This window comes from Macaca mulatta, chromosome 20, assembly GCF_049350105.2.
Source record: "Macaca mulatta isolate MMU2019108-1 chromosome 20, T2T-MMU8v2.0, whole genome shotgun sequence".
NCBI lineage: Eukaryota > Metazoa > Chordata > Mammalia > Primates > Cercopithecidae > Macaca > Macaca mulatta.
The window spans coordinates 22,305,677-22,449,855 of NC_133425.1; the positions used below are offsets into that span (position 1 = coordinate 22,305,677).

General features: G+C 43.1%; 1 protein-coding gene and 1 long non-coding RNA gene across 2 annotated transcripts; one reads left to right on the forward strand and one right to left on the reverse strand.

The window, feature by feature from the left end:
- Positions 1-4,650: 4,650 nt before the first annotated feature.
- LOC144338114 (uncharacterized) lies at positions 4,651-11,358 on the reverse strand. The gene is made up of 3 exons (XR_013411942.1): positions 11,239-11,358; positions 8,832-8,950; positions 4,651-7,201 (listed from the first exon to the last, which is right to left on the reverse strand). It is a non-coding gene; the product is annotated as an uncharacterized LOC144338114 (long non-coding RNA).
- HS3ST2 (heparan sulfate-glucosamine 3-sulfotransferase 2) lies at positions 10,694-117,713 on the forward strand. Its single transcript, XM_001093356.5, has 2 exons — positions 10,694-11,627; positions 116,316-117,713. Exons 1-2 carry the CDS (start codon positions 11,143-11,145, stop codon positions 116,932-116,934), a joined length of 1,104 nt encoding a protein of 367 aa, XP_001093356.3. The 5' UTR covers positions 10,694-11,142; the 3' UTR covers positions 116,935-117,713.
- The last annotated feature ends 26,466 nt before the right edge of the window (positions 117,714-144,179 follow it).

Here is a 144,179-nt window from a genome sequence, read left to right on the forward strand (position 1 = left end):
TCAAAAGTCTCAGCACTTGGAGGCATCAGGTACTGTGGGGAGCAGGAAAGAGGCACAAGGTTGAGCAGTTGGATCCCATATGTGTCCCTTGCCATGCACATAACCAGACAACAGTGCCACTCACTCTGTAGTCACTTATTCTACAGGAAAATTGATTAAGAGGAGCTTCAGACTGGGAGAGTTCAAACATAGTGGTGGGAAAAGTCACAATGTTAGCATGAACCAAGAAGAATTAAGTTAAAATCATCCTCTTATGTAGTATTTATTCATGGATCCCATGCCGGATTCTTCTGATTATTTTTCATTTTCAAATGGGGTCAGTTCTTAGTCTGTTTGTTGCTTAAGAACAGTGTAGGGTCAAGGTGGAGGTGAGTGATCTGTGCAGTTCGCAGTATTCTTTTGGCTTATTGTCCTAAAAAATTTCTTACCACGTTGACAAGTGTTTAGCTTCAGGAATAGATCTTCTATTTGAGTGATATTAGAAGCCATAGAGGGCTTTAAATGGAAGGATTCCTCTTTTTTGAGACTGGACTTTAGGAAGATCTGTTAGAGGACTGTCAGTCAGCATCCGCTCAGGAAAACAGAACAGCTCTGGGTATTTCAAATGGAAAGGATTTAATAGAGGGAATTTGTCCCAAAAGTGATGGAAGGGTTGGAGGAGCAAAAAGGGGAGAATGGAAGTTACTGAAAAACTAATAACTGCAAAAACCATGCCTAGACTGGAGGATCAAAGGAAAGTGGTGTTAACAGAGTCTATGACTGCTACATCGCTGTGATAGTTGAAGCATCTGCTATTGTTACTGCTGCCTTAGGAACCATGGCCACATCCACCTTGCAGGAAGCCAGAAGGTCACACTTCCGCTAACATTGCAGGATCCTGGGGCACCCAAAATTGTCTGAGAGGTAGAGGGTCCATTAAACATGTGGGAGCCAGGACCTATGAATTCTGTGCTGCTGAGGCTATAGGAATGCCCACTTCAACCACCATGCAACACGAGAAGGAAATTATAAGTCTGCACACAGCCACCCCTGCTGTTGCTGCTAATGCTACATGAGATATCTCTAGAAGCAAAATGTGGTTTTTTCCTTCCATCTGTTTTTCAGTCTTCTGCCAGGATCTCCTGTGGGTGAATCTAACTGGAAAACCAGCTGGTCAAAGATTCTGGGAAATGTAGTTTTCAGACTTCCAGCATCTTGCAATTCAAAGGAAAATATGAAAGAGTGGGAACAGAACCCAGGGGAAAGAAATGACTGTCAGTAGCTATTGCAGGAATTTAGATGAGAAAGGATAGTAACTTGGACCAGGCTGTTGACAATGGAGATGGTGAGTCAGTCAAATTCATCCAAGAGGGATATGTTCCAAGACCCCCAGTGGATGGTTGAAACCGTGGATAGTACTGAACTCCATATATACTATGTTTTTTCCTATATACACATACCTATGATAAACTTTATAAATTAGATACAATAAGAGATTAACTTATCTAAAAACACAAACAATAACTAATAATAAAATAGAACAGTTATAACAATATGCCCACATCACTACTCTTGTGCTTTGGGGTGATTATTCAGTAAAATAAAGGTTACTTGAACACAGGCACTGTGATGCTGCAACAGTTGGTCAGTTGGTCTGTTAACCAAGAAGGCTATTAATGATGAACGGGTGGGGTAGCATCTACAGTGTGGCTATATTGAACAAAGGCATGAATCACGTCCCAGGCAGGACAGAGAAGGATAGGGAGAGATTTCATCATGCTCTTCAGAATGCTGTGCAATTTGAAACTTACAAATTGTTTATTTCTGGAATTGTTCACTTAATATTTTCAAACCATGGTTGACTGTGGGTAACTGAAAATGCAGAGAGCGAAATTGCAGATGGGGAGGGACTACTGTATAGACTTTGAGGGGAGAATCAACAGGATTTGCTCACATATCAGGTGTGGAGTATAAGAAAGAAAGGAATCAAGACTAACTTTTCTTGACCTGAGCAAATGAAGATTAGGATTGTCATTTATTTATATGACTAAGACTATGAACAAAGCAGGCTTTAGGGAACTCGTAAGAGTTCAATTTGGGGCATGTTTATTTGAGATGTCCATTAGGCATCCAAGTAGAGATGCTGAGTAGACAGTTGAGGGGAAAAATGTATGCATTTGAGACTCAATAGCATGTAAGTGATATATCAAGCCATGAGACTTGTAATATCACTAAAAGAATGAATGTAAGTAGCAAAGAGATGATGTCTCAAGACTAATCCCTAGGATACTACAAGTTAGGGGTCAGGGAGGCAAAAAGAAATCATCAAAAGAGGCTTCAAAGGAGAAGGAGAGAAGTGATAGAAACACTAGAAGAATGCGGCATCTTGAAATCCTGGTGAACAAAGCATTTCAAGAAGAAAAAACTGTCACCTGTGTCAAATGCGTAGAATGAATGAGGATGAAAAATTGACTTGAGTTCAACAATGTGGAGTTCATTGGTGACCTTGAGAAGAACAGTTGTAGAGGAGAGGGGAGAGGTGGGAGCAAAAGTTGATTGGAATGGGTTCAGGGCAATTGGGACCACTAAAGATCATTCTTTTGAGGAGTTGAGTTGTAAAGGGAAGCATATTAATAGAGCACTAGAAAGGCAGAGGTGAGTTCAAGATGAGGTAGTTTCTTTTCTTTTTAAGATGTCACAAATAACAACATGTATGCTGATGAGAAGGACCCAGTGGAGAGGGGAAATTGATGATAAAGGAGGGAAAGTGAAGGATTTCTGGGGTCATGTCCTAGAGGAGACAAGAGTGGATTTGATATGTGTACAAGTGGAAAAGTTGGCTTTATCTAAAAACACAGACAATAAAATCATACTGATAGGCACTTGCAAAAAGATGGATGGAATTGGGGATGATTATGTTCAGTGATCTCCAGCCACAGAAAGACAAACATCTCATGTTCTCACTGATTTGTGGGATCTAAAAATCAAAACAATTGAACTTATGCACGCAGAGTAGAAGGATGGTTACCAGAGGCTGGGAAGTGTAGTGGGGTGTGCGTGGAGTGGGGGAGGTGGGGATGGTTAATGGGCACAAAAAGGTAGCTGGAAAGAATAAATAAGACCTACTATTTGCTAGCCCAACAAGGTGTCTATACTCAATAATAACTTAATTGTACATTTAAAGATAACTAAAAAAGTGTAACTGGAATTGTTTGAAATACAGAGGATAAATGCTTGAGGGGATGAATACCTCATTCTCCTTGATGTGATTATTACATATTGCATACCTGTATCAAAACCTCTCATGCACCCCATAAATATATACATCTACTATGTACTCATAAAAATAAAAGATAAAAAAAAACAAACCGACCATAAAAAAACATACTAACAAGAGAGAAAATAAAGTATATGAACACAGATGCAGGTAGGTGAGTAGAGGTGGTCATAAAAATTCTCTTCTGGTCTCTTCTACGTTACCAGTAAAGTAAAGGCAAGGCCATTGGCTGATGGGGATAGTGGAGAAAGTGTTAGAGGTTTGCAAAGAGGAGGGAGGGTACTAAGTAGCTATATAGAGCCTGAGAATGAATGGACTAGGAAATATAGTATGATTGCTAGGAAGTGTTAAGGGCCCTCTTGAGAATAGAAATGATGAATTTTAAGTGAGACTAGTCGTCATGCTTGTACATTCGCTGTGTTCGGTTGTGCGGGTGCAGACATTGAGTGGGAAGAAAGTTGATTTTAACCCAAGAAATACAGCACAGTGAGAGATGGTCAACGAGTTGATGGTTATAAGCGAAAAGTTGATTATTGTGCTTATCCATGGAATTTTGACTGAATAAAGAGGGAAGAGAGGACATAAAGGAGGTGATCAATCAACAGAGAATTTGGTCCTTTAAGATAAGTTGTACCATGTCCTCATGGCTAAAATTGTTGTCCTTCAGGCAAAGGGGTGTTTGAAGGTATTATCTGTCTATTTATCCAGGAAGCACTTATTGAACACCTGCCATAAGCTATGTGCGGAGAGGATATTTGGTTTCTTCCTTAGAAACATTTAAAATATCAAGGAGATACATTGGATTCAAAGCAAGAAGGGTCTTAAGTGATTACTGAGAACACAAAGTGATTTTATTTTGTTTTCAATAAAATTTTCAAGTTGGTTGAAAGATATATATCTAATTGAAAAGTACATATCTGTATCAATCAAAATGGCTTAAGCCAAAAAAAATTATTGATGGTTGTAATTGAAAAGTTTTCAGCATGATAATGGCTAATGTTAGCCAGGCTGTGTTCTAAGTGCATGACTATTAATACCCTGTTAAAACCTAGTAGCAGAGCCAAGATTTGAACCCAGGCAGTCTGCTTCCAGAGACTGCACTCCTAACCACTCTGCTTTACTGCCCCTTAAAGAGAGAGCTTTAGGCAAAGCTGGATCCAGGGATTGAAGCATTATTATCAAGACTCAGCTTTTCACTGTCACTCTGCTTACTTCTGTACTGAGTTAATTCACATGCAGGTTAGGTTTTCTCCATTCATAGTAGCTGCAGACTCACACCATCCTTACATCTAGCATTTTCAGTATAAAGTTATTTTCTCTTTCTAAAAGTACTAGGCTCATTATTACCTAAGTCCGTATTTAATGGCATAGAATAGAGTCACACTATTACAAAGTTGAAAAAATCAAAACTTTACAAAACAGTAGGCATGGACTGAACCATAAGCAAACAAACATACAAATACACTTATAATTGGAAGGATGGAAATAAAATATTAGAAATAGTTATTTCTGCATGTTATGATTTAGACGACCTTTTTCTTACCAGTATTTTCATTGTTTCTACACTGAGGATATATTACCTATAGAACAAAAATGTTAAAGGGAAACAAAAAAAATCAGTACAAAACAATAAAGATATGTCCCTATATTGTTCTCTATAGCTAGATATTCTTCCATTTATTCCATCATATACCATTAAGGTCTGTATTTTAGGAAAGTGATAACAATTGTGGTCACCCCTGGTTCAGTAGTGTCATTTTTATCTGCTTCCAGATAAAAGGAAAATTAGAGGAGAGGGTGCATTACTATGTCAGCCCTACTATATTATTGTTCAAGTAAACAGGCTTAGTATCACCTTTGCCATTACAAATAATCCATGCTGGATATATTTGGAAATGAAATGTTAGTTCTTCCTTGTAAGCCCCAACGTGGGTAATAGTGGTCCATCAAAGAAGGGGAAGGGTATAAAGAAACCAAGGGAGAAGTCCCAACATGAATATGCAGCCCAAATTCGAAGAGCCAGACTGAGTCGGAACTTGTCATTTTGTCCCTGCCCCTAAGGAGTTCACAGTTGCATTAAGAAGGCAAGATGGTAAGACTGGGAGAGATAAGATTGTGTGGTTTAAATAATGCAGCATAGGAGATGGAGGTGCTAAACAGTACTGACCCATGGGAATATTATGAGATGAGTAAACCTGATCCTGGATCTCCGCATTAATGCTTTTTTTTGAACTAATGTCCCCCTCCCTCAGCCTGTAACATCTGTAGAAACATGGAAATTCAACCTACCTGAGACTTTCCTTATTTATAAAATAGGGATAATAATAATAATGCCTACTTTATTGGTTTATTGAGAGTATTAAATTAGGTAATGCATCTAAATGCACCAGTCCATGGTGCAGAGTAAATGCTCAATAAATGGTACCTACTATTATTATTGGCAAAAACAGAAGTCACCCACATGGAGAATAACAAAGGGTTTGGAATCTTACAGAGTTCTTAAAATCAACCAGGTCTCTGGTCTTCTAGATTTGAATCCTTTCTACAGGCAGTATCTGGAAGCCCCTTGAGCTTTTATCCTCTGATTTTATCCAAAGAATGAAGCACAACTGAAATTTTCTCTTATTCTCACTCTCAACCTCTTTCCTAAACGTAGCAGATATATGCACATCCTCTGATTCAGATGCAAGCTTTGTACCTCACAGATCCTGCAGACCATGTGGCTCCACTTCAGTGTCCTTCGCCTCATAGGAGTCACCATCTTTGGGACATTTTCTCATATATTTGCAAAACTCTGCTTTAGGGAACAGTTTTGAAGCTTACACACTGAAATAAAACTGAATAACAAGGCTTGATTAGGCCCAAAGACTGAAGGGGAAGAAAATTTCCTTGTTTTATAATTTTAAATTCAAGGTCTTGAATGCAGGGCATTAGCGTGGGAAGGAAGATTCAAGGGAATGCTGATGCAAAAGAAAAATGGACTCAGAAAAAGAAAAGAAAGAGAGTGTAATGTGCTCTGTGGTTACTATTCTATTTGAGCCCAGTTCTCCAGCCTTCTTCTTAATTCTGTGAGCTACCCCAAAGTTCCTTTCCTGTATGAGATATCCCAAATCTCTCTTTTTTTTTTCTTCTTGTAACCCTTACTGATTCATAAACAAGGAGCAATGGCAGTTAAGAATGAGAAGCAAAATAAATAAGACACAAGAAAGGGAGAGAAGTTGAAGAAAGTAACTGGATCCTATGACTGTCTCAAATTTGGAAGGGCTGTAGTCCTGATATGTGCATATCCTTCAAAATAAGCACCCCCACCACTTTTTATTAAAATGGTACCTATTCCTTGCAACTGAGGGAGCAACTCTTTGTTTGTTTGTTGTATTAGTCAGCACTCTTTCAGTTGCAAGTGCTAACAGAAAGATAGCTAATCACTGGAGCTATAAAGTCCAGGGTCCATGCATTCAGCATGGCTAGATTCAGAGGTTCAAAGGATATTATCAGGAATCTAATTCTCCCTCTGTCAGTTCTGCTCTCCTCTTCATTGGCTTCATTGTCAGTTTCTCCACTTTATGGTAGAGATGACCATTGGAAGCTTCAGGCTTATTTTAGATTAATTCATCATCTCAGAAAAAGAAGAGTTTCTCTTTTCCAATAGTTTTAACAAAAGTTGTGTGGTTTATTCTCACTACAAAGATTTGAGTTACTTTCAGTCCTTGAAATATAATTAGAAAGTGATGATGTCAGGTGTCATATGCCTGTCTTTGAACTATGTTCAACCCATACAAACCACATGGGAAAAAAAGATGGAATATTGTTTGTCCAGGATGGTAAGGATTACTAGTTGTCTTCCATAACCATTCTTTAGTTCTTTCTTGATAACAAAATCTCAAAGTGTTAGCCAGGCACATAGCCATCCAGAATCAAGACTACATTTTGAAGCATCTCTTGAAGCTAGAAAGACAAATGATAAAATGCTGTCAAATTGAAAATGAGTGGAAATAATACAGGCAACTTCCAAGAAATGTCCTTAAAGAGGTATTGCATGTCTTTACTTATTTACTGATGATCAGAATGTGAACATGATGGCTGTAGATGAATAAGTCATTGTAGACTATGTGGTGACTTTAGAATGGAGGAAATGCATGGTGGAGTAACAAGATAGAGGGAACCTGGGTCCCAAACACTTTGGGGCTTCCATATGAGTCCTGAATTACCTTCATCTGGACTTTCATGTGATACAAAAATAAACACATACCTTGCTTAAGTGGGTGTTAATTGACAAACTACACAACCCAACATAAACCTACCTGATACCCCTAAAGCAGAATCATGTTTGCTACTATAAACAGATAAAAGTATAGGAGATGGGCAGGTATGTCCACAATCTCACTTCGTAAAAAATTCTATCCGAGTCAGTCATTACTCTGATTGGAAATTTGAAGAGGAAAATCTTCCTGGCTTTCATATATTTGGGTATCCAGGGATATCACAGTTCAAAGATTTAAAATTATTTAAAAATTAAAGCAAGCACAGAATTATGAGAAATCATTATATTCATGTTTTATTTTCTAAGGGAAATAGTACTCATCGTAGCAGAAGACTCCACATTTAACCTTGTAATTTTAACAATGGAATACAAAAATAGCAGGTTCATGATGTGAATAATTGTTCAAAGTATATATAAGAGCTCCTTTCAGGCCAGGCATTATGGCTCATGTCTGCAATTCTAGCACTTTGGGAGGCTGAGGCAGGAGGATCACTTGAACTCAGGAGTTCAAGACCAGCTTGGGCAACACAGTAAGACTTCATCTCTACAAAAAATTTAAAAACTAGCTAGGTGCGGTGGCACATGTCTGTAGTCCTAGCTACTCAGGAGATTGAGGCAGGAGGATCCCTTGAGCCCAGGAAGTGGAGGCTGCAGCATGAGCTGTGATTGCACTACTGCATGCTAGCATGGTCAACAGAGTGAGACACTTCCCCCCATCCAAAAGGAGAAGAACTTTCAGCATATTTGTTTTGACATTTTTATTAACAATTAGAATGATGAATTAATTAAATTGTGATCAACTGTGGAAATTACATGATGCCAAGCGAGTGGTTCATGCTTTGGATAATGGAATCATAAAATTACACAACATCTAAACTTTGAGAGGCTTTTAAGGTGGATCATAACTTCCCATTTTACAGCTGAGGAAACTGAGGCTCAAAGGGGGTCCATTTGCCCAAAGTACACCTGGAATAAAGGGTAAAGCTGGGATATAATCTTTCTACTTTTTCTTTTTGAATAAATGAAAGCTAACTCATGGTTTGACTTCAAATAGACATTTGACAAAAACTGGAGCAGTGAACTGATGAGACAAGATGAAATGTAATCAAGTCAAATCTATAAGGACCTACATATTGGGTCCAAAAAGGCCCACTGTGCAAGCACAGTATGGGGTAGCTGTGCCTTAATCAGCAGCACTTGTAAGAAACATTTAGAGATGTTACTTGGCTGCAAGTTTGAGATATCAGCAGTATGATATAGCTACAATAAAAAGATGATGGAGTTTTAGGTGGCATTACTAGAAATAGAACTTACAAAAGAGAGGTGAGAGTCCTGTTGAACTTTTCAATCCATATCTGAAATTCCTCATGCAGTCCCAGGTGCAAGATTTTGGAAGAGACATAGACAAATTAGCTCACATCCAGGAGAGGAGCCTAGGATAGAATTATATGAATAATGGTCAAAGGAAGTGAGGAAGCTGCAAAGTGCTGTAACTAAGAGCTTGAATCTTGGAGTCAGACTGCCTGGGTTAATCCCAGCTCTGCCAGTTGCTGTGTATATGTTTGTTAAAATCTTCTTTTCACTGCCTGTAAATTAGGAATTACAATAATACCTACCTCCAAAGATAAATGAGGTAATGCATGTCAAGTATTAGTGCATAGCTCATACAAAACAAGCACTCAGTAAATGCTAGCTACTATTAGAATTAAGACAGCAAAGTGATGTGGGGGTAATAGTAACAACTTCATAGGTTGTGGTGAATATTTAATCAGTTAACCCATGCTAGGTGCTTGATAAAAAGTTGGTAGCTATTATTATTATCTGCAGTAGAATTGGTTTAAGGTTTCTAGGGATGGGACTGGTTTGGGGACAAACTATTTTTTGGTTTGGGCTAAGATCCACAGAACCTAATGATCAGTTTACGCCCTGAGGAAGGAAGTCAGTTGTAACCTGATTGGGGTGGGGGTGATGGTGGTCATCTAGACATTCTCTGGGGGGGTGGTGGTGGGGTCACTTTGTGAACGCCCAGACATGGTGAATTGGCATTGGCATTGTTGTTGAAGGACAACTCAGCTGTGTTCTTGCATGGCCATTTAGGCCTGTTCTGATGCAGGGTTCTGATCCAAGGTACCAGCGTGGTACCTCAGGGAAGTACTGGAGATCGTCACTTAAGCCTGTTCTGGACATGGTCACCGAGAACTGTCCTGTGGGCATTCACTTAGGAATCATTCGAAGTGGAATTGCTCCTGGATACGTTCTCCTTGTACTCTGTTTCCTCCTCCTAGTGTCTCTGCGTGAAGAAGCCCTGAGCACTCAGCCCTCGGCGACCCTCCAGTACCCTGGACAGCTCCCCGGGGAGCAGTCTACCGCTAGGCGGCGGCTGCTAAGAGAGGAACCCTCCTGGCGCGGAGTCTGCCGCTCTGGGGCTCGCTCTCCGGGCAGGCCCGGGGAGAGGTGGGGTGATAATGGGTTGGGGTGCGCGCGTGCCTCATAGGTGTGAGACAGAGCAAGCCGCCGGAGTGTGAGTCAGCGTGCGGGGGGCTAAGAAGCTTGGGTGAATAGTCACGGAATCTCACTCACGCTCGGCTCCTCCACCCATCCCATCTACAGCGCGTGTCCCAGTCCTGGGCGTGCGTGCGCTCCGTGTCGGATTCCGGGCTGTGTGTGTCCATTTGGCGAGATGTCGAGAGGGGGGCAGTGTCCCTGTCGGTGTATCTGGGCCCAGGTCAGGGGACTTCTCCTCCCCGTGTGGGGGTGTGTCCGAGCTAGGGCGTGTGTTCTTCTGTGCCTGTGCGTGCGTGTGCGAGTCAGGGTGGTGGGACCGCGCATCAGGGCAGGGTGCCTGCGTCTGCGTCTGGGTCTGTCTGGTCTGGATGTCGACGCGATCTCGACCTGGGTTCGTGTCCCTCGGTGTCGAGAGGCCCGCGTGGTAGGGTTGTCCAGCCTCCCAGAGGAGTACTATGCCTTGACACCTTCGCTTCACCGCCCCAAAGCTGGCCTGGGGCTCTGTAGGGAGTGGCCTGCGTGAGGAGCGCCCGCGTCCTGTGTTTCTGGGAGGGGTAAGAGAGTGGGGGCGCAGGGGGCGGGCCAGGTCCCCGGGCGCGGCGCGGGCTCGGGGGACCCGCGCGGCTGACGTCAGGCGACTCCTTAAATAGAGCCGGCAGCGCGCTCCGCTCGGCATTTCCCGAAGAACCAGATCGCAGCCCGCTCCAGCGCCACCGTTCGGTCCACCTGCCAGCCCGCACAGCCGCGCCGCCACCGAGCGTTTCGTGCGCAGCGCTCCGAGGATCAGGAATGGGGCTTCGGGCGCTGGGCGCGCTCCGAACCCGGCGCACGTAAGAGCCAGGGAGCGCCCGAGCCGCCAGGCTGCCCGGAGTCCCATCGTCTAGGACCGGGAGATGCTGGAAATGCAACCGCCTGTTCCCCGAGGAGCAGCTGCTCCCGGGATCCCGGGGCACGGTGCGCACCCCGGCCAGCAGCGCCCGGAGAAGACGGCGCCCCCAACGCCCGATCCGCGCGACCGGGGCAGCGCCACGCGAGCCCTCTAGGCGACCGCAGGGCCACAGCAGCTCCGCCGCCGGTGCCCCCTCGGAAACCATGACCCCCGGCGCGGGCCCATGGAGCCATGGCCTATAGGGTCCTGGGCCGCGCGGGGCCACCTCAGCCGCGGAGGGCGCGCAGGCTGCTCTTCGCTTTCACGCTCTCGCTCTCCTGCACTTACCTGTGTTACAGCTTCCTGTGCTGCTGCGACGACCTGGGTCGGAGCCGCCTCCTGGGCGCGCCTCGCTGCCTCCGCGGCCCCAGCTCGGGCGGCCAGAAACTTCTCCAGAAGTCCCGCCCCTGTGATCCCTCCGGGCCGACGCCCAGCGAGCCCAGCGCTCCCAGCGCGGCCGCCGCCGCCGTGCCCGCCCCTCGCCTCTCGGGTTCCAACCACTCCGGCTCACCCAAGCTGGGTACCAAGCGACTGCCCCAAGCTCTCATTGTGGGCGTGAAGAAGGGGGGCACCCGGGCCGTGCTGGAGTTTATCCGCGTGCACCCGGACGTGCGGGCCTTGGGCACGGAGCCCCACTTCTTTGACAGGAACTACGGCCGCGGGTTGGATTGGTACAGGTAAGGACCAGGAGCTCAGCTCCGTGCGCCGGGTCTCTGGTCGCTTCCATCGGGAGACTCATCCGTCTCTTGTGTTTTCTTTTTCTTTTAACCCGACTCGTTGTATGGGTTCAGGCTGACACGTCGGGCCATGGGGGACTATAGCAGAATTTACCCAGAACTTCCCAGTGATAATCTAGATGGGCAGTTTCTGGAACTGCAGAGGGCGTTCCCTGTTGTCACTGGAGTCGTTGGAAAAGGATTATCTCCAGTCAAACCTAAGTGCCAGCTGGAGGGCTAACTCCCTCTGTGACCAGCCCTTAGGGTGCTCAAGGAAGGGACGGGCGAGGACCTGTGATGCCTGAACACGGCCCCATCCTGACCCTCTGTAGGTCTTTGCTGGTACCCAGCACCTGAAGGACCCTGAAAAAGGGAAGGCAGTTCAGAGACTCCTTGCAGCAAGGCTCTGTTTGGGAAAGATCCCCAGAGTTCAGGTCAAATGACAGTGCATCTCCAGAGGTCTCCAGTAAGAAAGATGCCTTAGGGAGTCTCAATCTCAAACCCAGGTATTTGCTGCTGTACCGGGGCTGAGATCCCCAGTAGATCTGGCCCTGGGTAGGTGGTCTTGGAGTAGTGGAAAGAGCCCTGGATTCGAGTCTTGGGTCTGTCACTTACTCTTGAGCAAGTTTCTTAAACTCTATCAGCCTTTAGTTTCTCATCCATCCCAAGGGCAGGAAAACAGTTCTTGCCCTGTATACCTTCCAAGGCTTTTCTAAAGTGCCTTAAAGGTGTAAAAAAGACACTTCACGTTAAGTGATACTTCTAAACCAGCAGCCAAAATGTGGAATTTGAAGGTGGGCATGTGGGTGAAGGCTGGCGAGGGTCCTAGGGGCAGCCGGTCATGCATAGACTGTCTATGCTTCCCATGCATGCCAGGAAGGAGAATTATCCCCACTGGGGGTGTCAAGGCACAGACCAAAGCTTCTGTAAGATGGCAGCGTCCACTCCTCAATGCCCATCTGCCTCCCCAGCCCTCTATGGTGCTGAAGTGTAGGATCGGCCCACATTTGGGGATGTAATGTCTGGGCTCCCTGTTAACACATAGGTCACAGAATTCTCACCATTCACCTGACCCTTTGAAGACTTTCTAGAAACATCTGCATAGTAATGACGTTGGGGAGGGGTAACATGGTAGCTGACACAGTAGCTGAGGCTAAATCTGCTATTTTTATCTACAGCTTTAGGCAGTAGAGGTCATATGCATATTGGACAAGGGACAACTTCATTAGAAAGAGGACCCCACTGGACTTATAACAGAGGGCCCTGGATTTACCAAAAGTAGGGGGACCACAGGCCTGATTTAGCACCTTTGCAGGTTAGCCCTGACCCACAATAGTTGTGGTTGTGGGGACAAGGAGTGGGTCATGCACGTCCTTAGCAAGCCAACACATAGTCTGTCCCCATTGCAGCCAAGCAGGGGCTAACCAGCCTGTGGGTGGCCCCAGCACCGTTATGTCTGGTTAATAGGGTAGGGTGGCACAGAGTGGCAGATCTGGCTTCGTGGCAATGCCAATAGCCCGCTGTGCTTTCCAAGCTATGACTCATGGGCATCCCGTCTAGGTGCATGTGGACACTGTCTGAGCCAGACCTCGGGATGGGGGAGGCAAACACATTGAACAGCAGAGCCTGGAGTGGGTCAGCCACGACATTCGAATGCAGGCCAGCATTTCCTCGATGGAAAATCTGAAGATCGTTATGAAACCTTTTGCCAATGTGAAGTGCCTTTTAAGTGCAAAACAGCAAAATTCTGAGCATCTGGCTTTCAGATAGTGTGCCCTCCGATAAATACCTATACCCTGAACCCAGACTCTCCTCCCTCCCCTCTCTTCCTTCCACCACTAAACAGCATACCTCAGGCTTCCATCCCGGAGCCCTTGTCATTCAGGGATGGCTGCTTTTTATTTTTAACCTTGGCATGTGTGATTCTAAGCCAGCTTAACTGTGAACCTTAGAGATGGGAGCCATGCCTTTTTTTTTTTTTTTTTTTTTTTTTTTTTTTTTTTTTTTTTTTAGCACATTTGGATTCTGCTAAAATTCTCAGCTGAGTCTTGGTAGGTTTTATTTAACATCAAGCATGCTGACAGCTCCGCTTCTCTCTCCTCTCCCCCTCTACCACCTTTCTCTACTTTATATTTCTAAAAGATTATGCTAGAGTTCTGATCGTAATTGCCCTCTCCCCATTTGCTCGACCAGGAAAGCTGGGAAGCTCCAGTGTCAGGAAAGGGCTGTGTGGTTTGTGCTTCTTTCAGTTACAAATCCACACCCCTAGAGTCAAGTGTTTAGCTTGTGGGTTGCCATTTCTGTGCAAGGTAATACTACCCCACTTGGATGCTGTTTCCATAACCTGCAGAACATCTTTCTGTATATAAAGAACATTTATGTACATTTCTCTTTATTATGGCCAACTCATATGCATTAACTGCAGAAATCATGGGGATTTCCGGAATCCTTTAAAACCCACGTTCTCACTTTCTTCCTGAAGTCCATGAGCTATGTACGGTGGGTGATAGGATATTCCCCTCTCTGTCCACTGCCTTGTCAGTTCACAACTTCCCATCATAAAGCCAGGGTTCACTGGGCAGACATGGCCAAAGAACCCTTGCGCCCATTGGAGTGGACTGTGCTTTCCAAAGGGGGTGTTGCAAAGTTGCAGGCAGTGTGGATCTTAGTACGATCGGCCCACATCAAAGCCCCTGGTGATAACTTCCTGGTCAGGAGGCTGAAATCCAGATAGTGGAAAAATCAAAAGCTGTACCCTTAACACAAAGAAGGGGCTTCTTTCTGTGGGTAAATGGAGATAAAGCTGAAGGCCGGGTGATGTAGCCAGAGAGACACCATCATTTGGAGACACCAGGAGACAGAGTCTGCACCTTCTTGTCCTCAGCCTGATCCCCTTCTTGGGAACCAGTCCAGTTCAGGCCACCACCAAACCTAGCCTTCTGCAGTGGGTTCTTTCCAATTTGCTGTCTTTCTGCAGTGCCATCTCTGATGCTTACCTCAACTATGTATCTGGCCTGGGTTCTCCCCCACCCACATTTCCTCCCCGAGGTAAGAGCTGCAGGGTGGCCTCTCCTAGCTGCTTGGACAGGTGGGCAAAGCAACACCAGGCTGACGAGGGAACCAGGACAGGACCCACTATTGGAAGACCAGAGGTAGTCACCTAGGTGCTGTATGATTTGAAGAAAGGTGATTCTCCCAAGTCTCAGCTTCCTCATCATAGAATGAGACCTGTAGTAACTATCCTAGAAACTTGTTGTGAAGAATAAATGCAAAACTGTACATGAAATTGCCCTGGAAAAGTCTATGATATATAAAGATAAGGCAGTAATGTTACACTGTTATTGCTACTAATTACTACAACACCCCTGTTATCACTATTAATTCTGTTAGTATTTAAAATATTAGTTTCTGACCCTGCTGCTGTTATTAAATCGGGCTGAAGAATTAATCAATTGCTATAAAGGTAGTTCCATACTTTCCTCTTTATTCTTTCCCTTTCCTTCCCTTTCTCCTTCCTTCCCTCCTCCCCAGTTCCTTCCTTCCTTCCCTCCCTCCCTGTTCCCTTCTCCTTTTCCTCCCTCCCTCCCTTCTTTCCTTCCTTCCTTGTTCCCTCCCTCTCCCCCTCCTTTCCTTCCTCTCTTCCTTCCTCTATTCCTTTTCTCTTTCCTTCCTTCCTTCCATGTTAACAGGAAGTCAGTTCACATATCTGGGTGTCAGTTTGCTCACCTATGAAATGGGAATGATGCCTGAAGTGCTTTGCAACCTTATAAAAATCAAGTAAGACTACGTGAAAATGCTTTTCCAAATCTAAGGTTATCTTTAGGATGCCCTCCATTCTAAGAAAGTTTGGATGTGAAATAGACTCTTCAGGGTCATCTTTTATAAGGAGATATAAGCTTTGCTGTGTGTAGTGGTTTTTAGAGTCATAGGGAAAGCTGAGTTATGTCTTAAGTGTTCTCAATTTTGCTAGTGTTTTGGTATGGCAGGGGAATGTGTGTGGAGGAAGTGTATCTTTTCTAAACGCATTGAAATGCCAACAAGAGCAAGTTAATACGTGATAATTGACTCTGTGTTCTGGTGTCCAAATTTTGATAGATGAGCCTATTCTATAAATTTCAGACTTCACTTCACAACTCTGGTTATTTATTTGTTCAGCATCGATGATGTTCTGGGGATGGCGCAAAGCAAAGAAGACAGAATATTTGCCCCAGAGGCAACAGTCTAAGTAAGAAAGAGAATAAAAGTCACAGAATAAGATCTCCAGTTCATTTTAATCAAGAAATCATGTTCTAATTGCAAAGCCCAGTTCTCTGGAAATGCAAAACCTTAGAAAAAAATAAAATCAAAGGCAGAAAGTAAGGGGCCTCCTGCATGAAGTAGTTAATGCAGACAGTTTTATAGTCTTTTAACAAATTGATCAACACATGAAACAGACTGATCTGTGCTCGCTAGGTATGCACACAGATGAATGTGTGTGCACACCCACACACATGCACCTGCATGCACAATTGCAGCATCTATGCAGACTTAGGCCTTTATACAGAAATTCCCTGTCTTGGTCCAGGCGAACATCATACACTATGATTAAATGAAACCATTGAGTCTATAACCACCCCCCCCCCATTTGTCTTGCAGCACTCTGTCAGCCTTGTAGCATGCTGGAGATATAATATTTAGTGCCAGCAAATGTACAGTTCTTGTCAGGCACGGAGGAACATTCAGAACAGGCAAGGAGAACTGTCATTGCTCAAGGAAGTTTTTTGAAGAGGTGGTTTCCCTTCCCCTTGGAGCTGAGGACTGGCAAGAGGTTGCAATGAAGAACAGGCTTACCCCAAAGCCTTGGTCTATTAGTCCATTTTCACACTGCAAACAAAGACATACCCAAGACTGTGTACTTTATAAAGAAAAAGAGGTTTAATGGACTCACAGTTCCATGTGGTTGAGGAGGCCTCACAATCATGGCAGAAGGTGGAAGTCATGTCTTACATGGCAGCAGGCAAGGGAGAAATGAGAGCCAAGCAAAAAGGGAAACCCCATAAAAAATCATCAGATTTCATCAGACTTATTCACCATCATGAGAACAGTATGGGGGAAACCACCATGATTCAATTATCTCCCTCCCACAACATGTGGGAATTATGGGAGCTACAATTCAAGATGAGATTTGGGTGGGGACACAGCCAAACCCTATCACTTGGTACAGGAGAATTTTAGGTGGAGAAGATGCTCACAGCCCCAGTACTTTCCAGCTACACACATTGTTAAGGCTGTTTTGGATGTGAACATGTGAAAATACCACTGAGAGATTCTGAGAAGCATCTTTAACATCTCCGAAATTAGCATGTATCTTATGATTGATGGTGTCTTAGATTGAGATACAGGATGTTTCCATACTGATTCCCGAAATGCCCTCTGCCTGGAAGACCTGGCTTCCCCAGCTTAACCTGGACTTTCTGGATCTTCCAAAGAGCCAGTGACTAGACCCTGCTTCATCTCTGTAGCCAGCAGGGCTCTCTTCTGATTGGTCCAGGAGCTGAATTCATTTTGTATTTTTGAATGTTACCCATGCCATCTCCCTGAAAGCAACTATCCTGAAATTAGGGAAGGTGTGGGGCTAGTGCTCACAGGAGATAAGATGCGATGGTGGGCATGTCCTTCATGGCCTGCTGTACAGAGGCACTTGCTGTACCTTACACATATCTGGGACACATCCAAAGGGCCCTAACGGATTTGAAGCTGAGTCAATGCCCAACAGGTGCTATTACTTGCATTTATGCTTTGGTAATGCTTTGGTAATGTTCTGTGTATCTGGTGTGCAGGGCTGTAGAATAACTTCCCTCTCTTTGGTTAGACCTCTATGAATCATTCCTGAATGACTGAGTGACAGGGTGGGTGGGGAGGGGGTGGGAGCACACAGTTCCCTATTGATCAGATCCTCTGGAGGACTTGAGGAGAGGTCATCTCTACCTGTGAGGGCTCAGGGCAGGTGATGGGGGGGTGGGGCTTTGGGGGGTAGTGAGTCAGCCTTAAGGGAACTCATAAGTCACGCAGGCAACCTAAACCTGTGGGACTCACTGTCTCCACTGGAGCTAACTCCGGTGCGGGTTAATCCATTCATTTGTCAAATGCTTTCCATTGGCCAGGCTCAGTGCCAGGCTGCTGTAGGCCGGCTCAGCTGCCACTTTGTTCTCCTAATGGGCTGCATGGCTGGGCTGAAGCACTGTGAAGTTCACAAGCAGTTTGACAAGGTGGGTAAAAGCCACCCAGGAGGGGAAATGACCTTGTGCTTCTGAGGTAATTGCTGCCTGTCAAGCTACACTGCTGGGCTGTTGGTTCAATGCTATGCTCCCAGTGGCTTTCTCAGTGGGATAAGGGAACAGGGTGAAGACAGGGGACAGGGGAGTTATTATTAAGTATGCTTTTCCAGGGCACATGAGACAGACGTTTGGGCTTGGGTGATCTGGAGCCCGAGCACCACATGGATTTCCTGGGCATGGGTCCATTGGGTGTCTTCCTAAGCTTTCAAATCAGAGGAGCTGACAATGGCTCCACCTCAGTGCCCATGGCCACCAGCCACCATGAACACTCCCCACGTGAGAAAGCCAGAAGTGTCTGCTCTATCTGGGTGGAGGCTCAAGGACCTCTCACGCTGCCTTCCAAATGGTGGCATAGTTATTTGGGAGGGAGAATTTTTTCAGATTTCAGACATTCTTGTGCCACCTTCATGACATTTGCGGAAGCACAGCACAACCTGTACTATTATTTTCTTAAATTTTTTTTTTGAGAATCAAGCAGTGGCACAATCAAGGCTCGCTGCAGCCTCAATCTCCCAGGCTCAAGTGATCCTCCCACCTCAGCCTCCCAAGTAGCTAGGACTACAGGCATGCACCAACACACCTGGTTACTTTTTAAAATCCTTTGTTAGAGACAGGGTCTTGTTTTGTTGCCCAGGCTGGTCTCAAACTCCAGGGCTCAAGCAATCCTCCTGCCTCGACCTCCCAGAGTGCTGGGATTACAGGTGTCAGCCATCTTGTCTGACCTTCTTAATTTTTTTGCTTAAGATAACCCATTTAAAAATTATAATTTATCACAAAGAACACATTTTCCCCTTCAGTTTATATATTTTAAAATAGACAAGATATTCGACTGGGTGTGGTGGCTCACGCCTGTAATCCCAGCACTTTGGGAGGCCGAGGTGGGTGGATCACCTGAGGTCAGGAGCTCGAGACCAGCCTGGCCAACATGGTGAAACCCCATCTCTACTAAAAATACAAAAATTAGCCGGGCGTGGTGGCGTGTGCCTGTAGTCCCAGCTACTTGGGAGGCTGAGAAAGGAGAATTGCTTGAACCTGGGAGGCAGAGGTTGCAGTGAGCCAAGATAGTGCCACTGTACCCCAGCCTGGGCAGCAGAGCAAGACTCTGTCTCAGAAAAAAAAAAATTTTGTATTGTGCAATTCAAAAGTGACAAAGGGTATTCAGAGAAAATGAATCCCTTTCTTTCCACCTCGTCTTTCAACCAAGAAGTTCCTCTTCCCAGAAGCAACCATAGGTACCTGTTTTTGTGTATCTTTCTAAAGATATGCTATGGATTTGCAAATCTAACGCATACTGTGCAAGTATAGTTAAAGTAAATATTGTTTAAAAGCAACTTTATTTTAAAGCCACCCTAAATGGAAAACCAGCGACACTTGCCATAATTAGAAAGTGATCATAAAAGTAAGTTAGATTGAAAACAAAACAGTGATTGAATTTTTGCTCTCTAGTGTGGCTGGAAAGTTCCAAGCCTACAGTGTTTTCCATCTGTGCTTAAAAAAGGATACTAGGGGACGCTGCTAAGAGCAGTTAAAGAAATACCAATATCAATGTGAGACATTTCTCCTTGATGTAATCAGAAGGAATGAAGGTGAAGAGGAAGAGATAATACATCTCACTGTGTGATGTGGTGGTATTTAGTAGGTCTGTGTAGTACCTAAAATTACCAAGATGAGGCACACAACTGACGTTTTGGGAAATATTGCTGGAATTTGCTGAAAACTCAGCTTAAGTAAATCCAATGATGGGCTGGGTGTGGTGGTAATGCCAGCACTTTTGGAGGCCGAGGCTGGGTAATCGCTTCAGCGCAGGAGTTGGAGACCAGCCTGGGCAATATAGGGAGACCTCATCTCTAAAAAAAAAAAAAACAAAAAAACAAAAAATTAGCCAGGCATGGTGCCATGCACCTGTAGTCCCAGTTACTTGAGAGGCTGACATGGGAGGATCACTTGAGCCCAGGAGTTTGAGGCTGCAATGAACTATAATTGCACCACTGCACTCCAGCTTGGGTGACAGAGCGAGACTCCTTCTCAAAAAAAAACAAAAAACAAAAAACAAAAAAAACCATGACATGAAGCTTACACACAGGGCAGGGTAGGATGTCAATTTTGCTTTCTCAGGCAGTTTAATTTCACTGGATCAAGAGCGGAAGACAATGCAACTTCTTTGTGTGCTTTTAACTGTGTGAAAGAAGACCCACTGCAGAAAATGGTGCCTGGAATTTCCCTTATATTGTTAACAGAGGCAATGTAGAGGGTGTCTATGAAGACAGGGCTTCCCAAACTTGCCTTTAATAGGGCAGATGGTCAATTAAGGAGAGATGGCTTTCTGCCCGCTCAGGGTGCCCCCTAGCCTCAGTGCTTGCTGCTGGGTGAAAGAACCCCAGACCAACCCTGAGGCTGATGGAGAGATGAGTGGGCACTGAAGCAAGGCCTCATGGTGGCACAAGGGCTTTTTCGGAAGCAGTACAAAGACAGATCTTATTGGAGAGAGAGAGAGAGAGAGAGAGAGAGAGAGAAACTGAGATTCCAAGCATGAACTCAAAATGGAGATAAAGTTGCAGAAACTACTATGGAAGGCAGTTTCAGCACAGCTATGAAAAATTCGAACTCTGAGATGAGAAGGAATGTGTTGGAATCTCAGCTCCACCACATGCAAGGTGCGTGTGTGCCAACCAGTGGCTTCTCGGTCTCAGTTCCTCCATCTGCACACTGGGACTAATCGTATTGACTGCCACATAGGGTTGCTGTGAGGATTCAATGAACAATTACACGTAGAAGTGCTTGAAACATCTGTGGCACACGAGAGGTATTAAAAGCCTGTTAGTTGTCATTGTTGACCATTGATTTCTTCATCATACCTTTATTGAGCAGCATGCTGAGGACACAGAGATGAATATAACACAGAGCCTCTGGGCTCTTCACTGTTTGGTGAGGCTACTAGACGTCCATGGAAAGTTTGCACACAAGTCAGATGAGAATAGGTACCATACTAGAGATACACGGAGAGCTATGGTAAGTGGCGTGGAAAGGAGGGAAAATTCATTTAGGGGAATTTGGGAAAGCTTCCTGGAGGAGTTCCACATGAATTTATTGGCCACCTGCTATGTGCCAGGTACTGTGCTAAGCCCTGGAGAAATGAAGATGGGAAAGAATTAATCTCTCCTTTAAAGAGATAAAGATGCAGAGAAATTCAGTAGTCAGACTTACTGAGAGAGAGAGAAAGCTCCCAGCATTTGTGGGGTCATAGAGGAGGGGCCCCCACCCAGGGTGAACAAAAGAGGCTTTCAAGAGAGCTGGTGCCTATGTTTTGGGATGTTTGCATCTGCTGTTCCTCTACAGGGATCATTCTTCCCCCAGAACATCTCAGGTCTGGCTACTTCTCATCATGCAGGTCCCAGCTCCAATGTTACCTCCTCAAAGAGACCATTCTCAGCCACCTAGTCTAGGCTGGCTCACCTCCTGTCCACTCTCTATCTTTCCTCACCATCTTGCTTTATTTACTTCTTTCTTCTCACTGCCATCTGAAATTATTGTGTTCATTTTCTCTTTTACTTACTGTTTCCCCACTAGCCTGAAAACTCCCCCTAGAGACCAGGAACCTTGTCTGTCTTATTCATGGCCGTATCCCTGAAGCTCAGAACGGTGCCTGGCACACAGTGGGTGCTCAATTAATATGCGTTGAGTGAATACTCTTAGCTATGAGGGATGATTAGGAATTGATGAGTCTGTTCTGGAGCTACAGACTGGTCCACCCCTTTGTTAAGCTTGCCACACCTTGTTCTGAAAGAATGTGGAATGTGGATGCTGGTGACTCAGTCATCAATAGGTATTTATTGAGCACCTACTGTGTGCCAGCCACATAGTCACTGGAGAGAGAGGAATGAAAAAAACATACAACAATTTCTGCCTTCATGCTGCTTACTTTCCACGGGGTAAGAAGGAGATAGTTAATAAATAAGTCAGTCAAACATATCTATGTCAGATGGTGGTAAGTGCTATGGAGAAAATACGGGGAGGAGGAGAGAGAGTACTTGGTCTGGGGAGGGTATTGCAATTTTAAACAGAGTGGGTAGGGAAGGCCTAGCAAAGAAGGCAACATTTGAGCGACAATCTGAAGGAGGTGAGGAGGGAAAACATGCTGTGATCTGGGAGAAGTACGTTCTAGCAGAGGAAGCACACATGCAAAGGCCCTGAGGACAGAGGGTGGCTGGTATGATTGAGAAAAACCCAGGGGCCAGTGCATCCAGGTTGGAGTGCCCAAGAAGTGCACCAGGGATGGGAAATAAACTTGGAGAGGTAACAGGGGCCAGATGGTGCAGGACCTTGTAGTGCAGGTCTTTGCAAGGTCTTTGGTGCAGGTCTTTGCAAGAATTTTGCCTTCTACTCTGAGCAAATGCGGGACTATTGGGTAGTGTTGAGTGAAGGCATTATATGATCTGACTTACATTCTACAAGGATTTCTTTGGCTGCTATGCAAGGGAGTAAGGATGGAAGGAGGAAAACTGGTTAGGGGGCTGTTGCAAAAGTGGTTGCAGAGCAGTAGTGGTGAAGAGAGATGGGAGAGGGGACAGATGCTTGATACACTTTGAAGGGACAGTGGCAGGATTTGCTGATGATTGCATGGGGCAAAGTGTGGGAGAGAGGACTCAAGAAAGATGGCATTTGTGATAATGATGGTAGCAGTGTTGCTGCTGAGGATGATGATGATAGCATTTCTTTTTTCTTTTTTCTTTTTTTGAGACAAGGTCTTGCTCTTTTGCCCATGCTGGAGTGCAGTGGCACAGTCATGACTCACGGCAGCCTTGACCCTCCAGACTCAAGCGATCCTCCCACTTCAGCCTCCCTAGTATGAAACTACAGGCATGAGGCACCATGCCTGGCTAATTTTTGTATTTTTTAGGGACAGAGTGTCACCATGTTGCCCAGTCTGGTCTCCAATTCCTGGGCTCAAACAATCCTCCTGCCTTGGCTTCCCTAAGTGCTAGGATTATAGGCGTGAGCCACTGTGCCCAGCCCAAGTTCCTATTAAGGACTTGCTATCTTTCAGGCTCTTCCTTACAAGTGACAGGCTGGAGTCTGAACCAAATATACTTCCCAATACAGTCCCTCACTTGACTGGTCCTGTCTATCTATAGATGTCCCTAAACTAACCAAAGAAAAGAACATTATGTTCTATTGTAGCTTGGAGTCTCCACTCCCAATGAGGAATCTGCCATCTCCCATAGGTAGGAGATAGCAGACTCCTCATTTCTAGAGATCTTTGAGGCCCTTTTTATAAATACAGAGTTCTTAGGTAACCTCTTGAGATCTGTTAAAGGTTAAATTAGCCCTTCTTCAACCCAGAAAAGGCACGTGTCACCCAATGGGAGCCACTCTGTTTCTCATTCTTGTTCCAGCCTCATCAACATGCATGGGGAGGTGGCTGCTGTGGTGACACTGCCAGATTTAGGGGGCTTGTGCGTGTGGCTTCCCTTAAGCAGAATTGAACATGATAACACCTTCCTGCAAGATGGTCAGAATCTGAATCTCTCTGACTTTCCCAAAGCTGCTGAAGCATGGGGAAATGTTCTCTGCCTTGGCAGCCTCTTTGCAGTGAGTTTCTGCTTTGATGGCTTTAATGAAGACATGAAATCATCTAACAGCTTTCATTTTGCTCAGGCGAGGTGGCTTAAAGTGGAGGTAGCATTTCCTAGGATCAATCCCCATTTTCAGAAGTGGTTGGTTAAACTCTCTGAAGTTTATGGCCACTTCTAGCTGAAACACTGTGGGATCTGAATTATTAATTCCGTGAAAAATGAGTTAAGTCATTGCAAAGCTCTGTGGTGGTGCAGTCCCTACTTTAGGCTCCCTTTCCTGTATTTTCTCTAACACAAACTTCTCCATTAACAAGAAATTCTTGGGTAACTTGGCCAAATGTTTGTCTGTCACTCATTTCATGGAGAGGGAAAGAACTTGACTTAATTCAATTGTTCTTTCCTGCCTAGGGTGAAGAAGAGAAATAACCAGAAGTGACTCTGGGAAGTACTCATGTCAGAGCCACTTATAGGTTCTCAAATTTGGTCATCATTCAAATGGCAATTGTGCAAGCAAGGTAGTCTCTAAAACATGAACCTCTGAGCACCTCCTTCTGTCCAGGTGGCTGGTGCCAAGGGAGGTATGTAGAAGGATGGGGAAGCTCTGAGCTGTTCTGAATATGTCGTTGTCAGCTGGGGACAGTGGCCAAGCTGCAGAGAGCTCCTATCCCATGGAGAAGCAGGTGGAAGGAGGGATGGCATCACAAACTCAACATCCTTAGGGATTCTGTGGGCACATAAATGAATGAATGAAGTTGGCTGTGGGTTATGAAGAATAGGTGGGGACTTGTCCCATTTATACAAATCTTGTTTAAATAGGGTATTTGGTCCCATTTAGATAGGATATTGATTATCCCATTTAGAGAGGACAAGCAGTAGTCAGTCCTAAATGATATTTTTGATATCTCTGCATGGCCAGATCTCCCAGTTATGGCTTTTTATTTTTTTAAAGAAAAACTTGAATATAGCATTTTAAAGAAAGTGAACTCTCAATTTAAAATCACATCTGACTGATTCATAACTGTTATAGAACACTTGTGGGTCAAACAGGACATGTCTGTGGGCTGGATGTGACCTACAATCTGCCCTCTTATGATTCTAGGAAGGTGGGTCTTAGAAATAGGTACTAGTGGCTTCTAATCCTGCTTCTGCCATGGCTGTGGGGCAAGTTGCTTCATCTTTCCAAGTTTTGGCTTCTCCTATATAAGATGAGGATATGATGAAGTGTTCCTGCCTTTTAGGTTGTTGTAGTGATTCAATGTGATAAAGTGTTTGATTTTATTATTCCTATCTTGGGTCCTGCTTCCCTGATTGTGTTTGAAGGAGGTGTAATAATCACTAAGCTGATGGCTGTGCTTGGAAGACAAGAGGCACTCACTGTCATCACATGGACCTTGGTCAATATGAGGGGAGCTGAGGTCTTAATAACTGGGCCAATACAGAGGAGAAGAATCTCAAGCCAAGATGACCCATACTTGAGGAAATCCGTTTGGTTATAGAACGAGACCCCAGCCAGCCAGCCAGCAATCTCCACCTCTCTTTATTGTCATTCATGTACATGCCCACAGACTCTCTGTAGGATGTCGAGTTTGTGATGCTTCTCTGTGGGATAGAAGCTCTCTGCAACTTGGTCACTGCCTCCAGCTCCCAATGACACATTCAGAACACCAAACGAAGAGCCTATACACTTCTCTTGGCATCAGCCACCTGAATTGGGTAGAGGTGCTCACAGGTTCTTGTTTTAGAGATCAGCTTGCTTGCACAGAAGGTGAGTACCTCTCTCATTCTATTGGTGTAGATGAAGTCTACCCTGGAGCATGTGGTCTTGCTAACAGGAGGAGGCTAAGAGATGAGTAGGAGTGCACCATAAAGATCAGCTGGGAAGAATTTCTATTCACCCTTGATCAGTACTTTGCATCCGCAGAATGACAGAGGAATATTGGGATGGTGGGACAGAGAGGGATGGAGAATGAATACCTGCCAAGGTGGCCTCAGAGATGATACAATTCCCTTTAAAGTCAAGCAAAGCTTTGATACAAATGGAGGTTTGTTGAGATTGGTTCTTAGTTCAGTGTTGAGAGTCTGGATGCATGAACCCTTGGTGGAAGAGCTGGGAGACCATCCAAACTTTGCCTTGCTTCTGGGGCAACCTGTCTACAAACCTCCCCAATCATGGGGTCATCAATGTCCTTACAACATCTAACACATTGCCTCCCATCCTTCAGTCATTTGTGTGCCATCTTCATGATTTGTTTTTTGGACATATCTACAAATAGTTCCATTTACTTTACATCATATTGAGGTCCACTCATAACTTTTACTCAAATACGTTTACTTAAAATTGAAACTTTATATCACCATCCTAAATGAGTCTCCTTATCTCTTGCCAGAAATAGAATGTAGCCATAAAACGAATGCAGTGAAAACCAAACAATGCAGTGCAATTCCATCCCGATACAGTTGCCTATGCTTTGTTCTATGTGAGGCAACCTATTTCTCTGTTCCAGAGAGAGATCAAGAAAAGTGTTAACGACATTCTAGCACCCAATGAAGACTTTCTCCATGATGGAATAAGAAGACTTGAATAGAATGGAAAAGGAAAGATAATTATCTTCTAATGATGTGATTAGACGACGTTTAAAACCATATCATGTGCCACCTAAATTTGTTTTTAGCCACTAGTGGTACGTATCCCACATGTTGGGAAATGCCCACTAAGATTCTCCCTGCTTTGATGGCACTATATTATTTTATCATGTTTGGTTGTCATGGTCTATCAATAGCCTGGGAGGGTCTGGCTGACATTACAAAGTCTGGGTGGTTTAAAAAGCTGTGATTCCAATTTCAATTGCAAATGGATGGGGCATCATGGGAAAGCAAGTGCAGACGTGAAGAACTGGAGGAAAAGATTCAACTCCACAGTATTTTTAGGTCTCCATTCCTGGATCAGTTTTACATAATTTGTATCTGGACTGTAGGTTTGATAAATTCTGATATCTGCTCTCTAATACGTTACCTGAGGGCTAACCTAATTTTTTTTTTTTTTTTACAATCTCAATTTAAATCACCGATGAGAAGCCTTTGTTTATTATTTCTTAAAAACTGTAACTTGGATGAATCTCAAAGGCATTATGCCAAGTGAAGAAAGGTTATGCACTGTATGTTTCCATTTCTATAACACTCTCAGACACAATGAAAATGACAGAGAACAAATCAGTAGTTCCAAGGGCTTAGGGCAGCACGGAGGGTTGACCACAAGAGGCAGCCAAGCAAGTTTTCTGGGTGTTCTGTAGGGACACCCAAAGGGAACTCTGTACCTGATTGTGGTGGTGGTCACATGTATCTATACATGTGTTAAAATTCATAAAGTGAATGCCAATAAAAAGATGATTTTACTGTATGATAATTTTAAAAGATAACATTTTTTATTTTATTTTTATTTTTTAGACAGAATCTCATTCTGTTGCCCAGACTGGAGTGCAGTGGCACGATCTCAGCTCACTGTAGCCTCGGGCTCTCAGGCTCAAGTGATCCTCCCACCTCAGCTTCCTGGGTAGCTGGGACCACAGGCATGTGCCACCATGCCCAGCTAATCTTTTTTTTTTTTTCAATATTTAGTGGAGATAGGATCTTTCTGTGTTGCCCAAGCTGGTTTCAAACTCATGGGATCAAGCAGTCCTCCCACTTCAGCCTCTCAAAGTGCTGGGATCACAGCATGAGCCACTGTCCCTGATCTGAAGAAAAAATTAAAAAATAAATCTTTATTCAAGAAATATCCCTGATTATAGAACTCAGCAACTGGTGAGCATCCTACACCCCTCAACAGAGTGTGGTTCCTAATGATCAAAGAGATCCAGCCTTCACATTTTGGGAATTCACAAGCTTCCTTAAACTTTCATCCTTATTATGAGTTAGAATGTGGATGTGGACAGTATTCAAGTCTTCCCCATCCCACACCCACATTCCTGAATGATGCTGGGGTCTGAAGTAAAGGCTGGGAAGATTCCACTGTAGTCTGAGGCCAGGGTGGCCAGCATAGATGTCCAGCCTGAAAGGCATAAGATCAGGATACTGGAAGGCAGCTATGGGAAATGCATCTCATAATAGGAGTGAATGCTGGTGGATAAAAAGATCCACCTGAAGGTCCTGGGGAAAGGTGAATGGGATATAAGATGAGGAAAGATGGGCTATGAGCCACAGTGGAAGGGGTATCCCGGGGTTTTCCCCAAACAAGACAGTTCACAATCTACTGACAGCACTGATGACCTCCTGCCCACCAGAAAGCCTGAGGACTGAGTGAGAAGCATCCCTGTTGCTCACCCCACCCACTCTACATCCTGAGCCAACTCAGCAAGGATGAAATCCTTCCTGATGCACCCTCCCCAGCCAGAACACCCCCAGAGCTGGGGGAGAGCATCTACCCTGGACTGTTGATGCCCTCAGTTCCTTCTTCTCAGTACTGTGTAGAGAACCCATGCTTCCCAGAGGCTCGTGTGCTACAAGACCTCACTCCCCAGCCTCTGCTAAAGATGGGCCACCAATGGTGTTGATCTGGAATTGGACATGTATAGAGACTATGTATATGACAGAGAGAGTAGCCATTAAAGCCTGGCTGTACTGCTTGCACTTTATATCCACAAGGCACCCCTGCATTCTTTCATAACCACCATTTTTCACTTGTGCGAGGTTGAGTGGGTTTCTTTTCTTAGGTGACTCAGACACTACCTGTGTGGTTGTCAGTGCACACACTTTAGTGATTGTGCTGAAGCCACCAGGACTGGAGGCAAGAATGTGTGTCTTGCTAACCCATGGATGATAATTAAATTCATGGAAGCAGCAGCAATGACCTAGGAGCATGTATAGCTGGAGAAGAAGGTCAAAGGTAGGGTGTGACCAGGAAATAGATTAACATAATGGGGAGGAGGGGCAGAGGATGGTGTCCCTTCATAAACCATGGTGGGGCAGAGGAGAGGCACATGGGACCTGTTTGGGGAGTCTACTACTCCAAAGGTTCTTCCTCTAGGCCAGCCCATGAGAGAAAGATATTTGTTATTTCCTACCATTTTTCCATGGTTATTGGTCTGTGTGGACTCTTGTAGGGTCAGTTTTAGTTATTTATATTTGCCTATTTCCAAAATAATGACAATCACACTACATATTGAGATGTGTGGGATCTGCTACTATCATCATTGTCTCCAACATATACTTTTATCTTTCCTGATTATAAGAATAATTTACAAATAATTATTTAAATAAGCAAACAAAAAATTAAAGAGACTTTCACATGGCAGAATCCAGCATAGCAGATGAAAGAAAATATATACTCCTATGGGAAGTTCTCAAGATATACTGTTCAGCTAAAAAAAAAAAAAAAAAAAAAAGCAAAGTAAAAAACATTTTATCTTTTGTATAGAGGGGGGAATAGATAATGTATATTTAACTCATTTATGCATAAATAAATTTTGAAAGCATACACAGGAAACTAATAACAGTTTTCTGGGTGTGAAATTGGGTGCATGGAAAAGCAGGGATAGGAGACAGACTTTTCTGTATATCTTTCGCATTTTTTGTGCTGTGTGAATATATCCTTTGAAAAATAAAAATGGAAATTGTGCATTGTGGAAAAATTAAGAAACTGATTAAAGAATTTAAAAATTACCCAAAGTAAAAAAAGAAAAAATTACCCAAAGTGTACCCACAGTTGTAATCATTGTTAGGAGTTTGCTTTTTACCATTTTAGACAAATCATGTGTATACTTAATACACCATTTTATACCGCTATTTATATCAGCATATATAGTGGATATCATACACTTTAGATTCCATTTTATAACTTGCAATTTTATTTAACAATGTGATGCAGATATCTCTCCATGCCAATAAGTATATCTACGGATTCATTTTAAATGCTCAGAATTATTTTAAATAGCATCTAGTTGGATAGATATACTATTATTTATACAACCACTAACCAGATCGTCTGCTGATAGACATTTAGATTGTCCCCACTTTTGCTCCTTAACAATGAAAGGGCAGCAGCAAGTATCATACCCAATGATTTTCCTCAGAATAAATTTATTTCAGAGGAATTTTGGGGTTTGAGGGTAACCATCCTTTAAAAAGTATTCATTTTTTGATACAAATTATGAAGTTTTACCCACCCCTATGGCAATATAGCTGAAGGATTTATACTTCCCTAGCATGAAAGTATGAAAGGGCTTTTTTTCCACATCCTTGTCAACATTGACTATTAGCAACCTATTTATTTACTCTTTGTCAATCTAATGCATGAAAACTATCTTCTTTTAATTTGAATTTAGGGGTAGTTATTTAAAAATATTTATTGCCCATTTGCATTCATTTTCTGAAATTTTTGCTTAATTTTTTCCCTGTTGGATATATTTCTTTCCATTTTTAAAAGAGGGTGTTTAATGATTAATGATGCTTATACTGGATTGACTTTATCTTTTAGTGTTTTATTACTTCAGATGTTTCTAGTGAGCTGATTTTGGCTGGGTTTTACATTTTCATCCAGTGTGATCATCTTCATCTTTCAGTAAGAAAGTCTGAATTTTTTATGTATTCTGATTATCAACGTATTTGAACTTTTCAAATATTCATTTTGCTCATTTTTTTGTTTCTTTTTTCTTCTTCTCCTCACTCTTCAATACTGGATTGGTGGAGCCTTCTCTATTCCCCTCTTTTTCCCTCTGAGGTGGAAGCGATATAGGCTATTTGTGTACTTCTTGTTTGTTTGTTTTCTTCGTTTTTGTATTTTTAATAGTACTCGTTTATCTGACCACACTAAGACTTAACAAAGAGTAACTTAGAGAACAACGACTCCAAACCTCCCTCTTCCCCAGTTCTATACATGTTATGGATGCCAAGTATTTTACTTCAGTTTGTTTTTGTGATTTTAATGCTTATCAAAACAACAATAACATGTCTACATAGTTTAAACAGGTAAATAACATTGTAAGGCTTATCACAAAATAGCAGCCTACTGTCTGACTACCCTGCCTTCTGATTCTTGCTTCACAGAAGCAACAGATTTTCAATTCTTTGGGCTCTCTCTCCACCTCTATGTTCCTCCATATTACTAAATAACCTGCTTATATTGAGAAATCTTACAAATCACAAAAAAGGATAGCCTTGGGAGTTAAAATTGCAGCTGTCAGTTACTCAGGTAAAAGATAAATTTCAAAACCGCAGTTGTATAACATAAAGAAAATACTCATGTCTACAACACTTACTGAAACAAGTCAGATGTAGCCAAAGCTGCACTCAGCAGCAACTTAGCTTCTTTATTAAATGAAGAAAATGAATTGGCTAAGGATTCAACCACAAAAGTGAGTGGAATGTTAAAGATAAAGAAACAAGGAAGTATTTTGGAAAGATGAAAACAGAAATTAATGAATAGAGGGAAACGGAAACATTGATTCTTAAAAAAACAAACCCAAGACTTATTCTTTGAAATAAAAACAATAAAATAGACAAGCATTTATGGTATCTAATTAAGAATAAGAGATAACAAAAATAGACAAAATTAAGAATGAGAAAGAGGATATAACCACAATCTGTGAAGGGCTCAAGTATCTTTATGATACTGAAAAAAGGATTAGATAAAAATCTAACATTTAATCCTCATACAACACTGGTTACATGTTAGAGATATTTTCTTAGCATGATTTTAAAAATAATTTTCAAGCTAATAGAGACATGCCGTCTGTATTAGTCTGTTCTCGCACTACCAATATAGAAGTACCTGAGACTGGGTCATTTAAAAAGAAAAGAGATTTAATTGACTCATAGTTCTGCAGATTATACAGGAAGTATAGCGACTTCTGCTTCTGGGAGGCCTCAGGAGACTTACAACCACGGCAGAAGATGAAGAGGAAGCAGGAGGATGTTACCTTGGATGCTTCACTTAAGCTTTATAACTGTATCTACAATTACATCCTTGTTTACTGGCTCTGGTCCTCTCCTTCCTGTCTCCATTAATTTATACCTTCCTTTAGTTGCGTGTTTTTATTTATCTCTCAATCAGCTGATAGACTTTTATGAGTAACTTTTTTTTTCCAGTTACTGCTTTAACCTGACCGCTGTGCAAGTTTAAGAATATCTTTCTGCTTTTCTCACACATGAGCAATAATTCAGCTGAATTGAAGTGTTTAGGATGGTTCACTGCAACCTCTGCCTCCCAGTTCCAAGTGATTCTCCTGCCTCAGCCTCCCAGGTAGCTGGGATCACAGGCATGCATCACCATATCAGGCTAAATTTTTTTGTATTTATTTATTTTTTATTTTTTAGTAGAGATGGGGTTTCACCATGTTGGCCAGGCTGGTCTTGAACTAGTCTCAAGCGATCCGCCCACCTCAGCCTCCCAAAGTGCTGGAATTACGGGTGTGAGCCACGATGCCCAGCCAAGACAAAATCTTTTTAAAAGCACCTCTGAAATCACGGATCTGTTGTCTTAGGTCATCTGTGTGTGTGTGGCAGAGGACAAGATTGATGTCAGCTAGGATCATTTTTTTCCCTTTGTTGGCAAACTGTTTTGCATTGCTTTCCCTTCCTGGATGCCTATACAGTTTTTTTTCCCATTATTTAAGTAAAAACAGAGGTTCTAGAGTCAGAATGTCCTGAGTTCCACTCCCTGCTCCTCTGCTTAGTAACCTGTGTCCTCTTGGGCAACTTATTTATCTGCTCTACACCTCATTCTCCCATGTGTGAAGTAGGGGTAATAATCATACTGGGATGTTATGAAAAATGAGGAATTAACTGTGTAAAGTGCTTAGAGGAAGGCTGAGCCCATAGCAAGTACTATATAGGAGTTTTCTACTTCAGTATTGCAGTAGTCATCCCTCATCCGGGGGGTGTGTTCCCAGATCCCCAGTGGATGCCTGAAACTGCCAATAATACCAAACACTATATACGTGTGTGTGTGTGTATATCTATATCTATATATGATAAAGTTTAAGGTCCAAATTAGGGACAGTAAGAGTTATGCATAATTAGGCACAGTACTGTTGCTAAGAGATTAACAACAACTAATAATAAAATAGAACACTTATAACTATACTATAATAAAGTTATGTACATGTGGTCTCTCGCAAAATATCTTATTTTACTCTACTTATTCTTTTTGTGATGCCGTGAGATGATCTATAACACACTAGTCAGAATTTAATGTTTTCCAAAAAAAGAATTTAATCTTTTCAACTCTCTGCATGTGCTTTTACATGTATCTACGGTCTGTGGGAAGAGGTACCGGTTTTCCATTTAAGTGTCTAACAAAATTGTACGTAAAAAATAGTTTTATGTAAGTGAAAACAAAGTGAGTGGAATTCAAAGAAAAATATAAAGTAAACAATAGTGCAAGGATGTGGCAGGAACTGTGAGAGTTGCATGTGAATGACTGAATTTGGAGAAAATAGACTTAAAGATCATTTGTCCAGCTCTAGAATCTCTTTGTGCGAAAATCCCTCTGTGCAGTACTCACAGGGATTTTCGCACAAAGAGATTCTAGAGCTAGACAAAGGATCTAGCTCCTGAGCTCAAAGGGGGCTCACAATGCACTATTCCACCGCCCAGGATTTTGAAGGCTCCCTTTTGGATTCCTCTGGAATATGTTTGAAGCTGACCTGCTGAGTATGCCTGGAGTTGCACCTTTCAGGGGCAAGCATGCCTGCCACACTGGATCAAAGAGGCTTTTTTAACAGTTGGTGGAGGCCTCTCTCCTACAGCAGCCACAGAATGAGTCCTTAAAAATCATAGACGACAAATGGCCTCTTTGGCTGCTTTGACATTCTTATTTAGTTCAATCCAGGTGTATGGTAGCTGAATAGTTTGGACCAGAGTCCTGGCTGGGGAGAAAATCGTTATGAAAAGCTATCGATTAGGTGTCCACAGCTGCTGAAACTCAACCGCGGAAGCTCCTGGAGCTGCATTTATGAAAGGGCAGGGGGCATGGAGAAGGGCAAGAATGTGATGGGGCGAGGAGGCAATCTGTTTAAAGGACAATGGTGTGCGAAGGCAAGCAGCCGATGAAAAGTCAGTTCTTCCTTGTGCTAGGTAGCTGGGTAGATCATCCAGTATCTGCTAGGTTGTACCTTACGACCTCTTGAAGCCTGGGAGAGAGTTCAGGGGATGCTGCTGCTTTGCCTTGGATCTCATTACCTTCCTTTTTCACCAGTCCAGGCCATTGCCGCCCTTCACTGCCCAGCAGCAAACACAACCCCATGCTTCCCTGCAGAGTCCAGCCTGCACAGCACAAGCCAACACTGTTTCCCCAATCTGTGAATGGCACTGGGCTGTAATTAACATGGTGCATATCCCTGCATTTCCTCTGACAACCCTGTGAACTCGCTCCTTCGCTGTACTGAACATCCTCAAACACCTGTGCATTACTGCAAAATGAAACATAGCCCTGCTTATGCCTCCAGCTTCTGTGCCTAGAAAAGTGCTTGGCACATAAAAAGATTGATAAATATTTGTCGAATGAATGAATGAGGGTTTGCACCAGATGGATGGGGCAGGACTCAGCAAGGCTCACAGGCACCCACTGAACACACATCAGACTGTAGACTTATAGCTGCAAATGCATGAAAGACTGAAAAGGGCTCAGAAAACCTGGAAGGGGCTCCTGACAAGAACAAAAGTATAAGTGGCAAAGGAGGAGTCGAACAATGCTCCTTCCTGCCTGGAGCTTCAGAATAGTTGTAATTTTGAATGGTCTGTCAATCACACTTGATAAATTAAATCATACCTTACAGCAGCATTTCACAACATTATTTTCTTCTTGGCTTAAAAGCTGCTGCATAGGTAACTCTGAGAGTTATGTGAAATTTTCTTTCCTGGGTAGCAGTAATTTCAGTCTTTTTCTTCAAGTTAGGATATTGTATGGTTTTTATTTTTTGTTTTTTTTTTTTTGTTTTTTTTTGAGATGACATACAGTTTTTTCCCCTTTTACCTAAAGATTCTGATATCATCCACCTGTTACTCTTGCTAGTTAGAATTAATGTCTTGGATGCTTCTTACCAAATTTGTAAATACACACATGCAACATTTTGCAGAGAATGCATCCTGTTTCAGTGGAAGACGAGTGCCTTCAAAACCATGCACTATGAATGTGATCTTTACAAAGAGCTATCTATGCCTTTTCACCTCAGCTTTTTAATGTAAAAATAAATGATCACATTCTGGAAAATAATATAAACTCAACGTTATGCAAAATAAGACCAAAAGTAACCTTTAACCTTACCCAAAAGCAAATTTCAATGATAATGTGGCTGATGTTTAGATTGCACAAGGAGCTGGAATTGTGGTGCAAAGCACATGCCATCTTTGACATCAAATCAATTCTGACTTTTGGTTTTGATGGTGACAGGCACCTGACTTACAAAGGTAAGCAGAAGCAAATCCAGCCAGAGGATTCCATAGGCACCTTTGCCTGGTAAGGGTGGCCAGAGGTCAAAGGGCACAAGATTTCTCCAAGACTTCTTAAGATGAATTCATGCCACATCATTTCCTTCATACTTGTGTCAGGGAAGTCACTTCCAGCCCAGTCTGCATATTCTTTGCTAGATAAAGAAACCTTTGCAATTTACCAACAGGAGCTCACAAAGTAGGAAACTTTTTTTTTTTCTTGAGACAGAGTCTCATTCTGTCGCCCAGGCTGGAGTTAAGTGGCAGAATCTCAGCTCACTGCAACCTCCCATGTTCAAGCGATTCTCTTGCCTCAGCCTCCGCAGTAGTTGGGATTACAGGCATGTGCCACCATGCCCGGTTAATTTTTTGTACTTTTAGTGGAGACGAGGCTTCGCCATGTTGCCCAGGCTGACAAAACAGGGATTCTTTGATGGTGTCAGTGTGCATACAGAGGTGAGTACAGGCTTCTGGCTGCACTGGGAGGCAGCAGCAATTTATCCAGCTACATGCTAGAAAGAATGGGGGAATTATCATTTTCTCCATGACCATCCTCATACTATTAGGAGAAATGCCAGTGGTTCTGGAGTAGGTGATGACATTCTATGGAAGCACTCCCTAAATTTCTCTTTTTTGAGACAGAGTCTCACATTGTCATCTTGGCTGGAGTGCAATGGCACGATCTCAGCTCACTGCAACCTCTGCCTTCTGGGTTCAAGTGATTCTCCTGCCTCAGTCTCCTAAGTAGCTGGGATTATAGGCACCCACCACCATGTCCAGCTAATTTTTCGTATTTTTAGTAGACACAGGGTTTCACTGTGTTGGCCAGGCTGGTCTCGAACCCCTGACCTCGTGATCTGCCCACTTTGGCCTCTCAAAGTGCTGGGATTACAGGCATGAGCCACGGCGCCTGGTCTCACTCCCTGAATTTCTTTTGGCACTACCCGCATTTCTTTCTCTGCTCCTAATCACAAACCAGCTTGACAGCTTCACTGACTTCTTCCCTTCAGCTACTTTGGAAATTGTCTGTTCTACTTATATTCTTTAGTGGTTATTCTTACAATGTTTACTTGACTTAACAGTTCAGAATTCATCAATATTTTACCTTCTCCCTAAATAATACAAGAACCTTAACACACTAATTCCTATCACCACCCCCACCTACCATGCGATTGTCTAGTATTTTAATGACACCGTGTTTGTATCAACCAAAACCATATCATCATTATTGCTTCCTTTTTAAAAAACAAGATTGTAGATTTATCCAGAAGTTTTCCTAATTCCCCTGCTTACTATTGCTTCTTTCACCTACTTTTTCTTATGAGTTCAGTTGCCTGTAGTGGTTTTTTTCACTGGTGAATTCTGTCAATATTTTTTAATGAAAATGCCTCTGTTTTGCCTTCTCTTTCAATTAATCATTTAGCTCAATATGGAATCCTAGGTTGGTGATTATTTTCTTATAGATCCTGGAAGATATAATTCCAGAATCTTCTGAACTTTCCTTTTGTTGTTGAGAAAACTTCTCAGAATCTAAACAACCTTTCTTTTATCTCTGGTCGCTTTTTGCTGTATCTTTGGTGTTCTGTAATTTCTTTTTATTTTATTGTATTTTATTATTTTTTTTTTTTGAGACAGTATCTTGCTCTGTTACCCAAGCTGGAGTGCAGTGGTGCACTCCTGGCTCACTGCAAGCTCCACCTCCCGGGTCCAAGTGATTCTCCTACCTCAGCCTTCCGAGTAGCTGAGACTAAAGGCATGTGCCACCACACCCGGCTAAGTTTTGTATTTTTAGCAGAGACAGGGTTTTACCATTGTTGGCCAAGCTGGTCTCAAACTCCTGACCTCAGATGATCTGCCCACCTCAGCCTCCCAAAATGCTGGGATTGCAGGTGTGGGCCACTGTGTCCAGCTAGAGTATTGTAATCTGGCTGGAGTACTGTAATTTTATTGCAATGTGTCTAAACATGGATTAGTTTATTTATTTATCGTTTTTCAAGAATACAATGTATTGTTATTAACTAGTCGCCATGTTGTACAATAGATCTCAAATGTATTCCTCCTACCTAATTAAAATTTTATATCCTTTGATCAACACCTCCCCACCCACCCCCAGCCTCTGGTAACCATCCTTCTACTTATTTATATTTTTATCAGAGTACATTTTACTTCCACATTCTGAGGATTCACGCCTTTTATCAGTCCCAGAAAATTCTCAGCCATCATCTTTTTGCTTATGTTCTTTTCCATGATCTCTACTTCCTTCTCCCAGAGCCTCCTGTTAGACACACGTTACACCTTTGGATGCATTCCTCCCATCTCTTAACCTTCTCCCTAGCTTATTTTCCTTTAGTCTGTCTGTGTTGAGCTCTAGAGACTTCCTCTGTGATTTTTCATTTGTTTAGAGCATGTATTTTTAACAAGAGAAAGGCTCGATTTGGAAAGGCTAGAGCTTTTGCCAGAACTGGGATTTGTCTGTCCCATCATGCCACATAATGTACTCTTCTTTCATTAGTGTTTCTGGTTTTTTAATCTCTTCAATTGTGTTAAATATACTTATTTTATAGTTTCTTTTAAATTACTCTATTATTTCAAGTTTTGAGGAAGGTGCCATTCTCTTTTTGACATGTTGTGTAGGGAAAAATTTTCTCAAACCATGTTTTTCTTCTACTCTCACACTACAAAAATCATAATCCCAGAATAAGATCACTGTGACTAAATGTATGTGTCTGTGTGTGAACACATTGCCATGTGAGTGCCATGTATCCCAAGTGTAGAAGCCACTGAGTGGATTTACGTTTTGCTTCTGCTGTATTAGGACAAATTTTTGGGTTAATTTCCCATCACCAAGCAGCAGACACCAGCTGGGTGTCCTCTAGTTCAATTCTGACATTATCTACCCAGAGACAGCGTCAGATCCCACGGGTTGAGGACTCAGTCCCCAAGACTGCTCCCCCTTGCCCGCTAGTTGCAAATTCAGGCCTCCAGAACTTCTGACTGATTGGCTTCAAGTTTGACTGGCTTCAAGTTGGGGTTTCCATGACCTCCTCTTTGAGACTGATTAATTTGCTAAAGTGGCTCAAAGAACTCAGGGAAGCGCTTACATCTGCCAGTTTATGAAGAAGGCTCTTTTAAATGATGCAAATAAATAGCCAGATGAAGATATACAAAGGGTGAGGTCTGGAAGGGTCCCCAGTGGGTGAGCTCTGTCTGCTTGGAGGTGGGGTGCATCACTACCTGAGCTCGTGGATGAGCTCTTCTTTGCCTTCCTGTCTGCCTCCATGTGTTTAGCTGTCTGGAAACTCCCTGAATCCTGTTCTGTTGGGTTTTTATGGAAGCTTCAAGATGTCAGCATTCCTTTCTCCAGCGTGTAGGGTGGAGACCCTCTCTGGGGAGGATCTGAAGACCCACAATCAGAAAAGTGGGGAAGATTAGAGTCCTGCCTTGGGGCAGGCGAGAAAGGAAGGCAAGAAAGAGACGCTATTTCCTAAGGCCTAAGGCACCCAACATTATAACAAAAGACTGTAACAAGGGATATGGGAGTTATGAACTGGGAATCTTGGATGAAAACCTACACACACACACACACACACACACACACACACACACGCACATCATAACACCACATATGTCTTCTTACTTTCCATTATGATGAATCATTTCCTGGTATGTTTCATAATTTTTGAATTTTGAGCTCATTTTAGCTGAGTTTCATTTTTCATTTTTTTGCCATGTGAGTGCCATGTGTCCCAGGTGTGGAAGCCTTTGAGTGGCTTTACATTTCACTTCTGCTGCACTGTGACAAACTTTTTGGTTTATTTTTCACTTTGGGATTCCTGCATCACACTAGACACAAGCTCAGGGTTTCAATTTCTCAAGACTTAGTTTTTCTTTCCAGAGCCCTGAGTAGAGACAAAGCTCCTTACAGTTCCCAGGGGCTAGTGGGAAGAGCTTCCCTAGTATTCCTTCCCCAAAGTGGCAACCTCTATAAGATTCTCAACTCTATGCAGTCTCAGTTCCAGGTAACTTCTTCATATAAACTCAGGGCGGCACCTTCAGTCCTTCTGGGAGGGATATGGTTTGGATCTGTGTCCCTACCCAAATCTCATGTTGAATTGTAATCCTCAGTGTTGGAGGAGGGTCCTGGTGGGAGGTGATTGGATCATGGGGGCGGACTTCCCCCTTGCTGTTCTCATGATGGTGAGTGAGTTCTCACGAGATCTGGTTAAGTGTGTGTAGCACCTTGCCCTTCTCTCTCTCTTCCTCCTGCTCCCACTATGTAAGATGTGCTTGCTTCACCTTCACCTTCACCTTCACCTTCACCTTCCACCATGATTGTAAAGCTTCCTGAGGCCTCCCCAGCCATGCTTCCTGTACAGCCTGCAGAACTGTGAGACAGTTAAACCTCTTTTCTTTTCTTTTCTTTTCTTTTCTTTTTCTTTCTTTCTTTCTTTTTTTTTTTTTTTTTTTTGAGATGGAGTCTTGCTCTGTTGCCCAGGCTGGAGTGCAGTGGTGGGATCTCAGCTCACTGCAAGCTTCGCCTCCCAGGTTCATGCCATTCTTTTGCCTCAGCCTCCTGAGTAGCTGGGACTGCAGGTGCCCACCACCATGCCCAGCTAATTTTTTGTATTTTTAGTATAGACAGTGTTTCACTGTGTTAGTCAGGATGGTCTGGATCTCCTGACTTCATGATCCACCTGCCTCGGCCTCCCAAAGTGTTGGGATTACAGGCATGAGCCACTTTGCCTGGCCTAAACCTCTTTTCTTTGTTAATTACCCAATCTCAGGTAGTTCCTTATAGCAATGGGAGAAGAGACTAATACAAGGGGCAGTACAACTTCATCCACTAAGGCTCTATAGGCTACTGTAGCATCATTCCAGCTGCCAATGCTGTCATTATTTCTGCCATTTGGGAATTTCCTTTTTTGTGTGAACTCATCTATTTATTTGTGATTTTTCTTTTTTTTTTTTTTAAGATGGAGTCTCACACTATCGCCCAGGCTGGAGTACAATGGCGTGACCTTGGCTCACTGTAACCTCCCCCTTCCGGGTTCAAGCAATTCTCCTGCTTCAGCCTCCGGAGTAGCTGGGATTACAAGTGCCTGCCACCATGCTCAGCTAATTTTTTGTATTTTTAGTAGAGACAGCATTTCACTATGTTGGCCAGGCTGGTCTGGAACTCCTGACCTCGTGATCTGCCTGCCTCAGCCTCCCAAAGTGCTGGGATTATAGGCGTGAGCCACCACACCCGGCCTATTTGTGATATTTTATCTATCATTTCTATTGATACAAAAGTCCATGTTAGGTCAGGCTACTTTGCCGTTAGGCCTCATGATGTCTCTTTCATCATGGCAACATTTGTTTAGCAACACAAGAAGTAACTTAGTAGGATGCTGAAGGTAAGGCTTTTGTGCTAAAGCAAATGCAACTTCTGGTAAAGTTCCAGTCTTTTCAGATTGAGTTTTCTTCTCATTGACAAGAGATCCTTATTGTCTGATGTTATTACAAGATGGGAAGACAGGAGTTGATACTTCAGATTGGTTGCTGCATTAGGCCAAGAGGCCCAGTCAACACTTGTTAATATATTGTTGTTGGTTATGAGGCTGGGCACGGTGGCTCACGCCTGTAATCCCAACACTTTGGGAGGCCAAGGCTGGTGGATCACCTGAGGTCAGGAGTTCGAGACCAGCCTGACCAACATGGTGAAACCCCATCTCTACTAAAAATACAAAACTAGCCAGGCATGGTGGCGAGTGCCTGTAGTCCCAGCTACTCAGGAGGCTGAGGCAGAATTCTTTGAACCTGGGAGGCAGAGGTTGCAGTGAGCTGAGATCACGCCACTGCTCTCCAGCCTGGGCGACAGAGTAAGACTCGATTTCAAAAAAAAAAAGAAGGATATATATATGTGTGTGTGTGTATGTATATATATGTGTGTGTGTGTGTATATGTATATGTGTGTATATATGTTTTGTGTGTATATATATATGTATATGTGTATATATTATTGTTGACTATGGGCAGTGGTGTGCCCAATAATCTCATTGCAAACCCTTTCTTTGCTCTCACCTCTAATGCCTCTCTTGTTATATTCCTGGTCTTATTTTGTACCTTCATGTAAGCTTAGTGAGAGTCTGGGCCAAGTCATATGAGTGTTTCATATCACCTATGGTGTCAAGCACACAGTGAGATGTTTAAAAATCTGGATGTTTACGTTAACTCCTCTGTAATCAGAGATATTAAAAGTACCACCATTTGAGCTGCCATTTCACACCAATTACACTGGCAACAATTAGAAAAATGCCACGCGTTGGAGTCATGAGAGGTTCAAGGAACTGCCATGTACTACTGATGAGAAGGTGGACTAGGGCAATTCCAAAGAGCAATCTGACATTGCTGTCAAATTAAACATATCAAAACCCAGAGATCCACTCCTAGGCATGTAACTCAAAGATAGTCTCATAAACCTTAATTTTAAAAAAAAGTTCCAGGAAAGTAACTACAGGGAGGTTATGACGGTGGGGAGCTGGAGACGGTCTGGATGTCCATTTCTGGCAGAGTCGGGATACAAAAGTGGGGATACACAGCGTGGAGTTCCTCTACAGTGCTGTGAATCAGTAAATGTGATGAATACAAAACAACACAGATAGATCTTTTTTAACATTTATTTTAGGTCAGGGGTACATGTGCAGGTTTGTTATGTAGGTAAACTCATGCCATGGCGGGGGTTGTTGTACAGATTATTTCATCACCCAGGTACTAAGCCTCGTACCAGATAGTTATTTCTTTCTGATCCTCGCCCCTCTCCCACTCTCCACCCTCAAGTGTGCCCCAGTGTCTGCTGTTCCCCTCTTTGAGTCCGTGTGTTCTCATCATTTAGTTTCCACTTATAAGTGAGAACATATGGTATTTGGGTTTCTGTTCCTGCATTAGTTTGCTAAGAATGATGGCCTTCAGCTCCATCCATGTTCCCACAAAGGACATGATGTCATTTTTGTGGCTGCATAGAATTCCATGGTGTATATATACCACACCTTCTTTACACAGATAGATCTTAAAAGCATAGTGCCTAGTGAAAAATGCAAGACAGGAAGTGAGATATTTAGATAAATATCATTTATGTAAATTTTTAAAAACCCATTTGCAAATTTTTGAAGCCCACGTGCAAATTTTTAAAAATGCAGTGTATATTGCAAAACAATATACATTTTGCAAGATCGTACTGTAGCCAAAAGATATCCATTAGATATGTTTCCTCATGGAGTGCCTATAGGAGAGGGGAATGGAAGAGAAGAATGAGGATAAAACTGAAAACATGAATTTATAAATATATTTTTAAAGGAGCTGTGCAAAGGGTATACCTGATAAGCTATCAAGCCATAGAGTCAGGAGTACAATTAACTCTAAACACCTGATGTTAAAAAAAAAAAAAGAAGAGGGAGAGAGAGAAAGAGGAAGAAGAAGAAGAAAGACGAGAAGGAGGAGGAGGAGAAAGAAAAAAATAAAGAAAAGGGAAGGAAGGAAGGAAAGAAGGGAAGGAAGGAAGGAAGGAAAGAAAGAAGGAAGGAAGGAAGGAAAAAAGAGAGAGAAAGAGAAAGAAAGAGAGAAACAGAGAGAAAGGCAAAGCAAGAAGGAAAGAAGGAAGGAAGGAAGGAGGGAGGGAGGGAAAGAAAGAGTGAGAAAGAAACATTTGTTCAATTAATAGTCTCATTTTCTTCTTCAATTCTTGCCTGATCAGGTCAGCCTCATGTATTTTCTGGAATCCTATAATTCTTATTTTAATGTGTCCTTTTCCTTCAACTGGCTGGTAAGCCCCTTAATTGCTGTTGCTATGTTTCATTTGTTGTTTATTGTTACATGGCTGCAGCGAAATGTAGCTGGAAGAGCCTGGATTTTGGGGTCAGAGGAGCCTCTACCACTTATTGCCTGTTTCACCTTAGGCAGGTCACTTCATCTTCTGAGGCTCAGTTTCCTCACTTGGAAAACAAGGGCAAGAAGACCTCTGATGGCTGTCACAAGGACTAAATGAAATTTGGGCTATTGCCAATACAGTGCCTACAATAGGCACTAGGAAAATGCTAGCTTCCTCTTCTTGATTTTATTTCCTATAATCCCCAGCACATTATAGGTGTTCTGTCAAGATTTTTTGAACAGACATTAACTGATGTTCACCAGAGACTGGAGCAGAAGATGATGGCTTTAGCTCAAGCTGAAAAAGAACTTCCATACAGCATTTTTAAAAAAGCCTCAGGATTGCTTCTGAGTGCAGTTGTGAAATATGCTCCTTTGAATACCTTTAGAAAGGAATTCTCTACCTTCACATACGCCTCCACCACTGCATTCCCTGGCTCTGTTTCTCTACATTCAGTCTTGAGCATCCTGTGACTTCTCACTCACCTTCCTCCCTGCTGGTCTCTTGGAAAAGTGCTCTACATATTCAAGTTGATTTCTCTCTCCCTTTTGTTCTCTGCTGTCTGTTAAAGAGGCCATAACTTAACATGAGGCTCTATGATTATCCCCATGCTGGCTGCCGAGGGAAGGAACCCTGACACCGTACCATGCATGGTGGTGATTTTCTGAAGCCGTTAGATTGTTTGCATTCATCTTACCAGCAGGTTACACCCGCCTTACAATTATCCAGCTGCTTTTATAAAATCTTGCGTTCAATGTGAGAGTCTTTAAAAGCTTTCACATTTAGAACATTTAAAAATCCAGCAGGTTTGGACAATGAAACTGACTCACTGTGCTTTGGGTGGGTGTTTTTACATCTCTATGCCTTGTTTTTCTCATCTAAGAAACGGGAATGATCTTCCATGTGGCATATACACCCAGACGGACTTGAAGCATGTAATGTGCCCTAAATAGCAGGTTTCACAAATGTAGACCAACTCCCTGGCAGTTATGACTCCCGGATCCTCTACAGGAACACACTCGTGCTGTCTCACCATTTCCAGTCAACAGGATCTCACAGATGTATGCACTTACCTCTTTATCCCAATCCTCTCTTTAAAATAAGCCAGCCCACCCAGAGACTAACAGTATAAGGGCAAACAAACCTCTTACTAAAATGTCTGCAATACAGAAATGTTACAGCTCATCTTCTATATATGGAAATACTATCTTTTTTTTTTTTTGGAGGTGGGGGCCTAGTTCTATTCTGAATCTATTTAGGAGGACAGAATAGGCTCAGTTGTGCTGCAGTAACAACCACAGCATATCAATGGCTTAACACAGCAAAAATGTGTTTCTTGCTCAAGCTACATGTCCTACAGGTATCAATGTACTCACTGTGGCCCCTCAGGGACCCAGTTGACAGACACTTCGTCTCAACATAGGCTTCTAAGGTCATCACAGAAAAGGAAAAGGAATGGAGTAATTGTGCACTTGTTCTCAACATGTCTGCCTGGAGGCAGCTTCAGGCAAGGCTTGATTCAGGACACAGACTATACCATTATGCTCCATCTTTCAGATCTGCTTCCTCTGGCTAATCTCTGTTCTTAGCTTCTACTCGATAACCTCACAGCACCTAATTCAGCCAAAGGGACAGGATGATTTTGAATAGTTCTCACACCAGTCCTGGGATTCCCTCTCCCATTACCCCGGTTGGGGTAATATAGCCATCCTGAAGGGAGAACCGTAGCTAGCGGAATACAGTGCATTACCATTACTGGCTAAGTGTAAGGTCCTCCTCGCTTCTGGGGCTGGGTATGGGAGTGGAGTTGCTCCCATACAATAAAATATAGCATTCCCAGCTAAATTTGAATTTCAGATGAATAACAATTTTTTTAGTATAAGTAAGTCCCAAATATTGAATGGGACACACTTATACTAAAAACATTCATTGTTTATCTGACGTTTAAATTTAACTAGGCATCCTGTATTTGTATTCGCTATTAATAAAACGGGTAACCCTTAATGGGAGCCCCTTTCCAAAACACATGTAGGGAAAGGGTGGTTCCCTCCAACGCAATGATATGTAGCATGATCAGAATGAAGGACAGTGGCAGCAACTGTAACTGTTCACTCTAGTAACTATGTCAGGGCTTGAGTGGGTGTAATACTCTCTGTAGGTATACATGTGTGATATCGCCCTAAAAAATAATACCTTATAATAGCATGCCATTGTTCCAGTTATCTGTTGTTATGTAACAAACAACCCTAGCATTTAGTTGCTTGAACCATAATTTATTATTTCTCATGGTTCCATGTGATGACTGGGCTAAGCTGTTCTTATTCACAATCTCTCATATAGGATGGGCACAGTGGCTCATGCCTGTAATCTCAACACCTTGGGAGGCCAAGGCAGGCAGATCACTTTAGGTCAGGAGTTCGAGATCAGCCTGGCCAACATGGTGAAACCCTGTCTCTACTAAAAATACAAAAATTAGCCAGGTGTGGTGAAGCTCACCTGTAATCCCAGCTACTTGGGAGGCTGAGGCAGGAAAATCACTTGAACCTGGGAGGCAGAGGTTGCAGTGAGCTGAGATTGTGCCACTGCACTCCAGCCTGGGCGACAGAATGAGACTCTCTCTCAAACAACAACAGCAACAACAAAACAAACAAACAAAAAACACCAAACAAAAACACAACAACAACAACAACAAAACAGAATATCTCACACAGCTTCAGTTCTGCAGTTAAATATCAGCTGGGCTGTAACCATCTGAGGATTCTACTGGGATGAATGTCAAGGATGACTTACCCGCATGGCTGGGAGTTGCTGCTGGCTGTCACCTGTGAGCTCAGCTTGGGTTGTCAACCAGAATAACTACCCATGTCCTCTCTGTAGGGCCTGGGCTTCCTGCACGTGGCAGCTGGGTTCTGGGAAGGAGCATCTCAAGGGCAAGCATTTCCAGAAGCCCAGGCAGAAGCCGCAGGACATCTTATAAATTGGTCTCACAAGTCCCAGAGCATCATTTTTGCCTTACTAGTTAAGCAAGTCATTGAGTCCAGTCTAGATTCAAGGGAAGGGGAATGAGACCCCATCTCTTGTGTGAAGAGCATCCTGTGTGTACAGGGAGGGGAGGAACTGATGGGGCATATATTACATCATATATATAAACCACCTGCGTTTTATGTGCATAATGTAATTTAATGCTCACATCAACTCTATTGGGTAGAAACTGATTTTGTCTCATTTTATAAGTGAGGAAACCAAGTCTTACTGGATTCAAGGGAATTGCTCAAAATCAAAGAGCTAGTAAGTGGCAAAACAAGAACTAGAACTTAGTCTTCTGATTCTAAGTTGATGCTATTTTTTTTCTCCATTGCAGCCCAGCTGTCTCCTCATTGGAGTAGTATAGCTGTAAAACATGGGTTTAAGAATAAAGTTGAAAATCTATCCTCCTGAAGGAGGGAATCTCAGATACAATCCACACTTTCCTAATTCCTGGGAGTTTCCCATCCCCTAGTTACTTATCATATTTCCTGGGTCTCCTCTAGGATAATTTAAGATAAAAGGTGAAGGACTCCTTAGACTAATATAATTTCAAGGCAATTGTAGTGTTGATGGCTGTGATAGTTTAGATTATTATTCCATAAATATTCACTCCCATCTCCCCTCCACTGGGACAAGATGTGCTTCCTCACTCCATCAGTGTTGGGCTTGACTGTGTGCACTGCTGTGCCCTAGGGATGTTAGCTGATGTAACATGACCAGACGTTTGAAATGTGCTCATGGGATTGTCCTTCTGCAGTCACCTATGAGAACACCCTGAGCCATCTGGTTCCAAAAAGATGAGAGACACGTGGGGCAGGCTTGGACCCAACCTGAAGCTTAGACACAAGCCCAGGTGAGCCCAGCTCAAGCTCAGCCTAGACCAGTGGTTCTCAACTGAAAGTGATTTTGCCTCTCAGGAAACATTTGGCAATGTCTAGAGACATTTTTGGTTGTCACAACTAGGAGTAGGATGTTATGGGCATCTAGTGGATAGAGGTTACTTCTAAACAGTACAGTGAGCAGGACAGCCCCCATCATAAAGAATTATCTGGTTCCAAATGTCAATAGTGCCGAGGTTCAGAAACCCTGGTCTAAATGAGCTCCTAGTGTAGATACAGGAGCAAAAATAAGTGATTTCTGTTTGAAACCTCTGAGTTTTGTGGGAGGTTTTAAATGCAGCATGATTGTGGTAGTAAATAGCAGATATAATGGCAAATGTGAGAACCATGTTTTATGAGGCAAGCTCAGTAGGCAAGTTCCTTCTAGTAAAACTTTGCAATCTCCCTGCTGGCTCTGGTCCCCAGTCATTCCTTCTGTCACAGGGCAGTCCTGCAGATGAGCTCAGATGTGTACTAGTTCTTAGACATCCTGGGAGAAGAAGGCACTACCTTGGACCCCAAAGATTCCTCCCTCAAGCTTTGTGTCACCCTCTTTCTTGCCTTTTGAAGCCCTTAATGACTCTCTGCCTCGCAAGGCCTGCCCCTTCCCTTCTCTGTCACATTCAATTTGTCTGAAGAATTTTCTCCAGCTGGTTATTAATGCGTGTTTCTCCTGCAGAAAAGCGCAGCCATTTCTCTCATCATTCCAGGCTTGACTCTCCAGCCCTGAGGACCACGTGCCCTTGATGGTGACTTGCGTTCCCCAAGGAACCGAATTCATTCTGTACTTTTCCAGAAAAGACGAAGAATGTTCCCTTTGGTCCTTCATAAAATCCCCACATCCCTTAGGATATTTTTACATAGTTTTGGTTTCCAAACCGAGAAAGAAATTGGGTTCTGACTAATCTACATGAAAGAAATTATAGAAACATTTCTTTCTCTACTGAACATGCATCCTATTTTATATCAGCTTACCTGTTTCACCCACTTTGAAGAGTTTTTAAGAATTGAGGTTTAACTTTGCATACAGCAACATGCACAAATTGGAAGGGTACAGCTTGATAAATTTTTACATCTGCACACACCTGTGTAACCAGTACCCAGATCAAGGTCTGGGACATGCCATCACCTCAGAAAGCCCCCCATGCACCTTTCCAGACAGTCACTACCCCCACAAATCTACCCTATTCTGTCTCCTATCACCAGAGATTAATTTTGCCTGTTTTCAAACTTCTTACACGTGGACTCATATGGTGCATCTTGCAAGATACGCACATTTGTGTCAAGGTTCTTTTGGTCAACTTAAAGTTTTAAAATTCATCTATGTTGTTGGGTATAACAGTTAAAGGATTCTAAATGGCATCTTCCACAGAAAAGAGGAAGGATTTCGTAACAGTTTCTGCCACTACTATTTCAGGAATCCATGAACGGGTAAAAGAGAGAATTTAGGCCTCCTGGGGAAGATGGGGACTTGAACATAGGCATCTACATCTTCCCCTCTTCCTCCCCTCACTCCCATGACAAAGATCAGCGCTAATCGGAGGATGATCGGCATTGGGTTTCAGATGCTAGGATAGCTTCATCCTTTTGATAGAGACTTCAAGATGAGATGGGTCTGAAGGTGCCACGGAAGTCAGCTTCCCTCTTCCCATCCTGAGAAGAGGAGAGAGCACTGTGGGACAGACAGAGGTCCCTACAGCAGAAGTGGCTGGGCCTCCTCCAAGACTGGAAGGCTGCCACGATCACAAAAGTTCCAAGGAAAGCATCTCCCCAGCATCCGCAGCCAAAACAAAAGTCCAATGAGACAGGGCATCCTCTGAGGCTGGTTGTCTGGTCAGGCAAGAAGCCTGGCACACTTACTGGCCTCAACAGGTTGACTCTTCTTGAGTCAATTTTGGTGATTTATCTTTTCCTAGAAGAGCATCTACTTTGTCCATATTTTCATTTTCTAAACATGGACCCATGTGGTCTCACTATTGTATTTTTAATCAGCTGATGATTGGCTGGAACTTGATTTCAGTCATGTAGAATGTGGGTCTTGAACTTCCTGAGCCCTTAAATATCTGAGAATATCTTCCCATTGCTGTGCATAGGGGAATGGCAACTCAGTTGTGTGTGTAGATTTCTGGGATTGCAGGCTTCCAGAACCCTGAAACTCAACATTGTCTTTGATGTCTACTGTTAGGGAGGTAAAGTCTGAGACCAGGCTGACTTCATCCTTTATAGTAGGCTTTTCCCCTGAGTATTTATAGAGTTCTTTTCCTTGAAGTTAGAATTGTGCCAGGATACATATCTAGGTTTTAGTCTCTTTTTTATGAATTTTTTTCTGACGTGATTTATACTCTTTTGAAACACAGGTCCAGGTTTTTCTTTAATTCAGGAACTTTTCCCTCATTTTGGATATTGCTTCTATTGTACTTGTTTTGGTATCTTGTTCACAGACATATATTTCCTATGTGTTATATCACATTATCTGTCTTGATTATCACCACTTCCCTCTATCCTTTTCCTCTGAATCGTGAGAAACTTTCTCAAGTTTCTTGTTATCACTGAATTGCTTTTCTGCATTGTTAATTTATCTGTTACTGTATTAAATGCTTTTTTTTTTTTTTTTTTGGAGACAAAGTCTCACTCTGTCTTTCAAGCTGGGGTGCAGTGGAATGATCATAGCTCACTTCAGCCTCAAACTCCTGGGCTCAAGCAGTCCTCCCACCTCAGCTTCCCAAGGAGCTGACACTACAGGTATGTGCCACCATGCCCAGCTAATTTTTAAAAATTTTTGTAGGGACAGGGTCTCGCTTGGTTGCTCAAGCTGCTATCAAACTACTGGGCTCAAGCAGTCTTCCCACCTTGACCTCCCAAAGTGCTGGGATTATAGGCGTGAGCCACCACACCCAGCCTCAAATGCATTTTTAAATGGTTTAATTTCTTTCTGGCTTTAAACTACAATCACTTTAATCTCTTTTCTTCTCAACTCGTCTATGTTTTTGTGGCATGGAGTCTGCATTGAAAAAGAAATTTATGAAAAGTAGAAAGCAAATGCTATTGGAATTTACTCTACTTCCTGCAGTAAATCATTTTCCAAACCACATTTTTCCTCTGCCCATTTTATGACATAGGCATTTTTCATAGGCCTCATATTTCTCCCCTTGTTTATTGCTTCTAATTGATGAGAGTTCTATTTGGGTCTGGCATGTCCTCCCAAGCAGAGGGCAGTGGATTCTTCTAGTAGTTTCCCCTTGAGCTGGGGCGTTTTGCAAGTTCAGTGGTTGAGCATCCTTGGGGACACAGAAGGAAGGTGAGGCCACAGACAGTCCCAGCCCTGGCCTGTGACTTCTGAACATTTGACAAGGTCACCATGGCAGGTTTCAAATATCTTCAGCCTCTAGGCTGTGTCTGGCTGCCTGCTTCCTACCATGCCTGCAAGAATTCCTGCTGCCTTGGGAAATTTCCCCTGTCCAGCTGCAACTACCATGCCCCTGCTGCTCTCTCATCATCTGGAAGGCTCTCCTGCCACCCTGCTCTTGAACTCAGAAAGCATTCCTTTTCAATCTCTGACCCTCTCCCAACTCCAAGTTGTCTGGCTTCTGGGGTTTCTCTCTCTCTCTGTCTCCTCTCCACTTCATATGCTGACTTCATTCTCAGACCCCTTATGTTGACATGATGCTTCAACCCTTATATCCTCACAATTCCAAGTGCAACAGAATTTTCTTTTCTCCCAGCATTCCCAGAAAACTTCTAGTTGTGACTCATTGGCTCTGACTGGGTCATCTGCTCATCTTTGGACCACTCATCACAACTAGCGAGTGGGATGTTCTGCCTGGTTTGCGCATGGGTCATATACTCACTTGTTGAGCAGGGATTTGGATCTGCCCCACTCAAACTCTAAAAAGAAATGTTGGGGTATCATTACCATAAGAAGGATGAATCGTTGGTAGATGGCGAAATAATAGACATACATTACAGAAGACTTCTCCACTTAATTCTGCAAAAGCACTCTGCTTCCTAAGTATAGTAAATTGTGAACTGGCTCAGCAGGGATGCCATGTGAGACTGGGCAGGTTGTGCACTGCACAACCGTGCATATGTAAGGGGCCCAAGTTACATCATAGACACTATAGATTTGCATAACTTTTACAGTTTTCCAGCAGATAGAAGTCGGGTTTTGAGGAAGGGACACCTTTTGCTAATCATATAAAGATGCCATGTAGACTGGTGACAAGTGACAGTCCTGTCAAGATAGCTTTACTCAATATTTGTTTCCATGACCTGCAATTCCTTTCCCTGAGCTGCCAGTCCTGATGCAGTTTCTTCAGATTATTTTTGCATCTTTAAGTCTGTAAGTCCTCAGTCTCCTGTCTTTTCCCAGAAATAGAAATCCTATTGCTAATGTAGGATTGTTCTTCTCTCTTGCTCCCATGCTTATCCCCAAAACACATAACCTCCACTAAGAAACCCAACTCTCCCGTCCTTTATCTTTTGGGTTTTGAGCATTTCTGATGGGAAAGAGTGTTGGGAAGTCCCTCCTGGGGTAGCTGGATTTGACTCTGGAGGAGCAGGAGAGGCCGCGTCTGCTTCCATTCAGTAGCTGATGTGTCCAGTTGACCGTGACCTCAGAGGGCCTTAGGGAGCCGTACTTTGCAATCAGGAGTCCAGGCAAGGAATCACCTGGATTTTAGTCCTGACTTTTCTCTGCCTTGGGCATGTCACATCACTTCTCTGGGCCTTTCCACGGGAGTGCAGAGCTGAGTCATTTCTGAAGGCTTTTCCATGCTCAGATCTGATGCCTGTGGGTGTCATTCAATGATAAGAATAAAAACATTTTCAACAGATGCTACCTAATCTCAATGGCAATCCTTAATACAATGTACATATAATACATACAAGGCACTATCCTAGGTGTTTTGTATGCACCATGCCGTTTCATCTTTCCAGCACCCCCACAGATATGTGTTACCATCTTGATCATTTCATAAATGAGGAAAGCGAGGTTCAGAGAGGCTAAATAAGACCTTGTTAAAAAAAATCAGTTAGGTCTCAATCCCATGACTTTGTATGTGATTTCCTGGTACTAAGTACAGTGATGAAAGTAATGTTATTAATTTCCACAGCTATAATTTTAAACACAAGTCAATATGAATGCAAATGGTTTCACAAGATGCTTCTTGCATCCTTCCACACGTATGTTACCCAACCACCGTCTTCTTTCTTCAAGCTAGAGGCCTTTTGATTATTTTCTTTTAAGAAAGCACCTCTTTGTGATTTTCACTGTAGCCTCTTGATGAGTATTTGAGATGATTTTAAAGCGTAAACAGTGGAAAACACGTTAATATCATTTCCTTTCCAGCCTCATTTCAAAATGAAAGGGAAATGTGTTTGGGGAAAAATTCACTTACAAGGTTGGCCAAATGCCTAAACTATGCAAAGAGCCTAACAAATGGAACAAAGTTTAACTTGCTCTAAATAAAATCTCCGTGCCTCTGATTCTGCGCTGGGGAAAGCTCTTACACTGACCCGTTTGCTAATGATAGCCCGGACATCAATAATGGAATGTGAAAGACAATCTTCTAATCAATTTTTTTTTCTGCTGTTTTAGATTAAAGCATAGAAAATGCCCAAATGCTCCATCTGCTTCCTCTAAGATTTCTGGTAGGCTGGAGCCCAATTATGGCTGCCTTATCCATTTTTAATAATCTACTTATGATCGTGCAAACACAGGGTGTGATTATACCCACATCGGCTTCTGTTTCAGAGCTTCCATTTCCATCCATAATTAATAAGCCACTCAGTACATTGGAGGGGAGCTGAAGGAGAGATGTGAGAGATTCTTAAGTAGGATAGCTTTTGCGGTGGTTGTTCTTTGATTCATTTTACAAACCCTCACGGATGTCTACAATGTGCCAAGCGCTGTGCTAGACACAAAAGGTAAAAGGATAACACACACTTTTGCCCTCTTTAAGAGCTCTTGGCAGTTAGAAAGAATGAATAAGACCTAGTATTTGCTGGCACAACAGGGTGACTGTAGTCAAAGATAATTTAATTGTACATTTAAAAAATAACGAAAATAGTATAACTGGATTGTTTGTAACACAAAGGATAAATGCTTGAGGGGATGGATACTCCATTTACCTTGATGTGATTATTATGCATTGCATGTCTGTATAAAAATATCTCATATAACCCATAAATATATATAAATATATAGTATGTACCCACAAAAGTTTTTTTAATTTTAAAAAATAGCTCTTGGACTATCAAAAAAGATGTATAAGCATGCATGTTTTGTTTGTGATGTGAATTGGGCTTTTTAACCAGAAAATTCAGCTGCTAAGACAATCAAGATGTTTTATGTTCCCAAACAATGAAGTATACGATAATTAGATCACTATATTATTACAAATATAATTCTAAGAGAGCTTATTTTGGAATCCTTTTTTGTTTGTTTGAAAGGAAGTGAGCTATTCTTGGAGGAAGTCAATTTTATAAGGATGTGAGAGTAGAAAAAGACAAACTTGCAGCTAGACAGCCTGGGTTCAAGTCCCAGCTTTGTACTGTGTGACCTCAGACAAGTCTCTTGACCTCTCTGAGTCTGTTTCTGTATTGTAAAATGAGGAAAATGCTTCCTTCGCTGGGCTTCTCTGAGATAATGTGCATGAATTCAAGGTATGGATTGCAAAGTACTATATCAGTATAATAAAGAAAGCTCAAAGTCTTACTGATCCAAAATATGATAAAAACCACTTTGGGCCAGGTGCAGTGGCTTACACCTATAATCCCTGCACTTTGGGAGGCTGAGGTGGAAGGATCACTTGAAGCCAGGAGTTCAAGACTAGCCTGGACAACATAGCAAGACCCTGTCTCTACTACAAAAAAATTAAGATAGTAGATAAGCGTGGTGGTGTACGCCTGTAGTCCCAGCTACTTGAGAGGCTGAGGTGGGAGGATACCTTAAACACAGGAGTTTGAGGCTGCAGTGAGCTATGATCGTGCCACTGTACTCCAGCCTGGGTGACAGAGCAAGATACTGCCTCCAAACAAACAAACAAACAAACAAACACTTTATCCTTATTTTTCTGATTCTATTTCCCTGCCCAGTTCTCCCAGTCAAATGTTACTTATGCTCTAAGAAGACCAAAACCTTCACCTTAGCGACTAGTATGAAGTATTTTGCAGTATACAGAGTACAAGTTATTTTTCTTATTTGCAAACAATGCAAACTGTCTTTCATAATTTTTAACACAGAAGGGATACTTTAGGAAAGATATTGGGGCCTCACACATTTGCAGAAAGCTAGATAACTGAATTTAGTCCATGTTCTGTTGTTATTTGCTGAAAACGTAATTGAATCAGTGATTTACTACTTATTCTCATTTTCAGTGTTATAGCTGTCAGATTCCTTACATCTTTTATGGGTCTCGTGTTAAGAATCCACTGTGCCCACTCTCCTATCTCAAAGTCTTCCTTATTGGGTCAAAGGGGTTCTTTCTTGACAGAATTGCTTTCTTAGCCCATCTTAGAGGAATTCTCTACCTCTGATTTCAAAATTCCCACTGCTAGGCTTGATGGAAAATTCCAGCAATCTATAATCTATGATTTATAGCTGAGTGAAACCTACAAACATTAATCTCCAGCAGTAACTGAGCAGTATTAAGTGAGGGTGCAGGCAACAAATGCCTATTTCCAAGGCATGAGAGTTACTCTGATCTGGTTTGGACCTGGTCCGAGGGGATTTCTGACTTAGGCATGTAGGGGTGATTGGCAGTGGGGTGGATGCAGAATGGGAGGGATCTGAGCGTGTGCACCCCAGGTCCTCGACATCCTCCTCAATCTGAAGTCCAGCCACATAGCTCTTCCTCAGACACTTCAAGTTCACTCCCTGTGTATTAGTCTGTTCTCATGCTGCTAATAAAGACCTACTTGAGAGTGGATAATTTATAAAGGAAAGAGGTTTAAATGGACTCACAGTTCCACATGGCTGGGGAGGCCTCACAATTATGGTCGAAGACAAAGAGCAAAGGAACATCTTACATGGTGTCAGGCAAGAGAGAGAGCTTGTGTAGGGGAACTCCTCTTTATAAAACCATCAGATCTCATGAGACTTATTCGCTATCATCAGAACAGCACGGGAAAGACTCACCCTCATGATTTAACTACCTCCCACTGGGTTCCTCCCATGACACATGGGAATTATGGGAGCTACAATTCAAGATTTGGCTGGGGACACAGCCAAAGCATCTCACCCCGCATACGCATCAGAACTCCCCATCTGACTTCTGTGCTTTATTTATTTATTTATTTATTTATTGAGCAATGATCACTTTTTACCATATCACTTGCTTTTGGGGAAAAGTCTGTCTCTCACCTCCAGGCAGGAATTGCCATCTATTTTGCTCACTGCTGCAATCCTCAACACTTACACCAGTTTGGGCAATTGTTGGCTCCCAATAAAAATTTGTGGAAGGAACCAATGAAAGCCGTAGTCTTAGATATATAAATTGCCTTTATGTATCACAGTTATGAGTGTATAAAAGTATGAAACATAAAATATACATATTTAATAATTGAATACCCTTAATGTACATTTAACATCTTATAATATATGGTAAAATATATAGTATATTTAATATAGTAATATATAAATATATATTTAACATAATTATGTGTAGGGAGACAGGATCTTGGTCTGTTGCCCAGGCTGGAGTGCAGTGGTGTGGTCATAGCTCAATGCAGTCTCAAATTCCTGGGCTCAAGCAATCCTCCTGCCTCAGCCTCCTGAGTAGCTGGGACTACAGGCAAGCACCCACCACACCTAGATAATTTAAAAAATTTTTTTATAGATATAGGACCTCACTTTGTTGCCCAGGCTGATCTTGAACTCCTGAGCTTAAGCAATCTTTCTGCCTTGGCCTCCCAAAGCACTGGGATTTACAGGCATGAACCACTATACTTGGCCTAAAAATATATTTTATATATCGTAATTGCATATCATAGTTTTGATATATAACGTTCTTTTGTGGCCTCTAGGACCACAGCCCACTCTGGGGGGTCCATTAGAGACTCTATACTTGTGGGCCCATCTCTCTACTTTTGTCTCTGCTTGTGGCCTGGGGGCAGCTGCCCTGACTGCATCTGAACCAGAGTTGAACCCAGTTGGCTACTGGCATAAATAGCACCTGTACTTGCTGGAGAGGAGTTTCTTATTTCTGAGAGGCCTGGAGGACTTGGGGCCTTGCCCTGGAATGTCAGTGGGGAGGTGAAGCGACCAGAAGCTGGAGGAGCCACAGTCCCCAGGACCAGCCTTGGCCCTCTCCTCTTCCACAGGCATCTGAGCTATCATCTGAGTACTAAATGGTGCATGGAGATATTGACAGTCAGAGACTTTTAGAGCACAGTAACTAAAAGAAATACAATTTTTAATCCAGAGCTGGGGATGGAACCTCCTTCTAGAAGTCATGGGGCAAGGGAACTTAAAATAATAAAATACACATCTCTTATTGTGGCCTCCAGCATCTCATGTGATATGGCTGCTGCAATCCTCTGTGGACCTCCTACTTCCCCCTTGCTCACCACTCTCCAGTCACAGTGCCCTCTCTGGCTTTTGAACCTGCTGAGACACTTCCCTGCCTCGGGACCTTTGCACTGGTCTCCTAAAGAGCTCTGCTCCCCAATCTCAGCCTCCTCTCATCATTCAAACCTGAGCCCAGTATATCCCATTGGAGAGACCTTTCCTATCTAAAATAGCTGCCCCATCCTGTTTATGTTTTTCATAGAGAAAAGTAAATGTACTTGTTAAATGTTCACTGCTTGTCTTTCCGCCCCGACTGTGGTAATGTGAGCTCTATGAGTTCATTTCTCTGGTTCATTTACAGCTCTAGCCCTAATGCCGCGTACAGCACCTGGAACTTAACAGGTGCTCTGTAAGCATTTGTTGAACGAATAAATGGAGGAATGCACCAACAGACCAATTAGGCATTCCTGTTTTAGAATCTAAAAGCAACTGTGTGTGTGTGGGTATGTGTCTCATTCATGAGGCAGGCTTCTCCTCAGTTTTTTTTTTGTAGGAAATCAGAAGCAAAGGTTGCAAACTGGTAGACCGTGGGCTAGATGGAGCCTGTGGATCTGTTGAAATGGTTTGATTGGTCTCCCACCATGTTTTAAGGGCAAACTAACCAGGCACCTGTTATGCTTGCAATCCCAGCTGTTCAATATAGTCATGTTATACCATTGCTATCTCACACATTTTCTGTTATCTGTCTGGCTCCTGCAGCATGTAAGCTTCACCCACCCTGGACTATTGGATCATTTGGACTCAGATCATTTGATATGTGGGTTCTGTAGCTTCTACTGCTGTCCTGTGGATCAGAGTTCATTTTCAGGAACCTGGGTGGCAAACCAGTCTTCTCACCTGGGACTCAGCCAGGTTGCCAGTCCAAGACATGTCTACCACATTCCCAGGCTCAAGGGGTATTCAAGGCATGACTGATGGCTTTCTTCCTCCCAGAGAAGCCAAGCAAGTTTGATAGCCAAGAAAGAAGCATGGAGTGGACAATAAAGATTTGAAACATCTCCTACGGGGATGCAGGGGGCAGCCCTCATGGGCAAGATCCAGGTCTGTTTTGTTCACTGTTTATGTCTTCAACGTCCAGCATAGCTTGGAATGCACTGAATACTAAGGAAACTCTCCCCAGCTTAAGGTTCTTCACTTAATCACATCTGCAAAAACTGCTTTTCTGAATGAGGTCACATTTCCAGGTTCCGGGGTTAGGACCTGCTGGGGACCATTCCTCAGCCAACTACAAACAGTTTTCCCAATTGTCCTGGCTGCCAACAAGGCACTAGAAATCGCAAATAAGCTTCTGTAGGATCTTCTGGAATTTCTGGTAGCCCCACTAGTGCCTCCAGATGAACAGAACTCATGATACATGTTTGAGAATGATGTACCTCCGGAGTCTTGCCCTTTGGGATAGCACATCAGTAGACGTCATTGCCAATTTGTTCCCACCTTGGGGCCATCACGTTGGTCTTAGTCTCCTGAATGTGCTCTTAAAAATGGCCACCTCACTCACTGCTGTCATTCCACACTTGTCCTCTGACTCAATGTGTGTCCTCTGACTCAATGCTCCTCTTCCTCCAGGATGCCCTCAAAAACCTCCCTGGCCAGGGCCCTTTTGAAGGACCTTTTGTCTTGCTCTCTTTTTAAAAAAAATCATTTTAACTTTTATTTTAGATTTAGGAGGTGCACGTACAGGTTTGTTACCTGGGTATATTGTGTGATACTGAGGTTTGGGATACAAATGATTCCGTCACCCAGAGAGTAAGCATAGTACACAACCGTTAGTTTTTCACCCCTTGCCCCTGTCCCCACCCCGTATTAATCCCTAGTGTCTATTGTTACCATCTGTCTGTCCTGGGACCCATCTTCTGGCTGCCCCTAAAATCATCAGCTCCTGTGACGGTGCCTCTGACCCAGCAAGCTGCCTTTGCTCACAAGGTTCACACACAAGGGACTGCCTAGAAGTCCCATTGATGAGGGCCATTCTGGCTCTGTTAGCATAACCCATAGCTCTCCAGGCCGTGCAAGAAGCTCAATGGCAATTACTTGCCATCCTCTCCCTTCATCCTTTGTGGTTCCCAGCACTCAGTGCTCCACAGTTCCTTCACATATTGAGTTTGGCAGGGTTCTCCACTCTATCTGAAAGACCCTACCCTCGAGTTCGAGTGACTAGAAAACCTCAAATGTATAGGACAAACGTTCTCTTAGTAGAGTGGGAATCGAAGTCTCAAAGTAACATATAAACTTAAAAACCAAAAATTCATGCCTGGCTCCTGCAGCATGTAAACTCAACTGCCCTGGACAATTGGATCATTTGGATTCAGATCATTTGATCTGTGGTTTGACCGGCAGTCACCCCATCCACCCTGCCCTTTTAGTCGAGGCTGCACCCACATGCTCAGCATATAATTTCTTCTACTTCTGGAGGTGGTGATATGATGGATGCCTGACCCTCAGTGACTGTCTTCATCAAGAATCCTCTGGCTGCAAAGAGCAGAAACATTAAAATTAGATAAGGCAGAAAAAGGGTTAATTATCAAGTTACAAGGATATTTCATGGAACCAACACAAGAAATAGGTCAGGACTTCATGAGGAACTGTACCTGGGAACCAAGGTGATAACTATTGGTTTGAACACATGGCAGACATTAACTAGCATCTCTAATTCTCAATTCCAAGCTCCCAGGAGAGATCGTTTGAGGTAGCTTGAGCCACGTGTGTGTAGCTGGTCTGGTCCAGATCAAAAGGGCCGGGTTATTCAGTCCAAATGTGGCTGCAGGAGTCCCGCCCGGGGGTGAAGGGTCTGCTCACGGAAAGGGAGATGGAGAATGAGCAGAGCCTAGAGTGCATCTATCCTAGTGACTGAGTGCATACGAATCACATGTTTACCACTCTCCTAGGAAGAGGGCCCTCAAGACACTGTAATTAACAAATAAACCCAAGTGCTGTTGTTTTAAAAAGACAAAATAGACAGACTTTGGCTAGATAAACCAAGGGTCATGCCTGTAATCTCAGCACTTTGGGAAGCTGAGGCAGGAAGATCACGTGAGCCCAGGAGTTTGAAACCAGCCTGGGCAACATAGGGAGACCCCATCTCTATAAAAAAAATAAAAACATAGCCAGGCATGGTGGTACACACCTGTAGTGCCAGCTACTCAGGAGGCTGAGGTGGGAGGATCACTTGATCCCAGGAAGTTGAGGCTGCAGTGAGCCATGATCCTGCCACTGCACTCCAGCCTGGGTGACCAAGTAAGACCCTGTCTCAAAAGAAAAAAAAAAGAAAAAAGAAAAAAAGGAAACGAAAAAACCTCATTTGCACAATATTAGAAAGACAAAATGCAGATTTTTTGAAAAATTAAATTGCATTTATTAAAAGTGGAAACCTCATTTAAGAAGATACTTTTCTAGGAAAAAAATATTGACTCAAGAAAAACTGAATATTCCAACAACCATTGGAGAGTTTGTAAATAATGTCCAAAAAAAAAGTGCTGCTAGGCTGGGCGCAGTGGCTCACTCCTGTAATCCCAACACTTCGGGAGGCCGAGGTGGGCAGATCACGAGGTCAGGAGTTCGAGACCAGCCTGACCAATATGGTGAAGCCCTGTCTCCACTAAAAATACACAAAAAATTAGCCAGGTGTGGTGGCAGATGCCCGTAATCCCAGCTACTCAGGAGGCTGAGGCAGGAGAATTGCTTGCACCTGGGAGGCAGAGGTTGCATTGAGCCGAGATCGCACCACTGCACTCCAACCTGGGTGATAGAGTGAGACTCTCTGAAAAAAAACAGTGCTGCTAGACCCAAAGATTTTATATATGAGTTCAATCAAGTCTTCAAGGAACTAGGCTATTTATGCTGTTTCCGAAATATAAAAAAAACATACTTCCTTGTTTATTTTACTACTGAGTAACTGGATTACTCTGAAAACAAACTCTGAATACAGATGCATAAAATGTGAATAATATAGGAGCAAACAGGATTCAAGTAAATTAGCAAAGATAAATCTGCATTTAGAGAATTTAGGGAGGCAGGGTGTGGGGAAAATGTGTAGTAGCCAAATAGGATTCCTTCTAAGGATGCCAAGAATGTCTTGTTATTAGGATGCCCAGTAATATAATTAAAGTGCTATAGTAGGTCAAAAGAGGGGAAAATGCACAATCAAATGGATAGTTTTTAAATTAGGCATTGATGGAAGTCAGTGATCATTTCTGAAAACAAAATCCTAAATTAGGACTAAAAGATGGTCTTTAATGTAATCAAGAACAAATACCTGACTGGCTCCTTACCTTATGTTTAAGGCAGCATTTAAACCCAGAACAACATGACTGCAATTATTTAGTATTGTTCTGGAAGGTATAGCCAATGTGACAAGACAAGGAAAAAGAAAAAAATAGTCTCAAATCTTGAAGAGAAGTTATATTGTTTTGTGATTAGCAGATAATGGTATTGTCTGCCTATAAAAACGAAGAAAACCAACTCACAACCTGCTGGAACTAATAAAAGATTTTGGCAGAGGGGAGAATTCACACGCATGCACATACACACATTAACAAATTTGACAATATGGGGTGTGTGTGTGTGTGTGTGTGTGTGTGTGTATGTGTTGGGGCAGAGGAAGGGTTACTTGCAACAAAAACCAGAAAGAATTTGTATGAAGGCTGGGCTCAGTAACTCATGCCTATAGTCCCAGTACTTTGGGAGGCTAAGGTAGGCAGATCACTTGAGCCCAGGAGTTTGAGACCAGCCTGGGCAACATGGCAAGACCTCATCTCTACAAAGGGCAACATGGCAAGACCCCATCTCTACAAAATACAGAAAAATTAGCCAGACATGCTAGCATGCATCAGTGGTCCCAGCTACTTGGGAGGCTGAGGTGGGAGCATCACTGTGGTGATTGTGAAGGTCAAGGGGGCGGTGAGCCAAGATTATGCCACCACACTCCAGCCTGGGTGACAGAGTGAGACCTTGTTTCAAAAAAAGAAAGATAAAAAATTTGCATGAAGAAAACTATAAAACTTTGCTAGATAATATAAACAAAAGACCTGAGTAAGTACAGGGCCTGGCATATACCTGGATGTTAATTCTCTTTTAATTAATCTATTCGTTTTATTTAATTAAATGGAAACTCCTATTAAAAGAACACTTTCACTTTTAAAGTTCATCTAGAGATTGGTGCGAACACTTGGAGAAAATCTGAACATGGAGAGTAAGATTATTATTTTAAAACATAAGTTTATAGGAATTAAAAGTATAGTACTGCTGTGGAAAGATCAGTGGGATAGAAGAGAAAATCCATTTTAAAAACAGAGTTTACTATATGGCAAGGTGGCATTTGAATCAGTGGGAAAGACTTATTTAACAAATAGTGTTGAGACAACTGGCTTGCCATTTGGAAACTAATTCTTCCCTCATGTATACCAAAATAAGTCTCAAAATAATTGCAGACTTACACATTAAAAATGAAACCACTTTTTAAGTTACAGAATGGTGAAAATTTTCTAAGCATGGCACCAAAGACAGAAAACACCAAGAACAAAACTAAGAAATTGGACTACATAAAAATGTAAAATATGTTTACATTAGAAAATCACAAAGGCAAAGCAGCCAGCAAAATGGGTAATGGGATATGCAACATATAAAGTCGAGGTGTAGATATCCTGAGCTTGTAAACATTTATGACATATAAACAAGAAAGAGATAAACAACCTAGCATTGTGCAATGAACATGAACAAGCAACATGTAAAAGCAGAAATTCAAATGGACAATCAGCAAGTGAAAGAAAAAATGCTTGACTCAGTAGGCATGAAAAAATGGAGCAAAATAATGATAGCGTTTTTTACAGTTGAGAAACATGGAAAAGATCCACTTTTAGTGCTATTATGAGTGTCAGTTGGTACAACTGTTCTGGAAGGATATTTGGAAGGATATTTTGCAAAAGCTTTAGACTCAATCACTTCTAGGATATGTTTTTAGAAAACAACTTCAAGGAAATAAAGGGTATATGCATATTTAACTTCGAGGATGTTTCATATAGTTTTGTTTGACTATTAAAAAATCCAAACAAGTGTCTGATATGGGACATTGGTATGGAATACTATAAGCTCTTTGAAAAGATTAAGTAAATGGATGTAAACAACTAATACAGAATATTACCCACTGTATATGATCAAGTTTTAAAAGGTTACAGAATGATGCACTCAATTTGTGTGATTCTGTTTATTTTTTAAAAAATACTACACATGCACAAAAATTACACAGACATACAAATAAGAACATTAAAAGTCTGGAAGGATAGGCTGGGCGTGGTGGCCCACGCCTGTAATCCCAGCACTTTGGGAGGCCGAGGTAGGCGGATCACAAGGTCAAGAGATGGAGACCATCATGACGAACATGGTGAAACCCCATCTTTACTAAAAATACAAAAATTAGCTGGGCATGGTGGCGCACACCCGTAGTCCCAGCTACTCAGGAGGCTGACACAGGAGAATTGCTTGAACCTGGGAAGCGGAAGTTGCAGTGAGCTGAGATCATGCTGCTACACTCCAGACTGGCGACAGAGAAAGACTCCGTCAAAAAAAAAAAAAAAAAAAAAAGAAAGAAAAAGAAAAAGAAAAAAAAAAGAAAGTCTGGAAGGATCTACAACACACTGTTAATAGTGTTTATCCCTCCATGGCAGGACGTGTTATTTCCATGTACATCAGCCAGAGAATGCAAAGTCAGGAAGTATTCTGAAGCCAATAGCAGTTAAGTTTCAGATCCATTTCTGAGCCTGGGCCCTACCCAGGACTGTTGTTAATTTAAAGATAAATTCATCCACCGCCATGCTCTGTCTTACAATTCTGGGCATTGATTTGTTTCCTTTTAGCGTTAATTTTGCTGCTGCAGCTTTCTGAGGTCCCTGAGCTGGGGGCGCTTGTTTAACTACCGGTCCTGTGTGTCTCTTGCCAGATTTATTCAGCAGTTTATCTAGTGCTTTTCCTAATTGAATAAAACCTATAATTTCATTTTTAAAATACATGGACCCATTAGTGTCAGTAATTAGACATTAACTAGTATGAAGATGGCCCATTAATGAAGCAGCAGGTTTAGGAGGCTCCACTGGTAGAGTCTATGGGGGAATCACGTGTAAATGCTGTCCCTTGCTGATTTATGATGAGCCTGTTTGTGATCCTCTGAACAGCAGTGGGACCTACAATGAAATTAGCATTTTCCTAACAGGTATTAAACAGCAAGAACTGCAAATGAGATGTATGTTGTTGTTGGAACAGCCCGGAAGCCTAGTGAAAAGGGATGCTCTGTAAAACTAGCCCTCAGAGACAGAGCTGATCCTGACTCTTCCTGATAGAGACCTCCCTCATCTGGCCTGCTGGACAAATCATTGAGCAAAAGGTCTTCCAGCACCCATGGGAGGCAGCATGGTGTTGTAGTTAAAGGCATGGATTTAGCATCAGACAGCTGTGGGTTCAAATCCAGCTTTGACACTTTCTAGCTCTGTAATCTTGGGCAGGTTACTGCTAATTACTTAGCTGGCCCAAGACTCAGTTCCCTGATTTGAGATTATAGAGCAGGCCTCTGTTAAAAACTGTGTTAGTCTGTTTTAATGCTGCTGATAAAGACATACCCAAGACTGGGCAATTTACAAATGAAAGAGGTTTAATGGATTTACAGTTCTACATGGCTGGGGAGACCTCACAATCATGGTGGAAGGCAAGAAGGAGCAAGAAATGTCTTATATGGATGGTAGCAGGCAAAAAGAGAGCTTGTGTAGAGAAACTCCCCCTTTTAAAACCATCAGATCTGTGAGACTCATTTACTAACATGAGAACAGCACAGCAAAAACCCGCCACTCTAATTCAATCACCTCCCACTGGGTTCTTCCCACCACATGTGGGAATTGTGGGAGTTACAATTCAAGATGAGATTTGGGTGGGGACAAAGCCAAACCATATCAAAAACCTAAGATCTTCCACCTCCTGTTAATGTAGATCAGGGAAGCCAAAGAAGTCCTCTTTCAGCACCTATGGTCTATCTCAGGTTGAAGGCAAAGCCTCATAACTCAATCTTAATTTGGGTCACAGACTCCTTGAGAAAACTGGATGGAAATAGCTCATGTAGATTGAACACTTACTATGAAGTGCTATGCAAACATAGTCTTAAATTCTCACATTGCGTTTATAAAGTAGGTATAATTATTAATATCTCCAAGCCTACAGGTAAGGAAACTGAGGCTTAGAGAGAGATTTATACCTCCCTCTAGGGTTACAGAAAGTGGCTGATGTGGAATTTGAACTTGGGCCACTTGACTGTGGTGCCCTGGGATACACTGCCTTCCTCTGACTCGCTCATGCATATATCACACACAAAACAGCATTCCATGGTGTTCTGGAGCCCCTGAAGCCCGCCCAGGAATGCCTAATAACCTATGGAGACAGGAATAATTCCAGGATTAAAATGTATCCAGATATGACGACTACTCACTCACTCTCAGCCAAGCTACCATCATCTCTTTCGTGGATGACCATGTGCAGCTTCTAACTGATTAGTGCTCTGCCCTTTCCTCTCTTCTGTCTGTCCCCAGCAGAGCAGCCCACAGGTCTGCTAAAGCATAAGTCGAATCACGTCGCTCCTCTGCTTCTCATCTCATTCAAACGTTGAAGTCCTTATACAGCCCCCAAGGTCTTACACCCAATGCCTGTTCCTGTTTGTCTCTCTGATCTCCTCCCCAGCTACTCACTCTTTTGCCTGTTCTGTTCCAGCAACACCGGCTTCCTCCCTGTCCCCTGGAGACACCAGGTGCATTCTCACCTTGGAGACTGTGCACTCGTGTTTCTCCCACCTGAAATGTTTGCTCCTCTGAGAGCCTCATGCGCAGCTCCTTCATTCCTTGTAAGTCTTTACTCAAACTCCCCTTCTGAGGGAAGTTTTCCCCAGCCACCCTTTGCACAGTCTTAACCTCCCTGGCCCTCCGTCCCTCCCTTGCTTTATTTTTGCTGCTTAGGACTTATAACCACCTAATGTGATTTAACCATTAGATACAGATGATCCCTAACTTACAACGGTTCAACTTAAGATTTTTCGACTTTACGATGGTGCAAAAGCAATAACCCTTCGGTAGAAACCATTCAACTAGTCACGCAGGTACTCTGTTTTTCACTTTCAGTACAGTATTCAATAAGTCACATGAGCTATGCAACACTTTCGTATAAAATAGACTTTGTGGGCCGGGCGTGGTGGCTCACACCTGTAATCCCAGCACTTTGGGAGGCCAAGGCAGGCAGATCACGAGGTCAGGAGATGGAGACTATTCTGGCCAACATGGTGAAACCTCATCTCTACTAAAAATACAAAAATTAGCTGGGCGTGGTGGTGCACGCCTGTAGTCCCAGCTATTTGGGAGGCTGAGGCAGGAGAATTGCTTGAACCTGGGAGGTGGAGATTGCAGTGAGCCGAGATGGTGCCACTATATTCTAGCCTGGCAACAGAGCAAGACTCTGTCTCAAACAAAAAAAGGGGGAGGGGTGGGGGAGGCCTTGTGTTAGATGATTTTGCCCAATAATAAGGTGACGCAAGTGTTCTGAGCATGTTTAAGGTCAACTTGGCTAAGCTACAATGTTCAGTAGGTTAGGTGCATTAAACGCATTTTTAACTTAAGATATTTTCAACTTGTGGTGGATTTAGCAGGATGTGACCTCATTTTAAGTTGGCAATCATCTATACTTTGTTATGCATCTTACTGTCTGTATCCCCACAACACCACAATCTCCATAGGTCAGAGATTTTGATTCTTCTGTTCAGTCTATCTCTAGGCTCAGGAAAAGTACCTAGCACATAGTAGATGCTCAATAAATATTTGATGAATGGATGAACCTGGCCCAATGCCCTTCTATCCACAGGGGTCTGCGATTTGACAGGCAAGTCTCAGGGAAACCAGAAAGACTCCTACATTGAGGGCAGCTGTTAGCGGTAACACCTTGTGGATTAGAAACCTGTGTGACTCCGACGCCAATGTTGGCAGGGAAAGGATTCATTTCCAGGGCCAGGGTGGACTCACCTGGGAGGGGCAAACAGACCTGGAATAGCCCTGCAGGGAAGTGACCAGGTGAAATACATTTCTTTTGGTACCAGTGCAACGATTACAGATGGTGCCAGGGCTTCTCCAGACAGTCTGTTTATTGTTGATGGAAATGAGATCTGTATACTTTAGATACCCAAAGAGCCAATAGTACAGCAGACACTTTGAGATGAAAATTTCAGAACTTGGCTTATAAATCTGCTGTCTACACAGAAGTGGGACAATCTTGTGATTTGTCAACTGAGCGTTAGGATTTCAAATGGCAGCCCTAGAGATAAACCCAAGTAAAATACTATTTAATAATCTACCTTTCACTTCTCATATCGACCCTAAGGATGATTATTCCAGACTTATTTTCAAGGAGATAAGTTCCCTCCTTCAATGCATTCTGATTTTTATTGTCATTTACCCAGAGCTTTATCTCCTACACCAAATATAGCAAATGCTGCTCTTGGATAATATTTGATCCAGAGAAGTTTTGCGGGGCTCACAGGGTATTTTGAGAAAAAATTCTTTTATTGGTTGCTGATTTAAAAATCAAAGCATACCAAAAATATATAGTTCTATCTTGAAAAATGGGGAAATTGGGCAACACTGGACGTATATTCCTGCTTGTAAATAATCAGCCGGAAAGAAGTGGTTCCTTCTGTAGATGGGCACACCCTCTAGGGTTCCCCACCGGCCCCACCCGGCCCACTGCACTCATCCGTTACCTGCCTGGCCCATGTAAGTACCTCAACCAGCAGCTCTGATGTGGACCACTGGGTGGTGGACTGCCTCACTGAGGTTGAGGAGGGAGCAGCCCTGGACCCGAGAATACAAGATTCTCCCTAACATCATCCCGGAGAACCCAAAACATGGACTTATTTGGCAATCGGCTTCCCTACCCAGAGCCCTCATGTTGGTTTATAAGAGTCACATTGTATAAAAGCTGTTTATATAATGACTTCCAGACTTTCAACCATTAGTACTGAGAGCTCTGGCTGGAAGTTGGGCTCTGGAGCCACAAAGCCCTGTGTCAAATCATGTCTCAAACCCTCACCGGACATGTGACCATGAACACGTTTCTTAACCTTTCAGTGCCTCAGTTTCCTTATCTATAAAGTGATGATAGCAATACTTACTACTGTATTGGGCTAGAGTTGAGGATTAAATTATTCATGTAAAGCATCTAGAAAAGTATCTGGCATGTAAGTAGTGGTCAAAAAGTGTCCGCTGGAAGAGGAATCTTGGGGTGTCAGCAAAACAGTCTAACTTCAGAGCTAGCAGAGTGGAATTCAAAGCTTTGCTCCATCACTCCAAGGGAAAACCAGCACCACTTCTCTGAGCCTCATCTTCAGCATGTGTAGAAGAAGAATCTATTTCATAGATTATTAAATGGCAGTGGTGGTGGCAAAGGAAACCAAGAATTCTTTAAATACAAAGCTCAAAGGCTGGAAGATGGCAGACATTTAAATGTTCACTAAATCTTATCTCACTTTAGTGACAACTTTCTTGGACAATTTTCTCAACCTCTAAACCTGCTGGGTAGCAGATAAACTAGATTAGAAGAGCAAGAGCAATGGGAGATGGTTTTTTTGTTTTTGGTGCAAGAATTTTTGAATGTAGAGTCACTGTCTTTGTTAAACTTTACAAGTGACCATTCTGGGATGTTCTGGGCAGATATCCTAGTCTACCAGGATTAAGCCTACTCTATCTTGGCAACCTCTGACAAAACAAAACCCGTGTTTTTCAGTTTGCTTTTGTTGTGTAACAAATCACCCCAAAACTTAGTGGCTTAACACAACAGCCACTTATAGAGTCCAGCAGCTCTACCGATTGACAGTTTGGCTTGAGTTCACCTGGGCAGTTCTAGACTGAGCCTGGTTTAGCTGAGCTTGACTGGGTTCACTCATGCATCTGGGATCAACTAGTGGGTCAACTGCAGGGCTGGCTGATGGACGGCAGTTTGGTCCAGAGTGCTTGAGATGATGGAGGCTGCCCCATCTCTGAGTGATCTTTCATTCTTCAACAAGCTTGCCTGGGCTTACTCAATGGAGATCAGAGGGTTCCAGGAACAGCAGGAGGGCAAGCTTCAGTGCTCAAAAGCTTTTCAAGTGTCTGCATGTGCCACGTTTGCAACTATCCTGTCTGTCAAAGCAGGTCTGGAGCCAAGTTTTGAGTCATCCTGGGAGGGCACTACCAGAGGGGGTTAATACAGGAAGGGGACTGCGTGTAGCCATTTTTGCAAACAGTAGACCCCCTCAGGACCATAAACTAAGCTAGAAAACTGTTCCTTCAACTTTTAGTTGTCAACTGAGCATTAGGATTTCAAATGGCAGCCCTGGAGATAAACCCAAGTAAAAGGCTATTTAATAATCTACCTTTTGCTTCTCATATCGACCCTAAAGATGCTTATTCCAGACTTATTTTACAGGAGATAAGTTCAGAAGGTGAGATTTCCTCCTCCACATCCCATCTGCAAGTTCTCAGATTTGCGTGGAATTTATTCACTGGCAATTGCACTAAACAGGGTTCCAGCAAAGCCTAGACACCACTGTCCTCAAGCCTGGTTTCACAGCGATCCCGTCTGAGTCTCCCACCCCATGCTTCCCTGTGTGGCCTGACTTGACCACAGGCAGTGAGCCCATATGGCTGTGACTCTCTCTCCTGGGTGCCAAACTCTGCCAGGGCCATATGCTGTCTGGAACGAGGCATTATTCACTGTAAATGTCATTGCTGAGAGCTGGCAGAGGCACCTGCTGGGGCTGGAACCTGTTACAGTCAAGACAGTACTGGGACCTGTTATACCTCCAGGCCCCAGGAAGCTGAACCACTTGATCCAATGACAAATCTCCTGGTTCTCCTCAGATTTCTGGATCCTAAGTTCCTAGACCATTAACCTTAAAGGGCTGAGTCAACACAGTGGTCAGGACTCCTCTGCAGCTGAGAGTGTTTGGAGCCTGAGGGTCAATCCCAAATCACATACAGGGAAGGGCATGGGGGCCAAGACTGCACCAACATGTCCTAATGGGACAATCCTAATAGCGACCAGCATTGACAGAATACTCACCTACACAGTCATGTATCGTTTATTGATGGGGACGTGTGCTGTAAAATGCATTGCTAGGCAATTTCAGTGATATAGATGATCCTGGCCCTGTGCAGGCCTAGGCTAATGTGTGTCTTTGTGTCTTAATTTTAAAAAAATGTTCAAAAAGTAAAAAGTAAAATTTTTTTAAAAAATAGAAAAATGGTTATAAAGAGATAAAGAAAATATTTTTGTGTAGCTGTACAAAGATATTGAACTAAGCGTTATGACAAAAAAGTCAAAATGTTAAAGATAAGTTTAAAAGTTTATAAAATAAAAATGTTATAGTGAGCTCAGGTTCTCTTATTCACTTGTTATTGAAGAAAGAAAAATACTTTTAATAAACAAATTAATTATTAATTAATTAATAATTAATTTGTTTATTTTCAGATGAAGTCTCATTCTGTCGCCCAGGCTGGAGTGCTGTGGCACGATCTCGGCTCACTGCAACCTCCACCTCCTGGGTTCAAGTGCTTCTCCTGCCTCAGCCTCCTGAGTAGCTGGGACTACAGGCACCCACCACCACACCCAGCTAATTTTTTGAATTTTTAGTAGAGACGAGGTTTCACTGTGTTAGCCAGGATGGTGTCGATCTCCTGACCTCGTGATCTGCCTGCCTCAGCCTCCCAAAGTGCTGGGGTTACAGGCATGAGCCACCACAGTGTGACCTGAGTATACAGCGTTTATAAAGCCTACAGTCGTGTACAGGAATGTCCTAGGCCCTCACAGTCATTCGCCACTTACTGGCTCTCCCAGAGCAACTTCCAGTCCTGCAAGCTCCGTTCATAGTAAGTGCCCTATATAGGTATACCATTTTTAACCTTTTATACCATACTTTTACGTTCTTTTCCCGTATTTAGACACACAAATGTTTCCCAATGTGTTGCAGTTGCCTGGAGTATTCAGGACAGCAACATGCTGTCTAGGTTTGTAGCCTGGGCACAAGACTATACCATGTAATCTGGGTGTGTAGTAGGCTCTAACATCTAGGTTTGTGTAGGTACATTTTGTGATGTTCACACAACAAAGTTGCCTAATGTCACATTTCTCACAACATATCTCTGTCACGGAGTGACACATGTCTGCACATAATATTGCATTCCTTTCTTCCCCTCCCAAGTTCAAAATGAGTCGAGTCAAGAATGAGACAAATGGCCATCAAAATGTCAGCTATAGCAAACTATGCACCCGACAAAGGACGAGTAACCAGAATCTACAAGGAATTCAAACAATCAGCAAGAATGAAACAAATAATCTCATCAAAAAGTGGGCTAAGGACATGCACAGACAATTCTTGAAAAAAAAAAAAAGATATACAAATGGCCAAGAAATATATGAAAGAAATGTTCATCATCACTAATGATCAGGGAAATGCAAATCAAAACTATAATACAATACCACATGACTCCTGCAAGAATAGCAGTAATTTTTTAAAACGTTAAAACATAATAGATGTTGGCATGGATATGGTGAAAAGGGAACACTTTTACACCGCCAGTGGAAACGCCACCACTATGGAAAACTAGCACAGCCACTGTGAAAAACAGTGTGGAGATCTACTAAAAGTAGATCTACAATTTGACCCAGCAATCCCACTCCTGGGTATCTACCCGGCAGAAAAGAAGTCATCATATGAAAAAGACACATGTACATGCATGTTTATAGCAGCACAATATGCAGTTGAAAAAATATGGATCTAGCCCAAATGCCCATCAATCAATGAGTGGATAAAGAAAATGTGGTATATATGTGCCATGGAATACTACTCAGTCATAAAAAGGAACAAAACAATGGCAGTTTCAGCAACTTATATGGAGTTGAAGGCAGTTATTCTAAATGAAGTAACTCAGGAATGGAAAACCAAACATTGGGTGAGGGATAAAAGACTACGCATCGGGTACAGTGTACACTGCTTGGGTGACAGGTGCACCAAAATCTCAGAAATCACCACTAAAGCACTTATCCATGCAACCAAACACCAGCCGTTCCCCAAAAGCTTATTGAAATAATAATAATAATGATGATAAAATGTCAGCTATATCACTGGTGAATGTGACGGGGAGATATGACTTTAGTTCTGAAGTCACTAGAGCCTGCTGGGTTAGACTCACCCACCTGGTCACCTGAATAGTTGGGTGACTGCAACCTTTCCCCCAAAGAGCTCTCTCTCTGCATGGATGGCACAGAGGAGCAGGAATACTTTAGTTGGAGGCTAGCTGGTCCTAGCAGGATTGACAGGGAGGATTGCTAACCATGGCGTGCTCGGTGACTTCTCCTAAATTTGCCAACTAGTTGACTCGACATGAGCAGACTGGTTATAAGTAGGCAGGGAAACGGAGCCTCCTTCTAACACACTAGGTTGGCCTGGCGACTTACTGCAGAGTGGAGGATGCATGTCTTTCTTTATTGGTCCATGAGATGCTCATTTGTACAGAGGAGAGGATCTGAAAATCCAAGAGAGTTGTAGGATCATGACTTATGCTGAGAAGGGTGCAGGTTTGTATCAGCTTGGATTTCATCCCAGACCTACCCCTGACTCCAAAGTACTAGGCAAGCAAATCATCCACAGAATGTATGTAAGATGGTGTTTCACTCAACATTTTTTAGTACCTGATACGAGCCAGGCACTGTGCTAGGCATAGCAGTAATGAAGAGGAAGAAGGCAATGTCTACCCTCAAGGTGTTGCTTGTCTGACCAAGTAAGACAGTGCCGTGTAATGAGTGCAACAATATGGATATTACAAGGTATCCAGGAGGCAGAAAGAAGCAAAGGATGAATTCTTTCTTGTGTAGAGGGGGATAATGAGGGCTTCTTGGAGGGAGTGATGCTGGTGCTGATACCTGAAGGACAAGCAGGACCCCACCCACAAGACAATGCTGGGAAGCACGTTCTGGGCCAAGATGTGTAAAAGTGTGTTAAGTGCTGGGAGAAACCTTAAATATTCCTGTATTACCAGAGTTCAGGCTGTGCAGAGGAGAGTGTCTGAGATCGCAGCTAGTATCAGGTGTGGAAAGCTCCAAGTGCACTGCTCAAACATATTTAGAATTTATTGTGTACATTATGATGTCTTAAACTTCTGTCATTCATGTAGCCCCTTAGGGATTTTCTTCATATCAGCTACCTGAGTTTTTTGCTTAATTTTTTTTAGAAGGTCAACTTTTTAACACTGCAGAAAATGGAAAACAGGGATCCTTTGTCAAAGAAATAAGTAAACAAAACCCAAATGATGTTACTCAATTCCGATTAGACACTGTTGCCCGTGGAAGGTTCGGAGCCTGAGACCTGCCCTGTCTTGGTTAAGAAGGGAGATTCGTACATGTTTAAGTCATACTAACACTAAATTGAGACTTTGTCCTCAACTAAGGGAGGAGTTGAAAGGGATTGACCATCTGGGTCTGTGATGCAGGGTTAGTTGATGATGGGCTCACTGACCATCAGAAGCATCCTCCCTCTAAGCCTGGGGGAAACACTGAAGGATATGAAGCGGGGGCCTAACAGGGTCAAAACAAAAGAAATAAGTACATTATAGAGCATTTTAGAAGGTGGTAAGTGAGGCAGAGAACAACAACAAGAATTGAGGGTGAGGGGTACTGAGGGAAGGGTGTTGCAATTTTAGACATGTGGCCAGGGAAGTCCCCCTGAGATAGCAACATTTGAGTGCAAGCCTGAAGAAGGTGAGGGAAAAGCCATGTGGATATCTGAGGAAGCACTTCCATGCAGGGTGGATGGCAGGTGCCAAGGCCCTGGGGTAGGCAGGTGTCTGGATGTTCAATTGCAAAACAATCAGTGAGGCTGGAGTGGAGTAAGGGAGGGTGAGATGGCTGGAGACAAAGTCAGAGAAGTTAGGGGAGCAGGGCAGAGGGTCTCCTGGCATTTGCCCAAAGCCCTATCTACATATTTCTGCAATCATCTTAGAAGGAGAAAAGTTAAAAGGTCAGCTGGCTGCTTCATGCTCTCTTTTTATGAGCTGAGCACCCATCTTAATAATAAGTCAGTGCCAGGGCCATCTATGCAGACTGCCTGGGCTCTGGCTGCAAACTCAGCAACAGTGCCATGTCGTCACCAACCCAGCATCTCTGTCTACACAGCCCCAAACTCAGGCTCTGTTTTCTGAGCAAATAACCAGTCTCATTGATAATTTCTTTGGATTCCAACAGAATCCACCAGGTGTTTCAGTGTCTTGTAGATGGTCTCCAGAGCTTTCTAATAGCTAACGCCCTGCAGGCGGGACTGCTGATATCACCAGCACTCCCGCCTTCTGAACTGTTACTGGGCTCTCCAGGGGAAGGTAACTGAGCTCCTCTGAGGACTGTGTTCTGCCAGGTATTCTGCACCATGCCCTTGGAAGGATAAAGGCAGAGGGTGGATGAGGTGGGGGTGATGAGCACACTCTGCTGGGGAGCATCCCAGTTGGAAATCCACCTCAGGGACCCGACATTGAGTGCACGTGACCCAAGTGAGCTGGCCCCACTTTACATGAGATTAGCTGTGTCTGAGGTGTGGCAAGGGAAGGAAAGGAGCTCTGAGCTAATGAGCTGAGTTCCTGGCAGCATTAATGCGGCCGCACACCCAGCAGGCATTACCATCCATCAGTCTGTCAGTCTCTCTGGGGGCCGCTGGAGTGTAAATTAATCTGGAGGTACCGACTCCACTGCCGAATTCTTCCTCCAATATGTTTGTGTCTGAAATTGTTCCCTGGGCTCCCAGAGAAGATAAGGCAGTCACTTCTGCCTTCTGCCATCAAAGCATGGGGATTTTTCATAACCATGAACCCCAGACTGGACTCAGGGACTTGGGAGGGAAACTGTGATTTCCAACCATAGACTGGGTGAGTCATGGTGAGAAAGAATAAGGGGCCTCTGAAAATGCACAAAGCTCCATAAAGCACAGAGCTCGGCCTCTGGGACTGTTGAAGAACATTCTGCTAACTTAGGTATTGGAGAGTAATCAAACCACATAAGGAAAGGCTCACAGCTGCTAACTCTCCTATCTTGATTTGTCTTCTTGCCAATAAAAGTGTGGGGGCCAGGGGTAGCTCATTCCTGTAATCCCAACACTTTGGGAGGCCAAGGTGGGAAGATCACTTGAGTCCAGGAGTTTCAGATGAGCACGGGCAACACAGCAAGACCCTATCTCTAAACACATTTAAAAATTAGCTGGGTGTGGTGGCACACCTGTAGTCCCAGCTACATGGGAGGCTGAAATGGGAGGATCGCTTCAACCTGGGAGGTTGAGGCTGCAGTGAGCCATGATTATGCCACTGCACTCCAGCCTGGGTGACAGAGTGAGACCTTGTCTCTAAAAATAAAATAAAGTTAAATTAAAATTAAAAACCGGGGGTGGGGGAGGGAAACCTTCAGTAACAAAGTATAGAAAACAAATGTGTACACTCTGTCACCCAGATATATACATCTGTTGTCTATATGTTCTGTTTTACCTATCCAGTCCCTTGTTTAGCTGGTACCACTTTGATTTTTGTCTAGGGAGACTTTTGTGCCATGTGGCCCAGGTTAAGGAGTGTATAACGCTGCCCTCCTCCCATGGAGATGGGCTCATGACCTGGGCTGGCCACTCAGGGAACTCCATGCCCCTTGGCCGCTGGGATTTGTTCAGGAATGGCATGTGACTCAAAATGGGTCAACCCAAAACTCCCTAAGATACGGTCTATGGACTCTGGTAGAAATAAGTGTCTTTTCCTCTGGGATCAAGCTGTGAGGATTACGTAGCCCAGGTGCTAATAGACACCTTTGCCAGTCACCTGAAGGGAGCGATCTGCAAAACGAAATGAACATACAGAGAACAGCAGAATCGAGTGATGGATACAGAGAGTCCCAGGGATGCTATTGGATGCCTTAGATCTGGATGGGCTTGAGACTAGATGCATCATGGGACTTTCAAAGTATGCGTGGCAATACATTCCCTTGTTGTTTGAGCGAGTTTAAACTGAGTTTCCATCATCTGCAACCAAAGGACGGATCTCCATTCAAATTCTAGTTTTGCCAATTACTAGCTAGATGATTCTGGGAAAGAACTTCCCTCGTCTAAAGTCACTTCCCTCGTCTGAAAAGTAGAAATAATCACAGCACATGTCTTGTAGGGCTGCTGGGAGAGTTGAAAGGAACACCTATGAAGGCTCCTGACCACTTCTTGACTTCAGCAGGTGATTTGTGAAATGCTGTTTCCCTTCCTTCTCCACTGCCGAGCGTTGAGCAGACATCGGTGCTGTCGGGAGGAGACAGGGCTGAGTCCACGTGGTCACCGCAGGCTCTGAGGGCCCTCCTGGGCCCTGCTTCTTGCTCTGTCTCTACCCTTGTTCCTGTTTCCTCATCTCCTCTCAGTCTCCAGAGGGCTCCATACTCTACGGAGGGTCTCAAAATCCACATTCAGCCATATTGGAATGGAAAGAGCCAAAAGAAGCCAATTGAGAGAAAGCAGAGCTTGCAGGAAGCTGACAGGAGTGGGAACGAAGAGGTCAACCTAGGGGAAGATGACTCTTACAACAGAATCCTAACTTCTCAGCAAGATGAGGACAGGAGGGTTCCCGGGGGCCTTGGAAAGCTGGAGAAGCCTCTTCACAGCATCTAAAAGACTTACGACAAAGGTTCATAGGGTTACTTTAATTCTGGGCAAGATTCACATGTACAAGAACTGTGGGTCCTTTACTCACTTCTCTTCTAGCATCTTCTCAGGTGCCTGGAATCGAACAGGTCCTTTGTAAACATCAGCAAAAGAAAGAAGAATAGGCCAGTGGCTGAGGCATGCAGGCTGCAGACTGGCAGACAGTAGCCTGAAGAATCAGGAGACACAGTTTACTTGGCTCTTACCATGTTTTTTGTTTGTTTGTTTGTTTTTGTAGCTGTTGATGTTATTTAAAAATAATTTGCCAAAATTTTATAACTGAGAAATTTTGCACGAAATCTTTATTTCTAACATCACATTTTAAAAATTATATACAAGGTCAGGTGTGGTGGCTCACACCTGTAATCCCAGCACTTGGGGAGGCCGAGGTGGGAGGAGTCCTGGAGCCCAGGAATTTGAGAGCAGCCTGGACAACATGGTGAGACCTCATCTCTACAGAAAATTTTTAAACATTAGCCAGGCTTGGTGGTGCATGCCTGTGTTCCCAGCTACCAGGAAGGCTAAGGTGGGAGGGTCAATTGAGCCTGGGATGTTGAGACTGCAGTGAACTGTGATTGCACCACTGCACTCCAGGCTGGGCAACACAGCAAGACCCCATCTCAAAAAATAAAAAAAAAGATATACCTAGGGTTTTCAAGAGAACCTTGGAGATCAGTAAGGGAGTAAACTTAGCTGCATTAAGATTCCCAGATCACTGGGTGCAGTGGCTCATGCCTGTAATCCCAGCAACTTGGGAGGCCAAGACAGCTCACTTAAGGTCAGGAGTCTGATACCAGCCCGGCCAGCATGATGAAACCCTGTCTCCACTAAAAATGAAAAAATTAGCTGGGCATGGTTGCACGTGCCTATAGTCCCAGCTGCTCAGTAGGCTGAGCCAGACTTGCTTGAACCCAGGAGGCAGAGGTTGCAGTGAGCCAAGATTGTGCCACTGCACTCCAGCCTGGGTGACAGAGTGAGACTCCATCTTAAAAAAAAAAAAAAAAGAGAGGCTGGGTGTGGTGGCTCATGCACTTTGGGAGGCTGAGGCAGGCGGATCACAAGGTCAAGAGATGGAGACCATCTTGTTCAACATGGTGAAAGCCCGTCTCTACTAAAAACACAAAAATTAGCCAGGTATGGTGGTGCACGCCAGTATTCCCAGCTACTCAGGAGGCTGAAGCAGGAGAATTGCATGAACCCAGGAGGCGGAGGTCACAGTGAGCCGAGATCGTGCCACTGCACTCCAGCCTGGCAACAGAGACTCCATCTCAGGAAAAAAAAAAAAAAAGAAAAGAGAAGAAAAGATTCCCAGACTGTAGCAACATTCCTGCTATCTATATACTCCATTTGGGGAAAATTCAGATCACTTTATAGTCCTTGCAGAATATTGTAAAGTGCAGCAGATGCCAGTTCCCAAGCACATGAGCCATTCTTGCCTCTGAGAACCACAAGATGAAAGCAAATGACTGTAAAGAAGCTCGGGAAGTGTCCCACCAGCCCAGCTGTATCAGACAACTATTGTCCATAACATCAGACCCGCAACTCAGTCAGGGTTTATACCCTTTTAGAGAGAGCCAGAAAAAATTAGAGAGGCCAGAAGGGCAAGGAAACTAAAAAACAGGTCCGATGAGAAAGAGTTGAATGAATAGGAGCTTTTTCTGGGACAAAAGAGTTATCTAAGACAGAAGTATTTGAAAAGCTGTTATGTGGAGGAGAAATTGGGTCTGTGCTACGTAGGGTGGGTAGGAAGTCCAGGGATCCACAATTAGCACAATCCAAAAAATAAAGTGAGCTCTTTTAGAAAGTCACTCTAGTGGCTAGAATCTATGTAACTGGTGTTTGTTTTTTGTGTTTTTTTTTTTTTTTTTTTGGATTGAAGGTAAAATATTATATGATGGCTAAACTGTACACTTTCCTTCAGTTGAGGTTTGAAGTCAACAATTAATGCTTCTCCTCACTTTCTGGTTCTAAACTAAGTTAAAAAATAGGTGCAGATGGACATTAAAATATAATTTATACTTGTATTCCTGATCAAGCTAGATTGAAGAATACATCTGGAACCCAAGGCCAAAATTAGGCATTCCATAGCTACTCATCACTTCTTAAACTTGACTTCGGTATCTGCCTGAAGGAAAAGTTGGGGCACCCACCTAGCTAGCCACAGAGGAGATCTGGACCTCCCTCACCTTCTCTGGGGCCTCGTAGAGAAAAATCATAGATGTGGCTTCCAGACCCACCTCTAGAAATCAGAACAATTTGGTCCTGCCCCACTGAGGCTCTATCATTTTTCTGTAATGGGCAAGTCACAGAGACAGAGGAAAAGTGAAAGACCCAAGGTCAAGAAAGGAGTTGAGCTATGCTTGACCCAGATTGCACCATGTAAACGTGAATTTTGACATCTGATACCTACAGGGCACTTGTTATGTGTCAGGGACCATTCTTAGGGCTTTACACGATATAATGTATCTCATTTTATCTCACTGAATCCTTGCAACAACCCTATGAAGCATTACTACTACTGTCTCTATTTTATAGATAGAAACCCAAGGAATAGAGAGGTTAAATAATTTGTATAAGAACACACTAGTTAAGAGATTGGGCTGACTTTTAAACCCAGATTCTTCTGACTCCACGTTGGAGATCCTGCCAAGGTAAAAGGAAAAGCAGAAGCTTCATTTACAATAGTTTATGGAGAGGATGCGGGTGTTGGCGGGACTCTCCTAGCTTCTCATCACAGGATTCTATCCATAATAGAAGGAGCTTCGCATTCTTCTTCTCCCTGAGCCCTGGGACAGGTCCTGTAGCTTCTGGGTTCAAACCTTTGCTTTGCTATCTTTGAACTGGATGGCCTTGGGTAACTTCCCTAATTTCCGTTTTCCAATCTGCAAAATAGAGAAATAAATATATATATATATATATATGTATGTATGTATATATATATATGTATGTATATATATACACACACACATACATATATACTCTCTCATATATATATATATATATATATATATATATTCTCAGACTTGCTTGAACCCAGGAGGCAGAGGTTACAGTGAGCCATATATATATGTATATATACATATACACACACACACACTCACACACACACTCTCTCTCTCTCTCTCTCTCTCTCTCGGGAATATATATATATATATATGTATGTATGTATATATATATGTATATATGAATATATATATATATATATATATGTACTCTCAGTTTTATCCCCTGTGCAAAGTTAGTCAGGCTTCGATCCCACCTAGACATCTACCTTGACCATCCCTCCTTTTGCCCTGTAGCTTTTCAGCCCTGAACCATTGCATTTTTCACTCTTTTTTCTTTCTCTCTCTCTCTTTTTTTTTGAAACAGAGTCTCACTCTGTCACTCAGGTTGGAGTGCAGTAGCATGATCTCAGCTCACTGCAACCTCCACCTCCCCAGTTCAAGCGATTCTCATGCCTCTGCCTCCCGAGTAGCTAGGATCACAGACAGGTGCCACTATGCCCAGCTAATTTTATTTTTAGTAGAGATGGGATTTCACCATGTTGGTCAGGCTGGTCTTGAACTCCTGACCTCAAGTGATCCGCCCACCTTGGCCTCCCAAAGTGCTGGGATTACAGGTGTGAGCCACCGCTCCCAGCCAACATTTTTCACTCTTGAAAACTGCCATATTGCCACCCCCTCCCCCATCCCCCGTTTTTCCCTCTTTAAGGATCTGTGAGAGGTGGCTTAGAAGAAAAAAGTCTTGCCCCAACTTTGATTCTGTAAGCCTCCAATATAGAAAAATCTTCCAGATGTCAATGCAATCCATAGTCCCTAGAGATAAAATTGAGAAGGGGTGGGGGGAAACCAGCAAAAAAAAAAAAAAAACCAGGAGGAACAGAACTTTAAATCTCACTCTCTGCTAGAAGACTTCACTGTATGTCATTGTGGATGCCATGTAGTCCTCAATTTTTTTTTTCTTTTTTTTTTTTTTTGAGACAGAGTCTCACTCTGCCGCCCAGGCTGGATGCAGTGGCGGGATCTCAGCTCACTGCAACCTCCGCCTCCCGGGTTCAAGCGATTCTCCTGCCTCAGCCTCCCGAGTAGCTAGGATGACAGGCGCATGCCACCATGTCTGGCTAATTTTTCTATTTTTAATAGAGACGGGCCTTCACCGTATTGGCCAGGCTGATCTCGAACTCCTGATCTCAAGTGATCCACCTGCCTCAGCTTCCCAAAGTGCTGGAATTACAGGTGTGAGCCACTGCGCCCAGCCAAGTCCTTAATTTTTACTGAAGATACTCCTCTGCCAGGGGCAAAGTGGGGAAGACTGAACAGAAGGTTCTGTAGACAGTCACCCAGTCCACCCACTGTGGTAACTGGTAGACAAAATGCCTGGAGTCAGAGATAGGGACAGACCATCTGGCCCAGTCCAGCTGTCTCAGCCTGTCCCCAAGGGTCAGGCCATTAGAAATCAGCCTTTCTCTCCTGGCTCATGCGTGGAAGCCCAGGCTCCCTCATACCCCAACACAGAGAGCTGAATGTACATGGCTTACAGGGGATGCCGTTAACACACAGATTATCTTCTAAGCAAAGTAGCCCTGGAGGTTCATTTGCTTTTCCCTCAAAACCCTCTCCAGGCAGCTACGGATTCTGTTTTATAGCTCAAGTTAGCTGCACAATTAAACCCAAAGCAGCTCATTTACGAATATGAGATGCCAAGTTTCCCTGCAAAACATAGCAAAGTAACAGATGCTTTAGAGCAATAAACAAACTGAAATATAGCTTTTTGTTTCTTTCTCTGATACTAATGGGCAGAAAACCTTTCTTGGGAAGTACAACTTGGGGATGCGGTGATGTAAAATGCTGTGTTCACGTCTCTCCATTGGACACAGGGCCTTGATGACCCATATTTGAAGACCTACATTGGCCCAAATCCCTGGGCTTCTTGTGTGAAGTGCAGGGATGCTGCTGGCCTCACGGAAAATAGACAGAGTGCCACTTCCCTGTAAGCCCAGCTATAGGGGAGACAGCTTGGTAAACTAAGTGAAGACTTGGTTTCACCTCCATTTCTCCCTTGGCTGGGCACCCTTGGCCATAAAACAACTTGGCACAACTTTAAGTAGCGGGCCTGACGCAATTATTTTTCTACCACCTAGAGAGTGACCTCTGTTTCATAGATTGAAGAAACACAACAAATTCAAGAATCCAAAAAGGGAGACATTTACTCTATTTTCCTTTGCTGGCTTATACTTCACATTTTTGGTGTTACCGTGGCTTCGATTCCACTTCTTTTTCATTTTTTTTTTTAAAGACAGGATCTTGCTCTGTCGCCCAGGGTGAAAAGCAGTGGTATGATCATGACTCACTGCAGGCTCAAGCTCCTGGGCTCAAACGATCCTCCTACCTCAGCCTCCCAAGTACCTGAGACTACAGGTATATGCCTAGCTAGTTTTTACATCTTTTTATAGAGACGAGGTTTTGCTATGTTGCCCAGGCCGGTCTCAAACTCCTGACCTCAAGTGATCCTCCTGTCTCTGCCTGCCAAAGCACTGGGATTACAGGCACGAGCCACTGTGCCTGGCCTGATTCCACTTTTAAATTATGAGTCACAATTCATCAGAGTCCCTAGCATGTCTAGTGATTTATTGTGTGCACCTGGGAACCTCCCACTCTATTCCCCCAATGGCCATTTCAAACCTTTCAGTCCACTGTAAATCTTTGGCCCTGCTCTTCAGCACATGACCTTGCTCCTGCAAATCCTTCCATTTCCCACTGTCTTTGTCTGTTTGGGTGGCTTATAAACAACAGAAATCTATTTCTTACAATTTTGGAGGGTGGGAAGTTCAAGATCAAGGTGCTGGCAGATTCAGTGTCCAGTGAGGCCCCATTTCCCGGTTAATTAATAGCCATCTTCTTGCCGTGTCCTCACAAGGCAGAAGAGATGAGGGAGCTCTCTGAGGTCTATTCTATAAAGGCACTAATCCCATTCACTGGGCTCTGTCCCCATCAGCTAATCACCTCCCAAAGACCTGACCTTCACATATCATCACCTTGGGGATTAGGTTTCAACATATAAATTTTGGGGCAACACAAACACTCAGTCTATAGCACCTTCCAAACTATTTACACAGCTGCCTGCACCTGTAGCAGACACGATCGGTGCTTGGCTCAGATCACGGTTAGTCTTCACCCTCACATGATGAAGGCTGTGACTCAGTAGGGGTATTCTTGGCCCATGAAGGCCAAGGTGGGAGGATCGCTTGAGGCCAGGAGTTTGAGACCAGCCTGGGCAACACAGCGAGACCCCATCTCTACGGGAAAAACAACAACAACAACAACAACAACAACAACAACAACAACTAGCCAGGCATGGCTACATGTGCATACAGTCCCAGCTACTCAGGAGGCTAAGGTGGGAGAATCCCTTAAGCTTCCAGGAGTTCAAGTTTGCAGTGAGCCATGATCATGCCACTGTAAGCCAAAATTCTGGAGACTTCATAAGCCTGGAGCTAGCCCTCAGTGAATAACAGACAAAGATGTGGAGGATAAATACAACAGCTTTCTTGTTCTTCAGTTGGGACAACTCTAGGCTGGATCCCACACTGCCTTCCAGAGCTCCAGTGGGACCAAGCCTCAGTTTCCCACAGTGGTAACTGGCTTAACAGCACACCCTTTATTGGCTTCCTTTCTGTCTTACTCTCTGGTGTTTTCTTAGATCACCTTCCAAATACATTTCTTGTGTTTAAATCCTTGTCTCTGTGTCTGTTTCTGGAGTGGGGACAGGAGAAACAAATCTGAACACTCCCTAAACCAGTCGCTATTCTTTCACTCATTCAAGGCTAACTGATCTGTGCTCTTATGCCCACATATAACTGAGGCTGTGTAATCTCACAGATACAAAGACTACTTTTCAAGAATATCTCTGGCTTTTCTTTCTTATTTATTTATTTATTTGAGACAGGGTCTCGCTCTGTTGCCCAGGCTGGAGTGCAGTGGCACGATCTCGGCTCACTGCAACCTCTGCCTCCCAGGTTCAATAAATTCTCCTGCCTCAGCTTCCCAAGTAGCTGGGACTACAGGTGTGTGTCACCACACCCGGCTAATTTTTTGTATTTTTATTAGAGATGGGTTTCATGATGTTAGCCAGGATGGTCTCGATCTCCTGACCTTGTGATCCGCCCGCCTAGGCCTGGCAAAGTGCTGGGATTACAGGTATATGTCACCACACCTGGCCCCGTCTCTGGCTTTTCTTAGCATTAGACACCATTGACTATTTGCTCCTTCTGGAAACTATATGATCTGTTGTTGGCCGCCACTTCATCTGAGTGTTAGTTTGGATGTAGATTTAACCAAATTAATGTTGGCTTAACTGAGACACTCTTGCACTCTCTGGGACACAGTGAGGTGCCACTGCCTCATAGGCTGTCATTGCACCTTGGGTGCATTTCGCCCTGAGCATTTCTCTTTGTTTTGTAGCCCTTTGTCTTCTTGGCTAAAACATGAATTCCTTAATTAAGGCAAAAATTTGCTATCAGCACCAGGGACAGTACATAGCACAAACAAGTTCCCCTCTCTGTCAATGCTGAATGAACTGGTTGACAAAACTGTACAACAGCCATGGCATCATGACAGTCGAGGTCGGCCCATCTTCCTTTATGCTTTAGCCACACACAGAAGTGTCTAGCTGAAAATTCACATGCAAAAACTTGGACACACACACACACACACAAACACAGACACACATTTTCTAAAAACAGACAAAGGAATAAGCAGAGACAACAATGAAAGCTTCAGACTCACAGACTTTGGTGACAAATTTACAATCAAAATCAAACTTATTTGCAATGATAATGAGTATGGAGGGAAGTTGTGAAGGGCATCCTATAACATGTGCCAACACTTCATATACAATTATTTAATCATATGAATCATTCACTGAAGCCTCACAAAAGCCCTGTAAGAAATATACAGGTTGACCATCCCCAATCTGAAAATCCAGAATTTGGAATACTCCAGAATCCAAAACATTTTGAGCACCAATATGACAATTCAAGGAAATGCTCATTGGAGCATTTCAGATTTGGGATTTTCGGATTTGGGATGCTCAATCGATAAGTATAATACAAATATTCCAAAATCTGGAAAAAATCCCCAATCTGAAACACGTCTAGTCTCAAGCATTTTGGATAAGGGATACTCAACCTGAATTGCTTTCTCCATTTTAGATGTGTGGAAACTGAGACTTGGGGAGCTTAAGGGACTTGCTCAGTGTACCTCAATTTTTAGGTGATGGAAACAAGATTACAACTTAGATTTGTGTTTTTCACTAAAATAGTTTCCAGTAGGGATTACCCTTTACACATTCAACAGGTTTATACCACAACCAGGAAGTGAGATGAGATGGGAGACTTTGGGAATTGCCTATAAATTTCTGGGAAATAACAGACTTTTGACAAAAATATTTTTTTAAAAATAAAGTAAAATACAACTGACTAAATTATTGCCTCTTCAGCAGTGACTATTCTTAGGATTGACTTCACGATATAATAGTTAACCAGTGAATAATGTCCTCTATTTCAAGATTCTTGGCATAATAAGGAAAACCCCACATATCCTTCATTACAATCTTGTACAATCAGAAAAGAAAAAAGCTTCGGATTATCTCTCCTTTGACCTCCTTGCTAATCCGAAGATTACTTTCCACACAAGGGCTTAGAGTTAACTAATAATTAATTACATGTATATGACAACATGCCCATTGAAAAATGGGGAGATATGAGAGATACAATTTAATAATCACATTAATAATCAGAGTTTGGGGTTTCCTACAAAGATTTTCGTTTTAAAGGAGCATTGCTTTATTTTTTTTCTCTTTGAAACCATTGAAATGTTTTTGACCACAATAGAATGATACATTTTCTCATATTTTACCTTTAGGGATATCTAAAAAGCCAGTTATTTATAAGCTTACCACAGAGGACAATGTGAATGTTCTTTGTGATTGCTTTTATCCTGTTGTTAAAACTTTCTTTAAAGAGATCCCAGTTATATACATTTTTCTGCAATAGGTGACCTTCCTGAGGAAGGTTCTTTTAATGCAAAAGCACGTACATCTTTATTTTGTCAAACTTTTTAGGTCTTACCAAGCACCAAGCACTGTACAAAGTACATCACACTTAATTATGACAATAATCCCAGGAGGCTAAGCACCACAATTTGACCCATTTAACAGAGGAGAAAACTGAGGCTTAAAGAGGTTAAATAGCTTACCCGTGATTACTCAGGAGGTGGGCAAGTAGAATTAGAAACCATGTCAGGCAGATTCTAGAGTCTGTAGGTTTAACCACCAAACTCTTGGGCCTTCCGAATTTTAAAGAGCTATCAAACTGACCCATTGCATGAGAAGTGCCTTTCCGTGGATTAAGTAAAAGCCTTAACCATCTAATTCTCCAGGCATTCAGCAACTGGCTGGAGGCACTAGTAGATAGAAGAAATCACCTGTGTTTAACAGAAAATGGCCAGAGTTTGCTGACATATTTAGCTAATCCACATAGAGCTCGCTGATGAGGATTCTGCTTAATTAGTTATGGAATTTTTAAAAACGAGCAGATGTGCTATGGTGAAATGCATTTTACTTCCTGAACCCTAGGGGAAAGCATCGGGTAGGTTCTGAGGCTGTGTACTTACATATCTTGATTGAACATTCAGCTGCATGTTTTGCAAGACTCAGGTATCCTGGCCTGGTTCCAACATGGATAATTACATTCTGCTTCAGTTCTCCCACAGCTTCAGGCAGGTACACAAGGTTAATCATAACTACAGCTAACAAGCGCCTACTACGCATCAGAACATACTGAGAAATTTCCATGCATCATCTCGAAGCCTTTCCACACTTCTGCAGAGTGAGTTTTATTTTATCCCCTTTAATGGGGAAACTGAGGCTCAGACTGAGGTTAAGTGACTTGCCTGAGGCTGCACAACAGTAAGCAGCAAAACAGAAATTCAGACTTTTCCCTTGTACAATCTTCATTTGGAAAAAAAAAAAAAAACGCACTTGACCCAAGAAGTCAAAGGGTGCAATGAGGATATAATTTGTATTTCAAAGGATTAACATTACAAAGGATTAATTTAAACATTGATTCATAATTACAATTTAAAAATCAATTTTAAAATTACAAAGGATTTAATTTTTTATTTCTTTGATGTCTAATGACTGAATATTTTGCAATATTTCTGTCTTCTTTCAGGAATTATGTCTCACAATAAAAAATGAGCTTCCTTCCAACTCTTAGCCCTTCAGTTCCCTCCTCAGAGACCCAATGTAATACGTTCTTATGTATCATGCAATATATTCTATGCATCTACACCTGATTTTCTCTTTGAAGTTGTTGTAATAATTTGTTTGGCTGAAATGGACTCTACCTCCGTGCTGAAGCTTCCTATTTCGAATTTATAAGTGCACAGGGAGTAAAGCAGTGAAGGGTTTTGTATGAAAATCAAACAAAGAATAGGCTGTTCTACACATCTTTCAGGAAAAGTCGTCAAGAACTGCAAGTGGTATATTTTATAGGGTTGGGAGAAGTAGAGAATACCAGAATATCATGAAAAAATTATGTCTTCCTTTTAATATCCAGTACACAAATATACAGACCAGTTATTGTGCATATGAAGTATTTTCTGATTTTTGTTAACCTACCAATTTACACTGGCATTTTCCCTATATCTCTAGCATTTTCTAAAACGTTATTTATAATCACAGCATAGCGTTTCATTAAATGAATGTGCTATCATTTAATAAATATTAGCATTGTGTTACACTTAGGTTGTTTCTATTATTTCACTACTTTAAATAAATAACACTAAGTTAAGCATCCTTATCCATCTTTTTGCAAATATCTTAATACTTTGACAGGATAAATTATAGAGAGTGCATTCCATAAAATTTAAACTTATCTGCAATCCAAATATGTTATAAGAGTGCATATTTCTATGTGCCATGGATTGCTAAATAATTTTTAACACTGTGATAGGTCAAAATGCTATCTTGGATTTAATTTGTATCTCTTTAATATCTAACGAATGTGAATATTTTGCCAATTTTATATCTTCTTTCAGGAATTATATCTTTCCTCAGTTTTCTAGTGGGACATTTTTCTTATTGATTTATAAAACTTTATATTGAAACTATTTATCTATTATATTTGGAACACAGTTTATCTTTTGCATTTGCTTCCTCTATATGGTGAGTGTTTTGTCTTCCAATACTTTAAAATTTTTATGTGGTCCATCTAAAGTCTTTTTCTTTGCTTTCTTCTAATAATACCATGGTTATAAAGTCTCCCCAATTCTCAAGAATATATACATGTTTATTGATATTTTAATTCTTTGCATCGTTTTCTTTTTAACATTGAATTATTTCATTCATCTTGAATTAATAATGGGGTAGGGTATGAATGAGAAAACCTAACACCATTTTTTCCCCAAATGATTGACTAATTGCCTCAACAAAGCCCCAATAATTCATAATTTCCCAACTCATTTGAAATGCCACCTTTATCACGTGTTTTTTTTCACGTAGCTCTACTTATTTCTGATGTTGTATTCTCTCCTGTTAATCCATTCGTCTGTTCCTGAGCCAGAACCACACTGTTTTAATTACTACAGCTTTACTATATATATATATATAAATATTGACTATTACGATTCCATCCCCCATGGCTCTTCAAAATGCATTAGCTCTTTTCATTCATATACTGATCCAATAGAAACATTATAATTATTATGTCAAATTCAATTTTTAAAATCCTTTTGGGATCTGGATTGGAATTACACTTGATTTATACGTTCATTTGAGAAGAATTGATGTCTTTCGAACATTACGATTTTCCATCTCTCCAGTTACTAAAGTTTTAATTGAGTTGTCTACACATTATAGAACAATATTAAATATTAATTGTGTTAGGGGACGTCTTTGCCTTGCCTAACTTTAATGAGACTTGCAGTCTGGAGTTTATGGGGACAGGTACTAGAGTAAAAACGCTTGGGGGGGGCGGAGCAAGATGGCCGAATAGGAGCAGCTCCAGTCTCCAACTCCCAGCGCGAGCGACACAGAAGACCGGTGATTTCTGCATTTTCAACTGAGGTACTGGGTTCATCTCACTGGGGAGTGCCGGACGATCGGTGCTGGTCAGCTGCTGCAGCCCGACCAGCGAGAGCTGAAGCAGGGTGAGGCATTGCCTCACCTGGGAAGCGCAAGGGGGAAGGGAGTCCCTTTTCCTAGCCAGGGGAACTGAGACACACAACACCTGGAAAATCGGGTAACTCCCACCCCAATACTGCGCTTTAAGCAAACAGGCACACCAGGAGATCATATCCCACACCTGGCCGGGAGGGTCCCACACCCACGGAGCCTCCCTCATTGCTAGCGCAGCAGTCTGTGATCTACCGGCAAGGCAGCAGCGAGGCTGGGGGAGGGGCGCCCGCCATTGCTGAGGCTTAAGTAGGTAAACAAAGCTGCTGGGAAGCTCGAACTGGGTGGAGCTCACAGCAGCTCAAGGAAACCTGCCTGTCTCTGTAGACTCCACCTCTGGGGACAGGGCACAGTAAACTAAACAAACGCAGCAGACACCTCTGCAGACGCAAACGACTCTGTCTGACAGCTTTGAAGAGAGCAGTGGATCTCCCAACACGGAGGTTGAGATCTGAGAAGGGACAGACTCCCTGCTCAAGTGGGTCCCTGACCCCTGAGTAGCCTAACTGGGAGACATCCCCCACTAGGGGCAGTCTGACACCCCACACCTCACAGGGAGGAGTACACCCCTGAGAGGAAGCTTCCAAAGCAAGAATCAGACAGGTACACTCGCTGTTCAGAAATATTCTATCTTCTGCAGCCTCTGCTGCTGATACCCAGGCAAACAGGGTCTGGAGTGGACCTCAAGCAATCTCCAACAGACCTACAGCTGAGGGTCCTGACTGTTAGAAGGAAAACTATCAAACAGGAAGGACACCTACACCAAAACCCCATCAGTACATCACCATCATCAAAGACCAGAGGCAGATAAAACCACAAAGATGGGGAAAAAGCAGGGCAGAAAAGCTGGAAATCCAAAAAATAAGAGCACATCTCCCCCGGCAAAGGAGCGCAGCTCATCGCCAGCAACGGATCAAAGCTGGACGGAGAATGACTTTGACGAGATGAGAGAAGAAGGCTTCAGTCCATCAAATTTCTCAGAGCTAAAGGAGGAATTACGTACCCAGCGCAAAGAAACTAAAAATCTTGAAAAAAAAAGTGGAAGAATTGATGGCTAGAGTAATTAATGCAGAGAAGGTCATAAACGAAATGAAAGAGATGAAAACCATGACACGAGAAATACGTGACAAATGCACAAGCTTCAGTAACCGACTCGATCAACTGGAAGAAAGAGTATCAGCGATTGAGGATCAAATGAATGAAATGAAGCGAGAAGAGAAACCAAAAGAAAAAAGAAGAAAAAGAAATGAACAAAGCCTGCAAGAAGTATGGGATTATGTAAAAAGACCAAATCTACGTCTGATTGGGGTGCCTGAAAGTGAGGGGGAAAATGGAACCAAGTTGGAAAACACTCTTCAGGATATCATCCAGGAGAACTTCCCCAACCTAGTAGGGCAGGCCAACATTCAAATCCAGGAAATACAGAGAACGCCACAAAGATACTCCTCGAGAAGAGCAACTCCAAGACACATAATTGCCAGATTCACCAAAGTTGAAATGAAGGAAAAAATCTTAAGGGCAGCCAGAGAGAAAGGTCGGGTTACCCACAAAGGGAAGCCCATCAGACTAACAGCAGATCTCTCAGCAGAAACTCTCCAAGCCAGAAGAGAGTGGGGGCCAATATTCAACATTCTTAAAGAAAAGAATTTTAAACCCAGAATTTCATATCCAGCCAAACTAAGTTTCATAAGTGAAGGAGAAATAAAATCCTTTACAGATAAGCAAATGCTTAGAGATTTTGTCACCACTAGGCCTGCCTTACAAGAGACCCTGAAGGAAGCACTAAACATGGAAAGGAACAACCGGTACCAGCCATTGCAAAAACATGCCAAAATGTAAAGACCATTGAGGCTAGGAAGAAACTGCATCAACTAACGAGCAAAATAACCAGTTAATATCATAATGGCAGGATCAAGTTCACACATAACAATATTAACCTTAAATGTAAATGGACTAAATGCTCCAATTAAAAGACACAGACTGGCAAACTGGATAAAGAGTCAAGACCCATCAGTCTGCTGTATTCAGGAGACCCATCTCACACGCAGAGACATACATAGGCTCAAAATAAAGGGATGGAGGAAGATTTACCAAGCAAATGGAGAACAAAAAAAAGCAGGGGTTGCAATACTAGTCTCTGATAAAACAGACTTTAAACCATCAAAGATCAAAAGAGACAAAGAAGGCCATTACATAATGGTAAAGGGATCAATTCAACAGGAAGAGCTAACTATCCTAAATATATATGCACCCAATACAGGAGCACCCAGATTCATAAAGCAAGTCCTTAGAGACTTACAAAGAGACTCAGACTCCCATACAATAATAATGGGAGACTTCAACACTCCACTGTCAACATTAGACAGATCAACGAGACAGAAAGTTAACAAGGATATCCAGGAATTGAACTCATCTCTGCAGCAAGCAGACCTAATAGACATCTATAGAACTCTCCACCCCAAATCAACAGAATATACATTCTTCTCAGCACCACATCATACTTACTCCAAAATTGACCACGTAATTGGAAGTAAAGCACTCCTCAGCAAATGCACAAGAACAGAAATTATAACAAACTGTCTCTCAGACCACAGTGCAATCAAACTAGAACTCAGGACTAAGAAACTCAATCAAAACCGCTCAACTACATGGAAACTGAACAACCTGCTCCTGAATGACTACTGGGTACATAACGAAATGAAGGCAGAAATAAAGATGTTCTTTGAAACCAATGAGAACAAAGATACAACATACCAGAATCTCTGGGACACATTTAAAGCAGTGTGTAGAGGGAAATTTATAGCACTAAATGCCCACAAGAGAAAGCAGGAAAGATCTAAAATTGACACTCTAACATCGCAATTAAAAGAACTAGAGAAGCAAGAGCAAACACATTCGAAAGCTAGCAGAAGGCAAGAAATAACTAAGATCAGAGCAGAACTGAAGGAGATAGAGACACAAAAAACCCTCCAAAAAATCAATGAATCCAGGAGTTGGTTTTTTGAAAAGATCAACAAAATTGACAGACCACTAGCCAGACTAATAAAGAAGAAAAGAGAGAAGAATCAAATCGACGCAATTAAAAATGATAAAGGGGATATCACCACCGACCCCACAGAAATACAAACTACCATCAGAGAATACTATAAACACCTCTATGCAAATAAACTGGAAAATCTAGAAGAAATGGATAATTTCCTGGACACTTACACTCTTCCAAGACTAAACCAGGAAGAAGTTGAATCCCTGAATAGACCAATAGCAGGCTCTGAAATTGAGGCAACAATTAATAGCCTACCAACCAAAAAAAGTCCAGGACCAGATGGATTCACAGCTGAATTCTACCAGAGGTACAAGGAGGAGTTGGTACCATTCCTTCTGAAACTATTCCAATCAATAGAAAAAGAGGGAATCCTCCCTAACTCATTTTATGAGGCCAATATCATCCTGATACCAAAGCCTGGCAAGGACACAACAAAAAAAGAGAATTTTAGACCAATATCCCTGATGAACATCGATGCAAAAATCCTCAATAAAATACTGGCAAACCGGATTCAGCAACACATCAAAAAGCTTATCCACCATGATCAAGTGGGCTTCATCCCTGGGATGCAAGGCTGGTTCAACATTCGCAAATCAATAAACATAATCCAGCATATAAACAGAACCAAAGACAAGAACCACATGATTATCTCAATTGATGCAGAAAAGGCTTTTGACAAAATTCAACAGCCCTTCATGCTAAAAACACTCAATAAATTCGGTATTGATGGAACGTACCTCAAAATAATAAGAGCTATTTATGACAAACCCACAGCCAATATCATACTGAATGGGCAAAAACTGGAAAAATTCCCTTTGAAAACTGGCACAAGACAGGGATGCCCTCTCTCACCACTCCTATTCAACATAGTGTTGGAAGTTCTGGCTAGGGCAATTAGGCAAGAGAAAGAAATCAAGGGTATTCAGTTAGGAAAAGAAGAAGTCAAATTGTCCCTGTTTGCAGATGACATGATTGTATATTTAGAAAACCCCATTGTCTCAGCCCAAAATCTCCTTAAGCTGATAAGCAACTTCAGCAAAGTCTCAGGATACAAAATTAATGTGCAAAAATCACAAGCATTCTTATACACCAGTAACAGACAGAGAGCCAAATCAGGAATGAACTTCCATTCACAATTGCTTCAAAGAGAATCAAATACCTAGGAATCCAACTTACAAGGGATGTAAAGGACCTCTTCAAGGAGAACTACAAACCACTGCTCAGTGAAATAAAAGAGGACACAAACAAATGGAAGAACATACCATGCTCATGGATAGGAAGAATCAATATCGTGAAAATGGCCATACTGCCCAAGGTAATTTATAGATTCAATGCCATCCCCATCAAGCTACCAATGAGTTTCTTCACAGAATTGGAAAAAAACTGCTTTAAAGTTCATATGGAACCAAAAAAGAGCCCGCATCTCCAAGACAATCCTAAGTCAAAAGAACAAAGCTGGAGGCATCACGCTACCTGACTTCAAACTATACTACAAGGCTACAGTAACCAAAACAGCATGGTACTGGTACCAAAACAGAGATATAGACCAATGGAACAGAACAGAGTCCTCAGAAATAATACCACACATCTACAGCCATTTGATCTTTGACAAACCTGAGAGAAACAAGAAATGGGGAAAGGATTCCCTATTTAATAAATGGTGCTGGGAAAATTGGCTAGCCATAAGTAGAAAGCTGAAACTGGATCCTTTCCTTACTCCTTATACGAAAATTAATTCAAGATGGATTAGAGACTTAAATGTTAGACCTAATACCATAAAAATCCTAGAGGAAAACCTAGGTAGTACCATTCAGGACATAGGCATGGGCAAAGATTTCATGTCTAAAACACTAAAAGCAACGGCAGCAAAAGCCAAAATTGACAAATGGGATCTCATTAAACTAAAGAGCTTCTGCACAGCAAAAGACACTACCATCAGAGTGAACAGGCAACCTACAGAATGGGAGAAAATTTTTGCAATCTACTCATCTGACAAAGGGCTAATATCCAGAACCTACAAAGAACTCAAACAAATTTACAAGAAAAAAACAAACAACCCCATCAAAAAGTGGGCAAAGGATATGAACAGACATTTCTCAAAAGAAGACATTCATACAGCCAACAGACACATGAAAAAATGCTCATCATCACTGGCCATCAGAGAAATGCAAATCAAAACCACAATGAGATACCATCTCACACCAGTTAGAATGGCAATCATTAAAAAGTCAGGAAACAACAGGTGCTGGAGAGGATGTGGAGAAATAGGAACACTTTTACACTGTTGGTGGGATTGTAAACTAGTTCAACCATTATGGAAAACAGTATGGCGATTCCTCAAGGATCTAGAACTAGATGTACCATATGACCCAGCCATCCCATTACTGGGTATATACCCAAAGGATTATAAATTATGCTGCTATAAAGACACATGCACACGTATGTTTATTGCAGCACTATTCACAATAGCAAAGACTTGGAATCAACCCAAATGTCCATCAGTGACGGATTGGATTAAGAAAATGTGGCACATATACACCATGGAATACTATGCAGCCATCAAAAAGGATGAGTTTGAGTCCTTTGTAGGGACTTGGATGCAGCTGGAATCCATCATTCTTAGCAAACTATCACAAGAACAGAAAACCAAACACCGCATGTTCTCACTCATAGGTGGGAACTGAACAATGAGATCACTCGGACTCAGGAAGGGGAACATCACACACCGGGGCCTATCATGGGGAGGGGGGAGGGGGGAGGGATTGCATTGGGAGTTATACCTGATGTAAATGACGAGTTGATGGGTGCAGCACAGCAACATGGCACAAGTATACATATGTAACAAACCTGCACGTTATGCACATGTACCCTACAACTTAAAGTATAATAATAATAAATAAATTAAAAAAAAAAAGACAAATAAGCTAGATGTAAAAACAAAAAACAAACAAAAAAAAACGCTTGAATTTGTATCTTAGCTTCACTACTCAGTCCCTTGGGTCTTTGGGTGGGTACTTCTCTGCCTAATTCCCTCAAGTGATAATAAGGTTAATAATAAGGCTATAAAGTTAATAGTAATAGCTCCTTGATGATATTCTGTGGTATTTAAATGAGATAATACATGTAAAAGCTCATATAGCTATGTCTACCACAAGGCTCTCAATAAATGTTAGCTACTGGTATTATTTCATCCTTCAATATGCTAGCGCCTATGGGGTTGAGATGGATATTCTGTTTCACATTAAAGATGCAGCCTTCCTACTTTCTTAAGATTATTATTTTTTTCCTTAATGAGTAATAGATGTAGAATTTACTAAGTGCTTTTTCAGAATGTGTTGAGATGATAATTTTTTCTTTTGACCTATTTCTGCACTGAATTATAACTGGATTAGATGCAATGATATTGATCTTGATGGGATTTGGCAGCTTTTATTTTTTCTTTTTTCCTTTTTAAAATATATATATATATTTTAAAGGAACAGAAAACCAAACACCGCATGTTCTCACTCATAAGTAGGAGTTAACAATGAGAACACATGGACACAGGAAGGGGAACCTTTTTTCCTTTTTTGAAGCAGGGTCCCACTGTCGCCCAGGCTGGAGTGCAGGGACGTGATCACAGCTCACTGCAGCCTCAACCTCTCAGGTTCAAGCGATCCTCTACCTCAGCCTCCCAAGTAGCTGGGACCACAGGCCCATGCCACCATGCCTGGCTAATTATTTTTATTATTTTTAATGTTTTAGTAATTTTTTGTTTTCGTAGAGATTTGGTCTCACTATGTTGCCCAGGCCGGTCTTGAACTCCTGGGCTCAAATGATGTGCTGGCCTTGGTCTCCCAGAGTGCTGGGGTTCCAGGCGTGAGCTACCACGCCCGTCCATGCTTTTCTTGCAATACATTGTGCTCTGGTAGATTGAACTCGACACTTTGGTCAATTTCTCCCACTGTCAGGTGGGAGTAGCTACACTTCCTGCCAGCATTCTGGCTTGGTGCCTCACCACGTTCTTCTCTGTTCCCTACGTCACCAACCCTGGGGGCTCCCTGGTTCAAAATCTCCAAGACATAATCTTCCCTCTGCTGTCCTAATAGGTGTAGGGCAGCTGCCTGGCTGTAGGCAGGGGAAGTCTCTGTGAATGTAGCTCCTCCTTCTAGAGACCTCTAACATTGATTGTGCCTTTTCCCAAACCTCTCACCGCCACTGGGGTCCCTGGTGCCTCCAGTTCCTGAGCTTTTGGAAGGTTCTGTGTCAAGAACTCACTTTCTCTTCCTTAGTGACACCTCCTCTCCCACAGCCACTTGAGTTTCAGCCTTCTCCTCTTTTCTAAGTCCAATGCCTCTCACAAATCAGCCTCAGGGCCGGGTGCGGTGACTCACGCCTGCAATCCCAGCCACTTTGGGAGTCCAAGGTGGGAGGATCACTTGAGGCCAGATGTTCAAGACCAGCCTGGGCAACATGGCGAGACTCCATCTCTTAAAAAAAAAAAAGACTTGGAGGCTGCCGTGAGCCATGATCGTGCCACTACACTCCAGCCTGGGAGACAGAATGAGACCATGTCTCAAAAAGAATAGATATATCAATAAAAACAAATTAGCCTCCCTTCTTCCAAAAACATGCCTATATTTGTTGTCTGCCACCAATGCTTCACCATTTCTCTTTGACATTTTGATATTTATATTTTGTATTCACTTATTATCAATCTAGTGCTAATCAGAGAGGGAGTGGAAGTAAAAGCTGGATTTGATTTACCGTGTTATGTACAATTTCCAACTATGAATTGGTCCCTTTTTCTTTTTTTTTTTTTCTTCTGGTTTGTTTGTTTTTGTTTTTGAGACAGAGTCTCTCTCTGTTGCCCAGGCTGGAGTGCAATGGCATGATCTCAGCCCACTACAACTCCAGCTCCTGAGTTCAAGCTATTCTCCTGCCTCAGACTTCCAAGTAGCTCAGACTACAGGCACCTGCCACCACACCCGGCTGATTTTTGTATTTTTAGTAGAGACAGGGTTTCGCCATGTTGGCCAGGCTGGTCTCGAACTTCTGACCTCAGGTGATCCACCCGCCTCAGCCTCCCAAAGTGCTGGGATTACAGGCACCTTTTTCAATATTCAATGGTTCACTTTGTCTCATTTAATATATTTGTCCTAGGATTCTACTTTCTGTGGAATTAATATCCTATCTCTAGCTTTCTTTAGCATTACATTTTCGTGATGTATCTTTACCTCTCCATTTTCGTATAAAATGTTCCTGCCTCTGTGTTCTGGGGTGGTCTTGTGAACACAAATGCTCTTATTGTTGTCATTTTGAAAATCGTAGGCCGGGCGCGGTGGCTCAAGCCTGTAATCCCAGCACTTTGGGAGGCCGAGACGGGCGGATCACAAGGTCAGGAGATCGAGACCAGCCTGGCTAAATACGGTGAAACCCCGTCTCTACTAAAAAATACAAAAAACTAGCCGGGTGAGGTGGCGGGCGCCTGTAGTCCCAGCTACTCGGGAGGCTGAGGCAGGAGAATGGCATAGACCCGGGAGGCGGAGCTTGCAGTGAGCTGAGATGCGGCCACTGCACTCCAGCCTGGGCGACAGAGCGAGACTCCGTCTCAAAAAAAAAAAAAAAAAAAAAAAGAAAATCGTGGTGTTTGGCCTATTTCCAACAATTTTTAATATTAACACAATCCGTCTTTTATACTTCTTCAACTTGCCCTAAAATGTTTGCTTTTTTTTTTTTTTTTTTTTTGGCTTTCCTATCTTTTGTTATATCCAAACAATTTTCTTTTGTTTTCAATTTTCCACTATTTTGGAAGGTATGTATCCTGTTTATAATAGTTCATTTTGCAGTTTTCTAATAGAGTAAATGAGTAGACAGTATCTCTTAGTAAAGAGACTTGTGTAGTTTTTCTCTGTCCCTTCTCCTTTTCTTCCTGTATTGCCAACTCTTCTGTCTTTGTTAATGTGGATTTGATGCATCAAATTATTAATTTTTATATTTTTTTAAGAGAGAAAGGGTCTTACTATGTTGCCCAGGCTGGACTCAAAATCCTGGGCTCAAGCAATCCTCCCGCCTCAGCCTTCCAAGTAGCTAGGACTACAGGTGCACCCCACCATGCCTGTCTGTATCTTTTTTAAAAGCATAATGTTGACATTAGAAGCTACATGTATTATTTATTTGGGGTTAGTGTTTGTTTAACCCCATCACTGTCCTTTCAGATACAACTTTTCCACACCATCACTCGGGATGTTGTTTTTCTTTTCAAGGGATTTTTTTGAAGAGCAGGATCTAATGCTTTTCAAGATTTTGCATGCCATAAAACACTTTTCTTTTGCCTTCACAAGCATGTTAGCTCAATAATAATTATTATTAGGAGTTACACATTTTTTTCTGCAAAACTCTTTAGATGATAATACGTGTTTTTCTAGCATTTAATGCTGCTAAAAGGCCTTTGACTGGCTTAAATTTGTAGAAAAACTGTTTTGTTTGCTTTATCTGCCCTGAGTGCCTGTAATACTTGTAGAACTTTGGAATTTTACCTATAATTTAAAATGTTTGTCCTGGTGTATTATGTATTATAGATGATAGATGGATGGGTGGGTGGATGGACGGGTGGGTGGATGGATGGATGGATGATGGATATTCAGCCTCACGGATGTGGGTTTTATTTCATTCGGACTAGGCTAACCTTTTAATATACCCACATAGCCATCTTATATCTCTGGGAATGTCTCTTTAATGAAATCTTTCGCTATAGCTCTGTGCAATTTGTTTTGGGTTTCTTCTTCAATAACACCAGCAAACTACAAGTTGCCTATAACCACTCTGTCTTCCATCCCACTTTCTCTCTCATCAGCTCAATCTTGTGAATTTTATTTTAGAAGCCTAAGATCAGGTTCCAGTTTGTTCTGATGTTTATTTTTGACATCACTAATCCTGTTCTTTACTGCTGTCAGTATAGTCGTATTTTTAAATTCTTTTTGGTACTAGCTTACTTCATCCATACCTTGTTTTTTCTGATCTGTGTTTTCATGTCGTCTTGCTGTCTTTTCTTTTCTCTTTCTTTCTTTTGTTTTCCTTCTTTTCTCTTCTTTCTTTTTTTATTTTGTTAATTGAGACAGGGCCTTGCTTGGTTGCCCAGGCACTGGAGTGCAATGGCGCAATCTCGGCTCACTGCAGCCTTGACCTCCTGGGCTCAAGTGATCCTACCACCTCAACCCCATCAAGTAGCTGAGACTACAGGTGTATACCACAATGCCTGGCTAATTTTTGTATTTTTTTTGTAGGAACATGGTTTCACCATGTTGCCCAGGCTGGTCTCAAACTCCTGAGCTCAAGAAATCCAGTCACCTAGCCCTCCCAAAGTTCTGGGATTACAGGCGTGTGCCACCATGCTACCCTTGTCTTTTTGCTTAAGCCTGTGCTCACCTCTTGTCCTTCTGCTCAAATGTCCCCCAGGGTTTCTCTGATCACTTAATTTCCTCATTACGCTTGTTCTCTTTCTTTTCCTTTATCACACGTTGTAATTATTTTTTTTATTAAGACTGCTGGCAAAGAGTGGGTGCTCAGTAAATACTTGCTGAGTGAGTATATGTTCAGATTACTCTGGTTTGGATTCCCTTTGGCCACACCAATATTGTTTTGAGCTAGAGGTTCCCAAACTTTAGTCATTGAAGGATCAACTTTTTACCATATTCAAGGACATAGACTATTATTTACTTAATATTTATGTTTAGATCAATTTACATTTTCTACCTTCACTATGTATTTAAGCTTCATCCTAAACAATGAAGTCAGTTAAGTAAAAGTGATGTCCTGGTTCCAATTTTCTAAAATATATTAAAATAAAAATGTAACTGTAAAAAATGTAAATTTCATCCATGAATCACTTGTGCGCCACAAATGATAAGTAAACACACTTTGGGAAATTCTTTCTAAAGATCTCAGGCTGCTGCATTTCCTCCAGGAGCTCATATCTTCTTGATTTAGGCTTTGATTCCTTCCCATCTTATTCATTTAACAAGCAAAATATTTGGTAGGTATGATTCATTCTCTTTTGCCTGCCTAAGATGGCATGGCACAGTGACAAGGACTGAAGATACCACAGCCAGCAAGCAAGACACTGTGCCTTCCTGATGGGGTTCACAGACTAACTAGGGGGGAGGCAATAAACAGGTATGCAAGATAATTGCAGATTGTGCTTAGAGTGATGAGGAAATAAGCCAAATAAGCCACTTCAGAGAGTGGCACAGTGCCTTCCTGATGGGGTCCACAGTCTAACCTGGGGAGGGGGGAACGCAATAGATAAACAGAGAGGCAAGGTAATTACAGATTGTGCTTAGAGTGATGAGGAAATAAGCCACTTCAGAGAGTGACATTTGAAAGTGGTGACATTCTAACTGAGACCTGAGCGTGAGAAGGATTGAGCCACAGGAAGAGCCAGGGTAAAGTGATCCAGGCAGAAAGAACAGCACAGCCCTAGAGACAGAAAGGGAAATGACTGGGGGATTCAAGAGTGTCTGCTAGTTCATCTTGCTGGGTTTTGCAAATGTCTTCCAGAACGGACGTGCAGAGCTGGACCATTCTACACAAAAGCCTAGAAAAGAACTCACATGTATATAGTTTAGGCAGGCCTTGAACCTGCAGGAGTATTAGTGACCCAACAACTACACGTGTGGTTTTAGGCACATCTGAGACATGAATTATGTGTAGGCAGCTGACTTCCCAGTGCATGGCCCTTGCTCCCTCCATGACGAGAAAGCCAGCTCCTGCTCACCCATTGCAATCATGGAGCTTAATGTATCCTGATACAACGACAACATTCGGGAGTCAGAATGGAAAACATTCCTATCATTGGTTAATTTCTTCCAGGGAGGCAACAGGTGTTGGCTCCAACCACTGCAATTGGATCACCTCCCACTACCCACTAGGGGGCGCTGCTACGCTGCAAGAAGTGGGGCTGGCTTGCGGAACTCATCCCTGCAAAACCATTAATACCCCCGGGGGACTCTGAAGTGTGAGGTTGTAAAGCTTGGTGTTAACAAACAAAATAAACTCACTGACTCATGCAGTTGCTGGCTGGGGAGTTTGCCTGGGAAGCATTCAGATCTGGTGGGAAAGGATGAGGGTGCAGATGGTGGAGGGTGGGGACTACGTGGACAATTCAGGCAGGAAACTGGGAGGTGGGGGAGGTTTCAGAGCAGGGAAGCTGGCATCAGGAAACGGCTGGGTTGACCTGCTCCATCCTCAGCCTAGTGCTGGGCAGAATAGAAAATGTTATGTGCTTGGTAGCAGGATATTGAGGGCATTACATTCTCATGGTTTCTATATTGTCTGTGGAATGGGATGCAAGGTCACCTACTGACAGTGGCAAGAAAGGGCAGGGTTTGGTCATTTGCAGAGAATGGGAATGGTCTGAAATAGTCATGCAGAGTGAGAGAGCCAGTTGTCCAGAGACACATGGCACAATTGTGCTGTGTACTAAAGGCCCCTGAATTAGTCTGTTCTCATGCTACTAATAAAGACATACCCAGGGTAATCTGTAAAGGAAAGAGGTTTAATAGACTCACAGTTCAGCATGGCTGAGGAGGCCTCACAATCATGGTGAAAGGTGAAGGAAGAACACAAGCACATCTTACATGGCAACAGGCAAGAGAGAGAGCATGTGCAGGAGAATTCCCCTTTATAAAACCATCAGATCTCATGAGACTTATTCACTACCATGAGAACAGCATGGGAAAGACCCACCCTCGTGATTTAATTACCTCCCACCGGGTCCTTCCCAGGACACATAGGAATTACGGGAGCTACAATTCGATATTTGGGTGAGGACACAGCCAAACCATATCAGCCCCCTTTGTGTTGGCAATCAGGTGTCTGGAGTGGAACCAACCTGTGATTTCAGGTGTTCTCCAGCAGTGCTCTGCCCTGCTGAGTATAGAGAGAGGGCAGTCAGGTGCTCCTGGCTCCCAGTGTTGCCTCAGGAAGCTTCTTGTACAGGTTCCTGGCCCTTTTTGAGGGTCTCCTGCAGGTACTCAGGGATGATCCATCATTCACTCTGGAGGTGGTGGCTTCAAAATTTCTATATGGGGGAAGGGGTAGGAGTGGCCCCATCAGAGGAAGGATAGAAAGCTCGTCTGGGAGTTGCCATGCATGCTGTTTCATGGCATGCATTCACTCTGATTGACTGACGGAGACTAGAGGGGGATAAAGATCCCTTTGGCCTCCACTTGGCACCATCACTGTCCCCATGTGCCATTTTGTTTCCTGGATGCTAATGTCACTGGGGAACATCTCACGAGAGCAAGCTGCCTCAGGCTGGAAGCTACTAAGTAGAGCCTAGCTAGAGATAGGCACTGAGTTGCTCCCCACAGCTCTGACCATGAGTGAAGAGAGCTGTGGTGTGTCCTGAGCTGGCTGGGACAGATGTCGGAAGGGAGTGAGTGAGGAGAGATCATCAATTGAATTTGGTTATAGATTAGACATGGGTGTTGCTGGGACAACTGGTGAATAGTGGGGCCATTAATTGAGACATCAGAAATGGTAAGTTGAGGAGAAATAACTGAAGTGTGTATGGAGAAAGAATGGTCAGTGGGAGGCAGGGGTGGGGAGGAAGAAAGAATGTGTTCTCAAAGGAAGAAAAACAAGTTTCTACAAGCAGGGAGTGGGCAAGTGCTTCAGAGGCCACAGAAAAGTGAAACAAGACCAAGATTCGAGGTGGAGTTAGCATTTAGGGTTGTGTTCGGAGAGTACTGCTTCAGAGGGTGATGGGGTGGGAGGAGACGGAGCAAGAGGATGAATGTGAGGTGAGGAAGTGAAGCCATGGAGCTTTATTTCAAGAACTCTGGCTGGGAAGAAAAGGAGATATACAGGACTGTCGCAGGAGCAGGTGAAGGGATAAATGGCTAGCTTTTTGAAAATGAAAAAGACTTGAACCAAAGGGGGAAATCAAGTAGAGAAAGAGGAACTCACTGATAGATGGTCACGGTGCATTACATTTTATATGGGACTCTCGCAGCTTAGACCTCACAACAACCAGGTGAAGTCGGCATTACCATGATCCACACATTGCAGGTGAAGAAACTAACATGAAAGTCACATGGCCAGGAAAAGGAAAAGCTGGGACTCCAATCCAGGCTTTCTGAATTCAAGTCATCCGCAATTTTTCACCCAACATCAATTAGCCGATTCCGATTAAGGCAATAAACATTCATTGGCTATATCCTTTGTACCAGTATTGCCGGGGCTGCCTTAAGACCTTGCAATTCAATGGATGGCCCAGGGAGCAGAAAGTCAACCTCACCGTGGAGCCTGCTAGAAGTGCATACTCTTAGCACTCCCTCCCTAGACCTACTGAATCAGAATCTGCATTTCAAGAAGAACCCCACACGCGATTCAAATGCACATTTAAGTGTGAGAGGCACAGGCTTATGGGGTCCACTTCCAGAGAGAAGGGAGGGCAGGGAGAGAAGTTAAGCCCAGACCACAGAAGAAGAGATATCCTGGGAGTTACCTCCAGATAGTGTCCCATGGTCAGCTGCAGATGGGGCTGAAGAAATTGAAGTCCAGTTGCCTGGAAACTTATCAGAGCTGTACACGCAGCAGCAAAAACATTCCTTCAACACCCACAATCACCGTTCCTCCTTTCCAAGCGAGCTTCTCGAGAAAGGAGCTATACATTTTCACCTTCCATATCCTTCCTTCCCACCCACACCTCAGCCACTCCAGACATGTTTCCTCCCCCTCACTCCACAGTAAAGGCTTTCTTCATCCTAAATAATATCAATGGAGACTTTTAAAAATAGCTTTTCATTAGCTAGTTTTTTTTAAAATGACAAAAAATACATGTGCATGGCAAAGACAAAAATAAATCCAAAGGCAAAAAGCTAAAGGTGAAAATAAAGTCCCATTCTACACTACAGCCCAGCCCAGATTCCCCAAGGTTATTTTCCAAAGATAATAACTGTTAAATGTATTGTGTATCCTTTTAGAAGAGGTCTATGCATATAGGCACTAGCACGCATGTGTATATTTTGTACGTAAATAGGGACATATTAAACTTACTGTTCTGCAACCTGCTTTTTTTCACTTAATATTATGTTGACTCCTTTTGGTGTCAGTATTTGTAGATCCACCTCATTTCTTGACAGCCAAATCATAATCTGTCATATGGCCTCACTGTTGTTCTGATAGACATGTTGTTTCTGGTCTTTTTTTTTATTACAATGTTGCAGTAGCTAAGTTAATGCTAGCTGTTATAACAAGCAAACCCCTAGGAAAATTTTATTTCCTGCTTAGACAATAGTCCAAGGGTGTTGTTTTCTAGTTGTAGGTGTTCTCCCATATCCTTTCTACCTTTTAGACCTGCCCTCTGGGAACAACCTAGGCAGGTGTCCTTGGGAGATGCCTTCCCATCTCTACTTCAAATGCTGCAATGAACAGCTGGCACATGAGTCTTTACGCACTTGTGCAAATACATTTCCAGGAGTGGAATTGCTGGGTTAAAGAGTATGTGCATTTCACATTTTGATAGATAATATATAATTGTCTTCCTAAAGACTGCATCAGTGTATATGGCTACCAAAATTAGGAGAGTGTTAATTCTTCACATTCTTGGTGTCATAATTGTTACAATTTTAAAAAACAATTTTTTCCAGCCTTACAGGTGACTAATATTATCTCATCATGATTTTAGTTTGTGTTTCCTTAATTTTAGAGATTTATCTTTTCATATGTTTATTTTCTATTCATAGCTCTTTATTAACTCTTTTCTCATGCCTATGATCCTTTCTTCTACTGGCTGGTTCTTCTTTACTTATTGATTTGCAATGTGTCTGTAAAAATATATAAAACATAAAAAGATATGAAAAATAGATATGAAATCAGCTCTTTGTGTTTATAGTGTAGGTGCTGTAGATATTTTTCCAATTAGTCATTTTCTTTTTATTTATGATATTTTTCTCTTCCAGGGACTTACATTTTTTTGAGAGTCTAACTTTTCCATCTTTTCCTTCATGATTTTTGTCTCATGCCTAGAAAGGCTGTCCTCGTGCCAAGATTCATTTTTATATTCTCACGTTTTCTTCTTGTGTGAGAGTCACACTTGAATCTAGATTCTGCAAACTGGCTGTGTTGCTTTGCTGATTTACTTTAGTTCTCTGTGTCCTAGTTTCCTTAGCACAAAAACTGGAATAGCGTGAGTTCCTACTTTGTAGGGTTATTGTGAAGATCAAGTGAGATGATTTAAAGTTTAGAACAGCATGTGGCCCACAGTCACTGTGCAATAAGTGTCAGCTATTGTCTTATGTCCAAAGCACCAATGACCACGTGTATGTCTGATGACTGCTGTGTACCCATTTTTTATGGTTAGCAAGTGACAAGACTCAGGTCTCTTTGATTCCAAATCCTATCCTCATACCCAGCCATTAAAGTAGCTGGTAGCTGAAAGTGGGGATCATGACTGTCACATCTCTGTATTGGCAATGCTTCATCCTGTGTTTGGCATGCGTAGTGTATTCATTCCTGAGGCAAGTGTTTACTGGGCACCTACTATATACCAGGGATACAAAGATAAGCGAGGTGCAATCTCTTTGCTCAGTGGTCCTCTTTGTGGACATACCATGTAAGAAGGATCCCTTTGTAGTCTCCACTTGTCACACAGCAGGACTAGGGATAAATTCCACAATACACAAGGGATGGATAAAGGAATAGGCTTTACTGGGGACATTTGCAAGCCATGGGTCACAACAGAAGAGGGGGAAGGACAACATTACCCTCTCTTCTCACCATCTCATTGAGGGGACTGCTGGGACCTGGACCCAATGTGGTATATGCCCCAAGGATGAAGGAACTCTGCCCCTTCAGCTTTATCAACTTCCCTCTTGTAGTGCAGGGATTAGAGCAGCCTTGTCAGTTGGGGAATAATCAAACAACTGGCTGACTGGATTTAGATACCAGCTATTTACAGGAGTTATCTGGGACAGCCAGCTGCCCAGCACCTGAATGCCTGAGGACCTATGAGAAACTGGGTTCAAGGACAACCTCTCCTGCCAGAGGAAGAAAGTTACCACTTCTTATAGAAAGCCAAGTTTAGGTGCAGCCCCTCACACTAGGAAAAGGGGACCCTGCCGCCTCCTGTCCCAGTTGGTCCACAAAGCTGTTAACTCTTTGAGGAAAGAGACTGCACCTCACTTATCTCTGTATCCCCAGCATATAGTAGGTGCTCAATAAACACTTATCTCATGAATGAATCCATGATTGCATACCAGCAGAGGACTAGACACTGTCGATATAGAGATGCCACAGTCATGATCCCTGCCTTCAGGGACACTGAACTCTAGAGGGATGATAGACTCAGATAATGTATCAAAAATGGGTTATGTCTGTAGTGGGTACCATGGAATCACAAAAGTGATTTCTCCGGGAAGGGAGAAATAATAAGGGCATGGTCAGGGAAGGCTTTATGGTGGAGGTGACAATGAGCTGAGAGATGAAGTTTTGCCAGGCAGGTTAAGGAGGGCTTCATGCAAAGGGTACAACATGTCAAAGTTCCCTTAGCATGAAAGATACAGTTTTTGGAGGAGTACAGCCTGGCTTCAAATAATCTAGTCTAGCCAGAGCCCAGGAGGGGCCATGGGCAGGATCAGGAAGAGCCACAGAAATCCTGGTAAAGTCTCTATCTTGTGAGCAATGAGAATGGTCGCTGGAGTTTGAGCTGAGACTTAGTGACCTGCTCCAGGGTCACATAAGTGTAAGGATTTGGGGCTGTGGACTTGGAAGGAAATGGTCCCACAGTGTGAGAGGGAGCTCATGACTACGCTCAACTAGACGAGGATAAACAGCCACAGGTGCTGCGCCTGCCACATGGCTCAGTGTATGGGGCTTTAGCAGGTTTGGTTTGAAGAACCGGTTTCCTGCAATAAGGCCTTTTCCCTCCTCTTCCGCTCTTAATTATCTCTCCGGAGACTGCAATGATTTTCAAGGAGCTTGGTTGCCCAGTTAGAAGCTAATAAATCACCACAGGCCTCCAGGCAGCCGGGTCTTCCAGAACACATATAAAGAGTGTACAAATTTAGCAGAAAATGAAACCTTCCAGAGAATCCTATCAGTAATAATCAGTGGTGTGCCAGCTCTGTAAGTTTCCGATGATGGCCGGACATCAGGCAGGTTCCCACGTGCTCACACGTGCAAGGGATGTTGCTTAGGTGGACAGTGGGTTCTAAGGGAGCTGTCTTATGTTCCACTGGGTAACCTAGTGTGGGTTAAAAATATAATTTCCAGAAAGCCTCAGGATGACAAGAGAGTACTTGGGTGGGTTTTTTTTTTCTTTTTCTTTAGCAAGGGGCTACAGGAAGTCTGTGATGTTTCCCTTAGGGTGAAAGAGTACAGACTTTTATAGCATAGAAAGAGCGACACATCTTCATCAGTACAAACAGTATTATTCTGCCTCATTGTTCCAAGATTAAAGCCTTGTCTTTATTATTTTTTCCCTTCTGCAAGTATTTTCTGAACCCTTACTAAGTGCCAGCCTTTGTCCAGGCATAGAGAATACAGCAGTAAATAATACAGACAACAATCTTCACTCTCAAAATTTACCATCTACCGTGGGATGGGATGGGTGTGGCCAGGGACAGTAAACACGCGAATCAACATCAAATATATTAGGTAGTAATGAGTGTGCCCATGTTACTTATGAGAATACCTTTTGTTGAGGTTGTATGCCCCAAGCTTCTCTGATCATAAGAATCATGGGGGGAGCTTGTTTAAAATGCATATTCTTGAACTGCACCCCAAACCCACTGAAATTGGAATGTACTGAAGAGGGACCTGGGAATTTTTTCTCCAAGATGCACTCAGTTAATTCTCATGAGCAACTGTATTAAGGGACACGTGGCTAAAGGAAGGTGCAGTCTGCCACAGTGGTTCTTAGCACTGGTGGCCCACTGGAATCATCTGGAGAGCTTCAAAATTGCAAGTACCAGCCGGGTGCGGTGGTTTATGCCTGTAATCCCAGCACTTTGGGAGGCTGAGGTGAGCGGATCACGAGGTGAAGAGATCGAGACCATCCTGGCCAACATGGTGAAACCCATCTCTACTAAAAATACAAAAAATTAGCTGGGCGTGGTGGTGCATGCCTGTAATCCCGGCTACTCAGGAAGCTGTAACAGGAAGATCGCTTGAACCTGGGAGGTGGAGGTGGCAGTGAACCAAGATTGCGCCACTGCACTCCAGCCTGGCGACAGAACGAGACTCCCTCTCAATAAATAAATAAATAAAATTGCAGGTACCTGGGCCTCATGCCCAGAGTTTTTTATTTAATTAGTCTGATGTGGGACCCAGACATTTATATTGCTCCAAAACCCCCTCAAGTGGTCCTGGCATGCAGCTTAACTTCACCACCCCCTCCCCACCAGCCACAGGGCAGAGCCTTGGGCTAGGGACAGTGTACGTGTGGCAAAACAGAAATGGCGTGAGATGTTCGCTTAAATCTCATTCTACCTTCCTACATTTGGAAAGTTTGGTGAAGTAGAGCTTGGACTCCTCCTCAGTCGTGAGCCAGAGCCCCTGTGGGCACAATGAAATCTTAAAAACAACAGAAAAGTTCCCTGCAGAACTAGCTGCCCGAGGCCAGAATGCTAAAGAAGGGCTGAACTTTATAAAACAGCACTGACAACTTCTGAGGACTCAAGGGCCACTTCTCAATGGGCCCCACCTCTGACACTGGATCTTTGATCCATTTATGGAGCACCTATGGTATGCTAGGTGTGATGTGAGGCAGGTAAAAATGAACAAGAGACGTGCAAGTTGCTGAGGATCTGTTGGCATAAATGGATGCGTAACTAACAATTCCCACACAAGGGGATGAGGGTGCTAGTAGGCAGTTATACAAAGTGCCATGAGGTTACAAAGAAGGGTTTACAGAGGGCATGTGTGACTTTTCGTTTGTACTTGGAAATATGAGTAGGCATTCACCAGGGCAAGAGAGACAAGTAAGATGGACCAGAGTCTTAAAAAATAAAAATAAAACACTTGGCAAGTGCAAAACACACATGAAAGGGCAGGTTCCTATCTAGGGAGAGGATTTTATGTTCAGCATGGCATGAACATCGGGCTACCAAGGAAGGAGCAAGAGATTAATTCTAGAAAGGTAGACAAGGGCCTCAAATGCCAAGCCAAGGAATACGGACCTTATTCAAAAGAATCATTGATGCCTGACTTAATTGGATTTGCTCCAGAAAGCTTAGAATCCATGATTGGATTCCCTGGTGGACATGAAATGAGTTGAAAAGGGAAAAAAGAATAGGAACATGGAGGGCAGAGAGAAATCTGTGGTCTGAGGAAGAGTTGACAAGGGCCCGCGGCTGTGTTCGTGGACTAAGGGAGGAGGCTGGAGACTTCAGAAGGTTGGGGAGGTAAACTTATAAGAATGAAGGACATTCCATTTGAGGAAGAGAAAAGAATGATTCTGAAGTTTTCCTCCTTTCATAATGATATTTGCAAAGCGGGCAAAAGGGAGAAACAAATCTGGGGAGGAAAATGTTAATTGTTGAAGTGAGGTATCCAGTCCATAGACAGGCATTCCAGTTAAGAACATAGGAAAGCTTTCAGTCGGAGCTGCAGTTACAGATTTGTGTGTCAGCATCTCTTTGGTGATGGTTAAAGGCTGGGGAAGGAATGAGGTCATCCAGGAGGATCACATAGAATGACAGAAGTGGGCCTGGGTGCAGTGGCTCCCCCCTGTAATCCCAGCACTTTGGGAGGCTGAAGTGGATGGGTTGCTTGAGCCCAAGAGTTTGAGACCAGCCTGGGCAACATGGCGAAACTTTGTCTCTACTGAAAATACAAAAAAAAAATAGTCAGGCACCTGTGGTCTTAGCTACCTGGGGAGCTGAGGCGAGAGGATTGCTTGAGCCTGGGAGGTCAAGGCTGCAGTGAGCTGAGATTGTGTCACTGTACTGCAGCCTGGGAGACAGAGCAAGACCCTGTCTCAAACAAACAAACAAACAAACACAAACCAGCATGAGAGAAGTGGAATGCAGGCCAGTGAGAAGTTCCGGAATGGTTTGGGGAGAGTTAGGAATTTGTAAAGGGGATGAGGGCTTCAATGCATAAATGGATTAGATAGGTTGCTGACTCCATTTAAATTTCAAAGATATTGATAAAGACCTTACTTGTGCCATGGAGTGTGGTAGACTCTGGAGATACAGCTGCAATTAAGATACACCCTGCCCTGCCCTCATGGAATTTATACTCAAGTGGTGAGTATAGCTTCTACAGAACATAAGTGTCTTAGTCCATTTTCTGTTGCTCATAACAGATTACCTGAAACTGGATGATTTATAAAGAAAATGAATTTATTTCTTACAGTTATCGAGGTTAAGAAGTTCAAGGTCAAGGGGCTCCATCTGGTGAGGACCTTCTTGCTGGTGGGGGCTCTCTGTAGAGTCCCGAGGCAGCACAGGGCATTAAATGGCAAGGGGATTGAGTGTGCTCACTTGCTAGCTCAGATCTCTCATCCTTTTCTTATAAAGACACCAGTTCCACTCCCATGATAAACCACTAATTCATTAACACATTAATCCTTTAATTCATTAATCCATGAATAGATGAATCCATTCGTGAAGGCAGAGCCCTCATGACCCAATCACCACTTAAAGTCCCCACCTCCCAATAGTACCATGTTGAGGATTAAATTTCAACATAAGTTTTGGAGGGGACAAATATTCAAACCATCGCAAGAGGCCAGACTATAAAAGGTTAAAATTCTTGGATTGCAAGCGACAAAAACCAACTCTAACTAACTTAAGATAGTAGAAACTTACTGGAAAGATGTGTAGTAATTCAGAGAATCCAGAAGAAAGGGGAAGAGCCAGGTCTCGGAAAGGGCAAGAACCTACATAGCTGCAGGGATTTGGCAACAGAAACTAATGAGGAATCTCTTCCAGGGTTTTATATCTGATTGGAATTTCAATCTTTATGACACCTTTTTAGTCTTTGTAACACAATTGGTTCCCAATAGCCTAACTTTGGACATGCACCCCCACCCTTGGCCCACCAAGATTTTGTCCAAAGCAGGAGTGGTAGTCCTCAAGGAAAAATCTGGGGCTGTTACCAGATGTAGGGAAAATAGTTCCTAAGCAAGTTAAAATAACAGATGGGAGGAAAGTCCAAACAATGAGCATTAGATTATTCTTTCAGTAACTTTTGCAGAGCTACATAGAAAACAAAGGAGGCAAAAGCTTAAAAGGGTTGCAGGGTGAGAGAAAAGTTCAGCTGTTTGCTAGCAGCTGGAAACAAGTAAGCAAAATTTAAATAGTGACATAAAGAAGAAAGATGAGCCCCAAGGCAAAGTCTAATTATGCCTTCCTCCAATGTGCACAGGGCATGGGAAGGTATACACAGTACCTTTGCACATTATCATCACACAGAACTCCAACACTCTATTCCAATGACACAAGGAGAAATAAATATTCAAGGATGTTTTTTGGTGGGATAGAGAAAATTTGAAGTACCCAGGAACCCTCTGACTTGCGGCATGACTACAGCGTGTTTGCAGCCTGATTTTTGTATCTTCTTTAGTATTTGCCATTTGGTTTTGCAACTGATAACACCAATTAGAAATTAGAAGGGTAGGCTGAGTGCGGTGGCTCATGCCTGTAATCCTAGCACTTTGAGAGGCCAAGGTGTGTGGATCACCTGAGGTTGGGAGTTCGAGACCAGCCTGACCAACATGGTGAAACCCTGTCTCTACTAAATACAAAAAAGTAGCTGGGTGTGGTGGCACATGCCTGTAATCACAGCTACTTGCGAGGCTGAGACAGGAGAATTGCTTGAACCCGGGAGGCAGAGGTTGCAGTGAGCTGAGATTGTGCCATTGCACTCCAACCTGGGCAATAAGAGCAAACCTCCGTCTCAAAAAAAAAAAAAAAAAAAGGAAATTAAAGAAAAAAAGAAATTAGAAGCGTGGAGCTTCACTTTAGTGCACAGATGGGGGAATAATGTGGTACTTTGGAGATCACTGGATTTGGTCAGCATTTTCCAAACTGGTAACAAAAAGAGATGTTAATTGGTGCTTCACAGCTCTATAGTCAAGTAAGCTTAGAAAATCTGTCCTCAATTCCTTTCTTGGATATTCTTTAGCGTATTGAAGGATATTGCAAAGGAATCTGTTTAGTGGCAAGTCAAGTCAATTTCCTTGTGCTGGGAAAGACCTTTATTTCAATAGCCCCTGTAGAGTTTGGGAAGTCTTTAAACACAGTTTAAATGCACTGTTATCCTTATGTAATTTCATCTATTCCTGTCATACAGGCCAACACCTAATTACCATATATGCCACAGTCACGATATAATATGTCCTGATTTCTAAGAAAATCCAGCCAAAGAATTCTATTCAAGTGCCCTTGTGATTGTTTGCACATAATGCAAACTATCTACTCAATACTACTTTATTAAAATTAGTTCTACTCAAGTTTTAAAAAATTGTTTTTAATTGTTCTACTCAATACTAATAAATACTATTTTTTAAAATTGTCCTACTTAATACTAATAAGTACTATTTCAATCGACCAAAAAGGGTCCACATAGACTTTGGGCCTGGAAGCAAGAGATCAGTTGTATCAGCCTAGCAATGAATTAGAAGTTTCAAGGCGCTAATGGGTGCGTTTGCAGGAAAGGCAGAAGGGGAAGGGATCTAAGCACAGGTGGATGGGTGAGCCCTCGGGTACCTTGTTCTCTGAGACTAGCAGGAGGGACTGAGGATGGTTGCACATAAGGATCAGCTTTAAGCTGGAGGAGAGGCAGGTTGAAGGAGTTGAGGTGTTAGGTTGAAAGCTTATGGCTTTCTAGTGTCAGGAGACTAGCTGCATGTTAAGGATGGATGACAGGATTCAGGCTGGGAGTGTATGATGAGAATTGGAAACACTATGAAAAATGATGGAAAGGGCCTGATAAGACAAATATAAGATCACTGAGCAGTATTGAAGATTCAATGGAAGCTAGAATCCATGAACACAGTAAGGATCTACTTGTAAGTGCCAGCAATTTTCTCCACTGCTGTTTGGCAACCCAGGGACAGACCTGGAAAGGAGAAAAGGCTGGAAGGATGCATTATTAGAGACTGGAGAGAGCAATTAGAATGGGAAAATGGATGAGGATGAAGATGATGCTATTGAAATGATTGTTCATTGGGTCCAGAGAAGGTATGGAATAAAGTGAAATCAAGAGAATCCCAGATGAATTTGAAAATGGGTATAAGAAGTTTGAGACTGGAAAAGGTAGAAAGGGACGAGGTTGTAATCTGTAGTTTCCTGTGGCTGCCATAACAAATTACTGCAAACTGGGTGGCTTAAAACAACAGCAATGCATTATTTCACAGTTCTAGAGGATAGAAGTCTGAGACCAAATTGTTCGCAGGGTTGGTTCCTTCTGACTGCTCTGAGAAGAATCTGCCCTGTGCCTCTCTCCTAGCTTCCAGTGGCTGATCGTGGCAGTCCTAGGTGTTCATGGCTTGTAGATATCTGACTTCACACTCTGCCTTCGTCTTCAGGTCACCGTATTTAATGTGTGACTCTTCCTCCCTTCTCTTACAAGGACACTCGTCACTGTGCTTATGGCCCACTCTAATCCAGGATGATCTCATCTGCAAGTCCTTAATTACATCTACAAAGACCTTTTTGCCAAATAAGGTCACATTCAAAGGTTCTGGGTGGGCTGGGCATGGTGACTCACACCCGTAATCCCAGCACTTTGGGAAGCCAAGGCAGGCAGATCTCTTGAGCCTAGGAGTTCAAGACCAGCCTAGGCAACATGGTGAAACCCTGTCTCTACAAAAAATACAAAAATTAGCCAAGAGTAGTGGCGAGTGCCTGTAGTCCCAGCTACCTGGGAGTTGTCAGGTGGGAGGATCACCTAAGCCAGGGGAGATTGAGGCTGCAGTGAGCCCTGATGGCGCCACTGTACTCCAGCCTGGGTGACAGCGTGAGACTCTGTCACACACACACACACACACAAAACCCAAAACAGAACAAAGGTTCTGGGTGGACATATCTTTCGGAGGGTCACCATTCAAACCTCTACATAGTCTTAGAGTGAAATTTCTGAATTAACCACTTCAGAGTTAAGCAAATTTCAATGACATGACCCAAGGTATGGCCAAGAAAAAGAGTTGGTGAAGGGAAGAGAAAATGGAAATACTTGGAGTAGCAAAGGTCAAAGAACTGTGAGGCCAGGGTATTGGGTGGAGAGAGTGATAGGAGCCGGGAAGCAGAAAGCTAAGAACTGGGAGTTGATATTCCAAAGGATGCGAGAATGAATGTTCTGGGGGTTGGTAAATCATAGTGTTAGTGATGCAGGGCAGGCGAGCCTCGGGGAGTTCTTGGCTTTGCCCAGAAAGAATTTAAGGGCAAGCCAGTGTTGTTAGATAAGCAACTTTTATTGAAGCAGCAGTGTACAGCAGAAGCAGAGGCACTGTTCCTTGCAGAGAAGGGCTACCCTACAGGGGTAGTATATAGGCAGAGTATCCAGAGTAGCAGCTCGGAGGCAGTTCTGCAGTCATATTCATACCCACTTTTAATTACTTGCAAATTAAGGGGCAGATTAGGCAGAAATCTACCACCCTAGGAAAAGGGTGGTAACTTCCAGGTCATCAGGTTGTTGCCATAGAAAGGGATGATCACTTCCAGGCGTTGCCATGGCAGTGGTAAGCTGACAGGGCACACTGGTGGGCGTGTCTTGTGGAAAGCTGCTTCCGCCCCGCCCTGTTTTAGCTAGTCCTCAATTTGGTCCTGTATCCAAGCCCTGCCTCTGGAGTCTAGACCAGCCTCCTACCACATTAGGCTTGGGAAAGGTGTTTCTCAACTCTGCCTTCCCATTAGAATGATCTGAGGAACTTTATATAAGCATATCTCCTCCCTCAATATTTTGAATCAGTTGTTCTAGGACAGAGCCCAGACATGTTTGAAAGACAGAGGAAGGAAAGAAAGAAAGAAAGAAAGAAAGAAAGAAAGAAAGAAAGAAAGAAAGAAAGAAAGAAAGAAAGAAAGAAAGAGAGAGAGAGAGAGAGAGAGAGAGAGAGAGGGAGGGAGGGAGGGAGGGAGGGAGGGAGGGAGGGAGGGAGGGAGGGAAGGAAGGAAGGAAGGGGAAGGAAGGAAGGAAAAGGAAGGAAGGAAAAGAAAGAGAGAAAGAAAGAGAGAGAGAGAAAGAGAGAGAGAGAGGAAGGAATGAAGGAAGGAAAGAAAAGGAAGGAAAAAGGAAGGAAAGGAAAGAAAGGAAAAGAACTTCTCGGGTAGTTCTAAATGCACGTAAGGGTCAACAGTGACCTTCATCAAGAAGTAGCGGTTGGGAACCAGGGATGCTCCCCTCCATCAAGGTCTGAATGAGATGCTCCCGGGAAAGAGACTTCAGTGCTTTTTCCCAAATCCCTTAAGGTCTCCAGCACAGCCAGGAAATTAAAAAACAAGGGAAAGAGAGGTTACATAGCCTGGCTCCTGACTGAGATCCCAACCAGCCTGGAGTTCTTGGCTTGTTCAAGCCTACACAAAGGATGTGTTTCAACCGTTTTTCAGCAGAAGAAGACGTCAGAACTCATATCTAAAACAGTTGCTATTCCTGCAAGACAAGACTTTTTCCCCAAAAAAAGATTTTCTTAATATATTTGGAGAAATATCTTTTGCCAGAACAATATTCAGTGGCTTATTTTGTAATTTTTGAATATGTAATAAATGCATTAAAATTTTCAAGCAGTTTTAAAGGTTATAAAATAAAAAAGTAATTCTTATCCAGGTGCAGTGGCTTGTGCCTATGGTCCCAACACTTTGAGAAACCAAGGCAGGAGGATCACTTGAAGCTTGGAGTTTGAGACCAGCCAGGGCAACATAGTGAGACCCTATCTCTACCAAAAAAAAAAAAAAAAAAATAAGCCAGGCATGGTGGTTTACACCTGTAATCTCAACTGCTCAGGAGGCTGAGGAAGGAGAATCACTTGAGCCCAGGAGTTCAAGACCAGCCTGGGCAACACAGTGAGACCCCATCTCTACAAAAAATTGTTAAAAATCAGCCAGGAGTGGTAGCATGAGCCTGTAGACCCGGCTTCTTGAGGTGAGAGGATCATGGAGCCCCGGAGTTCGAGGCTTCAGTGAGCCATGATTGTAACTCTGCATTGCACCTTGGGAGATAGAGTGAGACCTTGTCCCTTGAAAAAAAAAAAAAGAAAGAAAAGTAATTCTCATTTATCCCTCATCTTCTAATTCTGCAGTCACCTTGAGTTTCCTCCCTAGAAGCAACTGCTCTTATTGGTTCCTTATGTATCCTTCCTAAGATGTACAAGCTGTATCTTGCCTATTTTCATTTAACACCGTATGTTGGAACTCATTTCATATTAATGCATACAGATCTACCTAACCCTATTAATTGGCTATTCCACAATTTATTTAGCTCACAATGATGGATGTTTAGATTGTTTCCAGTCTTGAAGCAAACAGGTTAAACATTAAATAAGAAAAAAAGCCTGTGATCCCAGCACTTTGGGAGGTTGAGGTGGGAGGATTGCTTGAGCCCAGGTGTTCGAGACTAGCCTGGCAACATAGTGAGACCCTGCTCTACAAAAAAATAGAAAAACTTAGCCAGGCATGGTGGCGCACACCTGTAGTACCAGCTACTTGGCAGGCTGAGATGGGAAGATAGCCTGATCCCAGGAGTTGGAGGCTGCAGTGAGCTGTGACTGTACCACTGCACTCCAGCCTGGGCAACAGAGTGAGACCCTGTCTCAAAACAAAAGAAAGAAAAGAAAAGAAAAGAAAAGCAACAAGATTTAAAGTGAGTCCCTCACCAGGTGAGAGCTTTGAACGGAACAGAGGCGAGGAGGGGGATGCAACAGGTCCCTGGGTGGAAAGGCTGATGTAGCTGGGCCTGAGGCCTGGCCCCACGCAAACCTATTTGATGATGTGTTTCTTCTGCCCACACAGGAGCCTGATGCCCAGGACCCTGGAGAGCCAGATCACGCTCGAGAAGACGCCCAGCTACTTCGTCACTCAAGAGGCTCCCCGACGCATCTTCAACATGTCCCGAGACACCAAGCTGATTGTGGTCGTGCGGAACCCTGTGACCCGCGCCATCTCTGATTACACCCAGACACTCTCCAAGAAGCCCGACATCCCGACCTTCGAGGGCCTCTCCTTCCGCAACCGCACCCTGGGCCTGGTGGACGTGTCGTGGAACGCCATCCGCATCGGCATGTACGTGCTGCACCTGGAGAGCTGGCTGCAGTACTTCCCGCTAGCTCAGATTCACTTCGTCAGTGGCGAGCGACTCATCACTGACCCGGCCGGCGAGATGGGGCGAGTCCAGGACTTCCTGGGCATTAAGAGATTCATCACGGACAAGCACTTCTATTTCAACAAGACCAAAGGATTCCCTTGCTTGAAAAAAACAGAATCGAGCCTCCTGCCTCGATGCCTGGGCAAATCAAAAGGGAGAACTCATGTACAGATTGATCCTGAAGTGATAGACCAGCTCCGGGAATTTTATAGACCTTACAATATCAAATTTTATGAAACTGTTGGGCAGGACTTCAGATGGGAATAAGCCCACGAGAGGAAAGGGCTCGCAGGGGCTCTTCTGCTTATCTCTTCCATGAGATTTGCTCCCAGACCCTCTGATCTTCTCCCTCCAACACACCTCAGCTCCAGCCCCCTTTCCCACCTTGAGCTGCATCATCTTGGAACCAGGAAGCCCAGGTAAAGCCGAGAGAACAGAAAGTCCCTGCCACTATCTCTCATCAGTCTGTTCAAGCAAAGTTGATCTGCTCCTGGCATGTCCAGTAAATTCCAGAATCATTCTCCTTTCTGCCCATAAGGGTCCTTGAGGAATTGCTTTAAGAAGAGTGAATGTTCCAGTGATGATAGATACTATAAGCGATGATGGTTCTGTTGCTATGGGCACAGCGGTCAGTCTCTGTCATTGTCCACGCAGGAGTGGCCTTGTTAAATCCAAGTGGCATGTATCTTCCCTCTGAGCTTCGTTTCTTCAAGATGCTCTGGGTGGTGGGATGGGAGACCATCCTTAGCCTTCCTCAGACCTTAGCAATTCATTGAGAAATTGCAAAGCTGAAAGCACCTCCGGCCGCTCCTGGGAGACAGACCCTTTGGTGATGAAATAAACCAGTGACTTCAGAGCCTGTGGTCTCAACTGTGCTTGAAAAACACCGTCTCTGAAAACCACTTTGTGATTCTCCCTGCTCCCTGTGGACAAAAGCACATAATTCTGCTGTTACGGGTACTCTGCTCATTCGAGCTTTCATGTTCAGCATGCAATGGAATCATGCTTGTCCATGTGAAATAAATATGGCTCTCTCATGTCCTTAATGCTGGGTTTTTCTCTGTAAGCTGGGTCTGCAGCACAGTTCATTAATTCAACTTCTCCCAGTGCTAGAAGGTAGCTGGTGCTGGGGGTGGTCTGGGGGTCAGGGAGGAGGGCAAGGACTACCTGGGGCAGAGGCAAGGTGGTGGAGATGAGGAAGGAAGTTCTTGGTGGCAGAAGCTGAGGCAGAAAGATCATGTGAGACCTATGGGGACACTCTCTATCTGAAACACAAGTCTGTGTTCATTCTCTGCTTAGAAATTTTAGATCAGAAGTGCCACACTGAAGGTCCAAAGGTTGATGGGGCATCAGATATCCTTTTGCTTGGCCAGGATGATATTTTGAAATAACTGTCAACAGTTAGAAACTGGGAGCATTCGTATGTAAAAATTATGGATTTCCAGCTTCCTATTAAAAAAAAGAGAGAGAGAAACTTGACTACACTAAGCCCACCTCGCATCATGGCAACAATTGGCCACTGCCTTTGGATGGAACCTGCACTCCCCAGTTTTACAACTCCCATGTAGGCACCCTCCCTTGCTGGTTTGTCATTTGCCAGGCTCCTGTAGGCATTTGAGTTCCCAGCCCTGGCTTGAATGTGTCTTATAACCTCTAGTAAAGCCCAAATCCTCCAGCATGGCACCCAAGACGACCCCAACTTACAGTTTCTCCTTCATCCTCTGCTCCAACCTTGCAGAACGATGTGCCTTTTGTTGCATTTTTCAAGTCTCCATTACCTATTCCCATGCCATTTCCTTCACCTGGAATGCTTTCTTCCCTGACACATCTCCAGCTAATGGAAACCCATGCTCCCTTCACTCAAGTGTCGTTTGCTTGATATTTCTGAAGCCTTCTCCAGCTAAACTATCTGCTCACTCTTCTGTTCACTGGGGAGCTTGTACATGACTCAATGGCAGCTTTTATCATACTAGATTATAATTATTTGTGTAAATGTGTAAATGTCTGCCTCCACAATAGACGATGAACTCCTCAAGAGTCAAGACTATATCTTGTTAAGATGTAGTAGGAACATAGCAGATGTCTGATGGTTGAATGTGTGAGAGGGTGGATGGATGTTGGAGGTCTGGGGTTGTGGATAAGGGTGTCCCAAGGAACTGCATTTCTGGGGGATGCTTCCCAGATAGCTCCATGTATCCATAGGAAGCAAGGAAGGATTGCTGAACATCTGGGGACCGCGTGGACTTTGTGTACTCTGTCAGGCACAGTAGAAGCTCCTTGAAGATCAGTTTTGACTTATAAGGGTGGAAGACACTAAAGTGTAATACAACAATTCTGCATCTTGATCCATCTTCCTTTCCCAAGCGTCTTACGGGGAATCAGATGACTGGATCCGTGGCATCAAGAAATCAATTCTGCAGGTCTGCCTCTGTGCTTCCCCTGTGGATCTGGAGAAGTGACAGGGTGCAAGCCATTCCTGCTTGGAAGTTGGGGCCTTGAGCCTCTGGTGATCAGAAAAAGGGCAGATTATATATGGGCATTAATTAATTGCCCTTATACACTTCCCATCCAAAAGCATTTGGTGTTCTGTAACTCTGGGCCTTATAGGGGCCAAAGCCATATCCAATGGGAGACGGAAGTGCATTGAGACACAAAGGAATCGCCTAAGAAGGAGTCAATGCAATTTGCTTGTTTATTCTGAAGAGATCAGTCAGAATTGATGAAAATTTTGAATTTTGTGCGCATAAATGCAGCTTTATTCCTTTGCATGACAAGCACTCTCAGACTGCCCGGACTAAGTAAATTTCAAGTATTAATGAATAGGTATGAGTCTCTCGTAATTATCATCTCAATCATTGTATGCAAATGAAAGATGCTTAAAAATCCTAGTTTAAATGAGTAAAATCTGGAGTACATGAATCTGCTCAGCAAACTCTGATTTTTTAATCCAGTGCAAATGGACCCTTTTACCCAGGCTGCCCCAGGGCAAACTTGTGCAAGTTCCAAATTAGTATGCTTTAAATAGATGAAGTTTGAATGTTCAATCTGAACTAGAAAGGCTCCTCAGGGTGTGTGTGTGTGTGTGCGTGTGTGTGTGTTTGGTTAGGTTGTTGAAACAGAGACACAAAATGGCGGTGTCTTAAAAGGCTGAAATGTATTTCTCTCTTACTAACAGCCCAGAGTGGACGGCAGTTCCATGACACCAGAGACTGGAGACCCACGCATCCTACTATATCTGCATTCCACCCAGCAGGAAGAGGGTATAGAAAGAAATGAAGACTATCCAAAAGAGAGCAAGCAGAGGTCATCAATTCAGAGCTTGCTCTAGCAAGGAGTCTTGCATTTGGCAGAAACTCACAGGCTGGCAGAACAGTGGGAAAGGTTCATATTGGAAAAGAGAGAAGGCTTCAGGGGTGCCTGATTGTAGGTAGTTAGCATAGGAAAGCTGGAAGTGAGCTCATTAGAAGTTGGTCATTTGGCTGGGTGCAGCGGGTCACATCTGTAATCTCGGCACTTTGGGAGGCTGAGGCTGGCAGATCCCTTGAGCCTAGGAGTGCGAGACCAGCCTGGGCAACATGGTGAAAACCTGTCTCTATGAAAAAAAAAAAAATAGCTAGGATTGTGCCATGTCCTGTAATCCCAGCTACTTGGGAGGCTGAGGCAGGATGATCATCTGAGCCCAAGGAGGTCGAGGCTGCAGTGAACTGTGATTACACGACTGCACTGTAGCCTGGATATCTAAAACAAAAACAAAAATCAAAACAAACAAACAATCAAAACAAACAAAACAAAAACGGGCATCTTATGTGATTGATTCAGAGGTTTATGTGACTCTCTGTCTGGTCCTGAGTTGGAAGCAGGGACAAAAAATGGAGGAGCTGGCAGTTATTGAACAAGTCTTTCTCATTCTGGGCCGGTTGCTGCAGGGATTGTGGTCTGGCTTCCCAAGCGGGTTGCTAAAGAGGTTGTGGATCAGAGTTCTATTGCCATTGTTCGTTGGTACATTCAATCTCTTAGGAGCAAAAAGGGGCACAGGAAGAACATGCTTCTTCCATTTGAGGTTGCAACATCATTTCTACTCACAGCATCTTCATATTGTGAATGGTGCCTCCTGTGGTTGTGCAAAGGTAGTGGTACCACTTTGACTTACACCCTCTTGGGTAGAACATAGTTATTTGGTCACACTTAGATGTGAGGGAAGCTGGGAAATGTAATCTTTAATTTGGGTGTCACTATACTGAGCTAAAACTAGGATATTCTATGAAAGAAGGGGAGAACAGATATTGAGGGATATCTAGCTGTCTTGGCCACAGAACCATATCAGTGTAGCAAAGCCTCCAGGTGTCTCTGATTCTCTCTGTGGCTTTGTGTCAATATGTGAGTATGCTTCTCCACACATATTGGAATGTGTCTGTACTTGTTTCAGTCCCTGCTTTCTTTCCCCTGCCTCTGTCTAAGGACAATATGGTATAGAAGCAAGCACAATTTGCTCAGACCCAGTAGGTCTGAGTTTGAATCCCACCTCTGTCATTCCTTAGCTACATGACCTTGGGGAAATTATTTAACTTCTTTGAGCCAATTGTATCATAAGTAAATTGGGACATAAATTTGTACCCATGATAAGGAGTTTTTGTTGTGAAGATTAAGCGAGAAAACACTTGCCTCACACGTAGTAGGCAGTCCATTCATATCCCCTTTATTCCTGGCAGTGGAATCCACTACTGCTCCAATATTTCTGTTGGCTGAGATCAGCTGCAGCTCTAACAGAACTACAGAATTGCTTATAGCAATTTCCTTTTTCCTATGAATGGGTGAATTAAATCACTTTCACAACCCAGGATCAAGTGGCTCAGTCTAAACGCTGGGCTCCAGATTCTCTGGCCAAATAAACCCAGTCCCTGTGCCCCCTAGGGTAAGGTGCTCTCTCACTCTGATTTTCCCAGTTCAGACCCAGTTTATACCTGTTGTCCTGGCATAATTATCAACATTGCCTCTTTCACTCTCAACCATGCCCCACTTGGGATGGTAAATCTCTAGGTGTCCTTATTGTCCCCAAACTCTGACACCAACTTGTTCCTCCTAAAGGGCTAATCCTCAAGATTTCATGGCCATCTCTTTCTTATCATCCAGTTCTAAGCTCAAATATCCACTCAAAACTTGCCCTTTGTCTTCCCCAGTCACTCTCAATCTTGTAATTCTTAAAAGTCTATTATAGCACTTATCACTATCTGACATTATATATTAGTTTACTTGTTTGATATCTGTCTCTTCTAGAGGTCTAGGAGCTACATGAGAGTGGGAACTGTGCTCATATTTTTCAGCATAGTGCCTGACATATGTAAGTACTTAATAATTATCTGAGTACATGAATGAACTTCTGGGGCTCTCTAACCTGAATGTTAGCCCTTTTGATCATTGCTTAACCACAAGAATAGACCGTTCCTCGGCTCTGTCTTCTGCCTGAAATCACTCAGGTCTCTTGGGATCTTTATTGCCATCATTAGCCTTTGTGAGGTTAGAAAAAGGCACTCTTCATTGGCAGATAAGTGGGAAAAGGTGTGTCTTTGGGGTGGACACAGCGTTTTGAGTATACAGCATGGTGAATGGAGTACAGATTGGATATCACGCCCCACTCTGCCCCCCAACCCCCAGCTGGCATCTTTTTGTAAGGCACAAACTGCAGTCTTGCATGGCAGCCCTGTCTGCAGTTCCTCCCCATTCACTGGGATTCCATGTCCCTGAATGATCTGGAAATTAGCAATGAGATACTTCTGCCTTTGGACATCCAAGACTCTATTTGTCTAGCTCTGCCTTTCAGGAGCTTCTCCAACTCTGCTGGTATTGTGATCCTTAGTGATTCCTCATACTCCACATTCAGTCCTTTTGGTATGCACATGTGTGTCTCTCCATGGATGCATACTTATATGTGGATTTGTGTCTTCTTGTGTGTATGTGTCTCTTTATTACAGCCTCATAAACACTTATTAACACTCAAAACTATTCAACAAAAATTTACTGAATGTGTGCAAAAGGGAAGTGCAAATGTAATGACAGCTAACATTTATTCAGTGCTTTTTGTATGCCAACAATTGTGCTTTCCATATCTTATAATAACTCTGTAAGGCAAGTACCATTTCCTTTTTGTTAATAGTTTATTATTATTATTATTATTATTATTATTTTTTGAGATGGAGTCTGGCTCTGTTGCCCAGGCTGGAATGCAGTGGCGCGATCTCGGCTCACTGCAAGCTCTGCCTCCCAGGTTCACGCCATTCTCCTGCCTCAGCCTCCCAAGTAGCTGGGACCACAGGCGCCTGCCACCAGGCCAGCTAATTTTTTTGTATTTTTAGTAGAGACGGGGTTTCACCATATTAGCCAGGATGGTCTCAATCTCCTGACTTTGTGATCTGCCTGTCTCAGTCTCCCAAAGTGCTGGGATTATAGGCATGAGCCACCTCGCCCGGCCAAGGCAAGTACTATTTCAAAGCGTAGTCAAAAGTGAAACTATTCGGTGTGGTGGTTAAGACCACGGATGCCTAAGTTCTAACCCTAGCTTACTACTCTCTTACTCTGAGACCTTAAACAAGTTATTTTAGGTTCCTGTGCCAGTTTCCTCATCTATAAAATAGGGGGATTAAGAATTGTACCAATATCATAGTGGCTTCATGAGGATTCAACAAATTTAATTCATATGAAGTGTTTGGAATCACACTCAAACGTGATAGCTGATATTGATGCTCTCCTCACTTTGAGATAAGAAAAGTAAGGCTTAAAAAAAGTAAAGAAAATGTCTAAAGTTCTCACATCTGGTAGAGCCAGGAGTCAAATCAGGCTCTAGTCTCAAGGCCACACCCTTGATTGCCAGAGTATGAGCACTGCCCTGGAGCAAGTCACACAGGAGACACATGAGACAGTGAGCAAAGTGCAATAATTAGAGCAATGCAAGAATTTACGGTCATATAAACGAGGAGAACAACCACAGAATCAGCAAGAACTTCATGAAGAAGGCCATGGAACACCTTCCCACTCTTCTCCCACTTATGATAAATCTCTCAACCTCTTAGATGAAGTTCAGCTTGTTACCCACACAATGGATAGGTTTTGTAGCTTGGCCGGTGACAGCCCAATGACCACAACCAAGAGGGGTTTAACAAGGGGGTTTTTGTTACTCGCAACAAGTAAGAGGAACACCAGGGATAGCTTCCAAAGCAGTGCCTCCTCGAGCTGGGGCTGGGTCAGGTTTTATAAGCATAGGGTAATGAGGTGCAATCTGATTGGATCTTGAAATGAGGTGATGTCAGGAGGCCTGATCTGACTGGGTCCTGCCATGAGGTGACAGCAGAGCCTGATCTGATTGGATTCTGGATCCTGCCGTGTGATATCTGCTTCTCCATTCAGTCCCCGCTCCTTGGTCTGGGCACTTACATTTCCCCAGAAGTTGCAAGCTTGGTTCACGTAAGCATGCTTAGGTTACATGAGCTGAGGGTTTGTGGCAGCTGAGAAACAACTCACAACTTTGTTACATAAAAGTTGAACCAAATCGTTCATTGGACAAGCTTGCTCCAGAGGGACAATGAGGTTACATTTTTTCCTTAAACTTGATGAAGAACCTACTAGATGAATTTTTTAAAATGAGTAATTGATGGGATTTAATTCACTTAACCTTGAACACTTAGGTGTACTAGCCGGGCTCCAGAGATGCGCAGTCATATTGGCCTTCCTTCCTGCACCCCCATGGAGCCCCCAAACTAATGAGAATTAGAGTCATATAAACAAGTAATTACTATATAATGTAATAAGTGGAATCTATGTGATGAAGGGCACAGAGAAGAGAGTGGAGACTTTCCTGGTGAAAATCGGGACAAGAGGAGGTGACAGCGGAGTCCCGCCTTAAAGAATGAGAGCAATTTTCATCTTTTGGAAGAGTGTTACATGCCAGTCTGAAAAGCATCTGGAGGCGTGATTGTTTTAGGTGGGGGAAATTGGGACCAAGAATTCAGGCCACTGGGCTAAATTCTGGTCACAAGATTTGACCCCGGACCCATCTACACCATATCCCAGTCCAGGGAGTATACTCAGCTTTCCCATAGATTCAAGGTGGATCTCACACCTACCTACCTGTACTAGGGGCAGAAATACAAATCCACCTTTCCAAGGATAAGATGGGCTGCTGGTCTCCTTCCTGTTTAGTCCCCTTCCTAGGTAGACATACGCAGTCTCCTCACCCTCTCACACCACCTCCCAGTGTTCAGCTCCAGAGATCTGAAAAACCAATTTAGGCCAATAAATAGTTGTCTCAGTGGGGCTCCTCACATTGTGACAATGAACTTTGCCTTTGGTTTGCTGGTAAATACTGAGAACATGTTGCTTTTATCACCTCAAGGGAAAAAAGCAAGCCCCCTCCCCCCCACAAACAACTTATAACACATTTTATTCCATTTTTCTAGTGTGAAATGAAACTATGAATGTGCCTTCTAGGAACTGTATTCCTAACTGCTTTTTATTGACAACAGTGGCTTAAATAAATCCGTGGTTTAGTCTCTCAAATCAAAGAAGTCTGGAGTCAGACAGTTAAGAGTTGGTGCAGCAGCTCCATTATATTATCAGGGACTCAGCCTCCTTTGGTCTTTCTGCCACACCATACTTATTCCATGGTTTCCATCCTCATGGTCCAAAATGGCTGCTGGGGCTCCAACCACCATATCTATGTTGTAGCCAGAAAGAAAAGGAAAAGAAAGAAGTTACTCCTTCTAACTAAATCAACCCCCTTTAAGGATATTTCCCAGAAATTCTACCCAGTAGCTTATTTCTTTTTTTTCTTTCTTTCTTTTATTTTTTTTCTTTTGAGATGGAGTCTAGCTCTTGTTGCCCAGGCTGGAGTGCAAGTGTAGTGATCTTGGCTCACCACAACCTCCGCCTCTTGGGTTCAAGCAATTCTCCTGCCTCAGTCTCCCAAGTAGCTGGAATTACAGGTGAGCGCCACCACACCTGGCTAACTTTTGTATTTTTAGTAGAGACAGAGTTTCACCATCTTGGCCAGGCTGGTCTCGAACTCCTGACCTCAGGTGATCCACCTGCCTCGGCCTCCCAAAGTGTTGGGATTACAGGCGTGAGCCACCACACCTGGCCCAGTAACTTATATGAACATCTTTTTGGCCACCTCTAACTACAGAGGAGACCAGAAAATGTAATCTCTTGGCTGAACACATTGCTTCCCTGACAACCCAGAATTGAAGTTTCTGCTAAGGAAGAAGGAGAGAATGAATATTGGGGAAAAATTTAACAATCTGTGTTACAATGAAACTTCAACTATTTGAAAAAGCTGTCTCTTAGCTTACCAGCACTTTCCAACCAATCTTCAAAATGACTCCAGCACCTCCCACATTAGAGACCTCCAATTTGTCTCACTATCCCTTCCACTTGACTTCTCAAGGCAAGTGCCCCCAGCACCAACTTCTCCCTGCCTTTATCTCCAGCTCATAAACTGGCTCTCTGAAGGAGTATCAGGGGAAGGAAAGACGTCTGATTTGCAGCATCTGCCAATTTCCCTGGTGTAAATACACTCACCTGGGCCAATTTCAAGCTACCAAAGTGGCATCGCTGCATGCAAATTAGGAAGAGATAAGCGCAATCAGCTCTCAGGAGATAGAACTAGCAAGCTCAGGCACACCACTCTCCCTGCTTCCCGTAGCCAGGGAACACCTGAGAGAACATATCGAGGCCCTGGAGTTTTCTTATGCACTTGTGGGCCTGGTACCTGGATTTAGCCTGAGCTCTGGGAACTGGACCAAACATATTTTCAACACCTCTAAAACAAATCAGATTGCATTTCATCTGATGATGCAAGGGAGTCGTCTCATAAGGCATTTAACTCACCTAAATCCAATCCTATTCTGTCGAACTGAGAAAAAAAGAGATGACTTAAATAGTATAAGCAATTTTACCTGCTATCTCGTTCATGAACATACACTGCAGGATAACCATGAGAAGGGAGATATAGATCTTTCGTCCTTTCGATCTCGGCATACCCTTCACAGTGTGAGCATTTTTCCTTACTAACTGTGATTCTAATGTTAGTTATTACTTATTTTTTATCCTCTGTGGTCCCCAAATGCAAGCTACCTACTTCCTCTGACCAACTGAATAGACAGCAATGTGCAGCAGTGATGGAAGGCAGTATGGTTTGAGTGTTTGTCCTCTCCAAAATTCATGTTGAAACTGAATCCCTAATACAACAGTATTAAAAGGTGGAGCTCTGGGGAGGTTTAGGCCACAAGGGCTCCACCCTCATGGGCGGGATTAGCACTCTTTTAAAAAGGGCTTGAGGGAGTGGGTTTGGCCCCTTTTGGCCCTTCCATCCCTTCCGCTGTGCGAAGACACAGTGTTCAGGATGCCATCTTGGAAAAGACCGGGCTCTCACCAGAAACTAAATCTGTCAACACCTTGATCTTGAACTTCCCAGTCTTCAGAACTGTGAGAAAGACATTTCTATTATTTATAAATTGTCAGATCTGTGGTATTTTGTATAGCAGCCCCAATGCACAGAAGGTAAAACGGGCGAAGTTGGACTGAGGGGATTTCTCAAGGCGACTTTGCGTCCGTGCCTTTGTCATCTGACCTGTTCACTCCAGAACCCAATCTCTGAGTAAAATGCCACTCCACTTTCTTTGTCCCCCACCATGTGGCATCTGCACTGCTGGGTACATAGCACACTCAGACTGCAGGAAAAGGGACCAGAAAGGTGGTAAGAGAAGAGCCAGGGAGGATGGAAGGGCTTCTAGCAACTTCTTAATTTTTACATCAGCCTTTTTCCTGCATGCTGCTGGGGGCACGTGGTTTGTGCCCCTTTCTCATGCAACACAGCGTTGGATGGAAATGCACCCAGTGGACGTGTGTGTGACTGACGTTTATTTTACTCCCACAAGCCTTGAAGAACTGGAGATGAGTCTGTGTGACTGGCATGTGTCTGGCTGATCCACATCTGACCAGAACATGATTGACTGCACATGACTAATTAGATCATGGCTGACTGACACATACTTAATGGATAGCACCCACCCCAGCACACCTCAGTCTGCAGCTTATCTGTGGAGTTCCAGTCAATTGACATATGCTCAGCCTTGCCGTGGGGCTGGCATCTTGCCATCTGTTGATGGGCCTGCTATCCTGCCCTCAGGCTTCTAGGAAGACACTCTGTTCCTCTCCAGGCCTAGAGGGAAGGATGTATTTATAGCTTGACTGTAGCTGCAGCTCAGCCCCTGACCTAGCTACCCTTTCACGCTGGGCATTTTGCTGTGTCCCAGATCAGCATGGGCTCTGCAGCTCACTGTACTCAGATGAACCTGGCCCTCATGGGGTAGAGTTCCAGGGTCCTCACAGTGGCTTTAAGGGCAATACACGCCACCGTCAGAGTCCTGGATCCTTTTCCAAAAGCTGTAGCCATTCAAGCCCTTGGACAGAGGTATAGCAAGGAGCTTCTGGGTAATAAGAAGAAACAAAGATAATAGAGGCAAAGTACTTAGGGCACAAAGGTATTTTATACAAGACTTCAATTTTCCTCCTGCCTTTGAATAATTGTAACATGACTTGTATACTGGCTTAAGGAAATAAAGTCCTTTCATATACTTTATATCATTTAATCTTTGTAATAACAAAGATTTTTATTCCCATTCTGCAGAGGAAAGAAATTGAATCCCAGAAGTTTTTTTTGGAAGTGACTTGTCTGAGGTTACATAGCCAGCTCAAATCAACAACTTCTAACTCTAATTTCTTATCTTTATGAGGAAAAGACGTATGCTGCAACAGTAAAATTTAAATTGTCTTTTAAGAAGAATTTGCCATCAGCAAATTTGTTAGACCTGGGAGAACAGATACACATTATCTTTTTCCTACTGTTCATTAAGTCCAGTATATTACTAATGGAGAAGTGGAGCTCATACTAAGAAATTAGACAAAAATCCTGGTGCTCTGTTTATAGCAACAAGAACAAGCAGACAGGGGTATAGAATGGGAATGTGACCAAGCCTGCTCTCCAAAACTAAGCTGACGTTTGGGGGTAGAGTTGCTACAGGGGTCAACACAAAATTCCTGACAAAAAGTGAAGTGATTTTAAATTCAATCCATCAGAGTAACTAAAATAAATGAGACATTATAAGCAGATGGCTATCTCATCTAAACTTCTAAAAGTTTATGTTAAGACGTATGAAATATATTATGAAATAGCTACTTTTGTAAGTCAAAATACCCAAGTATTGGCAATTTCATGTGGAATCGAGAGGGAGGTAGAATCATATAAAGAAATACTATGGTGAGAAAAGCTCTCTGATGATTGAGCTCAAACATAGATGTGAGTTTCCTAACAGTAAAAGCAAGGAGGAAAACTGATGGGTCATGTGTCTCTTACGACATCATATGGTCTCATGATGTGAGCTCCAAGGAGACAGGGCTTATTTCCTCTTTATATAAGAGATGCTGGTCAACATAATGGATCTTCTATAATTATTTTCACAGGAAATCCTAGGATAATCCTCATATTGCTATTTTCTATACAAACTAATGATAAGTATGAATTAGAAAACGTATGAAATAATGGTTCTATTAGGGCGAGTCTAGGGGGGATCAAGGTGATACAGTGCAAGAACTGCAAATTATAGGTGGTATGGGTTGATAGAGTGAGAAAGCCAGTAGAATTCTGAGAGATGCACAGTGATGATCTTATTCTCCCTAGAACCTCCACCGTTTGATTTTGGCATTAGCTGGAGGCAAGCAATTCGCCACTAACGTCACTGGTGAGTGTATGAAAGACAAGTATTCTATGACATTGTATGAAAGAAGATCTATCTGTCAAAAAAATTGGGCAAATAGTCAACAGACATTATAATTTCTAGGTATATCATCATAATTGAAATATGAAATCACTTCGTATCTTGTTGGTTAAGATGACCCTACAACAGATTGTGTACATCCAACATTTCCATATCCATATCATTTCCATTTCCATTTCCATATCACCGAGAGTCAAGAGCCAAGAGTTTGTCTCCCAAAATGTTCTCAGTTAAGTAAAAAATTCAACAAACACTCCACTGAATCTCCAAAATGCCGTCACGGCTCTAGCTTTAAAGATTCTGAGGTCAGATACTTCCAAGGTGCCACTTTCACCTTGTAGCATAAATGCCTGCCCCCGCTAACATGATCCACCATTTTCCCAATGGTATTTTTTAAAGTATTCTGCCAATTTGAGTTTGTAAAGTTGAACCACATGAAATTGCCAATACTTAGCTGTTTTGACTTACAAAAGTAGCAATTTCATACGTTTCAACATAATATAAACTTTTAGAAATTTAGATGAGATAGCCATCTGCTTGTAATGTCTCATTTATTTTAGTTACTCTGACGGATTGTATTTAAAATTACATTAATATATGAATTTAAAATACTGCTTTTCCCCTCAAATCTTATGAAATGATATTATTTACATGCTCATTAATCTTTGACATCAGGATCTTGTTTTGCATTATCTAACAGCTGTCTGGGAGGCCCCAGTTTTCAAATCCATGTGTGGTGACACTGGGGAAATTTTCTCCCAGCCCCATGCACCCATTCCCAAGATGTTAGGACAGTTGACCTACCTGGTGGTTGGTCATGAAGGGCTGGAGTCATGATCCCAGCAGTTTTTTGTTTTTATTTTTTTAAGTGACTTGTCTGAGGTTACACAGTCAGAACTCAAATCAACAACTTTAACTTCTTATCTTCACGAGGAAAAGACTTACGCTGCAACACTAAACTTTAAATTGTCTTTTAAGAAGAACTTTCCATCAGCAAAGCTTGTTAGACCTGGGACTAGAGAACAGATACACGTTGTCTTCTTTTTTAGCCACTTCACATCTTTCTGGTTCAAATGACCTTCCAGCACATTGTTTACATCCAACACTTGCACTATGAGTTCACATCACCAAGAATAAGGACTAAATCTGTGTTAAATTTCTTTGCCTTCTCTGTTACCAAGTCCATCCGGTGACCTATATAAACATTCCAGATTAGCATTAAGTCAGCTCACACGAGACTGTACAGACAGTACTTCATGGTTCAAAAGAAAGTAGAGAATGCCTTTTAATATACAGACTTTATCAGGACTCAATTATAGGATGGCTCCATCTTTTCTGAAGGGATTTTTTAGTGGGGGCAGCTGTCATACCTTATTTAAGCATGCTTGCAGAGGGCTTTTGATTTTGAGTTCAAATGTATAGCAGTCAACCTTTCAGGGAAATTTGGCAGCAACATGGCCCCAGGTAACAGAGTGAATGAACCTCTGGGGTAGAATAATTTAATGTCGTCATGTGGATGCCGAGATTTATCTGCCAAATCCATGTTTTCTTTTTGGCATCAGTCGCATTTAGCTAATTCTACCTAGCACCGTTTAGTCAACAGGTTTGGCTGTATCATGCTGCCTCCTGGAAACTGTGACTATAACCTTGACATGTAACGGATAAAAGGAAACTGGTGTCCCTGTTTGCTATGGCGGTCGGACATGTTTCTAGTTCGTCTAAAAACTGCATCAAATTGTTGAAGGACACAGTCTCATCTCATGCCATTTAAAGGTAGAATTTGGTATCCAACCCACTTAGATTCTCTCAGTGAATTTTTAAAAAGAGAGAGACAGAATTAAAAGCCTTGGATCAATACTATTAAGATCATATGACTCGACCCATAAATGATTTATATATGTGAAATCAAGACCAATAATATGTCAAGGGTCTTAGTTTATTTGTTCTAACCACTCTATTGAGTGAAACCAAATCAAAAATGATCAATGGTTGAAGAACTAAACTAAAGCCTTCTGTTCCTTTTCTGTCCCTTGTGGAAAACATGAGGACAAATGACCCTGGTCTTCAGTTTATGAAGATGAAATGTGGCATTGAGATTTCAGGGACTAGTCAGTGGGCCAGTGTTTCCCAGACTTTGGACATTTGAGCATCATCTTTACAATTTTGCCATATCCACATACTACGTGTACTATTATTACCTTAATCTTCGTTTAAGTTATCTCCATTTTATTTACTTCAATTTATTTAAAAAGGAGACCTTACGTTCCTATAATAAATGGAAAATCAGTTCCACTAATCCTAATTCATTAAAATACAAAAGCAGCTGGGAGCAGTGGCTCAGGCCTGTAATCCCAGCACTTTGGGAGACCAAGGCGGGTGGATTCCTTGATCCCAGGAGTTTGAGACCAGCCTGGGCAACATACTGAGACCCCGTCTCTACAAAAAAAACAAAACAAACCCCACAAAATTAGCTGGGTTTGGTGGCATGTACCTACAGTCCCAGCTACTCGGGAGGCTGAGGCAGGACAATTATAAATGAAAAGTCAGTTCCACTAACCCTAATTCATTAAAATACAAAAGCAGCCAGGCGCAGTGGCTCAGGCCTGTAATCCCAGAACTTTGGGAGGCCAAGGCGGATGGATCACTTGAGTCCAGTTTGAGACCAGCCTGAGCAACATAGTGAGACCCCATCTCTACAAACAAACAAACAAAACACACAAAAAAGCAAAATTAGCTGGATGTGGTGGCATGCACCTGTGGTCCTAGCTACTCGGGAGGCTCAGGCAGGAGGATCGCTTGAGCCCAGAAGGTTGAGGCTGCCGTGAGCTATAATCACACCACTGCACTCCAGCCTGGGTGACAGAAATCCTGTCTCTAAATAAATGAATGAAATGAAATAAAATAAAATACCAAAGCATAACTATTGCTATAAGGGAATATCTTCCCACATTCATCTGGTTTCAAGAGAAGGGGTTTTCACAAAACACTCCTAGATTTTACTTATTCCTTCTCCTTTTCACACAATTTATCTGGTTGGTGGGTGCAGTCATTGGTCATTTCCTGGTTGGGTGGAGGTGATTTATCATAAATCCTTGTTTGTTTGTTTGTTTGTTTTGAGACAGGGTCTCATTCTGTTGCCCAAGCTGGAGTGCAGTGGCGTGATCTTGGCTCACTGCAACCTCCACCTCCTGGGTTCAAGCGATTCTCCTGCCTCAGCCTCCTGAGTAGCTGGGACCACAGGCGCACACCACCACGCACAGCTAATTTTTGTATTTTTAATGGAGAGGGGATTTCACCATGTTGGCCAGACTGGTCTTGAACTCCTGACCTCAGGTGATTCACCCACCTCGGCCTCCCAAAGTGCTGGGATTACAGGCATGAACCACCACACCCGGCCGTAAATACTCATTTCTGTCTCTTTCTCCTTCCTCTCCAACCTGACTACAGTCACGCAGTGATCTGGGCAATTGAGTCTGTTCCTAAGAATCACACTTACCCTCAGGTGGGCTGCCCAATGTTCCAGCTGGGGTACGAGGTATGGTGGGCATTAGTAGGGCCCTTGACTCTAATAAAATCAGATCACAGTTGAGTCTTTACCACAATGAGAACGTTATTGTAATCTCCCATCTGACTTATGCTTTGTCTTTTTCTCAATTGGATCAGACTTCAGATGAAAAAAATAATAGGGTTGTGCCTTTTTGGTTCTCTCAAAGCCCAACAAATGCTAAAAAGAAATTTTTTAAACCATCAATGCACTACTTAAACACACCAACAATGAGACATTCATCCCACGTTGAGACATACTGAATATGGATAATGATTTGGGAAATTAGAGAAGTATATCCTTTTTTTCTAGCTAGAATAGGTTATGCTTTGAGTTTGCCCTGATGGACTCTATTCAAAGAGTTAATTACAATAATTTGTAATAATTGAGGCACACAAAACTGAAAGCAAAACCTAAAGTGATCTAATGGCCAAACGTTTTCTCCAAGAGCAAGGTGCTATTCCAAAAATGTAAAAACCAGTGCAACATTGGCTCTGACCAATGAGACTAGATTCCAGCCACGTATAGCCAGGGTGGCTTCCTTCAGCTTGGGGTAACACAGAGCCCTCTAAGACTCTGTGACCCAAAGTGTGTTCTGCAGACCAGCATCAGCAGTATCACCTGGGCACTTGTTCAAATGCAGAACACCAGTTCCGACTCCGACCTGCTGGATCAGAATCTGCATTATAACAAGATCCCCGGGTGACTCGTATGTACATTTTCATGTGAGAAACACAGTGCATTTCTAAAAAGCTGCCAAGGGATCCTGCTCTGAGACCCTACCTTGAGTAGCAAGGCTCTAAGAGGTCTGTAAGGCATGGAGTGGACGTCTGTAGACTCTGGAATTGGGGGAAATCTTCCCAGGCATTAAACTGGTATACACACCCTCCAGCTTCCCTCCCTGAGTCTGTTTAACGGCAGCACTACCCCAAAACCTGAACTGGTTCCCCTGATGGCCAGGTACCAGGCCTCTCGGGCAGTGCTAACTGCCTATTTCATTGTTAAGCGATGAACTACTTCCAGGACTCAGAGAGTCCCTGAGTTAGCTTTCTCTGAGTACTGAAGTCTTCATTTAGAAAAGGAATACATATCCTCAGAAAAATTTTTTAAAAGTTTGCAACAAATAGGGAAGATGTTAACACGTGTTAAACTTTTATGGTGGGTATGTGGATGTCTGTCATATTATTTTCTATATGTTTGACGTTTTAAAATTAAGAGATAAAAACCTATCAATTAAAAGTAACAGATACTCAACTGAGATAAGAAAAATTGCAAATAAAAGAATAAAAATCACCTATAATTCCACTACCCGGATATACCTTTGAATATTTATCCTTTCAGTCCTTTTTCTTGTTAAAAAGAAAATTTTAAATTTGCATTTTCATTAGAATACTTGAAGCTCCTGCTTTTAATTCCTCTCCTTCATAAAGTCCAATTGAAATGGTCACAGAAATAGAAAAAATGGGTTGGGGGAGATCTTCATCAATACTGGGAGACAGGGAAGCTAGCCATTCAAAAGCTGGGGCTGGAAGAGGGATTTCCACAAAGATCCCCCCAGCAGAGTGATGGGACCAGGACAGGACACAGGACATGAGACATGGGCAGCATTAGTGCTAGACCACGGAGCTGTCCACCTTGGCAATTCCCCTGGACAGTGCGCCAAGCCAAGCGGAGGCATTTCTGCAGTGAGCTCTTAATGAGGGCACTTAGAGGAGAGGGCAGTGCCCTACTAACTTCTGCTGCCAAAATAAACTCAGAAAGGAAACTGCTTTGCCTAGCAGGAAACTTCTCTTCTGTAATGCTGACTCCCCCAGAAACTCACTTCCTACTCATTATCAGAAGTAACCAAATCCCAATCCAGCAAAAGAAAAATACAAAAAAACAAGCTCTCCCATTTCCCCTTAGTATGAGACAAAAGGATCAAACAAAGACCCATTAAAAAAAAAAAAAAAGAAAGAAACAGGAAATAACAAGAAGATCTCCCTCAGTAAATGTGTCCAGGAAAGAAAAATTATAGAGGAAAAGGAAAAAAGTAAGAGAAGATTCAGGAGTTTAAAATGAGATTGTGCTAAAAGGTTCTTCTTAGATGTAAGCCAAGAAAAATGAAAACACTTTTTATAATTATTCCTACTCCAAATTTTCTTAAGACTTGAGAAGATTACGCTTGTAAAAAGGGAATGGTTAAGACATATTGTTTTCGGCCAAAAGAAGGTGTAGGGTAGGTGAAAAGGACAAGCTTTGGAGTTAGACCAACTGAGTTCAAATTTTGGCTCTGCCATTTTTTAGCGATGTGAGTTTGATCAGGTAAACTTTTCCTATGCCTCAGTTTCCTTAGCTGTTAAAAGGACTGGCGATAATAGTTCCTACCTCACAGACTGCTAGGGGATATGAAATGTGACAATATATACCAAGTCATATGTGGCAAAGCAGTCATTAGTGGTACATATTATTTTGCTATAAAAATAAAATTGCTGGCCAGGCGCGGTGGCTTATACCTGTATTCCCAGCACTTTGGGAGGCCGAGGCTGGCAGATCATGAGGTCAGGAGTTTGAGACCAGCCTAGCCAACATGGCGAAACCCTGTCTCTACTAAAAATACAAAAGAAATTAGCCGGGCGTGGTGGCACATGCCTATAATCCCAGCTACTTGGGAGGCTGAGGCAGGAGAATGGCGGGAACCTGGGAGGCGGAGGTTGCAGTGAGCCAAGATCATGCCATTGCACTCCAGCCTGGGCGACAAGAGCAAGACTCTGTCTCAAAAAACAAAACCAAAACCAAAACAAAAACAAAAATTGCCAAATTTTAAAATGCAATGGACAATCTTTGTTTGCTAAAGGGTAAATCTAACCTCCATGTTTATCTCTATTCCGTCCCCAAATGCCACTGAAATGATAGAAATTTTAAAACTGTAGAAAATCTGGAAAAGAAGAGAAAGGTACTACCAGTAGACAAGAAGCTCTCGGGAATTCTTGGAAGACATGAAGTGACACTGTTAAGCTGACAGAAAATCCCATCCGGGCTGAGCGCTCCCTACTCTGCAATAGAATCCATGGCAAGACGGCAGTCGCCCAGGGCTCCTTGGTGTTTCTCCCCTCCCAGGAAGCAGTGCTGTCTGTAGAGGAGGAAAGGAGAGTCGAAGTTGCTGACTCAGGAATTGATAAAGAATGGAATAAGCTCTTTAAAGAATTTTAGAAAGTATTTATTTGGAGCCACGATGTATGTTGATTTATTTTTCTTTTCTTTCTTTCTTTTTTTTTTTTTTTGAGAAGGAGTCTCGCTCTGTCGCCCAGCCTGGAGTGCAGCGGCACGATCTCGGCTCACTGCACGCTCCGCCTCCCGGGTTCACGCCATTCTCCTGTCTCAGCCTCCAGAGTAGCTGGGACCACAGGCGACCACCACCACGCCCGGCTAATTTTTTGTATTTTCAGTACAAACGGGGTTTCACCGTGTTAGCCAGGATGGTCTCGATCTCCTGACCTCGTGATCCACCCGCCTTGGCCTCCCAAAGTGCTGGGATTACAGGCATGAGCCACCGCCCCCAGCCTTGATTTATTTTTCAGGAGTAGGAGTGGTTGGCAAGAGTTATACTGTGTGTGTGTGTGTAGTGTGTGTGTGTGTGTGTGTGTGTGTGTGTGGCTGGCATTTGCAAGCGTGTGTATGGGGGTTATTGCATGCATATCCATGTGTGTGGTGTGTGCATGCGTGTGCGTGTGTGGTATGTGCTTGTATGTGCATGCATATGGCATATGCATGCATGAGCGTGTGTGTGTGTGTGTGTGCATATTGGAGTGTCTATGCATAAATCCATGAGCAGCTAAGCAGGTAGCTTTTGCAGGACTGTATTTGCAAAGTGTTTGGAGTGCATCTGTGGATGTCTGTTCTATCCAGAAGTGTCAGCAGCTGTTTGTGAAAGGGTATCTGCTGCAGGCAGCGTGTGAAAGTAGTGAAGAGCCCAGACCAGAGTGAAATTGCCTAGGTTTAAATCAAGACTCCATCCTTTACTAGTTCTGTGACCTTAGGCAAATAACTCATAATCACTCCGTGCCTCAGTTCCTCGTTTGTAAAATGGGACTAGCTGTATCACCATCCCATAAGGTGATATGAAGACAAAATGAAAACATAGACAAATCACCTTTTTCCAGGTATGCAGAAAGCACTCAGCAAATAAGAGGCATTAATAACATCTGTAGCTGCGTGCATGTGTGTGTATGTGTATACTTGTATACCAGGTCCTCAAGCACAGCCATGCAAGTTCCTGTCTAATGGGAGGTGACTAGATGGGAAATTTGAGGAGTGGTAGAGAAAGAAGCCCTCCCTTTGTCAATTACAAAGGAAGTTGCCATTTGTGGCAAAACATGTAGTCAAAACTCCTAGGCAGCCCTCTTCATTCTTCCAGGGTCCATACATCTTCCCCAGAGCAAGAGGACTCAGAGAGACATTGTTGCTTGATAATAATTTCCATAATCCTCAGTATCAGCCACTAAGCCAGCAGCCTACTCCACATAAGCAATAATAATTTATAGTTGCAGTTAATGGGCTGTTTTATAGGAACCCACAATTATAATTGGATGTCAAGTGTTGTGAATCTCAACGGATGGAAAGTGACAAGCACTGGGGCCTGGTGTTTAAGTTTTTAATGTGATTATTAAATTTCCCATCTCCTTGCTCCTGTATCTTCTCTCACTGTGGCTTCCAGCTGTGGCCCCATTCTCTGTCAATCCTGGCTCTGAATCTTGAAATGTATTTCTGTACACCTGTTTCTGGCCCTATGGGCTTTTTAGTGGGCTTGGGTATACAGCCACCTGCTGGCCTAGAACCTATAGAAATATGGCAGCTACCAACTTTTCTGCTAGGAACTCCCCCACCTCCAAAAAAAAAAATTCTCCAAAACAAAGCATCCCAGCTCCCTTGATTTGCTTAGCTTGCTTTGCACACACTGAACCCCTCAGCACATGGCCTGGTGGCCCCCAACCCCTTCAGAAGGCGACCTTAGGGTCACCTTCAATCCAGTGGCCAGGAGCCCTTAGAAACAGTAGTCTTGGGATTTTGCAGTCAGAATCTGTTCTTAGAGTTCTTCTAGATTCTAGGACATAAGATCAACACGGGATTCGCCAATAGCAAGGGTTAAGGAAGTGGTAGAGTTATTTTTGGGAAGTGGCAAATAGATTAAAGAACCATGGAAAGCTTGCTTTCTTATTTTCACACCTGGGTGAAGGAGAAAGTGTGGACTTCATTCAATGAAGTTGAGGAAAACTTCCCAGGAGATGAGATAGTAGGAGCTGATTGAGCAAGAGAAGGAGAGAGAAATCAAAGACAGGCCAGCCAAGGCATTGAGATATGGTGGTGGCCCTGAGCCCACCTGCCTCAACCATCTTAGATTCCAGCCCAGCCAAGATACTGGTGTTCCAAGCCAAGTGCAGAGATTAATGGAGCGCAAAACTTAATCCCAAGCCTAACGAAAATCATAGCTATGTAAAGACCTAACATTTCCCTGCGCAATTCAGACAGAAGCCAAAGTCTAATCCAAGTCTAACCCTAGAGCCCCCTCCATAATCCATATTAAAGCACTCTCAGGCCCAGAACCCAATGGAACAGTAGCTCTGAATTCACTATTGCCTAAAGTCCATAACCAGGGCCTAAATCCCAAGCCCATTTCAGGATGAGGAACAAAACAAGAAGCCAAAGTACTTGAGTAACTGAAATCCATTGCCCTTTGATGATTACCTGGATCCAGAACCCTCTGACCCAACATTCCTCTACTGAGAAGGAATCGCACCTTGGAAGTCCATGAGTGACTAGTCTCATAGCACCAAAAACACCCTATTTCACATGGACTTCCAGTTCTCTGGGGACAGAGACTATCTTACAGTCAACTAGGAAATTCTAAGCCTAGCACAGGGTCTGGCATAGTAAATGCCTGCTCAATGACTACATGGAAAACATGGAGTCGATTAAGAAGGTGGTCTTTGGAGTCCATTGGACCTTGGTGAGAATTCCTACCCTGCCACTTTTTTTTTTTTTTTTTTTTTGAGATGGAGTTTCGCAATTGTTGCCCAGGCTGGAGTGCAATGGCTCAATCTTGGCTCACTGCAACCACCGCCTCCCAGGTACAAGTGATTCTCTTGTCTCAGCCTCCCAAGTAGCTTGGATTACAGGCATGTGCCACCACACCTGGTTTTTGTTTGTTTGTTTGTTTGTTTGTTTGTTTTGTATTTAGTAGAGACAGGGTTTCACCATGTTAGGTTGGGTCACGAACTCCTGACCTCAGGTGATCCACCCACCTCAGCATCCCAAAGTACTGGGATTACAGGCATGCACCACTGTGCCCGGCCCCTACTCTGCCACTTTTAAGCTGTGTGACCTTGAGTTTGTCCCTTCCCTCCCTCAGCTGTGAAATGGTGTTCATGGGGATAGCTGCAAAGAGAAAACAGAAGAATGACTCTAGACTACCTGGCACAGAATGTTGGTTTCCTTTTTGTTTCTCCAAGGGCAATGTCTCCGAGGATGGTATTGGATAATATCTATTTTTTTTCCATCCATCACTGAGTGCAGACTCCTCAGAGGGTTTCGGATTCCCAGAGTCCTTGTGACCTGCTAAACATACTCTTTCATCCTGCTGTCTAATATTCCATCGTGCGTCTTCCCAGGATGGAGTCTCCAGAGCCTTCTGTACTTGTCATCTATTACCACAGCAGTGCCATGTAATAAGCAATCACAAAACTCCAGTGGTATACAACAATCAACATTTATTCTTGTTCATGAATCCCTGGGTTGCTGACCGGGGCCACCATCGGCTGATCTCTTGTATCTGCATCAGCGGAGGTCCTCAGCTCCATTCCCTAGGGTTTCTTGTCCTCCAGCAGGCTAGCCTGGGCTAGTTCACATGGCCGTGGCAGGGCTCGCACAGAGTGAATGGAAGCCCAGAAGAGCCCCGGAGGCCTGGGCTCAGAACTGGCACACCCTCACTTCCATAGCAAGTTTCAAGGCCAGCTCAATTTCAAGCCAGCAAGTTTCATAGGCAGCCCAATTTCAAGGGGTGAGGACATAAACTCTGCCTCTTTTTTGATTGTTTATTTGTTTTAGAGAGAGGGTCTCGCAGGCTGGAGTGCAGTGACATCATCATATCTCACTGCAGCCTTGAACTCCTGGGTTCAAGGGATCCTCCTGCCTTAGACTCCTGAGTAGCTGAGACTATGGTGCACACTATTATGTCCCGCTATTTTTTTTTTAATTTTTTTAGAGATTGGGTCTTGCTATGTTGTCCAAACTGGTCTCAAATTCCTGGCCTCAAGCAATCCTCCCACCTCAGCCTTCCAAAGTGCTGGGATTATAGGCGTGACCCACTGTACCTGGCCAAACTCTACTTCTTGATGGGAGAAGTTTCCATGGCATAGGAAAAGGATTCAGAGAAGGAAAGAATTGTGACAAATTTTAGCAAGCAATCTACTGTTTCTTCTTTCTCCTCCTTGAGTTTCTTTGGTTTTGAGAAGGTAAATAAGACACTGGAAAGAATGACATGCTTGAACTAGAGACAGAAGCATTTGCATTCTAACCCCAGCCCTACCACATGTGTTACTCAACCTTTCTTAACCTCAATTTTCTTGTCTGTAAAGTGGCGTCAAACATAAGAACTGCTGACCTCCTCTCTTATCCCCTTTACTCCTTTGGGACATGTCCAACTCTCTGGTGTTAGTAAGAGCAGGAAGAAAATTTTAAGCAGTAGATTGTCAAAATCACTGCCTGGTGGTGCCCTGAGAAGCAAGGATTGACTCTAGGGTGTGCATCTCAGATTCCAGGTCAACCATGATCCCAGTGTTCAAAGCTAAGTACAAGGCCACAGAGCACCAGGAAGATCGTCTTTCACCATTTCCTGTGAACACATTTCTCCAGGAGGCTATGCCATTGTTGAAAAGGATTAGTCAATGGGGATAAGCAAGTTCATTATTTATTTCCATCCCATTTTTTCCCTAAAGTTTGTGGGAGATGCCAAAGATACATGCCATGCCAATTTATCTCAAGGTAACTTTTATACATAACCCATATGTTTTCCCTCCTGCCCTCCTTTCCCATCTCCGTCCTCCCAAGATGGCATTCACTAGGCATACACAGTTCTTTCTTGACTTCCTGTTTATTTCATTTTCACTTTCTCATTATAATATTATCCTAAAGTGAGGATCCTATTACTGGGGCAACCAGAAATGATGCCTGTGTGGATTCTGTCTTTACTGAGACCTCGGTTTTACTGGGTTAAAATCCAGGACTCAGAAACAGAAAGTCAAATATTGCATCTTCTCAGCTAGTGTGTGCACATGAACAGAGAGCATGGAATGATAGACATTGGAGGCTCAGAAGAGTGGGAATGTGGGAGGGGCTGAGGGATGATAGACATTGGAGACTCAGAAGAGTGAGAATGTGGGAGGGGCTGAGGGATGATAAATTACTTAGTTGGTACAAAGTACTCTATTCAGGTGATGGTTACACTAGAATCCCAGACTTCACTTATAATATATCCATGTAACAAAACTGCACTTCTCCCTAAATTCATACAAATTTAAAAAATAAGAAAAACACATCTAAAATCCACTCTTGCTGTCAAAGAACAAAAAAGCATCCCACAATTCTGCCTACCCTTGTTCCTTATTTTGTCTTTCTACAAATAAGACTAAATCGACCTCTATGATTTCTCCTGAACATGCTCACATAATTCATTTTACTTTCATTCAGCAGCCACAATACCTTATCTCCTCCTCTAAGCGGACTCGCCTCTGATCAATACTGCCCACTCAAAACCTACCTTGTGGGGTTGGTATGAGGTTAAATGGATAACGCATTTAAACTCTTCGTATGGTCCTCAGCATACAGTAAGCAATTCAATAAAGGTTAACTACAGTATTCCCATTAACATTAATACTAATGTTAATATTAGTATGTTATCACCCTCACTGGAATGTTTTTGTTGTTCTTGTTTCAATACCCTTTGTCCTATTTTCAAGACAAAAAGCCTCCTCTCATCCTAGTTTCTATAATTCTCCCCTCTCAGTAGATGCCTGTCACCTCTGACCAGGTTAACAAGGTCAAGGGACTGTTACTAACTAATCTGGCAAAGAGGCTTCTGGGGCAAGTCCAGGGAGGAAGAGAGGAGACTTTCATGGTTTGAATGTTTGTCCCCTCCAAAACTCACATTGAAATTTAATACCCAATGTGGCAGTATTGAGGGGTGGGGCTTTTAAGAGGTGATTGGATCATGAGGGCTGTCTCATGAATGGATTGACCCATTCATGGATCAGTGGGTTAACAGATTAATGGATTATCATGAGAAGAGAAATGGTGGCTTTAAGAGGAAGAGACCAGGAGTTCAAGACCAATCTGGGCAACATAGGGAGACCCCGTCTCTACAAAAAAATTTGTTTTATTAGTGAGGTGTGGGGATGTGTCCCTGTAGTCCCACCTACTCAGGAGTTGGAAGCGAGAGGATTGCTTGAGCCCGGGAGTTTGAGGCTGCAGTGAGCTATGATCAAGCCACTGCACTCCAGCCTGGGTGACAGAGCAAGACCATGTCTCTACACAAAGGCATAAGAATGATATAATGGACTTTAGGGACTTGGGAGAAAGGGTGGGAGGGGAGTAAGATAAAAGACAACACATTGGATACAGTGTACACGGCTCAGTTGAAGGTGCACCAAAATCTCAGAAATCACCACTAAGGAACTTATTCATGTAACCAAACACCACCTGTTCACCAAAAACCTATTGAAATTTTTAAAAAGATCCTGTCTCTTAAGAAGAAGAAAAGAAAAGAAAAGAAAAGAAAGTAAAAGAGAGGAAGAAGGACCCGAGCTAGCATACTCAGCCACCTCTCCATGTGATGTCCTGTGCTGCCTGGGGACTCTACAGAGTCCCCACCAGCAAGAAGGCCCTCACCAGATGCAGCACCCTCCACCTTGGACTTCTCAGCCTCCATAACTGTAAGAAATATATTTCTTTTCTTTATGAATTACTCAGTTTCAGGTATTATGTTACAAGCAAAAGAAAACAGACTAATACAAGACCTCACCCCATACTTTGTCTATTGACTCTTGACCCAAGCAGAGGCCAGTGCCATACGGAACAGGTAGTGCCAGGGAGGTACTTGTGGGTTTTCCTTCAGAGCTAAGTTGAGGAGCCCAGCAGCTGGTAGGAAAGGAATATGACACAAACGCTCTGCTGGAAAAGCTATAAATAGGGAAAGTCAATGGAGTGGAAAAGAAAGCATTTAACAGCTAAGTGTTGTTCTTTGCAACAGCAGGCTCACACCTCATTTTATCAGACATTATTTACACAAAAGAAGGTGTGATCATGCTTATGGCATCATTAGGCATGGATTACTTCCTTAACTGTGAATACAGAGCCAGGGGAAGCAACTCCTGGAGAACTCCTCAAGGACACCCTGGAAAGCAAGTATGAGAGGCCTGGCCACCCCCTTAGTCAACCGGAAACTCTGTCATTGTGCCCCATCTATTGCTTCCTCTCTCATTTAGTTCTCATCCCTCCAATAATAAACACAGAGTGGATGGGAATCTCTGTCTCAAAAGTGTAGGGTGCAAGAATGGTCACATCTCCTTATCAAAAACAAACAAACAAACAAAACAGCCAAATTTCCCATTCTGAACCTTGTAGCACTAGCAGGAACTTCAGCCTCTGTCTCTTAGAGTGGCCCTCAGCTCAATGCATCTGTACTGCCAAAGATCCAGGATCTTATCCAGTGCCAAGGCATGGAGTGTGAGATCTATGGTGTCAATTACCCCTGAGAGTTCCATTCATCTGTGTGGTACCTTCAGCTCCAAGTTCTGCATGCTGCCTTCACCCCAGACACGGGACCCAAGGATCTCTGGCAAGGCTGGGGATCCAGGTCCCTGTGGTCTTATGTCCATGGACACATCATGTACCATTTTTCCCTGGGGGCTTTCTGCCTGCCTATTTCTCTGGGAACCCACTGGATTCTCTCTCTTACCCCAGCCCAGAGGACATCTCTTTTTCTTAATCTCAGGGAAGTCTCTCTCTCTCCTTTCTGAGTCATCTAAGCCATTCCACCTCCTCCCACAAACCTATCCTCACATGTTTAAGTTTTCAGCAACAAAGACAGAAATCTCGGGGGATACTTCTGC

What these genes read in the sequence shown, in the direction of transcription:
- HS3ST2 (XM_001093356.5), top strand. Translation starts at nt 11,143, where the DNA reads ATGGCCTATAGGGTCCTGGGCCGCGCGGGGCCACCTCAGCCGCGGAGG. An exon ending in CGCGGGTTGGATTGGTACAG is followed by an intron (nt 11,628 to 116,315) that starts GTAAGGACCAGG and finishes CTGCCCACACAG; the next exon opens with GAGCCTGATGCCCAGGACCC.